Here is a 136629-nt window from a genome sequence, read left to right as displayed (position 1 = left end):
ACAAGCCAGACCTTATCTTCAAATTGCTTTTATTTCTGTTTTTATTCCTTCCACTGCGTACTGGTTCTGTGCCTCCCATGCTAGATGTATCCCTACAACAAAACATGTATTTTGTATTACAAATGCCCTGAGCAACTTCAGCTGTGCCTGCTTTGAGCTTGGGAGGTAGCCCTGCCTTTCACTTCCCCCCGTTGCTGGGAGTTGAAACATATGTCCTCCAGAGGTCCTTCCAACCTAAATAATTGTACGGTTCCCTGACCTTGTGTTTTAGATGCTGATCTGACATCCCAGGCATTTTTTCATTATCTTTGCCTCCCAGAGTTGTTCTTGCTCGGATTACACTTTGCTTGTCTGCTTGCCTTTCAGCTGCAGAGTCCTTGATCCTGTGGCTGAATGCAGCGAAAACTTCACATCTTGTGTGCTGCTTTTGAAGCCTTTCTTGCAAACTCACATATTCTGCAGTGCCAACAGCATCTCGGCAGAGGCCAGGCTGCCGCTGCGCTGATGCTGCTCTACATTCTGCTGACCAAAACCGGCTCAGGGTTTCCTTATTGTTTCCCACATTTCCACTGTCTCTGCTCTTACATTCGAACAGATCTTTGGGCATGGATCTTTTTTCTGTTTTAGTTTTTTTGTTGTTGTTGGGTTTTTTGGGTTGTTGGGGGTTTTGGGTTTTTTTGGGGTTTTTTGGTTTTTTGTGGGTTTTGTTGTTGTTGTTGTTGTTGTTGTTGTTGTCGGTTGGTTTGGTTTGGTTTTTTTGTTTGGTTCGCACAGCATCTTGAGCAGCAAGATAGAGATGAGTGAGGACTCCGCACAAAATTAGAAGAAATAGTGTAATATCACTGAAGAACCTGCTATGCTGGTGATTATTTTTTTTTTTTTGAGGTTATCAGGGAGTCTGCAGGTACTAAAGTCAGCATAGCTATGACTGCTTTTACCTGTTTCAGACAGTGACAGTGACAGTGGTAAGGCTTCCATGGCAGCTGTAAAATCTCCCTGTCCTGCATATGCTGTCCCCCTCACGGGCAGTCAACCCTCCTCTTGAGCCCCTGAAATACAAAGGAACAAGGAAGAACTTGTCTCTCAAGGAAAGCAAGGGGTGGAGGGAGAGGATCAAAGTTTTCACCTCGAGGTGATTGATAAAAGAGGTTTTCTAACAACATGAGAAAGAAAAAAAAAAAAAAAAAGGCGGGGGGAGGGGGGCGGGGGAGACGGGGAAGGGAGGCGGTGCTGAGCCGGCCGGAGGAGGCTCCGCTCCCGCCCCGCTCCCCGCCCGCCCCGCGCTCTCCGCGGCCAACAGCGGCACCCGGCGGCGCCTCGGGCCGGACCGGCGGGACCCCGAAAGGACTCTAGGCACACGGACCCCGGCACCTCCGCGCCGGACAGAGGCGTCCGCTCGCTCAGCACCGGTCCCCTCCGAGATGCACCGGGGCAAAGCGGCTCCTCTCAGTTTTTGGAAGAAAAGCATTTGTAATGGAAAAAAATATGTTAATAAAGGCAAGAAGCTGTAAAACTGAAGTTAGTAAATGTGTGAGTGTTTCTTCGCTAGGAGCAAGGGGAGAAAAGAAGTTAATTTTGTTGTTGGACAGTAACATCCCGGTAAGGCGTAAAGAACAGAATGACAAAAGCATCTGGAAGTAATTTAGCCCGTGGCACGGATCAGGGTCTTCCTGAGAATTTTACCTGATCAGAACTCGGCAAACTCAGATTGAACTCAGACATTTAGGGAGAGTTTCCATAAATGAAAGCACATCCCCACAGAAGGTGTCGCACCCCTCCACTTTGAGTCCAGAAATGCTGGACTTTTTTCCTCATTGACTCTTTGTGCATACGTGTCGCGGTTGTACTTCGTTAAGCAATGATAGATTGTTTTCCCCTCGAAGCCCCTTCTTTGTTCACCATGTAGGAAGAACATCGGTCACGGAGAGAGAAAAAAAAAAGTGACGTTTTGCTTTTTTCTGCTTTTTTTTGGGTTTTTTCTGTGCTGTATACAAATCCATCAGCTGTGTACTACACATATGTGAACTCCATTCTGCAAGCAGGGCTCCTGATCTTCTCCCACTTTTCTGTAGTATTTACTATCCCTGTATCCAATGGCTTCATAAATTTGAATTAGCGTCATTCTCAGGAGGCCCATTAGCTGATAAGGTATTCTTACTATTTTGCAGGCAGGAAACTTAATAGCTAAGACGTATGTTCTGAACTACTTCGGATGTACTTTCTGGAGTGCCATATAGCACATATCCATCGTGTCACTCCTGTTGATTTAAGTCAAAAATACAAGACCTAAGCAATTCTGTGACTTAAACACCAAAGCCCCATGATAAGGCTTCCTTCCTCTATAGGAAGAACCAAAGGAGTGGTGGGTTTTGGGCGCAATTTGGTGGATGTGCTCATGCCCACTATCACCTGGGGGTCCTGGGGTGGAGGCAGGAGCTGTGAAGTTGGTGGCAAGGGGTTCACAAACGCTGTGTTATGAGGAGATTAATTTTTGCAAATGCTTCTGTATCAGTGTGTGACATCTAGATAATGAGCAAGGGAATTAGACATTCTCATTGATGAGCATGCATTTGATATAATTAGCATTACAAAAAAAACGGTGGGACAATTTGCATAATTTCAGCGTGCTTGAGTCCCCAGTTACAGCCTATTCAGAGGGGACAGGGAGGTTAAATAAATAAATAAATAAATAAATAAACAAAAGGAGAGAGAAGTGTTGGGGAAACATGCTGCTACAGCTGAGGGACAGCAGTCCCTGCAGTACAGTGGCTGAAAGTGTGTGCCCAGGATACAGAGCCAGGGAGTGGCACACATGCTATGGGAGATCTGCAACTGGGAAACATGTGGGAGATATTTTGCAGTAACGATGTCTCATTAGCACTTGCCAAAATTATTGGTGACTATTTGTAGGCAGGGAAGGGACCTGCACTGCCACAAGCCAGCTTGTTTGGAGTCATGTTGCAAAGGGTGGCAAGGCATTTGTTGTTGACCTGGGAACTGGAGGTTGTCTTCTTCACCAGGTCACCTTATTTGCACACCCGGAATGTAACCTGAACCACCAAGGAGCACACTTGGTGTTCCAAAAGCACCTGCCTCCAGAGGAGGGACGTGATGTAGGGAATTATTCAGAAGAAACACAGTGAGAGAAAAACATCAGTGGATCTGGTGGTTGGTTACATGAAGTTTATTACCTAGTGAAAGAGCCCACAGCTGTAACCAAGAGGAAAGTGCCATCTTAGCCAAAGGTAATGTGAATGAGAAATTTAGAAAGTAAAAGGGTTAGACAGACAAAAAGTGACATAGGCCATTCTGTCATTGTGCACTTTGTACTTTCTAATGGTTAGGGAAAGTTATGGTAATGGGTGAAACACTGTGACTTACTGGACAAGGAAGAATTAAATATAGGAGAAGCAATAGGAAAATTCTCTGGCTACTTAATTTAGAAATGGTATTTATTGACTTTAGTTTCAGAGTAACTGCCAGTAGCAATATATTGTCAGTTCTGGTAAGTGGATCATTGCCACAAGCAGGGTGACATCAGTCAAAGGAAAATGGTCAGGCTCATCACTTGAGCTATTTTTGAAGCTTTGGAGGACCCTGTCATAGATGTAATTCTCTGTTTCACTTTCTTCCAACCTGACCCTGTGCTCTCTGTTCCCTCCATGCTGTCCTTCCTCATGCCACTGTCTGGATATGCAATCTGGAAGTACTAAGAAAAACTACTCTTGCAAAAACCTGAGGGACTCAGTACCAAAAATGTAATTCAGTTGGGAGAGCAATTTCCCAAAGGCATCAAAACATGGGATGAAGCTGACTGTCCCTGCGCTTTTCACCACTTTTATTTCAGTCCTTGGGTTGACTTCCATAGCCCTCTATAGGGGGTAGCCTCTACCAACTTAGGAAAATAAAAACTAATTTAATAAAAAAGTGTTTCCTACCACCTTGTGTTTAGCATGGGGGTGGTATTAGTGATCCTAAGAAATAACCTCCTAGGTGCTGATGGTTTGATCTGTCTGAGCTTTGTACTACTTTTGCTGCCTGGCAGGGTGAGCAGGGTGGTAGGTCTGGATCTTGGAATCTGACAGACAGCTCTTCCCCATGCCAAGCTCCTGGAAGCAGCAGAATGCTACAGAGGGTAGCTGTCCAGCTTTATGTTTCAAATTGCCAAGGCTGCCTGTGAGAAATCAGGCTGCAATAAAGCCTGAAATAAATAGGAAAGGCCCTGAGACATATTGGAGAAGATGCTTGTGCTCTTTGCTAGAGGAGTATGTTGAGAAATCAACAGCACAGTGACCCTACCAAGAACACAGGATCTTCATAGCTCAGGCTCTGCGTTTGGATGCCAGGGAAAATGTCCAGAATGGCCTTTTGTCTCATCTCTTTGGACTCATGCCACAGTGATGGATGCTTTAGGAAGTTGATGGGGTCTCACTTGTGTCTGAATCTGCAGCCATTTGGAGCTTACAGCTTGCTGATCTCATGTAACTCCTGAGTGCAGTTGATACTCCTTGTCCTGCACCAAGCCTGCATCAAATCTCAAGTTCCTTTATCAGATAGATGAGGGAATTATTTCCAGGGTATAATTTTGAAGAGAAAGTTGGTCAAGGCAAGTCAGCATCTCTTACATTTTGTTGCTCTCATAACTTCTCCAGGTGGAGAGGAGGTGGGGGAGAGGGGAGGGGCAGGGAAAGGGGAAGAAATAACCTTGAGCATCCATAAAAGGGGTCAAATTACAAAAAGAGAGATTCCACTTGCCTGTACATGCAACTAGGGCAGGGTAAACTGAAAACTTTGTTGGTAAGGTGCAATGTCCTTGTTTTGGGTGTCTGGTGGAGTATACTTGGCTGTTAAAGAATTGTTTTTAAAAATATGGTAATACAAGACTTGAAGACCAACAGCTAACATTGTCCCTGTGTGCTGCTCTGGGAAGTTTCTTAATGTCATTCTTGTTTCTGCTTCAAGTCTAGGTGACTGCATCTGTCAGCAAACATACCAGGTGTTATTGTAGAGATAGACAAACGTCTAGGAATGGCCCACCTCATAGGGCTCAGTCACTCTCAGCCTGTTCCACTTCACTGTCTGTGGCTTCACAGATTTTTAAAGATGGATAAAGGAGAAGAATCCCACAGCCTTCAACAGATTTTGGATGGACTACATCCAGATCTGGCGTCCCTGTCTCCTGCCCATCAGCAACACTGATGCGATGCGGTGAAACTCCTCTACAGCCTGGGCAGCAAACAAGTGTGAAGGGCAGATATGGAAACTTTGAGGGGAGGTGAGCAGAGCACATAGTAATTAGGAAGAGGTAGAGCACAGATGTTGGGAGCACTTTATCCCTTTTACATGTAAAGAGCTTTCTATCAGGTCTGCTTACTCAACCCTTCAAAAAAGAAACAACAAAAACCAAACCAAACAAACAAACAAAAGAAAACACACACAAAAAAAAACCCCACCAAACAAAAGGTAGGATTCATGGACTTTAAAATAAACACTCCTCATTCATTTGGTCCAGTCTCTGTGACATTACCAAGGAGTCTGGAAAGGGAGCAAATGAGGATGTAGGGACCAGGAGGAATACTCTTTTGTCCCAAAGATTGTCTCAGATTGTCATGTATGAGCTGGTGAAGGAAGATCTTTTTTAGGACTAACTGATTTGTGGTTTTTTTCCATGTGGAGAATTACAGCTTGGAAGCTGTTGTAGAATCCCCTCTGTCTTACTTTACATTCCTTTTCTTCCTCTCCTGTAACATTTCAAGATAGAAGTGCCGCCAGCCCCAGTCCTGAATCACGACTCAACAATGATGAGATGCAAGAATCTAAAGGTTTGCTTGTGCCCCTAGAACAAGATGGACACTGATGCCAACCTGTCCAGCTCCTTGCCCACCCCCCTGCCTCAAGTCTCCTTGCTCGGTTATCTGAATGCTCTTCCTGCTCTTTGGTTCTTTAATGAGTCTAGCACAGCTTGTTCTTTCCTATCTCCACATCATGTTGTCACACCCCTCCTACCACTCTTAGCTTCTCTTTTTCTCCTCGTTTCACTGGCTCCAACACTGCTGCTCTCTCCACAGCTCCCAAGACTAGCTGCTTGCTTTTTCAAATATTCTTCCCTCTCTCTAGGCCTTGCTTCCACTACAGCAATCACTCTTGACTTTTATAATCCCATGTACTCTGATTTTCCATCTAGTCACATTATTCACCCAGGCAAGGTTCTTTTCTCCACTTCCATCCCTTTGTTTTCCAGTAACTCCTTCTGTCTTTATCCTCACAATAGACTTAGTATCATAAAGCTCCTGGCCCTCATCTGCTCTCCATGTTTCCCTTCCCCAAGGGACTTGCTGTTCTCTTTTCACTCAGCTGCTCGTCCTTCCTCCTGCCTGGCCCAGAGCAGCCACCAGCGGTTGTGTCCTTACAGAAGATGACTGGCATTCACACAACCTTATCCCACCTTTGTCAGACAGTGTTGACAGCAGATCTTGGAAGAACTACATGGGAAAACCTCAAACGTCCCTACAGAGCATGTGTGAAATGGATATTTTTTTTAAAGGCTTATTATTTATCAAAATTTGGCATGGATTTTTATGGGGACAGTGAGTAGTGTAGCTGTGACACAAGGACAGCTCTCCACAGGCTTCAGCTTCCTCCTCCAAAGCAGTTGGGCAAAAGACTGTTCTTTTTAACATACACTTTAGCACTCAAAACAAAATGTTTTGCTCTGCTTTTTTTTCCCTGAGTAGATTTAATGTACAGGCTGAAACCATATTCAAAAAGAAAACAAAAATTATTAAAAAATCAGATGCAGGCAGACAGCCAGAATGGAAAATTTCAGCTCCAATCATAAAAATTACATGCAACTGAATGGTTTACAGTGGGAATGCCCAGTCAGTCAAATTCCATCTCTGCCAGTAAATTTCTCCTTGCAAAAATCTGCAGTTTGAACTTGCCACTCCGGGATCAATCACATTGCTACCCCTAGCAGCTTCAGAATAAGGCAAGAATATGAGACTTGCTTTGCCATAGAGCCAGGCTTCTCAGAAGCTTTGTCTGAATTGTGAGGCAGATGAGAAAATGAGGCCTGATAGCTGGAAACAAACTCACACACAAAGCCTACAATATTTCTGTGGAAAGAAAGAAGGTCAAACTCAAAAGCTGGAGCTTTTCATAATGTAGTTGGTCTGTTAGTAATGTCATCAATGTAAATCAACCCACTTAAAAACAGTCTTGTCACACCTCTATAAACAGGTAATGTGGACATGTTCAAAGCCTCACCTAAGACAGAACATTTTGAAGTGGTATAATTAAATCTGGTGTGTTCTTAAAGGATGAGGCACCTGTTCACTGAGTGCAATCAAACTGAGAGCCTGCAGGCTGGCATGGCTCACTGCCCAGGACGCTAATGTCATTCCTGTGCCTGCTTGCAGCTCACAGACACTGGGTGGCAACTCTCGCTCCTGCAGAAATATGGCTCCTGATCCCTGGAGCAGCAGCCTGGCTGCAGCAGTCACCCTGTTTGCCTGTGAGAGGTGCGAGACAAGAAAGGCTGCATGCTACAGCACCTGACATGGTGGGTGAGGAGAACAGGAGAAGAGGAGAAAATGGCTGCTGGCAGGGTAGGCAGGCTCTGACAAATGGGATGCTCCAGCAGGGTCCATACACGGCCATTGCAGTCAGAACAGCTCTCTTAGCTCAGCCCTCCTCCTGCAGCTGTTGTGCCATGAAAAGCTGGACTTCCCACTGGAGCAGGCACTGAGCAGGCACATCTGCTCCGTTGCCAGAGCCAAGAGAGGAGCAACATCTACTGCAGGAGGTCAATAGTGAACAGCGAGGGGACAAGAGCACCCGAACTGTGACAGATTTCCACTAAGCAAGCGTGTGGCCCAACCACAGATTCATCCAATTAAACCAGACTTGGAGCAGTTAAAGTTCGTCCTCTGCATTAGGCATTCTTGATGTTTTACTAAACAGATGTAAAGTCACTTTAAACACATAATATGCAAATATGGTATGGTATGGTATGGTATGGTGTGGTATGGTATGGTATGGTATGGTATGGTATGGTATGGTATGGTATGGTATGGTATGGTATGGTATGGTATGGTATGGTATGGTACGGTTATGGTATGGTATGGTATGGTCCATACATTGCAAACTAGTGTTTAGCTCAAACTGGCATGACCTTGCTTGGCCCTTCAGCTACTCTGAAGGAAAAGACAGGAAAAGAGAGGTATCTTCTCAAGGATGCAGGCTTGGAGACCGACTTAGTATATGCCCAAGTGCACAGAAACCTTAAATAAAGCAAGTGGTAAGAATTGTCAGAAGGACTCAGGGCTTCCATTCTCCGAGTCCAGAGCTCCCTCTCCAAGACAGTAGAGTGCTACGTGTGTTTGTTCGCTTGTTTCTCACTGATGCCAGAGGATCATCTGCAAACAAAATGTATGACAGGCAATATTAAACGGGCAGCAATTTGCCGACTTCATCGTCGACCGCCTCATGCTCCCCTGCAGATGCTTTCCCTGTAAAACAGATCTGCCACAGGGGGACTCCCTGTAAAACAGAGTTTGCAAAGGGGGCTCCTGCATTTGCTGCTGGAAAGCCAACAGACAAAGGGACCACACCTCACCAGTACTGCCGGTACCGGTGGCCACAGCCGCGGGCATGCTCCTGGCAGATCCGTTCTCTGGTTTCACTGGAATGAGGGCTAATGGAGAGCCTTCCCTGCTAGAAACAGCAGCAGCCGTGGGAAAAGAGAATACTTCCTGCCTTTCCTTGCAGCTGCTGCTGGTCTAAAACCTCATCCCTTTAAATGTTCTGCTAGGATCTGACTGAATGGATGCAGGTATCTTTACTGCATTCGATCCAACAAGGAAACACCTCACCCTCTTGTCGCTGTGCATTACTATTTCCCAGCCCACTTTTTAATCCACAAAGTCTATGGTTTTGTAGCTTCCGTTCAGAGTATAGGGAATTACAGGTTTTTGGTTCTTTTCTGCGTATCAGCACGTCATTATTTCAGCTTCTGGGGCTTACACTTCCTATTCTTCTCTTAGCTATCAGGACACATTTGCTGGCTTTAACAAGAAGTAAATGTTGCAAGTGCTAAGCTGTACTTTTAACGGAAGGTAGTGAAAGAACCCAGGAAAACAACGGAGCAGCTCAGAAACACTCCCTGTAGCCTGTAACACTAAATCCAGTTGGGGCACAAAAGCGGGGATGGGGATGAAAGTAAAACCCAAAGACAGTGGTAAAAACTGCCTTCAGAAATAAAATAAATATGCTCAATATGAGTGGATGGCAAAATGAGGAGTTATCTTCCATACCAGACACATGATAATGCGGATGTGAGTGGATAGCGAGCCGACCCCAACACAGTGGCCGTGGGTGGGCAAGCAGCAGGAGGCCTTTCCAACGGCACCACAGCACGTGGCATATCAGGTCAGGGCTCAGTGGTCACAAAGGCCATGCCAGCGCAGCCTGGGCCCCCCCGCAGTAGGGGCTCCATCCAAACCAGACAGGCACCCACAATGTCATGGGTGTCATGACACAGCACTTGTTCCAGCTTTGTGCTTTTCTGCTGACTCAATGGTGGCTGGGCAGTGCCTGGGCTGGGGGTGGACACTGAGGGCTGAGTGGGCAAGGCACCACAGTGAGGGGCCCAGCACGGGCTAGGGGCACCCAGAACAAGGCTCAAGGAAGGTGCGTAGCCAAGGCAGCAGCTGGAACAGCAGTGGCAGCTGGGCTGCCAGGTGAGGGTGAAGCCAAAGCGGAGCACAACGGCGAGGCTGGGGTGAGGCAACCCAGCGGGGGCAGACAGGAGAGGGGAGGTTCAGGGGTGGGGGGGGGCCGGGCCGGGCCGGGCCGGGCCGAGCTGAGCGGGGCAGGCAAGGTCTGGCCCTCGAGGTCAGGCCTCAGCCGCGGCGTTATGAGATGGCAAGCGGCGAGTATTATGGGATGCCGAGCCCTTCTGCGGGGGGGAAGGGCGAGCCGCAACTATTATGGGATGGCGAGGCCTCCCGCGACCGGAGGGGGGCAGGTGGGTGGCAGGGCATATTATGGGATGGCGGGCGCTCGTGCCGCCGGGGGGAGTATTATGGGATGAGGAGGATGCCCCACAAAGAGCAGAGGGGGGAAGCGAGCGGCTATTATGGGATGGCAGGGCCCGCCGCAGCCGGCGTGGGGCGTGGGATGGCACCATTCCCAGCGCGGTGTGACCGAGCCACTGTTATGGGATGGCTCTACCTTAGAGCGGGGCTGCCTCCCTGGGAAGTATTATGGGATGCATCAGGAAGGAGGAGGGGGTTTTGCGGGATGCCGGGGGAAGGCTGCAATCCCAGCCAGGCTTCCTGGCGGTGCCCGCCGGGACCCCCCCGCGGTGCCCCCGTCCGGCCCCAACCCCCCCTACCCTCCTCAGTCGGGACCAATAAAGCCGGCCGTGTATTATGGGATGGCGCAGGGGTGGGGTGGGGGGGTGGTTGCCATGGTGTGTTTCCCGTGGGTGGCTATTATGGGATGGAGTCGCCTTTGTGAACTATTATGGGATGCGGGGTGGGGCCGCGCGTGCCCCGCCGCCCCTCGGGGCAGCGCGGCGGGAGGATGGGAACGCGGGGATGCGCCGGGCACGGGGCAGAGGCCGGGGCGGGCGCGTGGCTGCTAACTGCACGTGGGCTCCATAGGAACCCTCGGGCGGGTCCTAAGCATGGCGAGGCTGCGGACTCCTGCTTGCCCTCGCAAGCGAATTCTGATACCAACGTAGCTGAATGGCCCGCAGCCATCCAAACTGGGATTGTGGAGCATCTCAACATCTCACCTGTACATTAGTCCCAAGCATATCATTTTTAGGAAGAAACTTACCGTCTAAGTCCAAGTGTCACAAAGCTCTGACTTCTAAGTTCAAGAAACATGCACAAGGATGGCACAAAGCGAGACATGTCCCTGCTCAGTCCATCCCAGAGCACAGCCTGATATGTGATCCCTGCTTTCTGCAACGGGGGCACAGCCCCAAAGTACCTGGTCTGGTTCTTGCCCGAGATGAGGGAAAACCTCCTCCAGACATATGTGGCTGTGGCAGCTCTGCAAACCCCTGCCCAGATTGGACCCCGTGGTGACTCAGTAGGTATCACCATCGAGATTTGACTCTCCTCCTCTCCAGCCAACCCGAGTCCATCAGCTCTGCTCAGCATCAGTGGTGCTCTCACCCAGCCAAATGGAGAATGCAACCTCCCGGCTAATTAGCACTGTTCCCTGGAGCACAGTTGTTGCTGGGTGCAGCGCTGGAAACACCTCTCCCAGATCCAGCTGGAGGTAGGAGATGAAGGAGAGTTCTGTCCCAGCCTGTTTTTTCAGTATTTCTGCTAAATGAGCTCAAGAGATGTGTGTCGGTGTTAGTGATTTTTTGCCAGCATGCACTAGCTTTGATACTGGAGGTAAAAATAGGTATGGCAGAACTGCAGTCCAGGCAGATCAAACCAGTGGGTTGTTGTTGCAGCCCCTTTGAGACCACTGGCTCCTTCCCTGGCTCGATCCAAGTATTTGTTTCGTGAAGAGGGGAGGGGATCAGGTCACCTCTAAGGCACTTTAGGGAAATGGGAACCTGAAAATGGTAACTAATGAGCATTCTTAACTTTCATGTATTGCTTGCAGCTTTTGTTATTCATTATATACATAATTCTATGTTAAAAGACTGGTGTCAAAGTCAAATCTTTATAATTGCAAAATAGCATTTGTTTTTTACGACTTACTAAGTGCCTCCATCCTCAGAAAAAAAAAAAAAAAAGTGAAAATAAATATGGAAAATTCGAATCTGACTATCTGATGTCTGGCAAAGTTCTGAGTAACTGAAAACAGACTTGTGATGGAAAATATCGAGTAACCTTAGCTATAGGTGTCAGTACCAAGTATGTGATGTTTTTTAAAGCAAACAAACCATCGAAGCACACAGAGATAGAGATCAGCCGTTCTGATTTCCAGGGGGTTGAGCAACCCCCAATCTTCTCTATCTCTCCCCCGCCTCAGTACTGTGCCGCCAGCACTGCCTTCTGCACCATGCACGTCTGGCTGACACGGTGCGGCTCTGGCTGCACGGCCACGCTGCTCTCCCTGCCCCCTCCTTCTCCTGGCAAAACAGGAGACGAGGCTCATGACGAGTGCTGAGCGAAGTCTGAAATGCTCTTCCCCTAACGGGAAGTAGATGCAGAGTCACGCTGGCATATGGGCAGCCCTCACCTAGGCGGCTGTTAGAGAGAGACTCGATCCTCCATTGACAGTAGAATGTTCTCAAAAAAGAAGCACACGTAGTCTTGTGAGTGATTCTTGACCTTATTCTGGTTGTACACTCCAAAATCCTCTGTGTGCAAGTTTCTTTCTGCTTCTTGTTCCAGTGGCATTTGTTTCTACAGGAGCAGCTCCTTGGACACGACAGGAAGGACTCTTGTCTTTTCTCCACGAGACAAGGAGACTTTCCTGCATCATTTTCTTCTGTGTCTGACACCAAAGTAAAGATACTTCTATTTGGCTAAACAAATAAGCTCATGCTTTTCTTTGAAATAAAAAACACTCAAACTAAATAAGGAAAAAAGGAGAAGGGGGGTGCATGATGAAGAAAACAACAATGAAAATTGGTCATTTAGATTTCCTTAGCTTGCCATGGAGACTTTATAGAAAGCTGGGAGTGGAGTAGCGTGTCCTGGGCAGAGGAAAAAGCTTTGTAGTGTTGGGGGAGACTTGCAGAATCCAGAACAGTTACTTTGGCTAGTGCTAGGGACACAGGATTCTCACAAGATAGTTTAAAATAAGAGCAGGGGGACTTGGATGTTGAAGAAACACAGACTCTTGGACAATAACTAGATATCGAGCGAAAGTTTGAACCATTTTCTTGCTAATTCCAAAGTAAAAATTACCTATCTCAGAGTTTGATCCCCACCCCCCACTAAAAAAATTATCTAAGGCAAAATTCTCTGCTTTACAAAAGAAAGAACAAAAGGGCAGGGCTTCTCAGAAATCCTGGGATTTTCAGAGCTCCTTGGCAGATGTGGTAACACCTTAGTTCAGTCATGGCAAGCATCAGTATGATCTGAAGAGCCTAGAGGGCTGCTGAGTGGCAAACAGGAGGAGTAAGTCCATCCACATTAGTCACAAATGGTCAAAACCAGGTTAAAGGAAGAGGTAAAATGTAGCTGCAGCCTTTGCAGAACAGCATCGGGGGCTGCCAGTTTTACGCAGATACTGAAAGATATTTTTCGTGTTACTGGTTGTATGTAACCTGATAGAACAAATATTACAGACTGGCTGGAGCAACCTTCAGTCCAGGAAACAGCAAAAATGAGGAGAACATGAGAAGTATGGCTGTGTCCTAGCACACAAATGAAGCAATACAGTGGCAGCATTGCGGTGCCCAGCGTCTAAACCCATCAGCCCCTCTGTATCATTACTGAACGCAAGAGAAGCCGACAAAAAATAGCCTGAAAGACCATAAACTGATCTTTCAGATCACACTGTCTGCTGCACCAGCATGTCAAGCCTGTAGTCTGTTATCTGTGCCCCACATATGAACGGTTCATATGAAGAATCTCCCCTCTTTCCAAACTGCTCTGGAGTTCCTTCCTCCCACGCTGGGCAGCACTGAAACACACAGGACGGAAGTTTCCAGCCGACGACCCTGAGTTCCAGGTTGAAACAATGTTTAAAACTTTGTTCTTCTTGTTACTTTGAGGAAATACATTTAAAAGTGAACGTAAATTCAAAGTGAAAGTGAGAAGGGACTGTGGGCCTGATAAAAGTCTGGACAGGGGCAACTGCCCTCGAGGTGGCAAAAGACAGGGCAGGACTCTCCTGGGTCCCACGCAGGGACCTGAACCCTTGACTAACTTAGACCATGTGCAGAACTACAGAAATTATTTAGAGGTCACCCCAGTTTGCAGAGCCCTTTTCACCCAGCTGTTCTTGGAAGCAGAGCTGGGCAGGGGTGTGTGGAAGGTCCTCTGGCCAGTTTGGATTTCCCAATACACGTGCAGCACCAAAGCAGGATGTTGCAGGCATTTGCTCCATGAGAAGTGTGCCATGGGGTTGTTCACAATGTTGACACCCATCGGCACAGGTAGGGAAGACTGTATTACACAGATCTTGCTGTAATTGTTTCCAAGCCAAGTGCTGTAAATTCAAAAGACTCAATTAAACTGGTTCAATTGAACCACAGTAAGATACAGCAACTTCCAAGTTTAAAGCATCCAAATAAGTGGAAATCTGTCTGACGGAAATCTAGCCTCATCAAAGGAAAATATTTAGATTTTTAAAAAATCCATTTAATTTACTTGGCCATCACAAACAGTAAAAACTTAATCATGATCACATATGGAATTTTTGTTTGAAGGAAAATTAAGATTTCTGCTGATTAAGAAACTTCAAGTTACAAAGGAAAAAAGGAGGTGGAGCTGAGGTGGGGAAACTTGGGCACATTCACGATAAAAAATGTATTCATATGTCATGCAGAGAAAAATTTCAGGGAGGTGATGGCTCATTGGGAAGCTTTAGCATCGGAGGCACTGTGGCACACATTTTCTAACCAGCAGCAAACAGGATTCTTCAGAACACAACCATTCTGGCGGAAGTGTTGGGAATCACCTGCAGAGAGAGCCCCAGCACCTAGCTCCCTTTCAGGATCGTCATCTGCATCTGCATCTGCATCACACCTCTCTCCTTGCAGCCAGGCCACTGGGGGAAAGAGGCAAACATGGAGTTGGTGGTCACTGGCTGGGGCTGGACTGCTCAGCTCAGGAATTTGGTGTGGCTGTCCGCCTGGCTCCTGTTAAGAGGGGATTACAGCTGTCAGCACACAAAGGAAGGAATGAGAAATCCTTCAGAGGTCCTTGTGAGTTTGGTGGTGGTGTCACTCACCACATATTTCTGTAGTGCTTTCCTGCCACTTTTCCTGCATGGAGCTGAGATACATGAGAGCATCATCATCATCCCGTGGGCAAAGTTATGTACAAGGATAGTACGGAGTGTGTGCTGCTGATGGCTGGAGAGGTAGGTGGGATTTTTATATGTGCAGATGGGATTTTTATATGTGCGGGGACAATGGCCTGTTGGGATGTATTGGTCTAGTCTTTGCTGGCAAGGCAGGAACGAGGGCACGGGAGGCGCAACTCATGCTGTGGAGTGGCTACACACGTATTGTGTGTTGTGGAACTCTGTGGGAGCATGCGATGAAGATGGGCACATAGATGTGGTGGTGCCTGGTGGTATCTCAGCAGAGGTGCCGGTGCAACGAGGCAGTCAAAGCCAGCATGCACAGGTAATGAGGGAGAGCTTGCCAATAGCCAGAGCCATTTCAGCACATGGCTGAGGTGATGGGATGGCATTATGGAGCACCTGCATGCCCGCTGTATGCGTGGATGTATTTTCAGTGAGGTTTAGCAGACAGAGCCCAGCATGTGTTACAGGATCTGTAAACAACTTGTTGCAGTGTGTAAACAGCCAATCCTCCACTTGTGTTGCGGCATGTTTTACTGTGGCAGGATGAAATGTGCACATGCACCAGCAGGTGTGGGACAGGGGAGGCAAGGAGCGCAGTTGGTGACACCCATACATTTACTGGGAGAGACGGACAGGATTGCGCCTCTTTGTTGAGATTAATAGTGTTATGAAAATGCTCAATGGAGGATAAGGCAGCATTATGGGATGTGATTTTGTTTAATGGGAAATTAATGACACAGTTGCATGTGCATAATTGGAGTATACTTATACCTACAGACTGTTCCCGTCTGTGTAAATCGATGTTGAGTTTCCTGGTGGAGGCTGCAGCAAGGGAGCAAGGTTCTGGGTGACAGGGAGGAATGGACTATGTGGACATGCCATGGATCACAGAATCACAGAATCAGTCAGGTTGGAAAAGACCTCTGAGATCATCAAATCCAACCTTTGACTGAACACCACCATGGCAACTAGACCATGGCACTGAGTGCCACATCCAGCTTCCTTAAACAACTCCAGAGATGGTGACTCCACCATTTACCTGTCTAATTCCAATGTCTGATCACTCTTTCCGTGAAGAAATTCTTCCTGAGGTCCAACCTAAGCCTCTCTTGGCACCGCTTGAGACTGTCCTGTCGCTAGTTGCCTGGGAGAATGAATGCGTATCCTGGGGTAGTAAGTTCTGCAGGTACCAGCAGCCAGGAAGCCCCGAGGTGCAGGGGAGGCACCAAAGTCACTGCGGGCTCCCCACACACAGGCTGGCAGTGGCAGCGACCGCGCCGGGCATGGATAGCCTTGGAGGGGTCCTACTGTCCCGAGTGGGGAGCGTGCGGGATGGGGCACGGCAGGACGGGTCAAGGAAGCGAGCCGGGCGCTCAACCCCGAGGTCGCGGACGGTCGGCGGTGGGAGGGCGGTGCCCGGAGCCTGTGCCCGGGGCCGGTGCCAGCGCGCAGGAGGGCGGGAGGTGCGCGGAGGCCACGCAGTGCTAGGGGTCGGGCCCGTGCCCCGGGCCGGAGCCGATGCGGGCCCCGCGCCCCCGAGCAGGGCGGAGGGGGGCGGCGGCGAAACCCTGCGGGTGCGGGGCGGGCGGCCGCGAGTATTATGGGATGCCGGGCTGGACGGTGGCTCCCGGCGACTATTATGGGATGCCAGCCTGGGCGCGAAGTGGGGGGGGGGGAAGGTGTGACTATTATGGGATGTGCACGCTCGGGGTGTGACTATTATGGGATGTTCCAGGGGGGGTCCTCACAGTGCGCCCTCCTCTCCCCACTGCGCTCTCCCCGCGGGAGGGGGACGTGCCTATTATGGGATGGCAGCCCAGGAAGGCGCGGGGGGGCGCCCTGCCCGGGCGCGCGGGGTCCCCCGCGGGGCAGGAGGGGGGGGTTTCGGGGTCAGTATTATGGGATGTTTCTTGGTGGGGGTCAGTATTATGGGATGCCGGAGCGAAGGGGTGCGCGCGTGAGGGAGTATTATGGGATGTTTCTCGGGGTGAAGGTGCGGGGGGGGACAGTATTATGGGATGTTACCGGCGGGAGGGGTGGTTATTATTATGGGATGCCGGGCCGGGCAGTGAGTGGGAAGTTCTGAAGGGAGGGTGAGTATTATGGGATGTTGCGGAGGGGGGGGGAAGGGGGTGTGTGTTTGCCCGGGAGATGGGGGCGGGGCCTGTTGTCGGGGTCCCGGGGCATATTATGGGATGTAGGCGGGAGAGGGCGGGGCTTAGCCGGGGGTTTTTTTTTCCCCTTTAAGAGGCGGTGCCGCGGCCGGAGCCATTTTCCCTTCAGCGGCGGCAGCGGCGAGAGAGGAGCCGGGGTCAGGAGCCGGGTGAGGAGCTGGGAGGGAACGAGGGTGGGCAAGGCCATCTGCCGCCTAGCCGGGGCGTCCGGGCCAGCAGACGTGTCTCTCCGCCGGCTGCCCCGTCGGCTCCGGCCGCAGCTCCTCCGGGGACGCGCCGTCCCCCTGCCCGGGTGGCCGTAGGACAGGTCTGGCCTCTCTTCTCCCGCCCTACAACCGCCTTGCCGGTGCCCGCAGCCCAGGCCTGCGCCGGCCCCCGGGGAACGGCGGCCCCTCGCCGCACGCCCGCCGGACTTCCCCGGCCCCGCCCCGCGCCCCCGCCCGGGAGACGGTGCCCCCCGCCCCCGCCCTGCGCCGCGCAGCCCCGCTCCGGGCGGGGGCGGCTGAGCGGGGCTGCCGAGCCCGCCCGGCCTTTTGTGTGCGGCCGGGCAGGGGCAGTGCTGGCGCTGCAGTGCCAGCCCGGGGCGGGTTGGGACTGCTGGCCAGGGCACCGCGCTGACAGCCACCCCACTCGCTCCAGGGCTCCCTTGGAAGCCCGGCTACCTTGCTTTCCCTGCTACCTTCTCCCGGCCCAAGGCAAAAAAAACCGAGGGCACCCGGCTGCAGAGGACGAGAGAGTTTTCCTATAGGATAGCTGTTTCGGCCTCCTCAGTAGAGATGAGTTGCTGATTCAGTTTAATATCTAGTGTTTTCGGAGCTTATTTTATCACAACTCTAAATTGATACTTGCTGCCACTGTTTCTATTATCCAGCGGCTCCAAAGCCAGTAAAGTTGCTGTCTAAGCTTTCTCACAGATCCTCTTAGTAGCACTATTGCTTGGGAAAACGAAGTTCAGATTCGCTGTAACTTTCTCTGTTTCTTTTCAATGAAGTGCTGGCTAGACTGGCAAGAAGACGACAATCTGTGTAAGCCCAGGCCTCCCCCAGTGTGGAGGACATGGCTTCGGGCGTTGGGTCTCCATCACCATGCTCAGGGGGCAGTGATGATGATGAGATGGAGATCTTGTTGAACAACGCTATTCCCCAGCATCCAGGTATGCCGAGCCTGCAGGGCATGCATGTGGAGTGGGGATAATGTTGCTCTCAAGCTGAATATGTGAAATGCATGATGTGTTGAGGAATGTAATTTTTTTTTCTTTGCTGCAAGTCATGTGCATGTTTTTGATATCTGAGTCCCAGGGTTACTTGAAGTGAGAGGCTCACAGCTTTGTGTCAGCTGGAGCTGACTTTGTTCCTAGCCATTGCAGGTTGTCAGGGCCTCTGCTTGGAGGAGGTGTAGAGGGTGGAGGCAGTGTCCAATTCTGACAGGGTATTAAAATGCTTGCGAGTTTCAATTTTCATGAATGGGGAGGGGGAAGAGGTGATAGTATTTGAAAGGGCAGGTTACTTGCTTTCATCTGGGAACTCAGACCAGCTGACATCCAGAGAAAACTGCCCTGGGCTGTTGCATGACCCACTTTCCTTCATCACCACACCCAATTATTGAGGTTTCTTGTGGTTCTTGCTCTGTGCTGCTTGCTCACCTTTGTTTTTTTTTCAGTCCTTGTATCTTGCTTTTTGCCTTGTATTTGCATCCTCATCATCAACATGAGGCTTGAGTTAGAGCCCTAGGAATTTGTCTGGTTTGCTTTTTTTTTGTTGCTGCTGCTGTTGATGACCTGCTCTGTGGACATGCATTTGGATTCTTCACTTCCTTGTGAAAAAGGAGTGATGTATGTAGTCAATTGTAGGACAAGTGCAGGATTTCCTACTAACTCATACTGGAGTGTTGTAGTGTCATATAGGAGAAATGTAACTGGAGAAGGGAAGATGGTGTTGTGGAGTTTTGTTCCAGATTTTCGTTTGTTTGACATTTTTTCCTTAAACCTTGTCTCTGGAGTTTTCTGGCACCTCTGAGATCTTGGGCAGAATGGGACTATCAATAATGAAAATCTTTATGAAAAAAACCTGGTAAAATCACATAATTGAGAGGTTTAGGTGATACTTTGAAAAGGGTGGGTTATTAGAGGCTCTGAATCAGAACTTGGGGGAGAAGATGCGTGATCCTTGAAGGACCTGGTGTTGCAGAACCGTGGGAGCAGAGACATCCATTGGTTGGGAATGTGGCAGGGGCCAGACACGGGACTCCAGGTTCTGAGACTCTGTCTCTGCTATTTCAACCTCGGCTGCGGCAGCTCCTCTGACCTGTGGCTTCCTCCATCCTGCCCAGCTCGGGTGGTCAGGAGGCCATTTTCCCTTGAAGGGAGAAGGAGTGACTCTGGCTGTGTGCAGTGGGCGGGGCGGCAGGGGAGGGCGGGTGGCCGCGCTGCTCCTGCAGCTTGCCACAAGGAGAAGGAAGGGCTGTCTGGCTGCCCCTGCCCCTCGGGCCAAGGGCAACCAGGGAACGGGGGCACACAGATGGAGGTGTGTATTGGTGCTGGGGAACTGGCGTGTGTTCTGGCCACACAGTCAGCTTGCTAGCTGCTGGGGCTGGGGGAAGGTTCTGTCTAATCTGGATCAGAATAGAGTTGCTGAGTAACAACTTTCCTATGGAGGAAGAAAAGTAGCGGCTTACTGGCTTGTATTTTGCATGCAGCTGTAGGATATTCTATACTGCTAAAGAAGCTAGATGGTTTCTTTCCTGGAGATCTATGGACTAAAACAGTATCCTACTCAGATTGTCAAATGTATTTGCTGTTTTGCCCCCTTTAGATGGCATCTGTTTTATGCTCTTCTTGTTGGGTTATGGCAAACTTCTTGTCCCCAAATTCTGAGTGCATTTCTGCTTGGAGAAGCAAGTGTGGAAATTGGTGTTGGGAGGGGGTAAACCATGTTCGGTGGTATCTGTTGTGAACAATAATAGTTGTAACCACCTCTGTTTGTAAGAGTGTAGCAAGAAGCAGACAAGTTAATCTCTATGAAGGGAGGCTGGCTGTACTATTATGTGCAGATGGGGGTTGAATGAGATATGTTACCTCTTCACATCTAGAACCTGAAGAAGAGCCAGAAGAAGAGCTTCTGTCAGAGGCTGACACTCCCAAAATCAAGAAGAAGAAGAAGCCCAAGAAACTGAAGGAACCCAAAATGCCCAAGCTCAGCAAGCGTCAGAAGAAGGAGGTAAGAAAAAGAATGCCTAAGGTCACACTCCAAAATATGAATATGTAGGATGAGGGTGCTTACTGCTGTTGTTGGCCAATAGCAGCAATCTTTTGAATGAATCCTATAGAGCTTGGGGAGAGAGTGGAGTTTAGTGTTTATCCAGGGTATTTTCTCATGCCCTGATCTCTCCCTCCATTCCCAGCTGGGGGACAGCTCTGGTGAGGGGAATGAGTTTGTGGAGGAAGAAGAAGAGGTTCTGCGCTCTGACAGTGAGGGCAGTGATTACACCCCTGGAAAGAAAAAAAAGAAGAAATTAGGACCCAAGAAGGAAAAGAAAAACAAAACCAAGCGCAAAGAGGAGGAGGAAGAGGAGGAAGAAGATGATGACTCAAAGGTAACAAGCTACCCTGCTGACTGCCTGCTTCTCATTCCCATATATCTGATTTGGGGGATCATTGTGTGCTCCCTTTGTGATTGCACAGGGAGTTGGGACTGTCTAGTCTTGCCCCTCTTGACTTGCCCTCTCTACTGCTTTAAGCACACATGGTATTTATATTGAATCCAAATACTTTTCCCATTTCCACTGTTCTGCTATTGCCGCTGTGTCCTATGTTAGTGATAAGTGGATGCAGAGGAAAAAAATTCCCTGGGTCATCTGTGGAATATGTGTGGAAGCTCTGCTCAGAGTTGCCATGATTCTCTTTTCACAGGAACCAAAGTCATCTGCTCAACTCCTGGAAGATTGGGGCATGGAGGATATTGATCACATTTTCACAGAGGAGGATTACCGCACACTCACCAACTACAAAGCTTTCAGCCAGTTTGTCAGGTGAGCTGCAAGCCTACACTTGAAATTACTTGGGAACAAAAAAAGAGATTGGACAAGATTTTGGATTCCTTGATTTTGGAACCTCAGTGCACAGTAGTGTAGTACCCAGAATGAAAACTGAAGCACCAGTAAAATAATTGATCCCCAGCTTTTTTGTTTTTGCTCATTGAGATGATGCAAGTCCTCCCAGTCCCCTTTTTCCTTATTATGCTTATTATGCTAAATTCCATTTATTTTTTCCAAGCCCCCATTTCCATCTTTCACGTAGAGTGAAGTATTAGAATGGGGAGATTAATTGGTTTTTGAGATCAGAGATTAGAAAGGAATGTAGTTTGATAGAGGTGCTGGTGGGGGAGGAATAATCTAGATTTTAGCATGGTTTGGTAACCTTTCCTTCCTTCCTTAACTATAAACAGGCCACTTATCGCAGCCAAGAACCCTAAAATAGCAGTGTCGAAGATGATGATGGTACTGGGAGCCAAATGGAGGGAGTTCAGCACAAACAACCCCTTCAAGGGAAGTTCAGGTGCATCTGTGGCAGCTGCTGCAGCTGCAGCTGTTGCAGTAGTTGAGAGTATGGTGACAAATGTGGATGCTGTCTTGCCGCAGCCCCCTGTAGATGTGCCACTCAGGAAAGCCAAGACAAAGGAGGGCAAAGGTGAGATGAAGAGTCTGGCAGGAGGATAGAACATGAGTGGTGTCAAGGCAGTAGCCCTTTTGACTCTGCCTCCTGTGTTCCCAGGACCCAATGCCAGGCGGAAGCCAAAGGCCAGTCCTCGTATCCCTGATATCAAGAAACCTAAAACAAAGAAGGTGGCACCACTGAAAATCAAACTGGGAGGATTTGGCTCCAAGCGTAAAAGATCATCAGTAAGTGATGCTCCTTTCTTGACCTTGTGAGGAGGAGGAGGTCATGATGTGATAGTAGTGCTGGGGTTTGTATGATTGCTGCTCAGCATGTGTGTCTGAGTAACAAAGCTTTTCTCTTACCTACCTCAGAGTGAAGATGATGATCTGGATGTGGAGTCTGACTTTGATGATGCGAGCATCAACAGCTACTCTGTTTCAGATGGGTCTACAAGCCGTAGTAGCCGCAGTCGCAAAAAACTCAAGGCTGGGAAGAAGAAAAAGAAAGGTATAGATAGTTGCCAACAGTTGAAGATGAGCACACAGCTAAGTGTGTAGAAAGATTAGAGGGATGTCTGTGTGGAGTTTTGATGTCTAACCGCATACTTGAAGGAGAATTGATTGTGAAAGAAGAACCTGATATTATTTTGAATAAGGAAAAGGTTTTCAGAAGTTCTTTCAGGAGTTCTGTTAGGAAAACAGGTGCAGTGCTGAGTTTTCCTGGCCTTAACTGTACCTTCTATTTCATGGATGGAAGGGGGCACAAAGTTTCTGCTCCTGTTTCGAGTTCTTTTCACCCTGTTTACTTATATAGAGTAAGAGTTTTGTGTTCTGGATCTCTAGATGGCTATGGAAGCTGTTGGGAGAATACTCTCCCTGGCTGTAGGAAACCTGTGTCTGTGGCTTGTACTACAGTAACTCATCACCCCCTGCAGGTGAGGAGGACTCCACAGTGGCTGTGGATGGCTATGAGACTGATCATCAGGACTACTGTGAGGTGTGCCAGCAGGGAGGAGAAATTATATTGTGTGATACCTGCCCTCGTGCCTACCACATGGTTTGCTTGGACCCAGATATGGAGAAAGCTCCAGAGGGCAAATGGAGCTGCCCACACTGTGTGAGTATTGGATTCACCAAATGGTGCAAAAGATCATGTATGAGGGGTCATGTCAAGAGACTTAGGGCTATTTCTGTAGTAGTGAAATAATCACTTTGTTTTTCTGATTTCCCTTTCCCATAGGAAAAAGAGGGAATTCAGTGGGAAGCGAAGGAGGATAACTCTGAAGGTGAGGAAATACTGGAGGATGTAGTGGGGGATGCTGAGGAAGAGGATGACCACCATATGGAGTTCTGTAGAGTCTGCAAGGATGGAGGAGAGTTGCTGTGCTGTGATGCCTGTCCTTCCTCCTATCACATCCACTGTCTGAATCCCCCACTGCCTGAGATTCCCAATGGAGAATGGCTGTGTCCTCGCTGCACTGTGAGTTTCTGCTAGTACCATTCTACTATTGCTGCAAGAAGTGATTGATTTAATTCCTTTGGATCACCATGTGGAAATACATGGTTCTTTAAGGACCGTCTCCTCATAACTTTTGTCATAAAGCTCAAAGGCCTGACTTTTTGTAGCTGTATTGTGCCTTGATTGATAGCTTTCTCCAGACAGTGGGAAGAACCAGGCTACAGCCTTTGGGTCTCATGAGATTTGTCTATATGCGGGGTAGTTGGGCAGTTTTTGGTCCAGCATGCCAAGGATCGCTTTTTTGGGCTCCTGTATGTTTGTAAAAGCAGGAGAATAAATGCAAGCGAATTCAGTGCTTAGAGTAATTTAAACTGATGCTGAGACAAACTGGTTTTGCACTGTTGTAAGATTTGTAATGCTAAGACCTTTCTTAGTAGATGGTTAGGAGAAATACCATGCTTTTCCAGAAAGTTCTTGAAACAGGTAGTATAAATGGTGTTAATTGCTTTCATTAGGTGATAAAAACCTAAAGGTGATGGACAAAAAAAAGCTGCTTATGTTGGGCCCTTAGTTCTACAGCAAAATAATTTTTGCACAAACTTTCAATGAAGTTGTACTTGGGCAGACTACTGGGCTTGTCAAACCTAGCAAATTCTATCTGCGTAGTGAAACCATATAAGTGACTGTTTCTGCTCTTCAGTACTTCCTTGTTAGAGTGCATACACAGTGATACATAAAGCTCTTTCTAAATTCCCAGTGCCCAGCTTTGAAAGGAAAGGTGCAGAAGATCTTGATCTGGAAATGGGGTCAGCCCCCAGTTGGGCCTGCACCACCACGTCCTCCTGATGCAGACCCTAATGCTCCACCCCCGAAGCCTCTGGAGGGTCGACCTGAAAGGCAGTTCTTTGTCAAATGGCAGGGCATGTCCTACTGGCACTGCTCCTGGGTGTCAGAGTTGCAGGTGAGTGGGGGAACCTAACCATGGCATAAGGGTGGGCAGTTGAGGCTGAAACACCTACTGACTGCTTGTGTCCTGACTGCAGCTGGAGTTGCACTGCCAGGTGATGTTTCGTAACTACCAACGCAAAAATGATATGGATGAGCCACCCTCGGGAGACTTTGGAGGGGAAGAAGAGAAAAGTCGAAAGAGAAAAAACAAGGACCCCAAATACGCTGAGATGGAGGAGCGTTTCTATCGATACGGGATCAAGCCAGAGTGGATGATGATCCATAGGATCCTTAATCATAGGTAGGGGATGTAACAAAGAGGATTTTCAACAAAGACCTTAAGCAGGGCTAAGGGAGAGGGGATGAGCTAAACTACAGTATGGCTGGGAGAAATAGTGGGGGTTCTTTGTTGGTATGACAGGCATTATTGTTCTGTTTCTGCTGCTTCACTGAGAGTTCTTCCCTTCCATGTGAATGAGTTGGAGGAATACTGCCATTTCACTGTGCTTGAGGCTTACTGGTTTCTTCTGCAGTGTTGATAAGAAGGGGAATGTCCACTATTTGATTAAATGGAGAGACCTACCCTATGACCAGGCATCCTGGGAAAGCGAAGATGTGGATATTCAAGATTATGACCTCTACAAGCAAGCCTACTGGAATCACAGGTAGGAGAAGTATCTAGAGGTTGTTTGCCTTTACCTTCCCTCAAGAGAAAGTACTGCAGTGTGTCAGCCTCTAGCACTGGCTGGATTAATAAATGGAAATGGGCAAGAAGCATCTTCTTGTTGCTGAGTCCTTATGCCTTTGGGCAGGGACCTTGTGCCTCTCTACCACTTCATGAAGCTTCCAGCCCTGTTTTCTTGAGCCTGTTTGAGTTGGGTGATTGCCCTCCTATCCTCTGCAATAGTTTCCTTTCAATCTGTTAATAAAAAGCCATTAAACTTGTGTACTTGGGACCATGTCTGCCTAGGGAGCTGATGCGAGGTGAAGAGGGCAGGCCTGGTAAGAAGTTAAAGAAAGTGAAGATGCGGAAACTGGAAAGGCCCCCTGAGACTCCCACAGTAGATGTAAGTTACTGGGTTTTTTGCTTTGGAGCCATCTGATAGAGCTGCTTATTTCGGGGTGCCTGTAGGTAAATAGCAAACTGAAGAGTGGCCAGCATATGGTTTAGAGCTCTCTCATAGCCCGAAGAATAAATGGCATTAGACAGCCTTCAGACAAGGGTCCACCATGTGCATTGGGTCAGGCTCCCTAGCTCTTGGTGGAAGGGTTTTACAAAAAAATGCCTTCTTCTTGGATGCCTGTGGCTATTTGGAAATTGGATTTGGTGCTAGTCTGGTTGTCATCTGTGAAACCTTATCTCTACTAGTGAATATAAAGGTGGCTAAGAAAGGACTCTTGTCAGTTGTCTAAGTGAGTAAAAGGATTCCAATTCTACCTCCTTTCCACTATAGCCAACAGTAAAGTATGACCGGCAACCGGAGTACCTCGATGTAACAGGGGGGACCTTGCATCCCTACCAACTGGAAGGACTCAACTGGCTGCGCTTCTCTTGGGCTCAGGGCACAGATACAATCTTGGCTGATGAAATGGGTCTGGGAAAGACTGTGCAGACAGCAGTGTTCCTGTATTCCTTATACAAAGAGGTGAGAGCTGGGAGGTAGCTGCCGGGGGAAATTCTGCCTGTATTAGTGATTGCAGTCATCTAATGCTCTTACTGACTTTATTTGTAGGGCCACTCAAAGGGTCCCTTCTTGGTGAGTGCACCACTGTCCACAATCATCAACTGGGAACGAGAATTTGAGATGTGGGCCCCGGATATGTATGTAGTGACCTACGTTGGAGACAAAGACAGCCGGGCCATCATCCGTGAGAATGAGTTCACTTTTGAGGATAATGCCATACGTGGAGGCAAAAAAGCATCCAGAATGAAGGTACAGAACTCTGCTGTAACACAAACCTGAATTGAGATGCACTTGACTGACTTTCAGTGGCTGAGATTCAGATATTCTGCTGACCCTGGGACCTGATTATGCTTGTAGTTCAAGGGGAAATAAGTGCAAATTGATCACAAGTGGGTGTTTAGACTTTTGGTGTAGACTGTTTAAACACTTCCGCTAATCTGAAGCGTTTCAGTACTGGAGAAAGATAGTTGACTAAAGTATCACTTAACCCTAGGCAAGTCCCTCTGTCTTCCCTACTTAACCTGTGAAGTTGTGCATCTTTACGGATCTGAGTTGATGTCAGAATTGTCACTGTGTGTAAAAGACAAATATACAAAAGAAAAGTATGAACTTCTTCATCCTGAGGAATTGGCTGACAGGCCGTAACCCAAACGTATGAGAAACTGCATTTTGTGCCCAGACAGGAAGGAAGAGCCTGACCTAGGTGGCAGCTTTTTGTGGAACTTGAGTCTTCCTAGTAAAACCAAGATGGGAGCTAAAGCATTTTCAATGGCAGAGGCAGATAGATTAATTTCCTTCCTTTGAAATGGGACAGCCTTAAGTACTAATAGTAATTTAAAATTCCATGGTAAACTATTTATCTTTTGCAGTCTTAGCTTTGTGATGAGACACTCTTCTCCAGATCTCAAAATCTCAATTCTCTAAACATGCCTCTACTCACTACTTACTTGTTAAATATCTCTGTTAGAGTATTTGGTATCTGTCCAAAAGTAGCAGGTACTGAGGGGGGTTGAGGATACTTATATATGTGTTGAGAACAATAGGGAATTAAAAGGCTGGTTTGGGCGACATTTTCAAATCTTGATGTGCTGGTGACCAGGGCTTATCAGGATAACTTGATGGAGGAACAATGCTTCCTCTATCCCATTACATGTTCATTCTTTTCCTTTGCAGAAGGAGGCTGCTGTCAAGTTCCATGTGCTTCTCACTTCCTATGAATTGATCACAATTGATATGGCCATACTAGGCTCTATTGACTGGGCCTGTCTCATTGTGGATGAAGCTCACAGACTGAAGAACAATCAGTCTAAGGTACAGAGAAGCATAGGTGGTTTGTGGGCGTGGCATATGTTGCAGGGGACAGCTCTTAGTCATTTGTTCAGTAGTAAATTTGATGTGTTATTAGAAGGAAAAATCAACAGCCTGCATTTGGAGATCAGTCATCATTGGCAACAACTTATACAGATCACTGATATTAAAACAGCTTTCTTTCCAGGTTGTCTGGGTTTGAAAGACAGGTGTCTGCTAAGAAAGGCAGGAGCCTCTCTTGAAATGGAAAATGTGAACTAACCCCCTCCAAATTATTATAACTTTGAAATTAAGGGGCTCTCAGGCATAAATATGGGAATAGGATTAACAGTTTTTTACTAGGAAAAATTAAAGTACAGTAATACAAAAGAAAACAAGCCCAAAACACTGACAGAGTCAGAATACAGCCTGACACCCCGTCAGGCAGAGTGTTGGTAGACGTCTGGTAAAATGCTGGCTGCAATCCTCTTGCAGTGACAGATGTGGTTCAGTAATGATCCTGTAGAAGGGTGCAGTTTTCCTCAGAAGGTCCAGTGGAAAGGTTTGGTTTTCCTCTGGAATCCAGTGGAAAAAGGCTGCCCTGACATTCCCAATCTCAGTTTTTATCTAGGTAGGAAATGTTTGGCTCCTCCCCCTGGGTGGAGCATCTCAAAATGGGATGATGTAATTTTATCAGTAATACAGTGGGAGTCAATGGCCCATTAACAGATGATATCTCCCTGGAGGAAGGATGGGTCATGGAAAAGATAAAGATCACTGCCCCACATGGTTTCAACAGATGGCGGTGCCAAGATGCAGGTGAATAGGCAATTGGTATAGACTGAAAAACAGAAAAACCTGGATGTGGTTGTTGCTGTCTAATACAAAGTGACTTTTCTGAAAGCAGATCACATTCCTGCACCACCTCTATTCTGAAAAGGTTTACCACACTGGGAATAAAACATGCTCCATGAGCAGAATTGTCCTGCTTCCAGATTAGGCTTACTGTCTGCCGTTCATTTGGCTTTGTAGCAGAACTAAATAGGTATTAGAGAAGTTGAAAGTGGGCAGAGGTGTTCAAAAATGCCTAGGTAGGTGCTAAAAGCCATATAGCTGCTTTAGTATGAGGCTGCACCTTATCTAAGCTTGTTTGAATTGAGTAGACTTGACTGTACTTTCTTAATCCAGCCCTTCCCTAGACCTTGTGCCTTAATTCTGGTATTGATTTGTCTGTCTTCAGCTGGACTCTAATGCTCAGTATGCAAAACCCAATTATTTGAAAGCTGGTTTTAGAGGTTCTTGGAGACTGTAAGACAAAATTGCTGCTTGATTTCTTTTTTTGTTTATTTAAATGGCTTTAGTGTTTTGGATCTTGGCATGAGGCATCTTCCTGAGACACCAGAACTGTGCTTGCAGTTCAGTTTCTAGATCTTGTTTTATTGTAGGCACTAAGACTGGATGCCATTCTATGCTTAGCACTAAAACTGTTGGAAGTAGGAATGAATGCTTACTATTAATATTCATTAATTGAAAGAGGATGTAAAGGCTCAAGGTTACACTTTGACACTATGCAGAACCATTAAATCTTTTTCTACAGCAGTTTTCTGTCCTGTAAGAACAGCTTATAGGTGTTTGGCTACAAGATAGATAGGTCAGATGCTTCTTGACAGATTTGGGTTAACTCCTAAAGTTTTGCAAATATAATTAGTAACTTCCACATTTGATTCCAAAATAAGAATATTTTTAACTATAACTACATAGATAAATCCCTGTGGAGGCCACTAGAAGTACAGTAATTTCATGACTATAAAGCGCACCCTTTTGACTAAAATTTTCCCTCGAACCCAGAAGTGTGCCTTATAGTCCAGTGCGCCTTATCTGATGTACAAAGTTGCGAAATTTGCCAAACTGGAAGTGTGAGCTGTGAGCCATGGGGGGAGCCGGCAGTGCCACGGCTGCCGGGTGAAGGCGGACCAGGGGGCCCATGGCTGCTGGGTGAAGGTGGACCAGGGGGCCTGCGGCACCGCCCCTGCCGGGTGGAGGCAGGCCCAGGGGCCCATGGCTGCCGGGTGAAGGTGGGCCCGGTGGCTCACGGCACTGCCCCTGCCGGGTGGAGGCAGGCCTGGGGGCCAATGGCTGCCGGGTTGAGGCGGGGCCTCGGCCAGCAACCGTGCGGGGGGAGCTGGGGGCGGAGCCTCGCTGCAAAAAAAAGTGCACCTTATCTGATCTACAAAGTTGCAAATTTTGCCGACTCCTGGGGGGTGCGCTTTATAGTCCGGTGCGCCTTATGGTCGTGAAATTACTGTACTCTTCTGGTGCAATAACTAAAACATAAGTGATTTGGTTTTTGTTTGCCATCTAGTAAAGCTGCTTTCATTAAGTGTGACCTTGTATCATGCTAAGTGTAAGATAAGCAAAGAAATGGCCAAGCTCATAAATAAATTACTGTTTTACTGTCAATTTGTGCAGGTGAACATGTTATACTTGTGCTCTTCAGTGCAGTACTTTAACTGCTCACTACATCTGTCTGGAATTAATTCATTGTTGTGAAAACCAGTGCAAATTACCTTTAAGACACATTGGCAAACCCTTAGCTCTTTTTCTCCTCTGCTTGTTCAGAGCTCTGGAACACTGCCAGGAGTGATATGAATAGGAAGGGTGACTTAGTTATTTCTAGAATTCTCAAGGCAGAGTAGTTGAAGGAATGTGGAACACTAATATAGCAAGAAAAAATACATAGTATACAGCAGTCTAGAAATTATTTGTGGTCTGAAAGAGATTGTAACTTATAGGAGCAAAGGAAACCTACTATTACCTAATGGCTCAAAGGAATTGCTGCAGTCATGGTGTAGCTATGCAAAACAATGATCCAAATAAGATCAGTCTAGTAATCCTGACTGGAATGTGAGCTACTTGGAACTCTTGTCCAAACAGCTGATGTGATCTAAATTGAACCCTGGATTGCTGTCAACTTTCTATCTAGATTCTTTTTTGTAAGCCTATGACTTAATAAGCCTTTGTTGTATTTGTGTGTGTGTTTTGGTTTATTTTCCCAATTTCTTCTCTGTTCTCTCCAGTTTTTCCGTGTACTGAATGGTTACTCCCTCCAGCACAAGCTGCTGCTTACAGGAACTCCCCTGCAGAACAACCTAGAAGAACTGTTCCACTTGCTGAACTTCCTGACACCCGAGAGATTCCAGTATGTCTTGCGGTGCAAGTCAGCCTTGTCTGTCTTGTCATTCCTTTCCCTTTACTTGCTCTTTTGCTCTTTTTCGTTTGTGCTGTTTGCTGAGTGTCTGTTTCCCTGCAGTAACTTGGAGGGCTTCCTAGAAGAATTTGCAGATATTGCCAAGGAAGATCAGATCAAGAAACTGCATGACATGCTGGGCCCACATATGTTGAGGCGTCTCAAAGCTGATGTTTTCAAGAATATGCCATCTAAGACTGAACTCATTGTCAGAGTGGAACTCAGTCCCATGCAGAAGTGAGTGTGGGGATGAAGAGAGCACCTGCTGCTGAGCTACTGTTTCTCTGCTCTGCAGTTCCAAAGAGGATGTGCTGCAACAGCCTTATCCTTACTCTGCATGGTTTTGTGTACAATGGGCTGCACTAGAGCAGAGGAAGGACTAATCTTGTAGTCTGGTTTAAGGAATAAAGAGATAGTGAGTGCCACTGGCAGAGCTTAAGTAGCTGGCAGGTAATGCCAGAAACTATGCAGAGTTTAGCAAGAAAAGACTAGGTTAGCCATGCTCAAGACAATTGTCTGAGTTTTATTTCTTTTTTTGTTTCCAGGAAATATTACAAATACATTTTGACAAGAAACTTCGAGGCACTGAATGCACGGGGTGGTGGTAACCAAGTCTCATTGCTCAATGTTGTTATGGATCTGAAGAAGTGCTGTAACCACCCCTACCTCTTTCCTGTGGCTGCTATGGTATGTCCAGTCACTTACTCTGTATAAGCAAATTCTCTGCTGGCTGTTATCAGGAAGCCAGTTAGCTTCTTAGGTGGGACATGGAGGAATTCCTGTGTCTCTGTTTTGGCTTCTGTGTGGTTTTTTTTATCCTGTCTTTATTTAGACCCAACATGCTGGAAGGCCATTTCTTATCCAGCACTAATGTTTCATACAGGCAGTGTATGTGGTTGTGATTGTGATATGTGGTTGTGCCGAGCTAAGTGACCAGGTGTGAGCCAGCATTAGCTAGGGACTAGGATGAAGTTACATTCCTTCAAGCTTTTTTTTATCCCTTGCCCCTTATTCTCCCTCTCTCATTTTCTTTTTAGGAAGCTCCAAAAATGCCAAATGGCATGTATGATGGTAGTGCACTTATTCGAGCCTCTGGAAAACTGTTGCTGCTCCAGAAGATGTTAAAGAACCTGAAGGAAGGAGGTCATAGAGTGCTCATATTCTCTCAGGTATATGGAGAAAAACCTTTAGGCCTGGAATACTTTTTCTGAGAAAGAAGTCTGTTGATCTGGTATCCACTTGTCCTTCACTCCTCTGTGGTGGTATTTTTCTGATATGCAGATGACCAAAATGTTGGACCTTCTAGAAGACTTTTTGGAACATGAAGGGTACAAATACGAGCGGATTGACGGAGGAATCACAGGGAACATGCGTCAGGAGGCTATTGATCGCTTCAATGGTATATAGTCTCCTACTCTTTCTCTGAAATGAAAGCTTGCCTTGTGTGTACTTAGTGCTCATCATGGAATTGTTTTGTACCATGTCTTCTGTTGCTTTCTTGGAATCTTAAATTAGTAGCAATTCCCTGTCACGTGATGTGGGTCAGTTACAAATACTTCTTTGAGTACAGCACACTCCCTTGATTACTTTTTTTTTTTTTTTTAATCTAAGCTCCTGGAGCTCAGCAGTTCTGCTTTCTGCTTTCAACTCGAGCTGGGGGTCTTGGTATTAACTTGGCCACAGCAGATACTGTGATTATCTACGATTCAGACTGGAACCCCCACAATGATATCCAGGTGAGCCTGAATGAGATCACTCATTATGGAGTAATCCTGAGAAAGAGGAGAAATTATCAGAAAGAGTGAAGGAGTGTAAGGCTTCCCCTCTAGAAATATGCAAAATTAGAGAAGTGCGGATGGGAAGTGAAATAGTGGAGGGATCTTCTAGGGCACAGCCTTCACTAATGCTAAGAGCCAATGTGAAGGTAGGTGGGAAGCTTCTGGAGGTAGGTGGGGTATACCACACTACTGCTTGTACAGCTCTAGATTGTTCTGAGCACATCTCTTTTCTAGGCCTTCAGCCGTGCACACAGAATTGGACAGAACAAGAAAGTGATGATATACCGCTTTGTGACAAGGGCCTCAGTGGAGGAGCGTATCACTCAGGTGGCCAAGAAGAAGATGATGCTAACTCATCTGGTAGTGAGACCAGGGTTGGGCTCCAAAACAGGCTCCATGTCCAAACAGGAGCTTGATGACATTCTCAAATTTGGCACTGAAGAGCTCTTCAAGGATGAGGCTACTGAGGGGGGTGAGTGCTTGAGAGTAGAACTGAAGGGGGTGGGTAGATCTGGCTCCTTATTTAGTTGAGAGACTGCAGACACAGTGCAAATTATAGCTCTGCAAAGAGGGTCTAGGGTGGCATTCCCTTTTGTAGTCCATTGAGATCCATACAGCAACGGTGCCTGTACTCTTTCTTCAGGGGATAACAAAGAAGGTGAGGACAGTAGTGTCATCCACTATGATGACAAAGCAATTGAGCGTCTGTTGGATCGGAACCAGGATGAAACAGAAGATACAGAACTTCAGGGCATGAATGAATATCTCAGTTCCTTCAAGGTGGCCCAGTATGTTGTTCGTGAGGAGGAGATGGGGGTGAGTATGAGGTGGATGTGAGCTAATATGTTCTCCTGAGTGATGGAGGATCAATTACAGTAATTTCACGAATACAAGCTGCACTGAGTATAAGCCGCATTGCCAGGTGTTGGCAAACATTTCGTTTTTTGTCCATAAATAAGCTGCACCTGAGTATAAGCCGCTCTGTCGTTGGCAGGGAGGACCCGGGTGCAACAAAGTTGCCAAATAGTAACAGAATTGTGGCAGGACGGGGTTTACTGGCTCGGCTCGGGGCTGCCGACAGGGCTGGGTGGCCCAGCTCGGTGGGGCCGCTCGGGGCCGGCCGCCGCTGCCTCTGGGCTCGCTCGCCCCGGCCCAGCGGTGCCCTGTGGTGGCAGGAGGGGCACAGAGCCCGCCAGCACCCGCAGCGGTGGTGGGAGGTGGGGATGGAGCCACCCGGCTCCTGCGGCAGCACGCAGGGATGGGAGCCCCCTACTCCCCCCGAGCCGTGGGGCCAGCAGGAGAGAGCCCCTGCCTCCCCCCGAGCCACGCAGCCAGCAGGAGGGAGCTGCCCCGCCTTCCCCACCCCCTGTGCTGCCTGCATGGAGCAGCTCCACCCACCGCGCAACAGAATAACCAATTTGTAACAACTGCGTAAATGCAGAGTTTTACTGGCAGGTGCTCGACTTGGCAGTTTGCACTCCCGAGGTTGAAAATGTCAGAAAATTATTCACGTATTGGCCACTCCTGAGTATAAGCTGCATTTCCGGTGTGGGAGCAAAATTTTGGTCAAAACGGTGCGGCTTGTAGTCGTGAAATTACTGTAAGTTAATTGAGCTCTGAAGCTTTTAAGGCCAAGCAAGCATATATCTGTTATGACAGGCTGGGACTTGGAGCATAGAGCTCTAAATTTGTTACCTCTCTGGCAGGAGGAAGAGGAGGTTGAACGGGAAATTATTAAGCAGGAGGAATCAGTGGATCCTGATTACTGGGAGAAACTGCTTCGTCACCATTATGAGCAACAACAGGAGGATCTGGCCAGGAATCTGGGCAAGGGCAAACGTATTCGCAAGCAAGTTAACTACAATGATGGCTCACAGGAGGATAGAGGTACAAATCCACAGGAACCTGAGGGAAAAACAGATGCAAGTATATGTTGTTGGGAAGTAACAGAGTAGTGTCTCAGGCTCACGTGCTGTTTTTCTTTCAGACTGGCAGGATGACCAGTCAGATAATCAGTCAGACTACTCAGTTGCTTCTGAAGAAGGAGATGAGGACTTTGATGAGAGGTCTGAAGGTAAGTTCTACTGGAGCCAGAGTTCCTGGATTACTTTGAGTGCGGAAGATTTATATTACTTTGATTTGGGAGATTTATACGTTTTGTGGTGCTCTCCTGCTGGGGCAATATTTGCTCAACAATATCCTGTGCATTGTCTCTTTACTTAGCTGCATTTCTTTCTTCAGCAGCTCGTCGGCCTAGCCGCAAGGGCCTGAGAAACGATAAGGATAAGCCTCTGCCTCCCTTACTGGCCCGTGTGGGAGGGAACATCGAGGTAAGTTGTACCAGGGAAGGCATTTGCATCCCAACTGCTTCTGTATTCTTCTCGCTGTATCTGTCTCCTCCTTCATTCTAGGTGTTGGGTTTCAATGCTCGCCAGCGGAAAGCCTTCCTCAATGCTATCATGCGCTATGGAATGCCACCTCAGGATGCCTTCACCACTCAGTGGCTTGTTCGAGACCTCCGTGGCAAGTCAGAGAAAGAATTCAAGTGAGTCTGCATTAGGCAGGAATGGAATACTGACAGCAGCTAGTCCTTTGGGGGAAGAATGAGACTTGGGCCTTTTCTTGGAGACTACGTTTCCTTAATGTATTGGTTGATTCTTTGTGGGAGAAGGAAGTATAAGCTGGAGTTGTTGCTAACTTTATTACTTGGACCTGACTCTTCAGTCACCAAAAGCAAATGCTTTTATAAGAATAGCATGGCCCTACAGGCATGTAATGAATACTCTTCCAGAGTCTTTCTTGGGTTTATGATTGTTTCTCCTCAAGACTGTTGAGCTAGCTGTGTGTCCTCTACGTATGTAATGATTCTGTTAGGAAATTCTCCCTTGAAGGACCCTGGAACCCCAGAACTTCTTACTATGAGTTAAGAGTCTTGGGGTAATTTCCCTGATGTGCTGAAAGGGGTCTAACAGTGCATGTCTCCAGATAGTGCAATTTACAGGCTAATTGCTTGTCTCTCAATTGCTGCAGGGCCTATGTCTCGCTGTTCATGCGCCATTTATGTGAACCTGGAGCTGATGGTGCAGAGACCTTTGCAGATGGGGTCCCACGGGAAGGTCTTTCTCGACAGCACGTCCTTACTCGCATTGGGGTCATGTCACTTATACGCAAAAAGGTAGGTGCTTAGCAGAGCAATGTGGCCTTTGCTGGCCGTACAGCTGTAGTCACTGGGGTCTCAAGTTCAAGAGTTGCCTCTCCTTTCACACCTACTTTTGTGGTGTGCTCAGTGGTCTGCCTCTGTAGGTGTAGGATGAGTTTTGTGTGACTCCTCCAGTGATACGTCTTTGTCTTCCTCTTGTGCAGGTGCAGGAATTTGAGCATGTGAACGGCCGTTGGAGTATGCCAGAACTGGCAGAGATAGAGGAGAACAAGAAACTTTCACAGCCCAGCTCACCCTCTCCCAAAACTCCAACTCCTTCAACACCAGGGGATACACAACCAAATACACCTGCCCCTGTTCCTCCACCTGGTGAGGGCTCCCCTCTCGTACAACCCTGCGTCCTGACCTTATCCTGGCTGTTCCCCTCACCAGAACTGTGGTGGTGGGGTCTAGGGGTGGACGCAGATCAGCTTACTCTCGTGTTAGGAGGGCTGTCAAAGACATGTGCAAGCCCTTAAAGGCAAGAGAGGACACTGGTTTTCCTGGGATGAACTGACATCAGCGAGAAACCCAGCATTTGTAGTGGGCAGGAAAAGGAGGGTCAAGTTTGTTTCATTTTGATGGCCTGGTCTCTGGGAGCAAAGGGAAAGTGGGCTTGGTAACAGGGAAGACCTTACTGATTTGCTTCTCTTTTTGTCTGCTGTGCTGCTCTGGTGTGGGGAATACATAGAAGACGGAGTAAAAGTAGAAGAAGGAGCTAGTGCTAAGGAGCAAGGAGAGCCATCTGAACCAGAGAAGGAGCTCAGTGCCTCTGCTACTGAAACAGAGGCCCCTATGGAGGTGAGTTTTGGCTTTTTCGCCTTGTAATTTCTCTTGTGAATTTCTCTACTTCTGCCTCCTCTTCATTTTAGCTGAAGCAGAGATGAGTTTTGAGATTGATACTTGAAGATAACTCTCTGGTCTTCAGAATTGGCCTCACAAAAAAAGTTTCATGTGTCTCTGCTTTTCAAATGACTGTGATTGTGTTCTGCTGTCATGCGCTATTGTACTTTGTGTCTCACTGGTTGCTGTCCTCAGCAGTGTGCTCAGCCTGTGGAGACACTGCCCCAGGAAGCAAAATCCCCAGTGAACTCCACAGAAGCGGATGAAAAAAAAGTAGAGGAAACTGAAGTGAAGGAAAGGCCAGATGAACCAATGGAAGTAGAAAGCAAAGGTACAAAGCCCTTCATCCTAAAGAAATAGGCTTGGCTGTAGAAAATCGGTGGGAAGTTACAGAGCAGTATTGGGTTTCACTGGTTGAAGAGCAAAACTGTGGACTTGCTATGTTCCTGTGCATCTCACATTCCCCTTCTTTCCTGCAGCTGATGTGGAGAAAGTGGAAGACAGAGCAGCTCCTGAAAATCCTTCTGACCCTCCTATAATTACTCTGGATGAGAAAGGTGAGGCATGATGACTCCCTTCTTTTCCTTAACCCTTCTTCTGCAAGGATTCCTTGTGAGTCCAACTCGTTGTGGTATCTGCCACATTTGTTTTAATGACTTCCTGTGTGTACAGATGAGAAAAAGGACGATGATAAGAGAGATGTAGTGATGCTGCAGAATGGAGAGATGCTGAAGGAGTCAGTAGATGAAAGGCACAAGAAGGCAGTAAAGCAGCGCTTCATGTTCAACATAGCAGATGGTGGATTCACTGGTATAAAATCTTTATCTGCTTGAACTTGTTTATAAGCCCCTGCTTACGTTTGTGAAATAACTTCCAACCATTCTGGTGTCTCTTGCCTTTCCAGAACTACACTCCCTCTGGCAGAATGAAGAGCGGGCTGCAACTGTCACCAAGAAGACCTATGAAATCTGGCATCGGCGTCACGACTACTGGCTCCTAGCTGGGATTATCAAGTATCCTTGCCATGACAGATGCATTCTCCCACCTTGTACATAATTACGGTGAAAGTGACCATTATGGATATTACTGGAGTAGGTTAAGTGAGCAAGTGCTTTATCTTCACAAGAGTGAAAGTGATGGTGGGAGGGGGAGCTTCCTGCAGCATAGTTAAGACTTAGCAGGATATAGTTGTCATTCCTCTTCCTTGGCTCCTGTTTGTCCCCTCTCTGTACCTCCTTTCCCCACTCCCTCTGGAGAACAGTTCTGCCTGGGCTGTGTATTCCCTCGTTTTCACTGCCTTTGTTTGCCTGAGCTCATCCCATCTCAGTCATGGCTATGCCCGTTGGCAGGATATTCAGAATGATCCACGTTACGCCATCCTCAATGAACCCTTCAAGGGTGAGATGAACAGGGGTAACTTCCTGGAAATAAAAAATAAGTTCTTAGCAAGGAGATTTAAGGTAAGGATTTCTCTTTACTGTGATAACTGCCTGTATCTCTTAAGAAAAAGTTACTGCATTTCTGAGTTTCCACCAAAAAAGTGAAAGATTTATACAGTGCCTTTTGTTTTAGGGGCAATATAAAAAAGCAGTATATCTCAGGATCATGCAGTTGCTCCACAATAGCAGCTCCCTTTTTTCTGGAATCGGTATTGGGGAGCTTGGTTCAGTGCTGTCTATTCAAATGTTTATTGAACAACTGGAAAGCAAGATGTTTAAGGTTCAAGTGGCTGTTTCCATCACAGCTTCTGCTACAATCCACTCTGTGTGCCTGAACAGAACTCTGGGTTGCTGAAAGGGCTGCCTTCAGTCTCTATTTCATCCTCTTTAGGAGTGGGAGTATCTTAGTAGCTTAGTTGTGGGAGTAGTTTAAGATCAAGTAAAAGCCATGTAGGTCTCAGTCTTGGGGCAAAACATGGATTGACTAAAGACTGAATGGTAAGTTCTGCACTGACAGGATTCTCCAAATGCTTACAAGATTTTATGCTCTATCTGTAATCTCTGTCCTGTTTGCTTCATAAAGCATGTGTTTAAAGAATTGAGAGGAATGAAAATACTAGAGGAGTTGTTGTAGTCTATCAAACAGTGTGCCCTGGTTTTCTTGTGTATCTGACTGCTTCATGAAGCCCTTATTGTTTTGGGCTACTCAGTAAAACTGGCTGGTGAAAGGAGATTTAGCTACACAATCTCACTTTATGAGATGGTGGGGAATTGGATTAGGAGGGAGACTGGGTGTGCAAACAAGGCTTCCTCTCAGGCAGCTGCTGAAAGACTCATTCCTGCACCACCTTGTAGCTCCTGGAGCAAGCGCTGGTGATCGAGGAACAGTTGCGGCGAGCTGCCTATCTGAACATGTCAGAAGACCCATCTCACCCATCCATGGCTCTGAACACACGTTTTGCAGAGGTAGAATGCCTGGCTGAGAGCCACCAGCACCTATCCAAGGAGTCAATGGCTGGGAATAAACCAGCCAATGCTGTGCTGCACAAAGGTAATGCAGTGTGTTAAACAAGGGTGGTGGGATAGGTGTTCAGCAGTGCTGTCCCCTCTGGGGTGTCCCTCTCCCGTCCGAACAGATGTCCCTTTCTCTTGTAGTTCTGAAGCAGCTGGAGGAGCTTCTGAGTGACATGAAGGCAGATGTGACTCGTCTGCCTGCCACGATTGCCCGCATCCCACCTGTGGCAGTGCGCCTTCAGATGTCGGAGCGCAACATCCTCAGCCGCCTGGCCAACCGCAGTAGTGAGCCGCCACCGCCACCCCCTCCCCAGCAAGTATGTACCCTCTCTGGTTAGTAAGGGAGTTATGGGGGGAGGGGGGCCTCTGTGGGCCAGGCTGGACTCTGGTGACCAACCCATGAGTCTCAAGTCCTCCTCTCTCGCCCTACAGGTGGCCCAGCAGCAGTGAGTTCCTGGCCCAGTGCTGTTGACCTTTCGGCCAAGCTGAAGTGACCCTGCCCCCCTCTAGCTCACCCCTTCACACTTCAACCCCTCTGCCTGACATTCCTGACTGGGTGCTGTTTCCCTCCATGGAAGCTGCTGCTCAGGTCTCTGGAAGGGGAAGAAACTCCTTCCTCTGCAGCCAGCCCGTTGGAGCAAGGAGTGTGTTTAGGAGAGAGGGGGATGGATGTATGATGGACTCTGTATATAGTGACTGGAGGCCCCAGCGCCATGTCTGTTACATGGAGAACCTGGCTGCATTGCTCATTGCCTCCGCCTGGAATTCCAGTTTTCGTTCTTAATTTTATTTTGAGAGTTTGTTTACTGAGACAAATGTGCAGGCAAGACCAAGCAAAAGCCAGGACAGAGACAAAGCTACCTCCATCAAAATCCTTTTTAATACAAAAACTGACCGGACTTGTCAACTAATAAGCAGCTTGAAGACAAAAGCAAACAACAATGAAAAAAAACAACAAAAAACAGAGCAAAACGTTGATAAAATTGAAAAATAAAGTTTCCTTGTATTTTATTTTGTTGTCTCTATTATCCTGAGTCTATTGGGGTAAGTATGTGATCTCAACACTAAAAGAGGTATTTGTGTCTTTTTGCTGTATTAGAGCAGCTTTTGGGGTATCCTAGACCTCTGAGGAGGGTAGGGTAGTAGATGCTATACCCTGATAGTGTTTAAGGCCTTGAATGTGGTCTCAGGCATGGATGTTGGAATAGATGATCTTTGCCCCTACCTCGACAGTCTCTTGATTCTGTAACTTCTTTCCCCCTTGCCTTGGCCCCACGCCTTTCTTTGCTGCCTGCCTTGGGCTGTTTACCCCCTGCCCCGGCTGTAGAAGCCGCCTGTGCGTGGCTGCGGCAGGAGCCCCGCGCCCAGGGGCTGTCGGGGCCGGCAGGACCCCAGCCCTCGCCGCCAGCACTGAGGAGCCGTTGCCGCCGTTCGCGCGGCGGGGCGGGCGCGGCCCCACGCGGCCCGGGAAACGGGCGACACGCGCCGCAGACGTTGCCCACCGTCACTCGGCAGGACCAATCAGCGGTCACGTTTAGCGGCGCTGGCCAATGGGCGGTGCGGGGGGCGGGCCCGCGACGGGCGCCTGCGCGCGGCGAGGAGCGCGGCACGCGTGGCGGAGGCGCGCGGGGGTCCAGCGGCGTCGCCATGGGGAGGAAGCTCGACCCCACCAGGAAGGAAAAGCGCGGCCCCGGGCGCAAGGCCCGTAAGCAGCGCGGGGCCGAGGTGGAGCTGGCCCGCTTCCTGCCGCCAGGTAAGTGCGGCCTGGACCAGCCCGCGGCCGCCCCGCGGCGCCCGCGGCCGTCTGACCGTCGCATATCTTCCCGCAGAGCCCGAGACCGGCAGGAAAAAGCTCTCCAGTCACGGCAGAAAGAGGTGAGAGGGGCGGTTCGGCGGGCCGGGGTATGCGGGCCGGGCCGGGGCTGATCGCCGCTTCCCCTCGCCGATGTAGGGCTGCGAAGAGGCGGCTGGGAGCGGGCAGCGGTCCGGCGGGGAGGAGGCCGCTCGGAGGAAGAAGAGGAGGAGAGCGGGAGCCGACAGGTGAGTGGGAGCGGGTCCGAACCGGTCTGGCGGGCCGGCGGTCCCCAGTCTGCTTCCCCCCGGTCCCTGCCGCCACCATCCTTCTCTGGCGTTGCTTTTAAGGCAAGGGACGTGTGGAATTTCGTTATTTTAAATCACAGAATCCTAGAGTTTTCTGAGTTGGAAGGGACCCACGACGATAATTTAATCCAGTTCCTGATCCCATACAGGACACCCCAAGAATCACATCGTGTGCCTAAAAGTGTTGTCCAGATGCTTCTTGAGCTCAGATAGACTTGGTGCTGTGACCGCTTCCTTAGGAACTTGTTCCAGTGCCCACGCACCCTCTGGGTGAAGAATCTTTTCCTGATATCCAACCTAAACCTCCTCTAACAGAATTTCGATTGCTGTTTCTTCAGCTCCTGACGCTGGTCACCACTGAGAAGAGAGCAGTGCCTGCCCCTCCTCTTCGCCCTCAGGGGGAAGTTGCAGCCTGCAGTGAGCTCTCCCCTCAGCTTCTTCTCTAGGCTGAGGAGACCAAGTGTCCTCAGCTGCTCCTCACAAGACTTCCCCTCCAGACCCTTCATCATTTTGGCCCTGTTTTGGGTTCTCTCTGATAGATAATAACAATAAATTCTATCTGATTTCTGGTGGCTGCCATGCCAGGAGGCGGTGTTGTCTGAAGAACTAGTCAAAGCTCTCTGTTCTATAAATCCATTTTTTACCTGTCCTCTATTCATAGCAAGGTTGTTGCTTTTACAGCTGAAGCTTTTAAATCTTTGTGTTACATCTTGTGTTGCCCAGGAAGCTCTTGAAGTAGAAAGAAGGAAGGATAGACAAAGATTCAGGACAGAGGGTATCCTAATATGTCAGAGCAAATACCATAAGAATTTTGTAAAAATTTGGTAATTCCAGTTAGACCTCCTGAAAGGTCCATTGGGGGAGAGGTGAGGATATGCCCAGAACTTTATGGGATGTAGAGAGCAAGCATTCCCTCCCTCTAGACAGGCAGCTCATGACTCTAAGGCCTTTTTGTGTAACAACTGAAAAAGCAGAGCAACTGGTTTTGGAAATAATGCCTGACTTTTAACTACTTCTTCTGCCTCTAGTTGAAGAGCAGCCATCCCCACAGAAGGAGAAACATGTTGTAAAGGCAACAGGACAAACTGCCTGTGGCCGGTCTGGCTTCAGTGATGGCAATTCTAAGTGGCTGGCTCCAGCCAAAACCAAGAAAACCCAACCTAAAGGAAACCACGTGGAATTTTCCAGTGATGGTGAGGTGGAAGAGGGCAGCTGGGAGATGGAGGAGGAGGAGGATGGGAGCATTGAGGAGATGGTGGATGATTATGGTGCCTTATCATCAGAGGAAGAAGAGGTAGGAACTTCTTGCTCTTAATTACACAAGTAATACTTGGTGCTGTTGGCTGAAAGGACCCCTTGGGCCTGGGGGGAAAGGATGGCTATAGAGGCAGGGGGTGGTGAGGTGGTGGAGAGCTTTCCTTTTCCTTCACAAGAATAATTTCAGGTTTAGCTGCTGATTCCAGCATAATTCAGTGGTTTTGTTTGTTGTCCCTTTTAAGTAGAGCAAGTAAATTTCACAGATAGTGGGAAATAAGGGGACAACTATGAATGTTTTTTGATTAATCTTGTTTCTATTTAGCTACTGCCTATTGAAAAAGCTGCCCTGAAGCAGAAGCCTGACAGGTGAGTGTGTAGAGCCTTTCTTGAGTAAATGAGGAACCTGTGTTGTTATTATGGTCTTTTACGCCATTTAAGAAATGGTAGTTGAGAAGTAGCTGTGTGATCCTGTTCTTTGTCCTTAGGGAAGGCCTCAGTGAAGATGACAGCGAAGAGGAAGATGAGGAGGAAGAGGAAGCAGAGGAGGCAAGCAAGCAGAAAATGGGACAGAAGGAAGGAGATGGCACAGATCTGCAGCTTAACCTGGATATAGATGAAGAATTTAAACTGCCAACTAGTGAAGAGATTGAGAAGGAGGATATCCTTTTTATTTATGACATCCATAAGCCATGTGCATGGTGCAGCACGGGGCCTGGATACAACCAAAGAGCTTCACTTGGACTCAATCGTGCATATTGCTTAGCAAAAGTGTCTGTGCATGACAAGGTATTTTTAGCTGAGCTGTCCTAATAGATAGTGTATAATGCTGTGCTTTTGTATAGCACAGCAGTTAGGAAATCTGTGATGCCCTGTATGGGGCTTGGAACCTGCCCTAATTTCCTTTCTAGTCCTAAATACATATGGATGGTTGTCTTATTATGCGATTTATTCCTCTCTACCCTCGTTTTACCCACCTGGTGGGGGTGTAAGCCATTCCCAAAGTTTCTGATGACAGCAGTTCTAGCATCCAAAGTGCTTGCTGCTGGACTTTGGTGATTTTAATTTCCTGCCTCCCTTCTTACTCTCCTCTGTACCCCTTGGTTGCCCTTGGGGAACTTCTAGTCTCTTTTCAGCTGCAGGTAATGCTTTCAGTATTAAAGCACTTTTGCTGGGTTTTTTTTTTTTTCCATTTTTCTCTGTTTATCTAAAGTTATTCTTTTAAACACCCTCTAGTTCTGCCTTGTGAACTTTTTTGTCCAGTTTCATTCTTTGAATCCTGCATCTGCTGAGCTCTGATGGAAGCAATATTCCAGCAGAGCCTTTCTGGCATAGGCACTGTTGTGGCGCGCGAGTCCAGCACGGCTGATTGTATTTGTAAAGAACCCTCTGTGTGAGTTCCTTGGCTGTTGGTGATTCCTTGACAGTGTCTCCACCTGCTGAGCCACCTGACCTGCACGTCATTCACCAGCGCATCCAGGGCAACATGGAGGTGCTGCAGGACTTTGGGATGAAGCGGGAGGAGGGGCGTTCCCGGCAGGAATACCTCACGCTGCTGCGCCGGGACATGGCCGCCTACTACTCCTACAGTGACTTCCTGCTCACCAAGCTCATGGACATCTTCCCTCTCCCTGAGGTGGGATCCTGCCCTGCCCATATCTGTGCTGACTGATGGGGATTTGGCTGCCTCCCTGAGAATTCATTTTTATCTCTCTTCTCTGTCCCTTCTTCCATCCAGCTGATAAACTTCCTGGAGGCTAACGAGGTTCCCCGCCCTGTCACCATTCGCACCAACACACTGAAGACACGGCGGCGGGACCTGGCACAGGTGAGCAGGAGCCACTGGCTGTAACCTGAACTGCCTGTCTCACAGAGCAATGTCTCAGTTCCTTTTCCTTGCCTTGCAGGCTCTAATCAACCGTGGCGTGAATCTTGACCCCTTGGGGAAGTGGTCAAAAACAGGACTTGTTATTTATGACTCCACTGTGCCCATCGGTGAGATCACCTCTATCCTGCAGGGCTGAGCTCACCCGCTCCTGCTTCCCTTTTCTTTCACATGTCATCTTCCTCTGTTCTGCTCCCTGCCCAGGTGCCACCCCAGAGTATCTGGCTGGACACTACATGCTGCAAGGAGCCTCCAGTCTTCTCCCTGTCATGGCATTGGCTCCACAGGAGAATGAGCACATCCTGGATATGTGCTGTGCCCCAGGAGGCAAGACCAGCTACATAGGTACCATCCTGGAGCCTTGGGAGGGATGCTCTGTGAAGTGAGGGGTTTCCACTGGTCTGCACAGAAAGGGGGAATAGAGAGGAAACTTGAGGAAAGGAGGGGATGGCTGTCACTGGAGACAAAGGCAGAAGAGATTTTCAGCCCCTTGCCCTCTGTTTTGCCCTCTGGCAGCTCAGCTTATGAAGAACACAGGGATGATCCTGGCTAATGACAGCAGTGCTGAACGGCTACGTAGCGTGGTAGGGAATTTGCACCGCCTGGGAGTCACCAATGCTGTCGTGAGCAACTGCGATGGACGCCAGTTCCCCAAGGTATGTTCCTGTTTACAGTGCTTACCCAGAGCTGCTGTGCTGTCCCTTTAGTGAAACGGTGCTCTCCAGAGTTGCCTGTCACAGGAGGATGAGCAGAGCTGCCGAGGAGTGTGTTTGTTATCTGTACAGAGGCAGGAGGGTGGACAGGAAGGAGGGAGAAGGAGTATTTCCTGCCTTCCCAGTCTTCTGGCTCCCCTTCTAGTCTTGGCCTTGTTTTGACTCCCCACCCATGAGCGTAATTCTAAATCCACATCTGCCTGTAGGTTCTTGGAGGGTTCGACCGTGTCTTGCTTGATGCTCCTTGTAGCGGAACAGGCGTAATTTCCAAGGATCCTGCTGTCAAAACCAACAAGGTGGGTGACCAGTGCAGTCTCAAGTGTGAGTCATGAGACGAAAGCCTTTGGGGCAGCTTTATTCTTGAGAGATACCTACTATACGTTTTTCCTTTTCTTTCTTACTCCGTGTGTTGTACTAGGACTAGTTTTCTGAGATTAATTCTGCAGAAGACTCCAGACTCTTGTATGTGCTTTGCTTTCCTGTCATTCCCTCATCCACAGCAGAGGCCTGGGGTGCTTCCCTGTGCCTGTGGCATCCTAAACTACCTTTCTCTCTCAGGATGAAAAGGATATTCTGCGTTGTGCCCACCTGCAGAAGGAGCTGATTCTTAGCGCCATAGATTCAGTCAATGCTGCCTCAGAGACAGGGGGCTACATTGTCTACTGCACTTGCTCCATCATGGTATGTACCTTCTATCATCATCTGCTGTGGTCACCTCCTCAGGAGATGATGAGTTTTGGATCCTAATGCTTAGCATCTGGCAGGTGGAGGAGAATGAGTGGGTTGTGGATTACGCTCTGAAGAAACGCAATGTCCGTCTGGTGGCCACAGGCCTGGACTTTGGCAAGGAAGGTTTCACCAGGTGCGTACCAGGTCACAAAGCTGCACATGTGACTGCTCCTTGGTGGCCAGGTTTGAGCAGAGGTGTTCTATCACTCCTCACACCACTTCCTCCTCCAGGTTCAAGGACCGTCGCTTCCACCCATCCCTCAAGTCTACACGGCGTTTCTACCCCCACACGCACAATATGGATGGGTTCTTCATTGCCAAATTCAAGAAGTTCTCCAATGCCATCCCACAGACACAGAAAGGTAATGTAGTGCTGGAGCTCAGCTGAGCTGGCTGGGCCTGCCTTTGCAGGCTGCTTGCCCTGCAGAAGCCAGGGGAGTTCTCCTCACAGCACCTTTCTTTCATTTAGATGAAGAACCTGCTGTGGAAGCAGCAGCTCCATCCGCTGTCCCCAATACCATCATCACGGAGCCTCTGCCAAAAAAGAAGAAACTTGAGGGATCAAAAGCTGACGAAGAGCAGAAGCTGCCCCAACCTGCTTTGAAGAAGAAACGTTCATTGCAAACACAGAGGAGACTCTTGAAGGTTGTCCGGCCTTCTTCCAAAGTGATGCGGCCTAAAGTCCTTACCAGGAAGAAGCATAGAATGAAAGCGAATGGACAGTGAGAGGAACTGCTTTTCCACATCTTGGTCCCTTCCTTGGAGAGCAAAGGCTGCTGCAGGTCTCTGTGTGCCCCCACTTTTCTGCTCTGTGCAGATCATCTCTGCAGCTCTGAGCACCTGGGACAATGACAGCCCCCTTTGCTGCTTTCCCTTTGCATCAAGGACTGATACGCTGACCCATTAAAAGTTTTATACTCTTGCTCAAGTCTTTATCCTTGAACGTGAAGTACAGAATTCTGTTGTGTCCCCTTATTACTTTGCAGCAGAAACCCCTCTTACTTCCAGCTGATGCTCTGGCATTTCTGGTGTCTGCCCTTATTCCCTACAACAGGGATGTTTATGAAGAAGCAGTGGGAGCTGAAATCCTTGCTGCCTGCATGAAGTCTGTATTGTGTGGAGCTGTCAGCTGAGTGCTTTGTCTGGGCAAGGCTCTAGCCCAGTGGTTCCCTAGTTCCCTGTTGTCACTTAGTTCACACTTGTGACTTGTCCTCATTTCACCATTATTCTGTTCCCCAACAGTCTCTTGTTATGTGAGGTTGTTGGTTGGAGATGAAGGACAGAACTCTCAGAGATCCTTGTGACAAACAGCAGTGGTTTATTATGGCAGCCTTCTAATATAGGTGGTTTAAAACTCCTGGGCTGGACAGCTGATTGGTCTGGTCTTAACACTGCCCCAGCTCCTTAGTGGTATGTCTGCTTTCTAGAATGAACATGATTGAGGTCTCTGTTTAAGTTCAAATCTAAACTATGATTGCTCACCCAGGGGCTTGTTTTACTCTTCTAGAATAAATCAGGCTAGCCAAATAGGGTTTATGTAATGGCCAGTTTTATCTTGTCCAGCTGCAGATCACTGTGCTGTGAGAGTCTCTCACTTCTTGGCCTCCCAGACTTGAGCAGGGATTGCTTTTGGTTTGTGGAGCCGTACAATGAAGTTCTTTTTGCTTTTATTTCACCCAAATGCAGCTGTTTCTCCTTAAGACATAGCAAGCAGTGGTCTGGGCTGTTTCTGTTTAATGTCCTGGTCTGCTACATGTGAGCAGCTTTCCCACTCACCATCGATGCCACCAGGTACAGAGTAATCAGCAGAAACTGAGGGAACCTGCTGTGATGGGTGCCCAGGGAAACACGCTACAGCACTTACAAAGCATGAACAAAAAAGGCCTAATCCTGTTCCCTGGCCCATTAGCCCTGGACTGTGCTAGTGGATTGTCTGCACACACTTTGGTGGGTCACTGGCAGCTCAGGCTTGTGGTCTGTCTGTGCCTCCTGCTTGCAGGCTATCCCAGCTTGCAGTTAGCTAACAGCAGTGTGCAAGTGTGCAGGGAAAACGGCTGGGATTAGCTTAATGTGAGGCCAGGACAGATGGTAGTAATTGGGAGCAGGGCTCAGCCACGCAGGCACACTGACCAGCAGCCAGTCTCCATGTGACTGGTTCCTATTTATTCCTCTCTCCATTTCCCATGCTCAATTATCCTTGATTTACCTTGATGCCTCCCTTTTGCCTCCTTCAGTCCTTCCCCTCAACATCCCATGGTAAATTTTGCTCCCGTAATCTTCCTTAAAACAGTGAATGATAAACTCTACACAGTCCTGCAGTTATACTCAAACATCACAGGTCTGCTCTTTCCCACAAAGCCCATGATAATGCTGTTTTTTTTATCAGTTGTGAAGTTTCTGGCTGAAGCTCTTCAAGGTTGTGCTTGAGTGGTTTCTGTACTGGTTCAGTGTCTCAGGAGTCCTGGTCTTTGTTACTGACCTTGTTATCTTCTGCTTTTTAGAGTTTATCTATCTGTGTGTTTTATTTAGTATAACACCGTTTGCAGGGGTGGGGGGGGGGCTGACTTTATCATTTTGTATTGGATAGCCATTAAACAAATGTCTTCATTGTAGAACATTAACTTTTTTCCCATGCTTTCCCACTGAATTAGGTCAGGGAGGAGCCTCTGAGTGCAACTGTCTCGCTTTGGGCTTGTGTGGTGAGATACAGAGGACGCAAGGGAAGATTTTCTGTGTCTGAAAATAATTAAATAAATGCTAGGTGCAATAGCACCCAAGGGAAGGAATTACTGCTTCAATACTGCATTTCTAGTACTCCTCATCTGCATAAAGACTGTAAAACTGGGAAATGTTCAGAGAGGACAAATGCATCCTAGGTTTTAGTGAGAGAAGCAGCAAGAGCCTCTTAAAGGCCTGAGCCTGTCCTTTTGGGAGCAATGCTGATCTGTCTGTCCTGTGTTGTTGCTGCTGCCTGCTGAGGTGACCATGTGAGTGTGCTGCCTCAGCTTGTTAACCAGTTTATCCTGATAACCCCAGCAGCAGGGATAGAATTTTCCTGGTTGAGATCCTAAGGTAACTGTCTGGTTTCCAGCAATTTCCAAATTATGATGGAATTTCAGCCCTGAAATGCAGGAATTAGCTGCTGCTTTAACTGTGTCAATAAAACCTCTCTTGCTGAGCATTGTTGCAACCACTTGGCATGCCTGCAAGCCTTTTGTAATAGCAGGGAAGAGATGGGAGAAATTTTCATCTCTCTTTGGTGGTTTGATCTCCTGCTCTTGATTTCAGGCATTGCAGTTATCACTGCTCAAAGAGATAATGTTGAGTGTGACATTCAAATGCCACCATCAAGTTTCAGAGGCAGTACTGGGGATGCAGCAGCTCGGAACAAAGCTTGATAGTTTCCTCTGCATTCTGGTACAAGGCTGTGGTCACATTAGGCTTGTGCTTGCAGCTGCCTTCTTACTCTGGGAATCTTTTGTTACCTGAAAGCTGAGATTTCTGGAAAATGTGACTGCTGGATCATCTTTCAGTACCTTCCTTTATGTGTTTTAATATATGAAAGCTGCTGATAACATGGCTTGCAAGAGCTGAGACAGAGCAAAGCAAGAACTGAGGCAGAACAAGGATTGAAAGCAGATCTGAGGGGTAAAAATGCTGTCACAGATTAAAAGCTTGTTGAGAGAAGTCGTGATATCTGTTCCACTGTGCTGCATGCAGTCCTTCTCCCCAAGCTGGGAGTCTGTTTGAGCAGCCTTATCAGGGCACAATGAAGACAGCCAGCTGGCAACTCCCCTCTGCATGCCGGCAGGGAGAGGCAGGCCCTGCACTGCTGCACCCTTGGGGTGACGCAGGAAGGAAAATGAAGACTTCTGGGGACAAGAGAGCGTAATGGAAAGGGCAGAGACTCCAGCAGTGACGGGGGTTGGTCACTGATTCCAGTGATGTCATGTGCTGTAATGTCTGTTCTGGGCCCGGGTGTGCTGTCTCTGGTTGCATTGCCTCATGTCTGGCTGTATCCTGAGGAAGGGGCTGAAATCCTGCACTGCACATTTCAGGGACTTGGGTATGAAATTTGGGTCTTCATGAACACATTGCATTGCACATAACACCCAGAGATACGGACACTTTTGTAGGGGCTGAATCCACGAATGGCCAAAGTCCCATCAGTGAGTCTTGCTTCCCCCAGGCTGTCCATCCCTGCTAGGGAGGATGTGGAGAGCTCCTGAGGAGGATGTCTGCAATTCCCACCTGCCTGATGGAGGCAGTGGGGAACTGCTAAGAAGGTAAAGTCAGTTAGGTCCCAGAACTGCCTTCTCATGAAGACCTGGCTCCAAAACTCCCTCCTGGACTAGTGTTTGTGTACTTTTAGAAGAAAATCCATTCCCTCCTTTGCTGTTAGATAGGAACATTTCTGGGTGTTGTTAAGTATGGCAATCGTCCAGCCGCTGGTGGCAGCTGCTCCTCTGCACCAATTTCTCCACATTTGCACCCAAATCCAGGCAACTAACTGGGCTGATGACTTTGCTAGGTCCAAAAGTTGTGCATTCATTGCAACATCTCCCTCTGGTTGAGGATAGAAGCAATTTTATGGGTCAGTTTGACTGAAGAATCTTGGAAGCTGGAAGACTTGGAGAGTTTACACAGAAATATTTCAGCAGTGTTGTGCAAGGGAGAAGGTACTCAAAGGGAAAGGGGAGCAGGGAGACGGGGTACAGGCACACTGAGGACACCTATGCCTTACAAAAAGAGCCTCTGTGAAAGCTGTGAGCTGATTTGGACAGGTTTCACCTATGAAGTACCTTTGCAAGGAGGACGTGTTAGCTACTGAGATCTTCTGAGATCTGGGAAAAGAGGAGCATCTCAGCCTGGTAACGGATGTTACAGCTGAGCAAATGCAAAGGAGACAAGTAATTTTAATAGGGGGTTGCCATCTGGGAACCTACCTTGATTTGCCCGTGGAGGATAGTGGTAGAGGCTTAATCTCTTTTCCCTGTGAATTTGCACTGTTTGTTTCGCACAGAGTCAGAAAATGCAGTGTTTCTTTCCTAGCCTTAAAATCTGTGGAAGTAAGATAAATACCACCATGTTTGTAAAGCAGTATCTTTTTTCACATTAGCTACAGGTATGATTTTAAGAGCTGTAATGAGCAGCTCTGCATGTCAGCAGCTGGAGTCCAGCAGTTGACTGTTGACTCTGAGCTGCTAAACTGGGGGCAGGAGCAGGTGGAGAATTGCCAGGTGTTAGGTGAACCAAGAGGGGAAGAAGAGGAGAAGGAGCTGTTGTGCTGCAGTGAGATTGAGGCCCAGAGGAGGAGTGCTGTGGTTCCCTGGGTAGCAGGATTGTTTCTAGTTTCTGCAGAAATAACGAGAATAAGTTGGCCCTTTGCCCCAGTCGTCTTCTGCATCAGTAGGAATCCCTTCCCCCAGCAAGCAAGGGAAGTCAGAGAAAAAAGGAGGCTCCACACTGCCTCCAGTCCAGGAGACAGCTGGAGTGTTGGTGGGAAGAAGTGCTGTAGGTCTGTAGCTCAGTTCCTGCGGTAAGGAGGGCTGTCCCAGCACTAGGTCACACACTGGATTTGCATAGCTGAGCCCCAAGAACCACCACGGACAGAGATCCCACCACCTTCCTCCACTGGCATTTCATTAATCAGCTCCACTCGCTGGGCTTCCCCAGCCAGACAGGAGCAGGCCAAGCAGAGCTTGCCCTTGCTGCAGTTTGTGCCATTGCTCTTGCCTGTGATCTTCACTGGCTGCAAGCAGCAGCAGATCTCCCCAGTCTGACCTTGCTCGCCCAGGTGCAAAGGTGTGGAGGGGTAAAACCAGGAGTACATGAGGGGGGAGGATGCTGGCAGAAAGCACGGGCTGCTGGGCACACAGGCAGGCTGTGGCAGCAGGAAGAAAGGAGTCAGTGGTGGCTAAAGGTCACATGCTGAGAGGTTTCTGAGCTGGAGCTGTCACTGCTGCTTCAAAACAATCTTCTTGACTGGGATCCCTCTTGTCCATCTGTCCTTCTCTTTTCCTTGGCTGTTTATTTGGTAGCATTGCTGCCAGGTACATGGCTTCCTGCCAGCTGCTGTTGCTGCACTAGCTTTTGGAAGATGGGGATCTCTTCTGCCTGTCCATGAGGAAACCCTTCCTGCCCTCCTCTCCCTGGTCAAGAGCACTCCTTGCCACCGCTCAGCCTCTCTAGTCAGAGGCAGAGCAAAGGAACATCTGCTTGAGAAGAGGAAAATCGTTAAAAAGGAGGTGACAGAAGAGGAAAATTAATTTCTTTCCCAACCTAAGCCCATCTCAAAGGGACTGTAGTCCAGCTGAGTTCCAGTGGTCATGGATGTGCCAGGGGGGATGCAGACGGTTGCTGGTGGAAGAGGAAGTGTGATAAATGCAGTTGGGGGGTTGAGTTGAGTTGTGGGCAGGACAGGGATGATAACTGGATATAACTGATGCTGGACAAAGCAAGGCAGAAGAGGGGAACAAATTTGATTTGCCCTGCTCCCAGGCCAGAATGGTAGAAGGGTAATGGAGGGATGGAGGAGACTTGTAGCCTTGGAGGAGAAGCAGTAGGGAACATGCAATAGGCAGACTCTCAGTCAAGACTCACAAAGCTGGCTATCCTCAGTGGAGCCAGAAGTTCCTGGCAATATGAATCCAGCCATACCTTTGATCCCAAGGAAAGGGCTGTAGCACACTGCCCCACTGGAGCATGCCCAGGTCCTTCCACAGAGCACAGGGTAGTGTGGTGCTGGGCATCTCTTTAAACTCAAACCCACTGCTCACTCATCCCTTACTGATGGCTCAGCTGAGCCATCAGAGGCTGCTTTGCGCAAGTACCACACTCAGCTCAGCTCCTCGATGGAAGTCCTGGGGGAACAGGCCAGGAGCACACGGACAGCAAGGGAATACAGGTGTCCACATCCATAAAATATTTATGTAATGATCCATTTGTGCGCAGTCTCCTCCCACCGGATAATGGGGTGAGGGGCGACACCAGCGCTTTTTGTAAAATTCACCTGGGGTCGGGGTCAGGGGATAAGAGGGAATTACCTAAAGTAGGCTAAAATAAGGGACATGAAACAAGACCCGAGGCTGCTTTGCGAGCAAGGAAGGAGGAAGCCAGTTGCAAGTCAAGCATGGTATCTGAGAGGCTGCCTCCACACAGCCTCCCCTGCCCGCTGGCTCGCCATTGTCCAGCGGCAGAGCCCCGTGGGCGGGCTGCTGGCACAGCAGGGACAGGGCTGCCTTGGGGCGCACGAGGGAGGATAACAAGAGGCTTTGGGGTGCAGAGGCAAATTTATGCCCTCTTTAAGGGGGGCAGCTCTAGGAAAGCACTAAATTCTATGCAAAAAAGTAATAAAATATTCAAAACGAGGCAGAGGCACACTGTGCTGCGGTTGGGCTAGTTACGGAAATCGGTACCAGGCGGGGTTTCAGCTAACGGTGCCGGAGAGGGACTTCCCTCCGGAGAATCCTGCCGGACCGGGCCGCGTCCCTTCGCCCCGGAGCGCCCAGAAACCCTCCGGGGAGGCCGAGCCGCCCCTCGGCGGGGGGAGAGACGGGGGCTGGCAGAGGAAAGGGAGGTTCTACCGTGTCTCCTCTTGTGCTCGCTCCGCCCGGGGCCGGCGGGAGAGAGCGGGGGGCGGCTCTCGGAGCCCGCCGCCGCCGCCGCATCCCCGCCGCAGCGGAAGCCGCGCCCCCGCCGCCGGGGCCGGCCGGGCGCATCCCCCTCCGCCCGGCGCTCCCCGCTCCGTCCCGCCGCCGCCATGAACCCGCTCTTCGGCCCCAACCTCTTCCTCCTGTCGCAGGAGCAGCAGGGGCTGGCGGGCCCCGAACTGCCGCCGCCGCCCGCCGCCGAGCCCCTGGCCGGGGAGCCGCCCGCCGGCCCCTTCCCCGCGCCGCCCGCCGCCATGGCCCTCCGCAACGACCTGGGCTCTAACATCAGCGTCCTCAAGACTCTGAACCTGCGGTTCCGCTGCTTCCTGGCCAAGGTCCACGAGCTCGAGCGGCGCAACCGGCAGCTGGAGAAGCAGCTGCAGCAGGCGCTGGAGGAGGGGGCGGGCGGCCGCGGCCGCGGACCCCCGCGCCGGGACCAGGCGGTGCAGACCGGCTTCGTGGGTCCCATCCGCACCCTGGGGCTGGGGCTGGGGTCGGCCCGGGCGCTGGGGTCCCCCGGCTCCCGCCCCGGTGGTCCTGGCCAGCCCTCCGCCTTCTCCGCCGGCTCCCGCTTCATGCCCGGCACCATCTGGTCCTTCTCGCAAGCCCGGCGGCTCGGCCCGGGGCCCGAGACCACCCTGGTGCAGGGACCGGGCGTCTCCTGGGTCCACCCCGACGGGGTGGGCGTGCAAATCGACACCATCACTCCTGAGATCCGAGCCCTCTACAACGTGCTGGCCAAGGTGAAGAGGGAGCGCGACGAGTACAAGCGCAGGTGAGAAGGGGTGGCGGGAGCCAGGGGCACCAGCGGCATTCCCAGGGGACTGGAACTATCGCCGGGGAGACTGCAGGGCTCTGCCCGGTGGGCGCTGTGCGGGACAAGCAGGGAGGGAAGGCGACAGTCCTGGCCAGACTTCTCGGGAGTACGGGCTGGAGACAGCATGAGGAAAAACGTGGACCCCTGAAAGCATTTGTTTGTGCCTGGGTCTCCTCCCCTTGCCATCCCATCTCGGGACGTTCGTTGAGCCTTTTTCCATCTTACCAGCCTGGCATGAGCAACTAGAAATGCTTTTCCAAGCAGGGAAGGAATAACCAGGAATGGCTCCAGGAACTGTGTTTTAAAGCCGAGGGTATCTGGAAATGCTCAGGAAGGGGGAGCAGCCTGAAAATAGGTGAGGAAAGGTGAACATGCAGCACGATTGGCGAAGGTTGGTAGGAAGAGTTCTCTGGATGTGTCGAGAAGCCCCTCAGCAGGGTGGCTGGCCTCTCCTAGGCCCTTTCCCTCGCCAGTGCTCTCCAGCTAGCCCCTCAGCAGCAGAGAGCCGAGGCAGGACACCCTCGGGGGCTTTCCTCCCGACCCAAAATAGCTGTGGCTTGGCCTGTGACTTGGAGATGGGAGAAGTAGAATGCAAAGCTAATCTCTTGGCCAGTTCTTCCCCGTGCAGGGTGACTGCTACCCTCGCCTTTTGCCGGCAGTGCTTTTGTGCCAGGCCAGTTCCCGAGGCTGCTCCCGGATCCCCACGAAGGATGAGATCAGGCTGGGCTGGCGTCGCAGGGTCGGAGTGCGGGGCCGGGCGAGAGCGTCACTGGGGACTGACACCACCCGAGCGACTGGTTTGGGGTTTTTTCAGAAGTCACATTACGATGCTTTAGAAGCAGTTAGAAAGTTTGTGATTCCACACACAACTCCCCACGGGAGCTGTGCCACTGGCCGTTTCTGCATGGGCTCCAGTGACAAGATCAAGGCTGGGGTCCAAGATAACACCTTATGCTTTTGGCTTTATAAGGCTTAGGCTGAGCGAACTTGCCTGTCAGATGCTCCGAAGGCACTGAGCAGGGCACATGGAAAGGAGGAGTTGGCATCTTCTCTTTCCCACCAACTGCTGCATGTACCTAAGGCCTTTTATTATTAAGCCAGTGGTCAGGTTCCTTCTCCAGAGGGGAGCAGCACTACTTGCATTGCATTTTCAGATCAGAGAGTAGGGAAGCTGGAACCAGATTTTTTGGCCAGGAGAACTTGAGCCTCAAAGTGGGTCAGCCATAGAGGACAAAGTTGAGTTTGTTGGTGCTGCTGAAACTTTGGGAGAATGGAGAGCTTTTCAGGGTTGTCCTGCTCTGGCAAGTGAGCTTCAGGGAAGGCTGCAGAGGGGGTGACAGAGGGACTGCTGAGGATGAGATGGGGAGCACCACAAGCTGCTATGAACCAATGTTATTGGTGGGATCTATTTTTGGAATGTGTTACCAGGAGCTGGGGGAAAGCAGACCCCACCCCCAGACCCTATTCAGCACTGAGAACTTTCTGATGGTACAGCCAGGTTCCAAACAGGGGAATGGGACAGAGGGATCCCATTTCCACACCCTTCTCCATGCTGGGGGCTGACACCAACATCCCTTGGGAGCTGAGAGTTCCCTGGGGGCTGTGATCTGCTACAGGGACAGTGCAGCTGGTGTCGTGCCTTTGCCACCTGCCTGCAGACAGATGGAAAAGGCCATATTGACACAGGACTTCCCAGTTCTCCTACCCATGGCTTGGGTGCTGGAGCTTGTGCTTTTTTCAGGACAGCGTTGCTGCTATGTGCCCTACAGTATTTGGAACTTCTTTCTGGATACACAGGGCCTGAATTTCAAGTCAGGGATCCAGGAGAGCCTGTGGGGGCTGTAGGAAGGGATGAGAATAATTGCAGCAGCAGGAGAGAGGCTCACAGGAGCTGCACTTGGGAGGAGCAGACTGAAATTAGGTGGCCTGGGTAGGGGCAGAGGGTGCCTCTGAGTATCATACAGACCTGCTAAGTGCTGGGGATCTGGGAGTCTCATCAGGTTGTTGTGCTGCCTGCTACACCTACTACTTGTATTCACAAGTGATTCTTACCTTGGAGGTTGCAAGGGCATGCTGGAGGTGTGGAGTGAGTAGCGCTACCACACGGTGTGTTAGTCACAGATTGGTTTGGGTTGGAGAAGACCTTTAGGGTTATCTAGTCCAATCTCCCTACTGTGAGGTTTCACTACATCAGGTTGCTCAAAGTGCTGACCTTGAGCATTTTCAGTGAGAGGCTATCCACAGTTTCTCTGGGCAGCCTGCTCCAGTGTCTGACCACCATCATAAAAAATTGTTCCTTATGTCCCATCGAAACCTTCTTTCAGTTTAAAACCTTTGCCTCTTGTCCCTGCAGGCAAATGGTCTGGTACAAAGTCTCTCCATCATTCTTACTAGCCCCCTTGTTTATTAAAATGCTTCAAGAAGGTCTTTTGTTGTAATTGCCCTCTGAGGAGCTGTGCCAGGCTGCAGGGCCATCCCCATTAAGGTGAGCTCAAACATAGTTCAGATGTGGCAAGAGAGGGAATAAGTGGAGCTTCAGGTCCCAAGCAGCCCAAAGCCCTGGTGTGCACTGACCCTGCAGGATGGGGTAAAGCACTCCAGTGCCTGTTGCAGTGAGCAGGATTTTTAAAGATGGGGGAATTGTTGATTTTTTTAAGTGAACTTGTTGAAGGGACACACCTGGCAGGGACAGCACTGCATCTTTTCACATCCCGGGCTTTGGGAGAGCTTTCCTGTAGCTGGCAAGGAGATGGTCAGGTCTGCGTGCACCTGGGACCCTCCTTCCCTCACTGTCTGCCTTTGGGCAGGTTGTTGCTTTGCAGCAGTGCAGGAAGGACCTCCCCTCTCCCCTTGGCACGCCCTTTGGTGGCCGTGGGGCTGTGTGGGGCAGCCTTGCTTCCAGCTGGCAGCGACCTGGGAGGGCGCAGTGCTGCAGGCAGGTTATTATTAGGAGTGGTGCATTGCAGGAGGGAGCAGGGGAAAAGGAGCCAGGCAGGAGATGAGCAGAGGAGAGGTTCACAATGGATGGGTGCATGAATTTGTCCCTAGAGGGACAAATTTCCTGCCTTTTAAGCCGGTATGCGTGTGACCTGCACTCGTCTTCCATAGCATTGGTGTGAAATGAACTCTTACCAGGATTTGCAGCTATGCTTTACGTCCCCAGTGAGTCTGGGCTATATAGAGACCCAGAGGGAGGCGGGGACCAAAAAGGAGGCAGTGCCACACCGAGAAAGATGCTGAAATTTTTTTCTTGTGGTGGAAGGCATTTTTGTCCCTGGGGAGGGAGGCTTTGTTTGAGCAGTTCCCGTATAAGGGCAATTCTACATTTTAACTTTCTCCTTTCTTTTCCCTTCATCTCTCTCTTCCCCCAAAGGGATGGGAACACTCTTTGATTCCCCTTCTGGAGCTGTGGTATGGATCAAACCCCAACATGAGGAGTGCACACTTTTGTCCTTTTTTGAGTAAGGAGCAGTGTTGCTAGCTTTAAGAGCTTAGAAATTCACAAGCCAGGGCTCTCCCATGTCATCAGATTGTCCAGATACCCCGAGAGAACAAATGTAAGGGCTTTTCATATGCTTTCTAGCCTCCTCGGCCTTAGGATTTATTGTTCAAACTTGATGTGGATAAGTGAGAGGAGAGATTTTTCACATCCTTGTGCAGAGTCGCAGTGTCTGTGTTGGTTCTTGCAGGCGTTAAATAGAAACCAGACCTCACAGCACCAGGAAGGGCCCAGCTCTGGTTGCTATCCCAGAGTGATCTCACTTTCTCGAAAAAATCTGGCTCTCCCAGAAGAGCCAGGATCTGGGTAGGAATGCAGCAGCCCTACCCCATGCTGCACCGCAGCACATGCCAACCCCCCTGCTCTATGGGATCGTCATTTAACCAAGAGCAGTATGGCTTGATGGCTTCCCAACAGACCGTGCGCTGGGCCAACACTGCAGCATGACCCAAGAGGTTGATCTCATACAGTGAAATATAATATAATAATTGCTAGGGGATGTGTCTTTGCTCAGCAAGTCTGGGCATCTTGCAGCTCTGCTTTTTTGCAAAGCTGCAGAGCCCAATACCCACCGGACAGTCTGGCATAAAGTAACACAATCTATCCTGCTTCCTTGTGGGACGGAACAGTATTCTTTAATCCAACCTGTAATGCGGCAGTGGCTCCAAGGAGTCTCGTGCCCCTGCCCAGGGCAGCCTTCTGCATTGGGACAGGCAGAAGAGCAGCCCTTCATGCTCATCGTTGTCACTCACACTGTGAGGTGGTTTGGTGTCAAGGTCAGGGTCTGTGCTTCTGGACAGCCTGAACTGCAGCACTGCAGACTCACAAACCTGGTCTCAGAAATGATGAAGATGGGGGCAGCTCTGCAATACATCTGTAAACCTGTTGCTGAGTGTTGGAGCTGCTGTGACTCAGGGCTGTGGGGCTCAGGGGCAGATGGAGAGGCCAGTGGGCTGTGACGGGCCATGGGCCAGCCCTGGTGTGGCAGGGCGTGCAGCCCAGCTGCCATGCAGAGCCTGCACTCAGTGTCCCCAGCTCCCCCCATCGCAGGGCAGGCAGCCATGGTGGGGCAGGGTTTGTGGCCGGGGGGGGGCTGATGGGCTTAGCAGCTGCCATTGCCTGAAAACAAGAGGCCATGCATTCCTGGGCACGTTCTCCTTCCCGCCCCGGTGCTGTCACCCCCCCCGCTCTCAGATAGCTTTGGGGTGAGCAGCTGCTGCTCTATCCTCTCCCTTTGGCGGCCAGCGAGGCGAGGCCGATGGGATCTGACCAGCGTTTGTCTCCCTAGATGGGAAGAGGAGTACACGGTGCGTGTCCAGCTTCAGGACCGGGTGACTGAGCTGCAGGAGGTGATCATTGTTGTTCCCCCTTCCCCTGCATCCCAGCTACTTCACACTGGCACTGATTTGCATGTCTCTCCCTTCCTGGTGCAGGAAGCCCAGGAGGCTGAAGCTTGCCAGGAGGAGCTGGCCTTGAAGGTGGAGCAGCTCAAGGCTGAGCTTGTTGTCTTCAAGGGACTGATGAGCAATGTGAGTCCCTAATTGCTCTCTAACCCCACAGCAGTGTCCTACCCAAGTGTTGTGGCTATGTAGAAAAGCAGTTCCTTGGTGGGACCCATTCAGCACTGGCAGGGTTAATCCTGGGCACAGCGGGCAGTGCAGGGAAGTGGGAACAGTGCTTGGTGGGGGGCAAGTGGGGGCACCAATTGCCATCTGTCTTGCCTAATGTTCCTCCTTTATCCCCTTCCTGTGGTGCCGTGGGTTCAGAACATCACGGAGCTGGACACCAAGATTCAGGAGAAGGCCATGAAGGTGGACATGGACATCTGCCGTCGCATTGACATCACTGCCAAGCTGTGTGATGTGGCACAGCAGCGGAACTGCGAGGACATGATCAAGATGTTTCAGGTGAGAAGCGCACACTGCTGCTCCAGACTCAGCCACCAGCTCTGGGGAGGAGAGATCCCAAAGGAGGTAGAAGAGACTATACTAGCCCCCTGCTAGGGAAGACGTTTGGTCACCCTCACCCTTGCTCTTTGTGGTCCCTTGCTTTCTACCACTCTCGGGAGAACTGGGCAAAAGGGTGCAGAGTGGAGGTGAAAAGCTTCAGATGTTGCTTTGGACATCAAGAGTCCCCTCAACCTCTTGCTGACCTGTTGTGTTGGGCCCGGGGATCCCACAGTGCTAGGGGAACAGCTGCAGGAGGGAGACAAGTTGCTTGAGCGTCTGTCTCTAACTCCATCTCTCTCCTTTCCCTTCCCCTCTCCGTCATCTTCTCTCTGTCTCTCTTCTCTGTCTCTGTCTCTTTTCTCTTTCTGGATGTTGCTGCCTTTCTGTCTCGCTTTTTGTCCCTACAGAAGCAACTGGTTAGTTCCATTTAGTTGAGAAATTTTGCAAATTTTTAACTTTCTTTAAAAAAGGTTGGACTATAAATATTGACATATTTCACCTTTTTCAGACTCTCTTTTTTCCTGTTTCTGTCACTGTGTTTCCCTGTCTTTGGACTGGGGTGGTGGGTGATTTGAGTTTTTCAGCAGTAAAATCACATTGTTTTTTCTCATCAGATTCATAGATTCCATCTTTAGTTGCTTAGTTTTAATTTTAGAAAATGCTAAAACCACATTTTATCCATTGGACCCATCTTTAACCTGATCATAATGAGCCCATCTCTCTCTCTCTCTCTTCCTTCCTTTCTGTCTTTCTCTCTTTCCCTGCCTTTCTGTGCCTCCACCATTCCTTTCCTCTCCATCTCCTTCCGCCTACCTGCTCCTGACCTCGGACCCGGCCTCGTTTCTGTAGTCTCTGCACTTGTCTCCTGTTAAGGTCCCAGCCTCGGTGGGGCGGAAGCGGGAGCGCAAGCAGGTCAGCGATGAGGACACCTCGCTATCAGAGAGCGATGCCTCCCGGAAGCCTGATGAGGAGGAGGAGGACGAGACCACAGCCATGAGTATCAATGAGGAAATGCAGAGGATGCTGAACCAGCTGTGAGTGCAGCTGCTGTGCACCTCTGCCATTGGTGTTGAGCCAGGGTCCCTGCTGGTCCTGGGCTGGGGAGGGCAGGGTGGTCTGTGGCTTCCCTTCCCAGGTAAGGGCAAGATGAGAGACGCTGCTGTGGAGAATGTTCACCCTGTGCTCTGTTGCACAGTGGGACTGACCCCCTGGGAGACCTGAGCCTACCTTTGCCAAGAGTGTGAGCTGGTCCAACTCCCCTTCTTTTGCCCCACTTCCTGCCTTTTGGAAATCTGTGCCTGAACTGGCTGGGGCTCCTGACAATAAAGCCAGCCCCTTCCCCATCAACTCTTGGGTTTTGGCACACCTGAGTTTACCCTGGCCAGATCCCCAAGGGCTGCAGCTTTGGGTGCAAGGGTGCAAGGCTTTGGCACCAGCACAGCCCCCTGCCTGCTGTGGCTCTCCTGCTGGTTGCTGATGTGCTGTTCCCTTTGCCCAGGAGGGAATATGACTTTGAGGATGACTGTGACAGCCTCACATGGGAGGAGACTGAAGAAACCCTGCTCCTCTGGGAGGACTTCTCTGGATATGCCATTGCAGCTGCAGAGGTGCAAGGGGAGGTAACGGTGGTGTCACGGCCCTGAGGTCTTGTTGGGTTGGGACACTTGAGCCTGGGGAGATTCTCTCTCAAAGAACCAGATTTCAGCCCTTTTCCCTTTCAGGCCAGTACAAGATGCTTTCCTGCCTTTTCTGCATGAATACATTACAGCATCCCTGTTGAGGTCTCCTTCAGAGGCAGGCCAGAGACCTGTAGCCTGAGGGGTGTGCACACATGGGGACAGCCACAGCCCATCCAGAAGAGAAGAATTCCTCTGTCTGGACTGGTTTCTGGTGGTCCTTGCTCATGTTCTCCAGCCCACCTACCCACTGTGCAGCAAAACTGCTCAAAGAAAGGCCTTGGTGTCTGGCCAAAGCCCTTGTCATCCCAAATCTTTTGCCCTTGTCAGTCCCCTGGGAATGTATCATGCTTGGGAAGGGTCTGTGCTCTCCAAATCTTCAGTGCACTGCTGAGCTTGTTCAGGTTGATATGGTCACTGCCCAGTGTGGTGAATCCTGAGTCTCTCAAGTCCTTGTTGGCAGGACTGACTCCTTCCTGCCTTATTTGTACTACACTGTATGTATTTCTTCCTCCTTTCCCAGTGCTGCCAGTTCTTTCTCTGATTTCTCTCTCTCTTGCCTTTGGTTCCTCATGTTGGACGCTTCCCTGCCTCTAAACCTGCTGTCTGCTCTCCTCAGCAGCAGGATGACAGCCTGGAAAAGGTGATCAAGGACACAGAGTCGCTGTTCAAGAGCCGTGAGAAGGAGTACCAGGAAACCATCGACCAAATAGAGGTGGGATAAGGAGAAATGGGGAGGCCATGGCACAGAAGGGTGTGAAATGGGGGAGTGGGTCCCTGGGGGAGGGAGACACAGTGCTGATGCAGGTCACTGGTAATGTGGGGGACAGCCCTCAGTCTGGCCTTGCCCACTGCAAGGCCCTGCACCGCATGCCATGGGATCATCTCTGGACTGTTTCCCTTGAGCAGCTGGAACTGGCCACAGCCAAGAATGACATGAACCGGCACCTCCACGAGTATATGGAAATGTGCAGCATGAAGCGAGGGTTGGATGTGCAGATGGAGACTTGCCGGCGGCTCATCACCCAGTCTGGGGACAGGTGAGCTTCAGCAGGAGAGCCGGGGCACCTGTGCTCTGGGTCTGAAGCCAAGGTGGTAAGAGAGAGCTGAAGGACTGGGTAATACTCCTGCCCTGCCCTCATGTGGGGTGGAGAGAGGGCAGGTCACAGAGGCTGTCAGACTCCTGGCTGGCCTCCACACAGGTCATGGTACCACCCACCTCTGTAGAAGGTCACTTTTGACACTTGAAGCTAGACCCACCCCCCCCTCCCCCCGCCCCGATGGAGAGGGGAGCTGCCATTGTGCAAGGATATTGTGTAGTCCCCAAAGGCCTGTGGAGCCAGGGTTGTCTCCAGGCTGGGGACCCCTGTGGTGGAATTTCACAGACCTCTAGCCTTACATGCCTTGTCAGGGTCCTGCTCTGGGCAGCCCCCTCTAGCATCTCCCCCCGCTCTGCTTCATGATCTTGTTTGGTGTCCTCTGGAACACCTTTCCATCACCCAGACCCACACATGCCCAAAGGGGCATTTCAGCTTCTCTTGTGCTTGCTGTGGTGACCCCTGCTCACACCAAACAGGTCCTTTCCTTCCCCCTGGGCAATGCTAAGACTGCTGCCCTTTGCTGTTCTCTGCAGAAAGTCTCCTGCCTTCACCCCGACCTCCAACAGTGAGTCAGCTCCAAATGAGGAGAGTGAGGAATCTGACCGTGATCCCCCCAGCGATGCTTCCATCAGATAATGAGGGGACGCCTGGCTCCCTTGGACTCCCTTCCTGGCACGGTGTTGCCTGAGTCACACCAGGAAGAGACTGTCAGGGACGTGGAACTGCTGGTAAACGTCTGTCACCCAGGCTCACTCCTGTTTTGGGGTGCTTGACAGATCCCACACACCCCCTCACTGGATACCTTGCAAATGGGAATAGCCAGATAGACCTGAGGGCCCTTGCCTGGGCTGCTCTGCCTTCAGCCCCTTCTTTATTCCCTTTACCTGCTTTGGTTAAACTGTGGTTCAGGCAGGGAGGCTCCAAACCTGCCATGGTGGTGTTCTGCAGGACCTGTTCCCAGGCGCCCCCAGACCCACCTCTTCTGGCCTCTGTCCTGGTACACTTGACCTACCCCTGCCATTCCTGCGCTACATGGAGCCGAATGAGAGCTGTACCTCCCTGCAAACTGGACCTGACACTGGTGCCAACTGGACCGAGCCCGGGGCTCTCCCTGTCCTTGCTGCTGGTTGGGCACCTGGCTGGTCCTCATGCCGTGCCAGGAACCCCGAGCTCTCCCACGCCTTCTCCAGGGTGGGGGCCGAGTCCCACTCACTGTGCACTTTGCTTTGCCGACCGTCGGCGATGCGCTCACGTCTGTTACGGGGGCAAGGTCATTAAATGGGACAATTTCCTTTTCTACAGCTTCACTGGGTGTGGGCTGTCCCTGTGCTGCTGCGGGCGATGCCTGGCTTGAGGCAGTGCTGTCATCCATCAGACCCGAGCCCACATCAGTGGGTCTCCCCATGGGACAATCCCATCCCTTGGGCATGCCAGGTGGGACTGGCAGATAGGACAATGGTGAGATCCCTGTTCTGAGAGCCATTGGCCCTCAACAGGCACTGGTGCTGCATGGGCTGCCTTGTTTTTAATCTGGAGCATCATCAATGCAGAGGCTGAGGGATTGAAAATGAAACTGGTCCTGGCTTGTGACTTGTGAACCTTTCTCTTCCTGTTTCCTGGCCTCCTCTGCCACACCAGGGCATCCCAGTACACCTTCCTGCCTGCCCTCAGTCCCATATCCCACCTCAGTGTAACTGCAGTGGGGGATCCCCTGTCCCACCATCTCTTGTAGCATTTTCCTAGCTGGCCACAGCACCTGCTCCTCTGGTGATGGTGGTGGGAGGTTGGGGCCTGGCTGGGTGTCAGGAGGGAGCAAGCAGCCTTCTGAGAGGCAGTGTGATCACTGAGAAGTGGACACAGCCTGCACAGCCAACGCAGGTGAAGCTCTGGAGATAAAACGCTTCCCACTTAAGGCACTGAAGGGAAGAGAAGGTACGTGGAAGTAGAGTTTTTGGATCATTGCTAAGATTAGGTATAGAAGATAAAACAGAAGCTGAGGGATGTAAGAGTTTCACTCTGTAGATGTGACCTGGGTGGCTGATGCTGCTGGGTGCTTCCGCTGGGAGCACTGTGGCATCCATGCACCTCAGCACAGTGTCTGTGTTTGGGCAGGGTGAGGTGCTTTGCCTGTGCCTGCACAATGTGTTAAGGCATGTGTTGGTATTTCAGCAGGGGCTGAGCTGGCTGGTTAGAGCTGGCAGGGAGGCGAGTCCCTATAAAAGAACTGAGCAGGAAACAGGAAATCAGGGCACAGTGGAGCACTGCTGGTGCTGGGGAATGGCAGTTCCTCAGTCTGTGAACTGAGGTTGGGCTGCTGTGGCCAGGCTGTGACTCCTGACTGCCCTCTTCACTTCTTGCAGGAAGTTGGCAAGGTGTTCCACGGGAACAGCAGGGTGCTGGGAAGCAGCGGAAGCCCTGGCTGTGTAGGTGTGCAGATGGATGGGAGGTGTGTACTGCAGTGCCTGCTGTTGCCCTCACCTCCATGCCACTTTGTTAAACTGTTTCTATTTCTTTCCCTCTTCCCTCTTTATTTTTCTAAAAGAGCTAAAGCCAGAGGAAATATTTTACTATTTCTGTTTTCTACTTTCAAGTGATCATGCCTCACACACAGTAGATTAGGAATCATATCTTATCCTGCCTGGTTCATGCAAATCCCCTTTCCTGTAGGTGTCTTTGCAGTGTTTCTGCTCTTTCTGTCCTGTGGAGAGTTCTGTGAGTGGCTGACAACTTCTGACTTTCCCCTGGATGTGCGTACCTTTGCCTTGATACTGCTTAAGGAGCTCACAAGACTGCAGAGTACATACCCAGAGAGATTTCAAGCATGAAGCACAGGCGGTCTGACATCTCTGCCTTGAGCAGTCATTGCCCAGAGGAGCAGCAAGTGATGCTAGACACCTGTGTCCCAGGACATGTGGTGACCCCGGTCCCACACTGCCTGCCAGGGCTCCATTTGCAGTGAAACCGAAATCTCTGCCACCCGTGTGTGCAAGATGCTGTTCCCTAGTGAATTGTATCACCAGCAAGAGGCTCTGTTCCCCCACCAGTCTGACAGCCTCCAAGATCTCTGACAGGATATGTGACATAGATCCTTTGCCACAGCAATTTCTCTGTGGGAAGCACAGGCCAAGGCCTCTGGTGCTATATGTCCAGCAGTGGTGACCCTACATGTTTGATCCTGAAATGATCCTGAAATGATCCTCCATCTGTTGGGTTCTTCTCTCTGGGCTCCTTTTCATTCTTTGGGGCTTTTCTCCACCATACATCCTACTGGGAACTGTGATATCTAGGAACTCTATCAAGCTGTGTTGCTTCTTGAGTCCCTAATGTCGCCTCTTTTCCAGGATGCCTCTTGGCAGTGCCTGCTCAGGAAGCAATGTCAAGTCCTGTCTAGCTCAGTGTTGATGCATTAATGTGAATGTTTAATGCCCAAGAACAGTCCAAGCACAGACTGAACGGGGTTCCATGGCAGGATGCATTTGGGCAGTCCCTCTGTCAGCATTCAGCTCAGGACTGTGGCTGCTGAGTGCTGACCTGTTGAACATTTGTCCAAGACCATCCTTTTAGGATCGTATCTCTGGACTGGCAATAAGGTCTTCCCATTGAATATTTAGGCAGACTGGTTCATCAGCTTCTTACCCCTCAGAAGTCCATGTTGGCAGAGAATGACTTGGGCAGTTTGGAAAGGTGCTGGTGATTGCTCTGCCTTCTCTCTCCCCAGATTTTGGGCTGTTGTGCCCAGATGAGGACAGGCACAACTTTTATTGTCAGCCACAGGAGTGGCACCCACCCTTCCTTTGAGGCAAGAGCTGTCTCTGGGTTGGGACAGACCCACTTGAGAGCATGAGGTGCTCCACGAGGCACTGGGGGACATGATCACCCTTTGAGCTGGGGCGAGGCACACAGGTCTCTGCTATGGCTGATGCACTCCATGCTCCCCGTGCTGAGATCAGCCTCTTGGGAAAGGACTTCAGCAGGCAGTGCCAGGCATGTTCCAGAGGTGAGTCCTGGCTCCCCACTAAATGCATTTCTGATCCTGTGGCATGCAGTCACCTCTTCTACCACTTCCCTGGTGATATTCCCTAGGATTCATCTGGAAGAGTGAGCTCTCATCCTCAGAGACTCTGTCATCAACATGGGTTTGAGCTAATTTTAGCCTCTTCAGGGACCTCCTTGGAAGAATCTTATAGGAAGAGGCCCTGCTGGTAAGAGGATTCCAAGAGTCAGTATTCAAGCACCACTTTCTCCAGGCTCAAGAATGGTGCATCTCCGTTAGCAAGAAATCAAACAAAGTGGGCAGGAGAACTCTGTGGATCAACAAGGAACTGTCAAGCACAAGCAGGAGATATACAGGAGATAGAATCCAGGCTACTTGGAAAAAATACAGGGATTTTGTCAGAGTTAGGCCCATCTGAAATTCAGTCTGGCCAAGGAGATGTCAAGGACAGCAAGAAGGGGTCTTTCAAATATGTAACAACAAAAGAAAAACTAAAGAACATGTGGGCCTGCTACTAAATAGAGCAGGGACCCTGATGAGAGAGGACACAAAAAAGGCAGACATACTGAATGCCTTCTTTGTATTTGTCTTCATTGACAAGACCAGCCCTCAAGTATCTCTGGCCCAGGAGATTAGGGAAAAGAAATGTTGGAAGGAAGATTCTCCCTTGGGCAGGGAGAATTTGTTTAGAGATCACCAAGCTGGGAGGAGAGGCCAGTATCCCAGAGTGCTGTGCAACCCTTCAGAGGGATGGATGGGAGAGATGGGCAGAGGAACCTTCTGAAATTCAGCAAAGGCAAATGCAGGGTTGTGCACCTGGGGAGGAATAACCCCATGTAGCAGCACGGACTGGGGACTGACCCGCTGAGAAGCAGCTCTTCAGAGAACTACTTGGTCCTGGTGGACAAGAAGCTCCCCATGAGCCAGCAGTGTGTCCTGGGCTACATTAGGAAGAGCATTGCCAGCAGGGTGAGGGACGCAAGGCTCCCCTCAGGCCTGGTGAGGCAAATCTGCAGTGCTGTGTTCAGTTCTGCACTCCTCAGTCCAAGAGAGACATGGAGCTCCTGGAGCAGGTCTAGCAAGGGGGGATGAAGATCATCGGGTGAGGAAATGCCTCATAAGGAAAGGCTGAGGGAGTTCAGCCTGTTCAGCTGTGAGGAGATGTCTGAGAGGGAGCTCATCAATGTGTCTATAAGTATCTGCAGGCTGAATGTCAGAGGAAGGAGCCAGGCTCTTCTTGGTGGTGCCAAGAAGATGACACAATGGGCAGAACTCGAACACAGGACTTTTCACCTCAACAAAGGAAGAATTTCTTTACTGTGCAGGTGTCTGAGCACTGGAGCAGATTGTCCGAGAGGTTGTGGAGTCTCCCTCACTGCAGATATTCCAGAACCATCTGGAGGCAGTTTTGTGCCATGTGCTCTGGGATGACCATGCTCGAGGAGAGGGGTTGAGACCAAGTTACTCCAGTGGTAGTGCCTTCCAACCTTACCCATCCTGTAATTCTGACCAGGCCCACTGAATTTCTTGTTGACTACTAGCAGATATTCCCACAGGGAGGGTGGGAAGCATCACTTTCCTTGCACCTGACCACATGAGTGTGGGATGGTGCTTACTTTCTTCAGAGGGTTCAGGAAACCAAAGTAACCTAAGTAGCCCGCATCTTTATGTTAAGTGAACCTGCACCCTCCCTTCACTCATTCCTGTATCCCATCGCTTTTAGATCATATCACTGAAAGAATCTGACTTGTCTGTCAAGTCAGTCAAGGTCCTGTATTTTCCACCCAGCACCCTTTTGCTGGAGATGCTTTGTCACTCATCCCGCATGACTTGTGATTGTGTGAGTTAGCTTTCCCCATATCAGGATTCCTTGGATGGACCTAAATGTAATGCTGACAGCCTTCACTAGAACACCTTTGGATTCCTGCTAACCTGTTTTATTATTTTATTTATCATGTTTCTTAGACAAGAGTTAGGAGAGGACAAAGCTGCATAGAAAGTTGTTCTTGTTTCTCGGTTTGATCTGGGAGCTTGGCTTCCCTAAACCTTTTACCTTTGGCCATACTCTATACAGTTATGGTTGTTTTCTCTCAGGTACCTGTGACACAGGGTGTCCCAGAATTCACACATGATGATCAAGTAGGTTAAGTACCCTGGCTACAGGAAAGAAACCTCCTTTCAAGAGGAGAGGTCAGAATTAATGCAGAACATGGTGGAGTGCTGTCTCATTGGAAATGCACCTGGATGATGCATGGACAGGCTCCTGAAAACATCTGGCAAGCTGCTGCACATGATTAATGCTAGGAGTGATGGTAAAGCCATCGTGATCAAGCTAGACAAATGTCACAACAGATGGGAAGAGGCAGCATTTTCAGCTTCGAGAGCAGACTGCATCTGGGCAAAGTGCAAGAGGAAATAGACATCATCAGGGTAGGAAGAAATTTAGTTAACTGGTATATTTAAGGGTCACAGCCATATGGTAAAACTGCTAGATCAGTCTAACTTGTTGGATAAAGGAATAGGTAAGAGCCATTGTGAATTTGGTTTCAAACTATGTTAAAAGTCATGTTCATTCTGGAGCTGATAGCCAAACATGCTCTGACACACAATTTCATCAAGGCATTGTCAGGTCTTTTATATATTCCTGAATTCCCCCAAAAAACATGTTGATTTATTTTGTAAGTATCTCTCTCCTCTGCTTGACAATGAAAACTGTGTTGTCAGTGGGAGACTTTGGCTTGGGATACCATAGAATATGCTGTGCCAGGGGAGTTTCTCATCAATTTACAAGTGATGGCATGCCCAAGTAAGGCAATGATTTTAGATGTCCTTATGACAGATGAAGATTGGGTTAAGACTGATGGTTGCCTAAGGACAAGGGATCAACCGAGAAACAAATTGAGACATCAGCCAGGACAAGATGTCACAGCTGAGAACTGTGTGGTGTTCTGTAGCTTTTCCTTAGAATGAAATAAGTGAACTTGCAGATCATGGAAAGGAAATTTTTTCTAGTTTTTAAAAAAGCTGTGATTTAGTAACGTTCCTTGAGTAAGTGGCCATGTGACAAAAGTACTTAGAAATAAGAATAGCTAATAGAAATAATAATAAAGCTTTACATTTATTAACAAAAATAATCCTTGTAACAACTACAGCAACTGTGATTAGGAGAAAAGGAATAAAGGGACAACAGAACAAGTCAGCTGTATGAAAAAAGGTCTTCAGCTGCTCATATCACCTCCGAGAAAAATAACAGTACTCGAATGTCTAAGGAACTAACATGCTGTTCTAGTTATATTTAAGGAAAAATCAATCCCAACAGTAATATTTTCTTTTTATTGGCTGAAATTGGGAAAATAATCAAAACAAGGCAAAAAAAGAGAAGTACTCACGAGATAAGTCTGTTCTGTATATGGAAAATGCAGAATATTGTCAGAAGGGAATGATGAAGCACTTTTCAGGCACTTAGTAATAAGGAGGATCCTTGGCAGGATCTCCAGCTGAGCACTGTTGCAGATCCAGGCAGAGATGACCTGGAGTGCATAATGTATGGGGTGCATGAGGTGCTGTAGGGATGAACAAGCCCCCACACAAAGCCTGAGGCTGCCTGGGGAATTGGAGTGAGCAATGCTGAAAGTAAAGCACAACACTGTCACTGCATTCCTGCAAACAGTGTTTTGCAAAGCACAGTAACCTCCACACTGAGAAAAAGACACTGGCTGCTGAAATCCATGGTTTGCCAAGGTCAGTTTTTAAAAACAGCAGGGAATACATTTAAAGAGAAGCCTGGGTGGATGGGCAAGCAAATTACATCAGTGCTTAGTCTGACATGGCATGGACAAAAGCCAATGAGAAACCAGTGGAGAGGGGAGGAGGGGAGAAGTCATGAAGGAATGGAAAAGATCTGTAGTTTAAATAATATTTATAGCATGAGGAATTGACAGACAAAACTGATACAATTTTTAATATGTAAAAATTATAGAGACTCTCAAAAAGGCTAAATGTTAAAAGTGCCGAGAGGCATTACAGAATATTTCTGTATAGGGTCAAAAGAAAGGTTCTGTTGCTATACATATATAACCATGCATAGATGCATCCACGAGCAAGAAATAGTGACCAACCTTGCCTGGGAGAACAGAAGTGTTGGAGAAACCTAGAGAACAGGGTACACGTGCAATCATGTGCAAGTTCTCAGCCAGACACTGAAGATGTCTTTGAACATCTTTTATCCTCATGTGACATTGGTGTCCTTTGTCCTGCTTTGCATCGGAAATTGGAATAGATGGACCAAAGACTTCTACCCATGATTCCAGGCTGGAAATTTTTTTTTGAAAGTGAGAAGTTTAGTTACTTTGCTCCTAAAAAGCAAGACAAGTGAGCATTTTTGCAAAGTGCCTACAGTCACTTCATGATGTTGGTCTAGATAGCAGTTTAATTAGGCTGATAAAGGCATATGAGGATTCTCTGAGGAGATGGGGAAGTTGGAGACCATGAGAGATTTGGTACTTGGTGTCCAGCACCTAAATCAGTATCCAACCTGGCAGCTAAAACACTGGAGATTGCAGAGGTTAAAAAACACCTTTTTTTTCCCCTTTCTGTCGCAGGACTCAGACCAAGGTCAACAAAAGTTTCTTACTTGTTTGTTAGAAGTTTGGGCAATGTCAAAAGAGGGCTTTGAGGCCTGCAATGTCAGAGCTGTGTCCCCTACTACATGTAATATTTCTCACTTAGCAACCTTGAACTTCATCCAGCATTTCAATAACCTGGCTACTTGATCACAAGATCCTTCTGCACCTTTCCATAGGCTTATTCAGGGCTGAATGTTTTGGGTCATTTTGCATAATCAACACACCTTGGCACACCATGCTCCATATTGTTCTGAAGGTGTTGATTGGTGGGCCAGATGGCCTCAGATGCTGGCCACTCATATTTCTCAGTTGCCACCAGCCTTACCACAGTTTTCAGCCTGGAGAGGGTGGTCTTCCCTATCCTCAGGCAATTCTTTGAAAGGTTTTGCCAGTCTGTTTTTTCCTGAATTCCATTGCTTTTCATCACAGGGATGTCAAGGTGAGCAGTGAATAACTTGCAGCACAGCTATCTGTTCATCCATTTCATGCTGGAGACCACCTGAGTGTTGCATGTGGTTTGCTGCCCTTCATGTCACAGACATGTTCTCAAGTCCTGCTGCTTCAGTTTTCAGTGGTGGCTTCATCTCACTGCTGCTGAGGAAAATCTGTCTGGCAACACCCCAAAGCTCTTCTGATGGCAAAACATCAATTTTACTTTTCATTCATGGACTTAAGCTTCCCTAATCACTCCCACGCCATCTTAGGGCTTTTTGTCAGCTTTCTTATCTCCAAGACGTATTTGAAAGAGGTTTTCAGCCCTCCTTTTCTATTTGTCATGGAATCTTTTTTCTTTTTTTTTTCCCTTTCTTTCCCTTTAGGTTACTAAGTTTTGTTTACTAGCATTTATGAGTATTTCTTTTATTTTAATTTGACTACAGCTTCTGCTTTTTGACAGCTGCCTTTTCAAATCTTACGCTGTGAAGTATAACCCAGCACTCCTGTTCCTTCTAGGGAACACTTAAGTAACTCCCTCAAGAAGATGATACTTCTGTAGTAAGGTAATATATGGAGGTAAGTCAGCTGTCCCAGAGTAAGAGATCACATTCAGTTCATAAGAGTAAGTAACAAATTACTTGTTTTTTCAGCATGTACACATTGTGATTGCCCAAAAGTAGGCAGCGTGGTTTTGATGAAATGTGAGTGCTGTTGAGGCCTGCACAGGGGTATTTGCATACCCTAAGTCATAAACTTGCATTTTGTGAATGGCATCAGTTATGAAGGAGGTTGAAGCATTATCCTTTAAGATGTTTGTGTTTTGTAAATGTGTTTTAAGTCTTTCAGAGACCTGTATCTACTCTTCCTTGCCCTAGTCTTGTCAATTGCTTCACTCAAAGACTGAGTTACTTCAGAAGTGGATACAGGATGTTTTAAATGTCCAAGACCTTTTTTCACTGTGCTTACACAGTCAGCATTTTGTTACATTTTGGTGCGATTTTTCAAGTGAACTTCATTATTTTCCACATCTGCTCAAACTGGTTTTCACTACGTGGCATCTTCCTTAATGCAGAAGTTTCATGCTGACCTCTCAACATAAAGGTGGTCTGAAGACCTTTCTTGGGGAAGCAATGCTTGTGTAGTAGTCTGTGCAAATGCCAAGGAAGTAAAAAATAATTTCTCTAACTGTTCAAAGCTACCCTAAAACTAAGTTTTTCTGTAACACCACTGCTAATTACCCTTAGCTGTCTTTAAAAAAGGAGAATAAAACATAGAGCTTACCACTCCTAGAGATGGTTGGCTGCCCATCAAAGAAGCTGTCTCTTGGGTCAGCCAGAGAGTTTTGCAGATACATCCCTCTCATACAATGGCTCTGCACACTGAGTCCTGGTGCCTGGCCAGCCAAAGAAGGTGGAGTCCACCCTTTAGCCAGGATCAGTGTTTTTTTGAACCTTTCCCTTGCAAGGTGCTCGCAGGTGCTCCAGGATGGATTCTGGCTTGTAGTGGCTGCTCTTGGAGCTGGTTTGTCCCAGCGAAAGTAGCACAATCGCTTTTCACTTCCTTGCTGAATAAGAGCCTCTTTATGTCTGCCTGAGCACCTTCCTTGCCTGACCAAGCATTTCTACTTTCCTTAGAAATGCTGTCAGAACAAACCTAGAGAGCTCCCCTACTTAGGGGAAAACTTCTCTCCAGAGACAGAAGCAACTGCCACAGCAGATCTCCCATCTTTATCTCAATGCCATCCACAGTCATCTGTATCAATTTTGCAAACTAATAAAAAAAATTGCATGGGTTTTTTTTAGGTCAGGGTTGCAGTTCTCAGACAGGCTGGCCCCTGAGATAGATTTCCATCTGTCTAGAGAGGCCTTGCTGTGGTGCCATCTGCAGGCACAGTGTCTGGATGCAAAATAAGGATTTGGAAGAGCTGTGCATTTTAGGGAGGTTATATTAGAGAGGAAACCAAGCCTTCCAGGCAGTCCAAAAGCTGCATGACTAGTTTGCCACACTCACTCTCCCTGTTTCCATACAGGACCAACCATATTTTAAAAGCCTGGCTTTCCTTGCCTCGGTACTGTATAATTTTTCTAGGAGATATGAGATTGTAAACCAGTTGAAATAGCATTTTAAAACAGCGAACCCTTTAAGATGTTCCCAGAAGCTCTTGGTCTGAGAGCACGTACTCTTCCTCCACCCTGAGGTTGTATGACTTTGCTCATTCCCAGAACAATTTGATCTCAGGTTGGATAGGGCTCATGCTTGTTAAGTAACAAGATTTCTTTGCTCTACCAATTTTCAGGTAGCCTTATCTCACTTAGGAAACATAAGGCTTTTTAGGACAAAAAGCCGACTCAGAAATGTTCCACTTTTAACCCAGTTCAAAGCATGTTTTACAATGGGAAAACAGGACGTCCATCCTTTCCCTCCTTGAGGTGTTCCCATAGCCTCTCTGCATTTCCAGATTATCAAGTGAGGCGCTGAGTGGCATGCACACAATATGCAGGCAGCAGCACACAGCACAGCCATTCAAAGCACCCAGGCACAGCAATTAAGGACAGGATGGGACCAACCCAAGACTCATTTGTAATCTTGACAGGTCTCCAGGCTACAGAGCCCTCCCCCCAGCAGAAACCCAGCTCCATGAGAGGGCTGCCTCCAGCGAGCTCCAGCACCAGGCAGCTCCCACTTGATGCCAGACTTACCTAAAGCTCCAATGATGCGGCCATTTGTGGTGTAATCCAAGTATTTCTGCTTGTCCCAGGGCTAACAAGCTGCTCAGAATACCAGTTCCTATCCAGAGGCAGGTTATTCAACCTCCTTCTCTTTACAATATAATTTTGAGTCATCGCCCTCTAGTCCAGCAAACATTTAATTCTTACATTGCTGAACTGCTGGAGATAAGCGACTCTGGGAAACCATGTCCAGCATACCTTGATCCTGAGAGTTTAAATCCTTCAGTTTATGTCCTTGCAGCATCCACATCAGGATCTAAAGCAGCTGGGGTCCAGACAACAGTTTCAACCATGCCTGCCAGAGAGAGAACACATCAGCCATGAGATGCTAAATTAAGCTGCTAAAAATGGAGAGCCACGTGATTTTGTGCAGTGCATCGCTTATCTGTCTGTCCTAGCACTCACAGGTCATGGAAGGCTCAGTCTCTGCCCAGTCCTGTTCATGCTTCCAGGACTAATGCAGGGAGGCAGAGGGCTGACACTCACCTTGCAGAGATTTGCTGCTCAGCAGCTTAACTGCAACTGCCCCTCCTTACGCACAGAATTAAGCCAGAATTAAGACTGGTCACCACCATGCTGACAATGGCCTCTGACACGTCCCTCGGCAGCCATTTCCTCTGGGGCAAAGCCAATTCAATTTAAAAGATAAAAGCAAGTGAAATACCCTCCTTGTAACACCAGAACTATCTTCCTTGTCCCTCACTGAGGCAGGGGAATGAGAATTTGTTTCTTGTGTCCCTTTATCAAACCAAATGCAATCATCATCTGGCTCAGCACTTTTATTCTGCTTACACCCATCAGACAAGCAAATCCAGAGCTAGGTGGATGGAGCCAAAAAGCTGCTTTCCATCCTACCACACAGGAGTCCTGCTGTGGACTGCACCACACTTTGTTTTGGCTCACAGGCTGAAGTCTGAGCTCTCCCATGGAGAGCAGCTCAGCAGGCTGGACTCCCCAGCTCATCACTGCAGCTGGCAGAGACTGTGCCATAGGCACTTGCAGCTGCTCATTACATACATGTGCCCCGCTTCCCATCTCCTCCTGATGGACAGACAGACAGACAAGGCTTTTCAGATGGTGATCACTTTTTATTGATGTAAGGTGGTACACAAACAGATCAGTTTCTATCAGCCTCTCCACCTCCCCCAGGTTCGGGGAGAAGTTGGAGGAGTGGGGGAGACAAGGGAACAGAACTGGCCTCTCACTGCAGGATGCAGAGCTAAGCGGTGGTGAACAAGGGCAGGGGCTCCAACAAAGGAGAGTCCTGCTTCCCTAGGCAGCAGGGGGGGCTGTGTGCTCAGCTTACTCCTTGGATGCCATGTGGACCATCAAGTCCACAACACGGTTGCTGTATCCATATTCATTATCATACCTGGGGACAGAAAACAAGTGCTGTCAGGGCTGACATGTTTCTTGCACCCCCCTTCTTCCATGCTTCCTGCTCGCTCTTCTGTGCCATCCAACACAACCAAACTCCCATCTACCCTCCAGGAGAAAAGAGCCATGTAATTTTCAGGCAAGAAGCAATCTCACTCCACAGTGAGACTGGAGGTCTGTGCAGCCACCTGGATCACCAGTAGTAGCCACCAAGAGGACACCCAAGTCTGTAACCTGTCTGCCAACCCCTGCAGCCCCCACAGCTGTACCTACCAGGAAACCAGCTTGACAAAATGGTCATTCAGTGCAATGCCAGCACCCGCATCAAAGGTGGAGGAATGGCTGTCACCATTGAAGTCACAGGAGACAACCTGAAACACAAGAAATTGTAAAATTGCAATGCATATGGTTGCCCACAGTCTGTACTCCAAGTGCCCAAACCAGGACCCTGTCAAAGCTGCTGCAAAGTTCTTTAGAAAAATGAGGCAAGTGCCAATAACCACAGGCCAAGAGTGCAAGCATTCCTTACCTGATCCTCTGTGTATGCCAGGATGCCTTTCAGGGGGCCATCAGCAGCAGCCTTCACTACCCTCTTGATGTCATCGTACTTGGCCTGAGGACAGACAGATCCAAGATGCTCAGATCCCAACTCACACAAAATGTCCACCGGGGACAACAGGAGCAGGAGAAGACACACATGGGAACACTGCAACAGGTGCTTTTTTCACAAAGATCACATCTTCAGGACAAGATAGATGCAGAGAGGGAAATTCCAGGTGCAACACAGAGCTTAGAGGAAGCAGGGGCACATCTGGAAGCTGTTAAGACCTCTTCCACAACACTTACTGGTTTTTCCAGACGGCAGGTCAGGTCCACAACAGAGACATTAGGGGTTGGCACACGGAAAGCCATTCCAGTAAGTTTCCTGTGAGAGATGCGAGTCAGCAAAGAACAGCATCTGGCACTCCTCTGCTAGCCTAGGAATGTTTTGCCTCCCAACACCTGAGAAGGGGCAACACTCACCCATTGAGCTCAGGAATGACTTTCCCCACAGCCTTAGCAGCTCCAGTAGATGCTGGGATAATGTTCTGAGCAGCACCTCTGCCATCCCTCCAGAGCTTCCCAGAGGGCCCATCCACTGTCTTCTGTGTGGCTGTGATGGCATGGACAGTGGTCTGAAGAAAGAGCACAGGAATAAGAACACAGCCAATACTCTCCAGAAAGAGCATCCCAGGTGACATAGGGAGTACAGATGCTTTCCCTCTCACACAAGGGGATCAGTGGTAGGTCACCCTCTTCAGCACCCAACTGCAGACCTACCATGAGACCCTCCACAATGCCAAAGTTGTCATGGATGACCTTGGCCAAGGGCGCCAGGCAGTTAGTAGTGCAGGAAGCATTGCTGGGGTGGAGAGATAAAGGCACATCAGCCAGAGGCAACACGTCCACTGAGGTGAAGTGAGAACCCTGGCAGCTGGTAGGAGCTCCAGGATAGAAAGCATGTTCCTCTCTCCTTACCTGACAATTTTCAGAGATTTGTCATACTTCTCATGGTTGACGCCCATCACAAACATGGGAGCATCAGCAGAGGGGGCAGAGATGATCACACGCTTAGCGCCACCCTTCAGGTGAGCCTGAAGAGACAGAGATAAGAGATTACATAACTCAGGATCCTTCCAAGCTTCATCAGTTCTCTTGTCCTTTGCAGCCCCATCTTGAGCAGCTCTGTACGTGGTGACGCACCCCACAGGCAAAAGCAGCACTATCCCTTCTCTCCTATGCCTCTGTAGCATACTCACCCCAGCCTTCTCCATAGTGGTGAAGACACCAGTAGACTCCACAACATATTCAGCACCAGCATCTGCCCACTTGATGTTGCTGGGGTCACGCCTAAGGAGGGACAAAATTTTAAGAGCCGCTCCATGAGACACCTGCTTTCAATCTCCAGAGGAGCAATACAGAAAAAGATACTTACTCCTGGAAGATGGTGATAGCATTCCCATTAATCACAAGTTTCCCATTCTCAGCCTTGACAGTGCCCCGGAAGTGGCCATGAGTAGAGTCATATTTGAACATGTAAACCTAATTAAAAAAATGGAAGGTCAGGCATCCAGGCTACCATCATCCTCAAACACCCTGGGAAGTTACTAGAACAGATCCAGAGGAGCCCTACTCAGAAAGGCCCAGAGGGGGCACTGCAAAGCAACTCACCATGTAGTTCAGATCAATGAAGGGATCGTTGATAGCCACCACTTGGACTTTGCCAGACAGGACAGCAGCCCGGGTGACCAGGCGGCCGATGCGGCCAAATCTGGAGAGAGAAAGGCATGGGTGAGGAGGCACAAGAGGGAACCAGCCCAGCTGGGCATGGGAGGCAGTCCTTGGCAGCCTTCCCTCAGGATCATCTGCTGCTCCCTGCCCGGTGGGCGGGAGGGAGCCCTGCAGCTCGTCCAAAGGCCAAGGCACCCCGGTTAAAGATTAAGAGCGACCCCCGCCCCGGAAAGGTCAATCGCTAAATTTACTGAGAGCCCCGGGGATCCGGTTACTCCTCGGCCCGGCACGAGAAGGTCACATCCCCAGGGCCGCCATCGACACACGATACACCTGGAGACCTTTTGGTGGGGGGCTACAGGGATCCCCAGGAATGGGGAGGGAAACTAGGGCAACCGGGCAACGGCAGCCCCTTCCGGAGTGAGTCACCCCGAATCCGAAGAGAAATGAGTCAGCAGCACCGCTCAGCCCCGGGGGCGCCGACGGAGCGGGACCGGCGGGATTCAACCTCTCCCTCCCCCCCGCATCTTCCTCCGCGCCCTTGAGGCGACCTTGTCCTCCCTCCCCATCCAATCACCGCCGGCCACAGCACTCACCCATTGACTCCGACTTTCACCATCTTTGCCGCTTCGGGATGTTCCTGCGGGCAGAAACCACCGGTAGGAGCATTAGGGAAACCGGCAATAACCGCCCCCGCCGCCGTTAACGTCTCGCTCGCGATGAGGGGCGGCGGGGGGGGGACGCCGCAGAGAGCGGGCGGGGGGGGAGGGTGGGCCGCGCGGTCCGAGCTAGCCCCACCCTTCCCGGGCGATCACTCCCCCGCCTCGGGCGATTAACCCGCCTCCCCCCCGCCCCGCGACAACTATCCGCCTCCTCCTCCGGCGACCATCCCTCCTCAGACCCCCATCCCCCCTCAGACCCCTATTCCTCCTCGCCTCACCGCCCCCCTCACGCCGCCCCCGCCATTTTGCGCCGTGCCGCCTTTGTGCCCCCTTTGTGCCCGTGGGTCCCGCCGCCACGCGGCCCCGCTCCGCTCGGGGGCTGCCGCACCCCCTGCCGGTGGGCGGTGTGCGTGTTTGGGGAGAGGGCTCTAGCTCGCCCCCCGCCTCTCTCGCCCCCCGCGCATCTCCCCCACCCCGCCCGTTACCTGCTGCCTCCGAACCGCCCGGCGCGCAGTGAGGAGGTGGCGCAGTGCCTCTCCGCCGCCCTTTATAGCCGCGTGAGGGTAGGGCGGGGGCCCGCCCCGCCGCGTCGCCGTCGAATGGCAGCGCGGGGGCCGGACCGGGCTACGTGCGCCCGTGTTGCGGGTGCGGCAGACGAAGACCCCCCCTGTTTCCCCCGCCCCGCCGCCCCCCGTTAACAAAGGCCCCGCGCCGGGAACGGCGGGTGCGTAGCGATCACCCTCCCGTCGAGCTACCCCAAGGGGGTTGGTGGTGCTGGTGGCGGTGGTGAAAGATGCACCGGTTCTTGCGGGGAGGTGTCCCCAGGGCGAGGATGGGCGACTGCGCCCCTGCCCGAGGAGGCGGGGAGGGGCCCCCGGGTGATAGCTGGTCAAGGGCTGTTCCCGCCGGGCTCGCTGCTTCTCCGGAGGATGGTATGCGCTGCTTTCATCTGGTAACAAAGGGCAGGTGGCCGCCCGCCCCGGTCGCAGCCTGTGCCCCTTTGAATGGAGTAGTATCCAGTATCCGAAGGGACCTACAGGGAAGCCGGAGAGGGACTCTTCGTCAGGAGCTGTAGTGATGGGACAAGGAGTAATGGGTACAAATTGAAGTGGGGGGAAATTAGGATAGGTATTAGGAAGAAGCTCTTTACTGTGAGGGTGATGAGGCACAGTACACGTTGTCTAGGGAGGCTGTGGATGCCCCAACCATGGCAGCGTTCCAAACCAGGCTGAATAAGGCATTGAGCAACCTGCTCTAGTGAGAGGCGTCCGTGAACGTGGCAGGGGGGTTGGAACTGGATAATCTTTAAGGTCTATTCCAACCCCTTAACATTCCATTATTCTATGGCTGCAAGGGTAAAGGGGACTGCAAGGATGCTGGGGTCATCCCAAGGGAGCAGCGGGCCTCCAGGCGTCCCCCCATTCCCCCCGGCATGGGAAGCACTAGCGGGGAGTACTCCCTCCTCCAGGCTGGGACCCACCTCTGGGTGGGTTTATCCAGGCGTGCTCTGGACGGGGCCCCTCGCCGGGCCCTGCCCCGGCAGGCCGCAGGCGGCAGCGTGAGCACCATCTTAATGAGGCACTGCGGCACTGCTGCCGCTGCCCGCGGGACGTGACGGCGGAAATCCTGCCCGTCTGCCGCCTCGGCCCGCCTTCCCTGGCTGCCTGCGAGGAGGAAGCGCTCCTGGCATGGCCGCTGCCCTGCTCCCCGCCCCCCATGCTCACCGAGCCCTGCCACCTCCATTCCCCAGCTCCGTGCGGGGCAGGTGCGGCGGGACAAACCCGCCTTAGGTACAACGCCCAGAGCACGCACAAATCCCAAATCTCCCATCTCGGAGGAAGGTGCGGGAGCAGTGGGGATGCAAATCTGACAGAGCGGGTGGGGGGTGGTGGGAGCTGGAATGTCCCTCTGGCTACTCGGCTGAGCTGGGCTTTGAGGATAAGGGAGGGGTTGGGCAAGCTTGGGGAACCACGCAGGTACTGGGATGGGGGACCAGAGAGGGGTCATGCAGCTCAAACGTAACCCTACTCTCCTTATACCACTGCTATTCCCGGTGCTGCTGAGGGGCTGGTGGCTAAGTTTAGACCCAGCTGAGGTTACAACCTTTTCTTAAAGGCCAGGACATGGTGATGGCTCGCGGGGCACAGCAGCAGGGCTACGAACTCGTGCCAGGGTCGGTGGTGCCCCAGCCTCAGCCCACCGAGGCAGGCTCTCGGGGGAAGCTTCAGCGCAAACAGCAGGCCCCACTGTTTGCTCTTGCGGGGGCAGAGTGCGGCCGGGGTGAGCCAACGCGGCGCTTGTGCCCCGTGCCCGGTCGATACCTCACCCGTGTCGGCCCCCCCGGCCGCACCCCGCCGCAGCCGCGCGTGCCTCACGCCCCACGCGAAATGGCGGCGCGGCGGCAGGGCCCGGCAGGGCCCCGCGCGTGGGGCCGGGGGCGCTGGGCGGGCTCTGCCACCGCCTCCGCCCGCCCCGCGGCCGGGGGCAGCCACTGCCGAGGGCGGACGCGGCAGATTAGTACAGCTTGTTTAATGAACGAGTCCTCAGGCACGGGGAGCAGGGAAGGGGCTTCCGGCGGAGCGGGGGTTCAGCAGTCGCGAGGGCAGCTGCGGAGCCGGGCAGTTCCTTCTCGTACCGCCGCGCCACTTCCTCGCTGCCGCAGCCTCCCTTTTTCGGGGCGGGAGCTTCAGAGCTTCACGCAGCAGTGCGCCGTACTGGTTCCCGAGCCGGTGCCGGTTCCCGAGGCTGGGTGCCTCCGGCTGCGGAGAAGCGGGCCTGGTGAGCCGCTCAGCGGCGTCCCGCCCGCCTGTTTTCGCCCCGGCCGGGCCCCAGCACCGCGCCGGCAGTACGGGGCGTCCCCACTCCCGGCCTTTGCCCCGGTGGCTGGCAGGCGGTGGCCCCATAGCCTGCCCCATCCCTTCGCTGTCTGTGCGCTCAGCTCTACCCTGAACTTCTTCCCTGCCCGCTTGCTCGAGCCCACAGTCTTGGCCCTCTCACTTTGGAGACCCTCCAAAGCTAACACCCCAAACCACTGAAGGTCCCGATTCGGTCCAATTTCAGCCCGAAGCAACCCCTGGGCATGGCCTTCCAGGCCCAATCTCCAGGCAGTGCCCACTTGCGACTGGCGAGGTTCTTGCGCCAGAGGGATGGACGGACAGCTCTAGCCCCAGATGGGATGAAGGGGAGAGTGGAGGAGAGCAGCTGAGGACCGAAGCTGGACCCCTCCTTCGTGTCCTCTTCAGTCAGCGTGGACTCCGGCTCCAGGGGCAGCAATCGTGAAAGGAGCATCTGGGATAAATGGAGGAGAGTGGGGTGATGCCTGTGCTTCTGGCGATAAGCCTTTTACCCCCTGGTACCCCACTGCCCATTCCTTCCTGAAGGCTGAGGCAGGACATTAGAGTGATGCCTGCTCACAGCCCTGTGCCTGTGACATCGCATCCAGACACAGAGAAAGGCTTGGCCAGCAGTTCCCACTGTCTGAAATTACTTTCCTGTCCAAAATAGCAGACAGACAGCTGCTGTGACCTCTGCCTCCAGGCAGATTGTCTTACTCTTGTAAAACCATACACACATCCTGCCCTGCCCCAGATTTGGAATAGAACTCTTCAGTCCTTGCCCCTTTTGTGGATGCAGAGCACCTCTGTGTGCTCGGGCTGCTGTGTACCTTTCATTTTTCCAGAGGGCTGCTGGGAAGGATGGTCCTGCCTCAAATACCTGCCGAAAAAAATGAGGGAGAGGCAGGAGCAAAGCAAGTGTGAGGAAGGGGGACTCCCCGTCTGCTGGAAATCTAGGCTAACTGTAGTGACTGTAAACTCAGCACTGCTGGGAGAAAAGGGTTGGAGGCTGTGTTGGGTGCAATGGAGGCATGGCATTGCTGCCCAGAGAAGCACCCTGTGGGAGCTGTTTCACATCTGTCTCCTCGCATGGATGCTGAGCTCAGGATGCCTTTGTGCAACTCTTTGTGGAAGCAAGTTAACTGAAGCGGACACAAGCATCCTCAGCGAGGAGTGAAAGTAGTGAGTCATAGCAGGATCAGTCTTGTGATTTTAGATTATGTCCTGACTATTTCCCTGTGGCTTTCCCAGGGTCATGTAATGACAAGGTGCTGGGGCTCAGATTAGGGTTTGGGTAAGAGGGAGCTGGCTAGATTTGAAAGCAAAAAATATTATTGCTGTAATTGCTGAGGATAAAAGATTTACTCAGGTGAAGAAGCCCTTAGCTGGCATCCTGACAGGGCTCTTGGCCTTAAAGAGGGTCTTTAAGGGAGGCAGTACTGAGCTTAGGAGCAAAACTCTTGGCCTAACAGGATGCATCTTCCCTCTGAAACATCAGAACCAGGCACTGAACATTATGAGAGCTATGACTGTAATATCTGGTGACTGCTGACACAGAGTGGCCTTAGGAAGGGCCAGGCTCTTCACTGTTAAAAGCTTTTGCAGAGCACTAAAAAGCTTTTGTCTGTTTCCTGGCTTGAAATGCTGGTGCTCCTTAGGGGCTGGGTCATAAAGTCACCCTAGAGCTGAAACTGTTGAAGGGAGAGTGTGACAAGGACAGACAGCAGCCTCCTTGTAGTTAGAATTTGGAACCACCTCTCATTTGAGGTTCAAACACAACCTCCCCTCCTCCTCCCATCCTCCTCCCCTCCTCCTCCCATCCTCCTCCCCTCCTGAAATCAACCTCAGCTCTCTCTCACTCCCTCCTACCTGTAGCCTCTGTCCTGGTAAGGACACAGTCTGAACACTGGCAGACAGCAGAACCAAGAAGAGGAAAAATGAGCAAGGCCATGACCGAAGCCCCAGCATCTTCTTAGCCCAGGGCTGGTAGGAGGCAAGGCAGGACTTGCAGCATCTGTGTTGGATGTGGTCGCTAACCCCTTTCTGCCTTTATAGCTTTGGTTCTGGCAGGCAACTGGCCCCAGCTCCCTGCTGAACCACCCCCTAGAGCTCCTTAACCTTTCAGCCCTTTTGTCCAGGGTGATATATTTCAGGGTGAGCTCAGCAAGACCCCTTCCTCTAAAGAAAAAGGACACAAAGGTGTTTACTGAGTGTCTGGGAAGACAAATGTGAGTTGAGCTGCTGCTGGCCAGGACCTGGAGGTGTCTGTCAGGGTCAGGGATGGGATGACACTTTGAAACACATTCTAAAGGGACGATATTGAAGGCTGTATTGTGTGGGAGTATTGAACATAGTCATTATAGGCAGAGTGCTGTTAATGCTATTTCTCTAATCAGTGTGAGCATGAACTGCAGCTGTTAGAGGTAGGCACACTGCTGGCTGCGCAGAGCAGACACAAATTCAGCTCTGTGACAGCACTGGCTTTTGTTTTTAATATTTATATATTGGTGAGACATTTGGGCTGGGAATGAAGAGCTCCTGCTGCAGAAGGTGGGTGAATTCCAGTACTAGACAGAATTTGTAGCAGTGACAGGAGCGTGGGTCTAGTACTATTGGGCATATAATTTGCAGGCTATCCCAAGTCACCATCTGGAGGACTGGGCTGAGTTTCCAGAGGAACCGCCGCAGAAAAGAGCTTGTCGAGACTCAGCTTGCACTTTCTCAAGCTCAGGCACACAATGGGAGCAGGATAGCAAGGAGCAGATTCCTACCTCCTAAATCTTCTGGCCATTAGTTCCCCCCACTTTGTTTACCCCTTCCATTTTACTGTAGTTTCTCACCAGCTGAAAAAGGCAATGAGGTCACTGTCTGGAGATCGGTGCAGAAGTCAGCCTGGGTGTGAAGACAGAAACTAATCAGCAATTTGTCAGGGGAGAGGAATGGGAGGACTGTACCCCAGTACAGGATTAGCAGTGGGTGTGCTGGAAGAGTTTAACAACACCCTGAACTTCCCCTTGTTCACTTCTGTTGCACAAAACAGTCGAGTCAGAACTTGACAGGGTGTGTTCTGCTGCCTGCTTTTATTTTTTTTCAAAGAAATAAGAAAATTAGAAAAAAGTCTTCTCCAGAGATAACAAAAATCACAGTTCAGATATTTGCTCTGTCTCTCTTTCCTTCCCTCCCTTTATTTCTTCCAGGCATTCTGCCCTTGGAGATGCAGGTTTGTGGGTCCATTTCTTCTCTGCCCAAGGAGACAGAAAGTTTTATGAACATTCTGCATCCAGTCCTTGAGAAGTGAGTATGTGCCTTCAGTCTGGAGCACTGATGCTGGAAGCAGTGCTTTGCACAGTTGTGAACATCCAATTTTGTTGGCTCCAGGTGATGGCTGCAATCCATGGCTGGTGGTGTGTCCAGGGCAATGTGATGCTGATCCTGTCTGGCATTCCTGTCACCCTGTTGCCCAGGCCAGCATATGAAGGTGCTCCCGAAGCTCCTCCAAGACATTTTGTGGGAAACATGATTACATTCATACCAGCCTTTGAATCTACAAAGCACAGGGGACTGCTGGACAGTCACAGGACACACACCCCACTGGGTGGGCTGGCATTCAGATGGGGTGGACACAAACGGGGTATGGGATGTGTGTACACAGCCAGCCCCTCCTTGTGCTGGATGCAGTAATGTAAAGAGCTGTGTGGTGTGAAAGTTTCAGAGGGATGGAAAAGAAAGGAAGGACAGGAAGTAAGCACATGTTCATGCTGCATGCAAGGTGTCCCAGAGGATGCTGTTCTGTACTCCCCAGTCACATGTGGCCATCCAGAAAGAACTGAGTCAGTGTGCTCAAGCACTCCTGCTGCCGGCAGGAGCAGCTCCGCTGGGATGCACCGGTTACATGAGTCAGAACCAGTCCTTTCCTGAGTGAAAAGCAAGTGCAAAAGCAATAACTCTTTGCTTTTGTTATGAAATATAGCAGCAATTTGATCTGGCATCCCTTGAATGGGGTGGCCCCCGTACTAGAAGAAGAATGCCAGAAATGCAACTGCTCCAGAATTGCAGTCCTCTTGCACAAAGACTCAGCCCTGCAGGGGTGTACAGGCTCTGAGAACTCAAATGACAAATGCTCTCCTTGGGTTCAGCAAGAGCTGGGGCTGGCAAGAGTGAAAGAGCCATCACTCTCCCATATCAAGCAAGAAGCTTCAGAGACTACAGAAAATTTGCAAATTTTCTTGCAGATTCTTATAAGTTCTTGCAAATCCAACAAAACCAGGATAAAATGCAGGTGCTCAGTGGCTCGGGTGCCGTGATGTTGTTGCTTCTCTGCGTCCCAGATCCTTGCTGTCACTGCAGTAGAACTGCATAGTTACTCTGACATGTCCTGGCAACGACTGTGAAGTGAAAAGGCTTTGGCAGACAAGTCCTCGATTGCCCCAGTTTTCTTAGACTCAAATAGGTTAATGTCCTTCTTTCCTCTCTGATGCTAACAAGTTTGCTTTATTAAACCCTTCCCCCTTGGATGCTGGGGCACTGACTCTAGAGCTTTCAAGACCAGAAAAGTGGTCTCCTGCTAAATCGCAATCAGCCTTCTACAAACAGTTGCTTATATAGGAAAGGAGCAGGACAACTGGAGACTGTGAGATCTGGGAACTGAGCAAAGTATCCTGAGGGAACACCATGTGGCTCAAGTCATAGAAAGGGATTATGGTTGTTTCAGGCTCTAGAAGTGTACAGTATTCACATTATTGCACTGGTACCATTTGTAGGAATTCAGAGCAACCATGGTCAGGAATCCCTAGATAATGGAAACACCATTGATCTTGTACTGAGTAATCCCACTGCCTCAGGAGCAAGGGAGTGGGATTATTCCTTCAGCAGCGATTTATGGTCATTGTAGCAGCCACCAAATTACATTTGTGAGGAACAGAAGGGCAGCAAATGTCTACTTAAGGCTGTAGCCACTGTGTAGCTGCCCAAACCCCTCTTGGGTTTTGCCTCATCTTTCTTCAGGACTTCCTTTGTATCAGGAGAGGACAGTGAGGATGGTCCACCTGAACAACCTGCAGAAAGGGACCAATCAGAGCTCTCACTCACTGACTTTTCAATCACTTGCCCAGGCAGCACAGTGTCTGAGACTGAGCAAAGAACAGACTACAAAGCAGTGAAGGAGCCAGCGTGTCAGTCCAGTCACTGATTGCCAAACCCTCCTTCCAGAAAGGTGACTGTGTGGACCTCCTGAAGGAAAAAGTTCAACCACTTTTAGTGGAAAACTATGGCCTGAAGGTGAGCCAATGCTTGAGTTTTACGGCCATCTCTCTTCCTCTATCCACCCATTCATTTCTCCCCTACTGCAGCAATGGCAACATATTATCTCACATCTACAAGATTTATTGCTTGTAAAACCTTGAGTCTGGGCAGACATCCATATATGCTGTCCTTTTCTTTTTTTTATTCCCATATGTGAGTGTCGTACCCTGTGGGTGGTGACGGAATCACGTATGGTGTGCATGACCTTGTTGTATTTACCATCAATGCTGTAGCTGCTACCTTTGCCTCCTTCTGAATATTTTATCAGGAAGGTGGGGAGAGGGACAATATTGCTGTATCTTTCTTATCTTTGTATTTCACCCGATTGTTCTGTGGTTACTGGTGTGCTCAGGAGTTGGAGCATTATCTGTATCGGTATTTGGCTATTAGGCTGGTGGCAGGTGGGCAGGTATTTTTACTGAGTCATGGGACTCAAGTGTGGTGTTTATAAATACACCTGTCACCCCATCATTCCCCCCTGCACTTGTTTCTGGAAGCATTTAACATGATTATGTCCATTCAGGTATCTGCATGAAAAACCATATGCTCAGGTTAGTGCAAAGCTATGCACTTCTTAATGACTGTATTTTTTTAGTAGGGGTCAAAATAAGCTACAGCAGTTACTTCTGCAGCCAGAGCAGAAGGGAACTGAGCAGCATGGTCTACTTGCTGGGTGAACCCAGGTGACCACAACTGCGGGAAGGTCACAGAGCCTCCGAAACAGAGACTGCAGATCTGCGGGAACCAGTGGAGAGGACCACCCTTCCCATTTCCTGCCCAGCTAGTGACTAGTTGCTTTCTAGGCAGCTGATAAGGTAAGAGGAAATAATTCTGTAATAAGAGCTCTGAGACAAATGCCAACTTGCCTCTAGACAGAAGGTTAAAGGTTATTTATGTGATTAACACAAAATCTAATATAGGGCACTTCATGTTCACAGGGCAACTTAAGGAGTGCCAGGACTGACTTGAAAACTGATGTGGCATTTGTGAAGGGAAAAAACATAAGTGCCAATTTTACTTTAAACATAATTGGATTTGCAGCAAATACATTCCAGAAAGCAGTAAGACAATCAAGGGTATCGGTATACTTAGTAACTTATCAAATTAGCATTATTACAAGTTACTTCTAAAGTTTTAGTGGTGCATTGGTTTTGTTTTTTAGCGTTTAAAATACATCTTTTTTCCTATGGACTACTGTTTATTAAAGTCCTCCAGTCTAAGTTAACCTTTCTATCTCTCTTTCTCCACTTCGCTCCCTGAACATGTCTTTCATGAGATATGCACAAGAAAAAGATGCAGATACCTTCCCCTCAAAACCCTGCTTGGCTGTACAGGACAAGAGCTTCAAAAAGGATGAAATATAAAAGGACCTAAACCTAGCACAACTGCATTGGTCCTGTGTTAAAAGCTGAATAGTGTAGTATAAAGCACATACAAAATGAGAAAGGAATGAGCATTTTGCACCCTGTGGAGAGTTGGACTCTTAGAAAGACTTTCTTCCAAAGATGATTTTTTTTTTTTACTTTTAATAAGAGCAGATTATTCTCATCTGCAAAGCTAGGGCAAAATCAGTCCAAGTGGCAACTATGTTCATCATCACTGCCTTTCTTTGTGGAGATATCAGAAGAAAGAGTTGGATTTTCTTTAGCCTGGTGTTAACTTCCATTTTGTCCTCATTTAAAGCACTGTTGTATTATGGGGTAATTCAGACAAGAAAAGGCGACTGTTGCATAAAAGCAGTTTTATTTTTAGTTAAAGACAGTGGCAGATGGTTCCCTCAGCGCAGCCGTCGGGCTGAAGATCTGGTGATGGGAGTTGTTTTGGTGGGAGTTTCTTCCTCTCTTAATTCTGCTGATAGCTCTAAAGAAAGTAAAACGTGTCAATAATGAGCACTCCATAGCCTTGAGCAGAGAAATCTACAGGCAACCTCTACAGTGGTCTGAAGCCCATGACCAAAGGGACATCCCTGTTGGGCCAAATCTGTAGTCCTTGCCCTCTCTGAGCACATATGTGCAGTGCCTTACCATCCTCAGAGTTGTTTTCCTCGTCGCTGGAGAAGGTAATGATGGCTTTTTTGCGTGGAGGGTGCTTTTGGGCACGTTTATGATTTCGGAGGGTACGGGATGAAGGTGTGATAAAATCGTCATCTGTGTTGGCTGGGCTCAGGGGCTGGTGGCGTGAACCTGTCAAGAAAAAGGGAAAAAAATTCCCTTCTGTCTGTAAGGGTGAGGAAAAGTCCTTACGTGTTTCTGCTGGACTGCAGGATCAGGGGAAGGCTGGAATCTCATAAAAAGGAACATACTTCTTACTGCCTTCCGCTTGGCTGGCATTGGCATTGGAGTCTGAGTACTATTGTGGCATGTCTCTGTCGAATCCAGTCCTCGGTTACGGGAGGCAGACAGTTTCTGCTCCAGCTCTTCAGCTAGAACCTGATGGAGACATAAAACAGCAGTGGAGGGGAAAAAAAAAAACAAGGTGAGGGGAAAGAAGTATTACATCCATAGCAGAACTGCCATCAGGCTAAATAAATAAATTGATACATTGTTAGGGGTAAGGAATAGTCTGCTTGAAATAAAAAACTGCAGGGCTTTCCAGTCACTGTATGTAAAAAGCAAAAAAAGCAATTGTTTTTCTGGCCTGGACCCTTGTCCCACACCCTTACTTTAGTCTCAGGTTTGATGCCTGCTCTGCGGAATCGAGTCAGCACAGTTTGGAAACAACTGTAGACAGCTGGATCTTGGAGCTTGTCTGCAAAACAGTCATAGTTGTCCTGCAGCTTATGAAGGCCCCGATCTGAGACTGGAAGCAGAGCAAGGCAGTGGGACAGATCCCGATATTGACGCTCAGTCCTGGGAAAGACAGAGAGGACCATTAGTTCCTACAAAAAGGGGTGTGTGCGGATGAGCACAGCTCACCCAGAACTAGCAGCATTTTCTGCAGGTGCTTCTGCTTGGCAGAACATAAGACTCAGGTTGTTCTGTTACCGGTCAGTGACAGGGTGTTGTACCATACCACACATAACCACCACTGTATTCCATGACACTGACTTAGTGCCTGTCGGAAAAACATGAAGGTTCCACTGCTGAAGAACACAGTCACTTGTGAAGAACACAGTCACTTGTTTGGAAAGTGTCAAAAGTTATTGCTGACTGGAGGAAAAGACTCAGTGAGGTCAGGACTCCTCTTGAAGGGCCTTTTTTCAACCACATTACAACACCCCCCATTGCTGTTCATTTTTGCATGTTTGAGATGATGTCAAGCAGAAGGTGTATTTGATGTTCTCTCTCCCTTTCCTGGTTTGTTAAATAAAGAAGGTCATATTCATTAAATTATGAAGTCAACAAATAACAAATGCTGTGTCAGAGAAGGACTGCATTCAAATTCCAGCAAAAGTTACTGGAATAAAACCAAAGGGAAAGAAAAACAAAATCACAAACTAACATCCCTAATGTAGTTCACTGTGATAGAATGGGAGGGGAAAAAGCAAGGCCAAAGCCCCTATTTTTAATATACACAAATTGAGGGCCTCAAGTCTGTCCAGCACATGCTGTCTCGAGATGCTCTGCTCAAACCCAGATAGATGGAGAACAAAGCTGCAGCATCCAGGTGTTTTCACCTTTACAGTCTGAATGACACCTGGCAAGTTGGTATGTTTAGAACCCCAGAAAGGCTGAGGAGGGTGATGGTGGCTGCAAAATCTTTTCTGATAAGCTCTTGTTTTAGCCTGGAGTGAGAGTCTTGCTCTAGCATACCACTAGTGTGCACCAAGTTGATCACCTTTGTGGTACAGAAATATCAGGACATTCTACTAAAGGCCAGACACAACTTACACACAGATGGTTATTTACAAATGTGGTGTGAAGAGTTCACCAGTGCTCCTGGGAGGCAACTTTGGAGAGAGGGACCACTGTCCATTCTTGCTCAAGAAACAACATCCAAATATTTTGGGAAATATGCAACTCCCTGAGGCAGCTGAGCAGGTCATATGCCCATGCACAAATGGCAAAGATAAGCAGACAGCTTAAATCTCAAGGGCAAAGCCACAACAATGGAGAAGGAAAACCACAGGAATGGAGGAAAGCAGGGTACACCAAGTCCAGTGGAAGTTAAAATGAAGATATGACAAGGAAGAAGATAAATTTATATTATTATTATTATTATTGGAAGGAAATAAAAAGTGTATGCCTGGATCAGTAAAGGTACAGCTTGGGGAGCAGGAGAAAAGCAGCAAAAAAAATTCCAAACCCAGAAAGCAAAATTATATACCAGATTCACAGCATGGGTCCTGCATTCTAGACTCTGTAATCAGCAATGCACAAGCAAGGCATGCAGATCTTGGAGATGGAGCAGAGCAAAAGCCAAAGTTTTTGGTGGCACAAGCCCTTAGGTAAAATAATAATAAAAAACCAAAACAGAGTCCCAGGCATAGACCTGGGACTGAGCAGCCCATGCACACAGAACAAAAACAGGCCTATATCAGCTTGATAGCTGAGATCACCGCAGACAGAACTGCTAGAGAGATCCCAACTTTTCAGCTGAACACACTAATTTCCCTGCAGGGAACTAGTCCATGGAGAAGGATCACAAAGGTATGTAAAATCCACATGTTGGGATGTCTCCTTGCTCAGCTATAATGCAGATTTACACTGTCAAAACTTTTTCCTTAAAAAATGAAGGAAGAAGGGGTTAGTCACTGCATAATAAAACCAGAAACTTTCATTTATGAGTATTCATGTATTTTTAGGAGAAGGTAGTTATAAAAAAAGGGGGATCTAAACCAAGTTGTGATGCATTTGTCACTTTGCTACATGAAGAATATAATGGGAAGCTTTTACAAGCACCACATACAAGCTCATTTCTTCTGAAAAATCCTGAGAAGCAGAAGCACTTGGCAGGAAAATTAAGACTACAACCCACCTGGCAGTCCGGAATCTCTGACAAAGTTTCTCCACCAAGCTCTCTGTTTGTTTGTCTTTTGTAATATATGCGAACAGATGTCTGCAAGGTGAAAAAAAAGTGCAAAAGATTAGAGCCCACAGAGGAATCCTCATTTTAGGTAGGAGGGGTGCTGAAAAGGCAGCAGTGCTGACTTTTCTGCTTCTTCCATCCAGTTTTAAGAGCATGCAGCACCTCCAGATAATCTCCTCACTTCACAAGTTGCACTGACTGACTAGTTTGTCTGGCAAGCAAACCTTGAGTGGAGCACTGTGACATGCAGTATTTTCCCCCCTCAAAACCACGCTTGCGACTTTTTCACTACAAATTTGCTGAAATTATGTTGTTGCATTTGGATCAATGCAAAAGTGAGCACTACTTCACACTAAAATGGGAACAGAGCCTAACAGAACTTAAATACTAACCTATTCCACTTTTCCTTAGCTTCTTGAGGAATAGAGACACCTGGACTTTAGCACAGTTAAGTCCTTGTGCATTTCGCACTATGTCCTCTTAGAAATCACTGAATAACTTCTATTTATTAAGAAGGTTCTGCTGCTCTCTCTTTTCTTGTACCAACATTTCTTAACTTTAGTTCATTCAGGTTGCCACCAGCCTTGATATAATTGTTCTAAAGCACTTCCTTTTTCAGTCTTTTTTATGTCTACAACCACCTTATCAAGCTGCTTTTCTAAGATACATAGCAGAGACAGCATTTTCAAGTCCTCACTTTGCATCAATTCATCTTTAACTACTTTAACTTCTTTTCCTGTTCAAAGGATATGTGGTGCGTTAACTGATGATCAGGTCTTAAAAATTAATTTTTCTTATGTTAATTTGATACCTGTCTACATTGTTAAATCAATACTACCTCTTCTCTTATTTGCCAGACACCTCCAGTTCCCTCCCTGTACGTTGCTGGAAGTCAAAAGTCCATCTTACATCTGTCTTAACCCCACCAATCACACTTCAATGCAATTGCTACACTTACTGTATGTCTGTGGTAATACCTCCAGTTTGATATTTATTAAAAACAGTACTGAAAATGCCAAAATTATTTGGAATTTTTCTACATGCTACTCTTGTCTCCCTGTGATGGTTTGCTTCACTTCAGACATTAACTTCCACTTCTACATGTGCTGTCAGGAACCACAAACTATAATTCCCAGTATTTCACATCACCCTCCATGATTAAAGCTGAAGCAAAATATCCATACACTTTTGTCACCATAAATTAATTTTAGTCTCAATTACACCCTCACTAATGGACCTTTCTGTGTCTTGCAATTCCTTTCTATCCAAAAATCCCATTCCTCTTCCTAAATGCATTGGATTCTCATAGACAAAAAAAGCAGTTGAAAAATCACAGGAGGTCTTATTGTTTTTTTCTTCAGCAACAGCAATACTTTTGTCTAACACCTCCCTTTATAATCCATAGGGATTCAAATTACTCAGAGAAACCCTCATGTGGTTAAGTTTCAGAAATGAGAGGAAAATGCCTGTACTTTACCAATAAATACATTATTAATGCTGTCTATGAGCAACCAATAACCTCAGATTGAAATATTCCAATATCTCTGTACCCCAGTCAGGCTTTCTTGAAAAAAACTGAAAACAAACAAAACAACAACAACCACCTCAAAAAACCCAAAAAAACCAAACCAAACCAAACAAAAAAACCCAAACAAACAACAAAAACCCCACACGAAAGAAACCACCAGAAAGCTACCCCAGACCCAAACCTGTTACTGTAACTGCAGCTTTATTAAACTGCTTACAAAACTCCAGTAGCTACCAAAAAGACAAAGGCAGAAGTCTTTAAAAACTGTTGTTTTCCTAATATCCACGTTCCCATGTGTAAAACCAACTACTTTTCTTTTCTAGAGGGAAAGTACAGTAATTTCACATATATAAGGTGCACCCTTTTGACTAAAATATTGGTCCAAACCCGGAAGTGCGCCTTCTACCCTGGAGCACCTTATATATGGACAAAGTTCGGAAATTTGCCAACCCGGAAGTGCAAGCCCGCCCAGCCCTGAGCAAGAGCGCTGGGCGGGGGCCGCCCGGCCCCGAGTGGGAGCGTCAAGACGAGCCTGCCTGGCCCCGAGTGGGAGCACCAAGCCGAGCCCGCCCGTCCCCGAGTGGGAGCGCCAACGCTAAGCTGAGCCAGCCCGGCCCTGAGCAGGAGCGGGGCTGGGGCCGCCTGGCCCCGAGCAGCAGTACCGAGCTGAGCCCATCCGGCCCCGGCAGCAGCGCTGAGCCAAGCCCGCCCGGCCACGATCGGGAGTGCCGAGCGGGGGCCGCCCCGCCCTGAGTGGGAGCACCGAGCGGGGCTGCCCAGCCCCGGCGGCAGCCCTGAGCAGGGCCGAGCCTGCCCAGCCCCAAGTTGAGCCAAGTAAACCCCGTGGTTGCGCAATTCCGTTACTAATTTGTTACTTTGTTGTGCGCGGATCCTCACTGCAAAAGAAAAGTGTGCCTTATACTCCAGTGCGCCTTATACTTGTGAAATTACTGTAATTTTGAGTTAGTGGTTACTCTTTGCAGAGTCTCTCCTCACCCCTAACAGTGGCTTTAAAATCAATTGCCCTCAGCATGACTCCATTTCCAGTACAGACTGGAAAAGTCAGATCAAAGAGAACAACTGAAAAAGCATTTTGTACTTGTCAGTGTAGTTTTTCTTCCCTTGATATGGCATCCCCTTTGCATAAACACAGTCCTGGCAATAACAGATTTATTTAACCTCAGAATACCTCATAACAGTGTGGAAGGATTCCTCCTCTATGCCACTGTTAGCATCCGAGAGATGACTGATGATGTCTGGAAGCAGGTTATAGACAGCGTTACCCTGTGCAAAACGCAAGTTTCTACATGAGATATAGAATTATAAAGGATAATTTGAGTCAAGCCAAATAAGCTGCCCACTTAAAACGACCTCTTTTCTCTCATCCCAAACCTACTGACTGAAAGTGTCAGCTTTTTGAAACAAGCTGTACACAGCCAGCCAAACCTATCCAGGACTATTTGGCTGGGGGGAAAAAACTCAGCCAACCAACAAGCTAAACACTGTACCCCATCTCTGTTCTTTGGCAGACTTGGATGCAGTTTCTTTGCCTTCCGACCTTGTCACAACCCAACAAAAAAAGCTTCCTGATAAAGCAAATAGCCCTTCAGTTCATGGAACTGTCTCCTATCTTGCCTGAAAAGGTCCAATCCATATTATCCTTCCCACTGCTTTTACACAGCTTTGTCATACACGGTGCAGAGACAGGAAGTCAGTGCAGTCAGGTGGCCATCTCTGTTTTAACAAAGCAAACCAAGACAGAAAAGCCCCAGTGTCACTCCAGCCTGTCAGGCAGTAAATCTCAAGCTCTAAAGGGCCCGTGTGAGGCTGCACATGGAATGAACAGTGTACTGGGGGTAATGCTGCTACTGTTCTTACTTGCCGGGGCAGAAACTGCTACAATTTAAATATCTTAGTGTCCCACAGCCAAGAACAACTTGGAAAGGTTTCAGAGAAGGTGCATTGCCTGAGCCATAAGGTCAGGGAACTCTGGTGTAAGGCCTACAGAAAACTGTTCCTAACCCTGGGCTGGGCATACATAAGAAAGCAAAAGGCAGTGGTTTGGAGCCTGCCTTCCAGTGTGAATGGATGAGGTCAAGTTCAGCAACATTAGGCAGGGATGAAGCAAAACTTGTATTGCAAAATTTCTTTTAACTACCCTTGTTTAGTCCACAGAGAGACAGACCAATGGCTCTATACCATTAAAACATCTTCTCCAGGACTCATGTAAATGATCCAGCTTCCTTTCCTGCTCTTGTGAAATAAGGTCCCTGAGCATCCACTTGCCTTGTTGGCGAGTTCACCGAAGAAGTTCTGAGCCACTTCCACAATTGCCTTCTCTGGGTCTGTGAGCAGAGTTGCCATTTCACTCACTTGCCCCTTCACTTTTACCATGTCTTTGAGGATAAGGTGAGTCATCACCAGCCCAGCTGTCTGCCTCACACTTGGGCAGGGGTCTCGCAACCTGACAGGAACAAACAGTTACTGCAGAAAGCAGCAAGGGACTGTCTCTGAGTTACTGGTATTCATGACAGCCCAAAGCTCTGGTCTCCCCACACCAGCATCTTCAACTTTGCTTTCTTGAGTCATTCTCACCTTCTGGAGGCCCTTCTACAGGTGACACTTCCAACTGTCACTCTTCCACAGGGTTTTCATCACATGTCCTCTCCCAACAATGAGTGTAACATTACCTGGCATAGAGATGTGATGTCCAAGGCTCCACCAGGTTGGGGAAGCGGATGGCTAGATCTCCTGCTGCAATAATGAGATTGGATCTCACATCAGGCAGGGTGGACTTCTCCATCACCGTGAACAGCAGACGCAAGTGGGAGTCACAGAACTCAGAGCTAACAAGACAGGGTACAGGAAAGAAGAGATAGATAGCAAAATTCTGTCTCTCAGAGAGCAGGGAAAATAAACAATTAAACAAAACAATTAAAAAACAAATTTAAAAAAAGGGATCTGTGAACACTCTTCTGTGTTTGTTCTTTCCTTGGAAATGGAATTGCAACATTTGCTTTAGTACTAGGAAGGCTGGGAAAAGAACTCTGGCATGGCTCAGCAGTACCTGATCATGCAGAGTTTGCCAAGAGTGAGGGCTGCTGCAGCTGACAGCGCCGAGTCGCTGTAGAGTCCAGGGTTGTTGCAGATCTTCAGCACCAGTGGAACAAAGGCAGACAACAGGTGCTTCCCTAGAGAGTGGGGATAAAGACAGTGAGCATGACAGCACTGTTTGTGCATTCTGCTTTAAGAACAATTGCTCCATTTATTCCAGACCTGCTGCAAACTACAGTTACTGGTTGATTCACTTTCCCCACTGAACAACCAACTCCAGAAAGGCAGAGCCAAGAAACAAACAGCCTACATAGAAACTGACACCATGGAAAATGACAGTGCTTTCTTCCAAAGAAAACAGCCTTCCTCCTTCAGGACCTGTTACCCACTGTACCTGCTCTTTCACACAGGCAGACAGCCAGTATTCCTCGGTGGCAGGCACACTTACCATCTAGGAGTTCTGTCTCACAAATACTGCGGATAAGCTCGGCCTCGGTGTCATCAGCCGTGGCCCCCACAAGGCCCAGCTCCTCTTCCATAGTGGTCTCGTTCCCTGTGCTCTGTGCAGAGAGGAGACTGTAAGAAAGATGTCAGGCAACAATAACCTCTTTCTTAACAAGGTTCTCTTCTCTGAGGTGTGAGGTATGTGCATGCTACCAGTTGCACAACTAGAGTGGAGAACAGACTGACACAGAGTGTAACCCACTTTCCCCCAAGAACTGAATGAAGCTGTGAAGTGTAGTCCAGGATTTGCCAGTCTACATACTACGGAACACCAATCACAGGATCACAGTTATGTTGGAAGGGACCACAGTGGGTCATCAGGTCCAGCCTTCCCGCTCCAGCAGGGTCTTCCTGTCTTCCTGGAAACCTTCCACATTGCACAGGATTGTGTCCAGATGGTTCTTGAGTATCTCAAGTGAGGGAGACTCTACAACCTCTCTGGGCAACCTGTTCTAGTGCTTGGTCACCCTCAGAGTAAAGAAGTTCATAGTCATATTCAGGTGGATCTTCCTGTGCATTATTTTCTGCCCACTGCCTCATGTCCTAGTGCTTGGCACTAACAAGAGCAATCTGGTTCCATTCTCTTGGCACCACTTCTTCAAATATTTACAGACAATGATGAGGTCCCCTTTCAGTCTGGAGGTTTATAAGAGGCCCAGCTCCCTCAGCCTTTACTTTTAAGAGAGATACTCCAGTTCCTTAATCATCTTTGTTGCCCTCCACTGGACCTTCTCCAGGAGCTCCATATCTCTCTTCTAATGAGGAGCCCAGAATATAAAGAAAGCCTAAACTACTAACACTACTAAAGATAAAACAGACCTAGGAGACATCCAGCATCAGTGTGTGAGTCCTGGATAAATTAAGGGACATTCAAATACTAAAAGCAAGAAACTCAAAGCAGCCTTTGAATTGCTGGTTTTGTGAGCAAGATTTTGGGAAACCTTATAGCAAATAAAAAGCAACACAAGAGAAGAAGGGAGACATGGGCTTTGCAATGGGGACCAAATCTCTGTACAACTGCTACCTTTTTGAAAATCTCATAATAACCTCCTGCTGTATAGAAAATGGTAGTGACACTGATAAGCAGGTGGATGAGGAAATGAACTACAAAGTTCTCTGTAGACTTAGCATTATAAGCATCTAATAGAGTCTGGACACATTTTTCTTTATTCTCACCCAGAGAAGTCAGCCTCATTACACTCCAGAAAACATTCCAAGGTAGACCTAACCAAACAGGACATTTGTAGGATCCAAATCACATTAGAAAGACTACTGTTAAAACTTCATAATTACTACCTAAAAGAGGATAGCACTCTCAAATCTTCTGGACTGGGGTTCTAGGAAGCCTTTTTCCAGAACTCAGGGCACAAATGGATGTTCTTCACCACTACTGCATCAGTTGCAAAAGATTGTACTGGTAAGAAAGAAGGTGATGAGTGAAAGTGGAATGTTTACCTGAAGCAGGAGGATAAACACGGCCAGGACATCATCCTTCACTCCCTCCCCTCTGCCCCTTCAAAACTCAAGACCAGTGTGGGAGTTCCAGTAAATAGGGTCATTCAAGGACCTCATCTCTCCCTGTCAATCCTGGCCAATATGTGTCTGTTTCTATTCCTGAAGCACACATTGCCCTGTGCTTCATGCAACCTCAGAACTGCATTCTCCAGAAGTCTGATGTAGCTGGGACCCTAGAAGAACTGCCCATAGGAAAAAACCCTTGGTTCTCACCTGGGGTCTCTGCTTCTTTGTGCTGGTGTCAGATTGCTTCTTGGTCTTCTCCTCTTTGAGGATGCGGCGTCTGCGTAGCTCTGCACTCACAGACACTTCCAAATATGCTACCTGCTGTAATGCCACCTGTCCCACAAGGGATACCAGGTGCAGCAGCAGGAATGTGGGGAGACTGCCAGCACCATCAGAGACTCTGTGTGGAGAATCCCCTGCATCTAAAGGAGAAAAATTACCAACATTCAGTGTTGATCTAGACAGCTTCCACATTAGTTAGTGCCAAGTTTCACTGTATAACCCATCACCAGTCCACAGATTCCTTCACAGCACTCACACCTTCCCATGCCACCACTTCCACCAGCCCCTCAGCTCTGTTCTCCTGCAGTTACTCAAGGCCATCCAAAGCAGCACTGGAAACCATAGATACAAGTTTCCTTCATCAGCTTTATTCCTCACCAGCTTTCTGCTCATCAGCCTCCTGCACCTTCTCCAGAGCTTGCTGACTGCACACATGCAGGATGTCAGCACAGATCTCCTCTGCCCCTTCTGCCAGCTGGTAGATGAGTGTTACAGCTGCCTCCATGAAGGGAATCCAGTGACTGCTTGGCTGGGCAAAGCCTGATGCGAAGAGGGAGCAATGTACCCACACATACCAATAACACAGACCATCTTGCAGCCCAACCCCATCTCCTCCAAGCCCCCTGCCGACCTGGGCTCACCTTTACTCACAGTCTCACTCAGGCAACCAAAGAGCATGTGGTTCTGTGGCAGTCGAAAAGGGGCACTGTTCTTGTCCAGTGCTGGCTGCAGAGACAACAGGTGAGTTACTCCCAGGGGTGCAGCATATGAGATCCCTCCATGCCCTTCCCAGTACTTAACCTTTCTGTGTGCACAATGTTAATCAAACCCATGCCAGGGACATCTAGTACTGCTCTGCAGCTAAACATGCAGCAGGGGCATTACTGTCACTTGTGACAGCATGGTGACTACACTGGGTAGATTTAAAGCTTGGCCAAATGATGATCCCAGGCCAACCCAGACAGTTCCACCATCATACCTTAAATTAAAATAACTCTTTTGAAATGTCAAAAGGATTAATTTCCAATCTAATATTATTTACTCACTCTCTGCAATGAATGAAGAGCAAAACCTTTGGAGCATCTTAAGAGTCAACAACAGTAAGTCAACTTTCCTTGGGGTACTCCAGAACCATTTGAGTTTGTTTAAAAGCAAAACACCATCAGTGCAAACAACACAGGATAGGTCTGGATCCAAGACCACCTCACACTTAAGTTGTTGCATACATTCTGTATCAGTCACACCACCTTTTAGGTTGGGAGTAAGATAACCTAGAGAACTACTAAACTAAGTATGACAATACCTGAGGTGTCCCAGCACACCTGTGTGTGCTTGATAAATACACACTTGAACAAAACAGAATCTACTTGAGGATTTACCAGCTTTCAGTAGCTTGAAACAAGAACTCCTAATTCACTACAATCCTGTCCCCTGTACTGAATTTCTGGTTGGGAGGATGGGCTGAGGGAGAAGAGCTGCTGCCAGTCAGTCAGTCAAATTTTTTAAGTTCAGTCCCTTTTCACATACAAGCTGAACTGCAGACTTAAATCAACCAAAAATTGAGTTATGGCCATCTTTAAAACATTTAAGAATGTTGTGATACATGTTAACTCATTAAGTTTGCATAGCAACATCCCCAGTGGAAGGGGCTGTCACAGAATGATGTTGTTCTGTGAAGGAGGACTGCTTTTGTGATAGAACTCCTGAACCAAAATGCCCCAAATGACTGAGTCAAAAAAGCAGATTTTGTTTCAAGTGCATGAAAAAAAATAGTATAAATTGTTTCCCAGGGAAAGAAGCCATCAACCATCATGTTGTTCTAAGTACAACATGGACAGGTTTGAAAACCTTTCATGTTTTATATTCTGCTGTACAGCTGACAACTCCTGAATATCAATTAATAGGGAAGGCAAAAGAATCACACCACCAGAAAATATCAGTAAAGGAAAGGGCTTCATGGTTGAGAAAACACAAATCAGTTTAGAACTGGGAATTTGAAGAAGAGAATTGAAAGGAAAACATATTTGCTTGTGCACTGAACTCTTTACTAATTGAATTCAGCCTGTTGCCTAATGAAAATTCTTTTATTACATATTCACTGATGTGTGCTAAGCTTTCCAGACAGTGCTGCTGAATGGTCTCAACCTACTTAATTTCAAAATCTGTAAAAATTTAATTACCTCTCTCTTCCATATAAATTTTTTTCCCCTTTCTTTGTTTCCTGATGACCTAAAGAAGAAACCCAGACCCTTACCTTGGGGTTACTGGCAAGCTTGGAAATAGCATTGCATACTTCTTGAGGTAGCCTATAATCTTCACATGCCTTCTCAGACAGCCCCATTGTCACCAAGATGTCCAGGTTGCTACCTATGATCTCTGGCTTTCCTCTGTGGAATGGAAGGGATGGGGATATCACATGAGGTGCTGCTGAAAGTTTACAGAAGTATGAATAACCAAGAGAAATACTCTTGGTGCTTTGTGGAAGGGAGTGGTTTGAATAAGAGGGGAAAAAATAAAACCCATCCAAATGACTCAAGATACAGCTAAAGGAGCAGCAAGCAATATTCCACAGAAGCCAGTGTAATCCATTCTCCACTAGGACATGAGTTTCTCCAAAGTGATCAACAGCAGGCACAGTCTCTTTGTAAAGAAAGATGATTCTTAACTCCTCTTTCCTATCAGAAAGGACCAAAACTTACAGGAGTAAGAAAAACAAAAATGTTGGGAAGTAGGAGAGTCCAGGAGCTCAGAGCTTGTGCCACGGGGAACAAACCAAACCAAACCAACGTTACCAAAAAAAAAGCCAATCCCAAATCCATACTCACTCACTCTCCCTTCTGCCTGTGAAAGAACTTTAGGATCATCAGTATGCAGGCCTGTTTCTGACTAATGAAGGACTGAATTAAGAACAGCAAGAAGAGCAGGTAAGTTGAATGCCAAAGGGTTACTGGGCTGTGAAACTGAAGAAATGAAAACCTTTTAGTGCAGATACATTTTTTCTGCTCCCAGAAACTGAAACAGATTAATTTTTCTTCATGCTGAAGGCTCCAGACATCTCTACTCAGCAGCTTCTCACTGTTCCTATCCAAACACAGACAAAGCTGCAGAGTTGTGACACTGTAAACTCTGAGAAAGGATGGGCATTTACACAAGGAATATAATCTCATCATAATCATTCAGGGATCCAGCACAACTATGTTCAGTTCCAGGCTTCATTACCCCATGATAGGGTTACTATTTTTGAAGCTAGAGCCAAAGAGTCAGCTGATGCAAACCCACAGTTCTTCAATAAAAATTGACTCCCTGTACATCCTTCCACTCACAGGCTTTGACCTGGCCCTAGGCTCACCGTGCCATCATCCCCAGCAGCATCACAGCAGCGCGGCGTTCGAGCCATGAGCATGGGGATTTTTCCGTGAATCGCTCCCAAAGCAGCTGGGTCACAGCAGGCTTTATTTCATCTTTCTGCACAAACTCTGAGATCTGCAAAAGGAATGCAATGAAAAAATTAGAGAAAGGCAAAGGAGAATGAACTTCAAAGTAAAGATTTAATCTGCAGTAACTACCATTTTAATAAAACACATAAACAATCCTAACCCAGGCAAAGCAAATACTCACTATTTCCTCTAAGCACTGTATCGTTCCCAGTGACGCATCCACCATGATGAGAGAGAGAGAATGCACCAGGGCCTGTGCCTTGGCCCTTTCAAAGGAGAAAAATAACAATAAAATATTAAAAGGTAAAGAAAAAGCAACTGTCACAGTTACTGCCCTACTGAAAGTGCTGAAAACATCTGTTGGATAACAGAGATGATCCACAGGATCAGGAAAACTCCCACAACAAGCTTGAGTTCTCAAAGTCACTCAACTCAAGTGCCAATTACTATGATGTGGGCTTAAAAGTCCATTGCCTTGTGCACTGGTGCTCCTTCTGCTGCTCAAAGATCCAATCAGAGGCACTAAGCAGCCACTTCCCAGTTTATTCTCAACCATAAGTCAAAGTACCATTCCCTAGAAACTGAAAATCTCTCTATGAACAAATGAGAACAGAGCACAGACTGTAGAAGTGCTGTCTCCAGGCAATATTATCAGAAAGGAATAAGAATCAACAGGCGCTCTTTATTGCCCTGATGGTACAAATGAGGGTGAGTTATGACGCGTCTCACCAGGGATCACACTTACCTTATTGCACAAGTATCCAACCCGACTTACAAGTGGGTAAGCACCAAAAAAAAAGGGCAGTGCCATGCAGAGAGGAGATACAGCTCCTCTCTAGTATGGAAGAAACAAACTTGCAAGTGGTAGCCAGCTCCCACCACCAATTCCTCAAGAAGGATAAGCAACAAAAACCCTTTAACATCCTCCCATCTAAGACATGTAGAAATTGTTAGAAAAAGATTTAAGATTGGTCTGACTGAAATACAAGCAGAAACACACGTGAAAGCACCCAAATAAGAACTAAGCTTGTATAGTGTGAAGGTTAAAGAAATGGGGAATGTGTTGTGTACATCAGAAGCAGAATGCCTACATGTGATCAAGGCCACAGCATGTATGATTTGTCAGGAAAAAACCTGAACTTTGGTAACAGAAATACAGTTTCAACTTCAGACCACACTGTTCCTCTTAGTATCCCAGTAGGATGAAGAACTACAGTTATAAAAAACTCAATATGGGACAACTGACATTGGCTAACAACTTTGGTCACAGAGAATGAAGTATATAAGACTCCTGGACATGGGATGACTCTATATCAACAGTTGACTCCTAACGCACTGAAATTCATTGTTGCCAGTCAAGAACCCTGCTGGCAAGAGAAACATTCATAATTAACACTTCTGTTACCTATCAGATAGGCACTCTACCCAGACTATTTAGGCAATGCTTTGTATGAAACGTGAAATTTATGAGAACAATAAATATTAGTGCCTGACAACAGTTTAACCAAGTAATTCTCAACATCTGCTTCGCAAGGTCTCACAGAGTTTTGCTGACTAATTTCCTACACATGAGCTCTATGACAAACCAAGAACAGAAGCTCAGCAGTAGGTGCTTCAGGAAGACTGGGTTAGCCAGGTAATAACCTTACGTTTCAGCTCAGCATGAAGTATGGCAACTCTCGGTTCTCTTCCTGTCCATACCCCATCCCCAACAGCAGAAAGGGAATGGGGGGAGGGAAAGGAAAAAAAATTATCTGATTAGGAAGATCCATACCTCTCTGAATCCTCGCTGAGGCTCAGATAGAGCTGCCTGTAGGCATTCAGCACAGCCTCCTTAATTCCAGGCTCCTTTGACCATATGAGGGGCAGCATCCTGCGGACTCCAAGCAGTGCCTCGGGCACACCAAACTGTGAGACTGTCACGAAGAACTCAATGGCTTCCTGCACCACTGCAGAGAGAACAGTTATGATGGTGCAGTTCTTTCCCAGCTCCCATTAGACAGGCCTTTAAAACAAATTCATAGGAGTACTGGTCTCACAGCAATCTCTACAAGCATCTAGAGATCTACAGCAATCTCTACAATCTCTACAAGCATCTAGAGATCAATACTACAGTCTGCAGAGGGCTTGAGTCAGAATGGGATCACTAGAACAAAGATGCAGATATCCCAGAAAAAAACACAAATTAACAATATTACAGCTAAATCAAATGTGGTACAGTTAGGGAAAGAGCACAGACACTATCTTTGAGAAAGAAGAAAATTCTCTTCTGGGAAACAGTAACTTTGGGAAAAAAACATTTCTCATCACAGCAGACAGCTGAATATAAGCCCCAGTGCAATGATATAACTAGAGGAACTAAGTTATTTGATATACAAATAGGGTAAGGAATACCATGTTTGGTTTCAGCTTGACTACTCCTGAAATAGACTGCCCAGTCTTCTCATAAGACAAAAAAAGCCCCATTAAGTTAGACAGCATCACAAGACATCAACAATCAGAGAAGCCGTACAACTAACAATTCATAGAATCTGATCTCTGGTTAAGTAAGAGCTTTTACCAGTATCAATCCTTACACACCGAGTGAGCTGGTGTGCTTTCCCTGCCCCCAGTCACACCACAATGCATAAATTTGCAACAGAACAAAAATTTAAATCTTCAAGTATTAAATCTTTAATTAAAAAAGGCTAAATCTGAGCACACACATCCCTTAGCACCAGTCCCTTACACAGCAGCATACGCTCTCCAAATGGAGACAATATCTCAAAACACCTTCGTTGTTCAGATACTGAATTTGCCTTCCTTATACTACAGCACAGGACAACAGGGAGATGAAAAGTTATTAAAATTTGTGCATCCATTAAAAAACACCCCCACAATCAAACCCCAGGTGCTTAAGTACAAGTACAGTAATTTCACAACTATAAGGTGCACCGGATTATAAGGTGCACTTTTTTTTTGCAGCGAGGATCCACACGCAACAAAGTAACGAATTAGTAACAGAATCACACGATCGCGGGTTTACTGGCAGGTGCTCAATTTGCAAACATTTTTCACGAATCACCGTGGCCTTTCAACACAGCCCCAGGCGCCCTCCCCATGCCGCAGGCCCCAGTACTCCTGCCTGCCCCCAGCACCGGCTGGTACGGCTCTCGCAGCTGGGCTCGGCGCATGGCTCGGCTCCTGTGGCTGCCGCGGCTCGCGCTTCCAGGTTGGCAAATTTCTGAACTTTGTTGATATATAAGGTACACCAGATTATAAGGTGAATTCTGGGTTTCGATCAAAATTTTAGTCAAAATGCCGCCTTATAGTTGTGAAATTACTGTAATTTCTTGGCCCTGAGTTTCAAAGGTTTAGTGTAAAGACACTGAACCCAGGAGTTCATTTTCATGTGTGCAAATAGCTAATGACACTAAACCTTGTGGGGAAGCCCACATGCTTATTGCAGTTAACATGAGCCCTCAACACAGATGAAGCCTCAAACGTGTTTGCATGAAATCTGGGGCACTGCAGCACCCACACCCATCCATACCCCAGATCTGTGCAAGTGGATATGCTGGAGAGGATGGAAGAGAGAGTTGTGCCCCTCATCCCTTGAAAATGCCAATTTCTGATAAACACTACAAAAAAGTCTAAGTGATTGCATTAGTTTTAATATTAAATATGAACAGCTGAATTAACTCAAAGCCTTCTGATCACCACCTTTCTCTACAGCACTGAAGAAGACCAGGCCACAGAACCTGTTGATCAGGTTCATGATTAACTAAAGAATAAAGTTTGAGGAAAGGTGAGTTAGATGAGACCAGCTGCTTAGTTCCCCTCTCGTGGCCAGCATAACAGCTGGAGCTGTGTCAGAGCACTGAGTACGTAACCAAACCCAGCTTTACTGGCCAGGCTTACTCTGGGAGAACCTCAGCTGAGATGAAAATTCATCCCTCCCCACAGGAGGCAGGGTAGTTTCCACAAGTGAACTCACTTTGGTCACCTGACTGTTTTGTTTAATTTCAAAAAGTTCAAATACATTTTATTTTGTATGTTTTTAAAAACAAGTTTTATATATATTAAAATAAACTTTTTCAACCTTGATATTTAAAAAAATGGATTCCTAAAAAGCCTGTTCATACCCTATTCAATCCCTTCATTACACTCATTTAGATTGCTTTTCCAATATCTTGGAAGTGTCTATGACATCTGCTCCTTCAATCTTTTCTCCTTCTCCTGGAGCTCTACCACTCCAGCATCTTCTCTTACGCTGAATGGGAAAAGAAGGGCCCCATAGTTATTTGACATACCAGAGACAGAGTTTTCATACATCATCTTGCTGATCAGGTTCAGAGCTTCTGTGATTTTCACCGAGAAGTTGTAAGCATCTTGCAGGTACTGCACCAACATCTCCTGTTTGACCAGCTCTGTTTGAGGCTGCTCTTCCTGCACAACTTCTTCAATCTCATCACTGCTGTTGTCATGTGGAGGATCCTCACTGTTCTCACCTGGGCATGAACCTACATAGCACACTTGTTTGTGAGCAGTACTGAAGATACAAGAGAAACAGGTATGGTTCAGTGCATTTTAACCCTCCTCTTCCCATCCCACAGGGACACCTTCCGAGAGCCAGGATACAAAAATCCAAATTCTGCCATCAGACCTACCTACAAAATCTCAGCATGCTATGGAGCAAGTTCCCATACTACAGTGTGATGCTTCAGAGACATGCTAACCTGGTGTAAAGGCATGGTCCATTTGGGATAAACTCCATTAAAATGCTGATGGAGTTATTCTGAATTTGATAATTCCCCAAAGATAGATGAGGGCCCAAAAAGGGAACAAGTAAAAAGGCAAACACTACTACTCCCTAGCAAAGTTTGTGGAAGTGCAGAGAGTTCACAAAGTTAAGATTTTTAGACAATAGACTTCCAACAGAAATATGCTCAATGTGATTGGCTAAGCAACCTTATGCTGAAACAAACACCAAACATAAAGTATGTAAAGTCTTGAAAATACACCCAGAGGTTCAGGCCTCAGATAACCAAGACTTTGCTTGAACCATATACTTGGTCAAGGCTGCTAAGGGTAAGCATTATGTGCCGTCACCTGTTCAGGAGGCAGAACTCCTGACAAATTCATACAGGGCAGAAGGGTGGGAGTGGCAACACTTGCTTCACTCCCCTCAGATATTACGTGAATTAAAGCACCAGAAATACACTTTTACTGGGACCAGGAACTGTTGCAACCAGAAATTGAGATCAATATGATCCAGCTAGGTACTAGATGAACAAACAATGAGAGATGCTGCAGCTCTGGGAGCTGTCAAATACACACAGACTGAGCCCCACAGGTCAGAAGGAGGGACAGAGCATTCCAGAGGGTTTTAGTCTGGCTCTGGCATTATCTGGACTTAGGGGACAGACAGAGGGATATAGTTACCTGTGTAAAGTCTCTTCAGAACACCCAGGATTGTTGCCTCCTCATTTTCCTCCCCAGGGCTAATGAAAGGTTCCTCTCCCTGGAAGCGACACAGGGCTGCCTGTGTAAGGCGGGCTGCGCTCCTGGACAATGACATTGCCCAAGAGAGTATCAGCAACACATCAGAGCAGAACATAAGGGAAAACATCCAACTTTGCCCTGAACACCTGAGAAAGCAGCTCCTACCAGCATCTTGTGCTGAGTGCCCATGTCAATCCCTTCCTACAGAGTAATATTACTGGAAATCACCCCTTGGGATAAACACTGTCAAACTGCGAAGCCTTCTTACTTGTAATTCAGCTTCTTCAACAGCCCAGTGATTTGCTCCACTGTCCTCTCCACTGTTTCTTCGACTTCCAGCACGTTCTCTTCCCCTTCCTGCAGTGGCTTAAAGAGCTGCTGTGTGGCAGCCCTAACTTCTGGAAGCATCGCTTCCCACTCTTCCTGTGGGGCAACTACTGGAGCTATTTAAAAATCAGAGGGAATGAACAACACAGACTCAGGTGACATCTTTAATGGGAAGGAAAAACTCATCTGGAACTTCTACTTCCCCTACACCCTCCCCAGGCAGGCGCTATTCCCACTGCTCATCCCACCCAGACTGCAGTGAGAATAAGACGAAAACTCTGATTAAAAAAAAATAAACCACTGAAGGTAGAAAAAAAAAGACAGGTAAGAGAACCATAATTTCTTTAGCCTTGGACTTTGGTGCTGCCGACAAATCAAGTTTAAATACTATCTGACCAAAATCCTGACTCAAACAGTCCTTGAGTGGTAGAGAAGAGAAACCCGGAAGGGTGTTCATAGACATTTTCAGTTCTTGCCCTGAAAATAGAATATATAGCTACAAGGGCTGTTGATTTAGTCATGGATATTTATATGATCCTGTTATAACAAGACCATAAGGAAAACTGTTGTGAGTTTAATCCCAGCTGTCTGGTCTCACCATCTGAGACAAAAGCTCTCACAACCTGGGAGCACATCTCAGCAAAGAAGAGAAGGAGAGGAGAAGGAGAGGAGAAGGAGAGGAGAAGGAGAGGAGAAGGAGAGGAGAAGGAGAGGAGAAGGAGAGGAGAAGGAGAGGAGAAGGAGAGGAGAAGGAGAGGAGAAGGAGGGGAGAAGGAGGGGAGAAGGAGGGGAGAAGGAGGGGAGAAGGAGGGGAGAAGGAGGGGAGAAGGAGGGGAGAAGGAGGGGAGAAGGAGGGGAGAAGGAGGGGAGAAGGAGGGGAGAAGGAGGGGAGAAGGAGGGGAGAAGGAGAGGAGAAGGAGAGGAGAAGGAGAGGAGAAGGAGAGGAGAAGGAGAGGAGAAGGAGAGGAGAAGGAGAGGAGAAGGAGAGGAGAAGGAGAGGAGAAGGAGAGGAGAAGGAGAGGAGAAGGAGGAGGGAAATTACCTGCTGTGGGTCTGCTACGATCCCTCATTTCTTTCAGTTTCTGCACTTCTTTCTTCAGTGGCTCATCCAAGTCAGCACAGCTTAGCTGAAGATGTCAGGAAAAGAAGAAATATGTTAGTTATCCTCCTTTTCCTGAATTGCCAGAATTCTCTCTCTTCCACTCCCTACTTTAGTTGTCAATCCCCATAGATAGGATAACTGGCCCTGATCCAGAATGAGAAGTGCTCTAAATTGTCAGTCTAAGGCTCAGAAACTCAGGATAAAGTGCAGCTAAACACAAAGAGCTGCAGATCCACGAAGAGTATTCTAAAAAACTAATTTTGATCCCAAAGAGAGAAACTTCACAGTGGGCTCAAAACTGTTGCAGGTTTTTATCTCAGTCATATCCCTCCTGGCCTTCAGCATAGCTATGAATTTCACAGAGGGATGAGCCCAAGAACTCAAAATCTGTACCTGGGAAGACCAGAAAGGGGCCACCTGCAGAGTCAAGGGCTACATTGTTTCTCCCACAAGACACAGAAATGCTACTGCCCTGGCTATAGCACACTGCAGATATTTAGCCTGCAAACAGACATATAACATATCCACCATATTAATTGCAATTACCTTGCTGGAGAAAGGATTGTTGGACAAAAATGCAGCCAGGAGCTGGATGGCATTTTTAACCACTATGACAGATTTGTCTTTGAGCCGTCCAACAGCCAGTGATACCACAGACTGAAACTGAGTCAAAGGCAAGGCCTAGAACACAAGAGCACAGATAAAGTTATCAAGAAGGCTCAGAGACTTGGGAATAGTTTACTGCAGACATATTCATGTACTAAAAAGCACAGATTACAGATTTGTGGAAAAAGCCTAGGGCTCAAAAGACCTCTGGATATATTCTGGTCCAGCCTCTACTGAAAACAAGGATTTAGGTTACCCAGGATCCTGCTGAGTTGAGTTTTAGTGTATCTGGTAATTGTGATGTTCTCCCATACCACTGTGTGAAAAGAGGCTGTATGGTATGTTTTTTCTTCTAGTTTGTTCTGGTAACAGATAGCAGGACTTAATTTCCACCCCACAGTTCCCCACCCCTGGAATCTTTGGTCTCTTGGAAGAAACTGCAGACACTACAGGACACAGAGACAGCACCTTCCTCTGTTAAAACTTCAATTTCTGCAAACAAAAAGCAGGGTGGCAGAAACTCCCTCAGAACACACAAGATGGGAAGAGATGACTGAGGCAAAACCATTTGCCCAGCGCAAACTTGCCTTGCACCGAACAATGTGAGTGAAGAGCTGCATCACACGGCTGCGAACAAAGCTATGGACGTCACACACATGGGCCTGCAGTATATCCAGGAACTTGTCCCGAGTACCACGGGCAGCTTCCTCCAGCTGGTCACCATTCAGCACCTGCACCAGCACTTCTGCCATAGCTGCCAGAATGGCATTTCGCATCATGTAACTCTGCCAAGACAGGAGTTATTAAACTAGGTTCAGACCTAAAGACATTATTTGATATGCCCGGAGTTTGGGCCATCAAATCCAGGCTCCTAAGTGAATTTTTTCAGTATGGATATTGTATTAAGCTTGGGTGAACATAGCTATGCCTGCAAGACAGGTTGAGAGCTGGTCTTGTTTCAGCCTGTAGAAGAGAAGGCTCTGGGGAGGCACCTTCCAGTACCTAAATGGGGCTATGAGAGAGCTGGAGAGAGACTTTTAACCAGGGCATTCAGTGATAGAGCAAGAGAGAAGTGAAGTGAAGGTAGGTTTAGATTAGATATTAGAAAGAAATTCTTTACTGAGAGTGTGGTGAGACACTTGAACAGGTTGCCCAGAGAAGCTGTGGATGCCCCATCCTTAGAACTGTTCAAAGCCAGGTTGGATGGGGCTTTGAGCAACCTAGTCTAGTGGAGGGTGTCCCTAGCCATGGCAAAGGTGTTAAGGTCCCTTCCAATTTAAACCCTGCTATCCAAGTAAGATCATAGAAGCCAAGAACTGACATAAGAAACACAGCAGGTAAAGAAAAGGTAACATAGTGACAAACTCAGTAAGTGCTGAAGAACAAGGGACAACAGCAGGGACCTCAGATGAGTAGGCAGTCTCCTGTTCTCTGCCATCTGATACTGACAACCAGGCAGTGACAACCAGACAGGAAATACCATGTTTTCTGTTTCCTTCGCATCCTTCAGGTAAGGGCAGAACCGATCCCAATAGAGAAGGTTTTGGATACTTGAGCTTTGTGAAAGAGGTTCTGTTTCCAGACAGAAAAACTGGATAGCAGCATCTTTACCATCTGCCTTTTCTGGGCAGGTCACTTTGCAGAAACGTACCTCTCCATCCAAGTGAGGCAGGAGAACACTCATGTTGGAGAGCACCAGAGCTGGAATCTGTTCAGCCAGTTCACTTATAAAAGTAGCATAACCCTTGACTCCAGAAGCCTCACGAGCCAAATCCTGGGTACATTTCTGTCCAATTTCCCTGTACAGAAACATGAAACAAGGAATGGGGTGCCTCAAGTTGCTAGGGATAGAAGGACAAGCCTCCAGGTATTTCTCTCACCTTAGCAGCTCACCCACCAGACTTTTCAGACCATACTCTTTAGCCCAGAGGCTCACGGCCTGTGCAAACACTGGGGCTACATGTTCAAAGTGCTGCAGCATCTGTGTGATCTTCAGAGTGGCACCTTTCACATGTGAGAAGGAAGAAAGATGTCAGGGAAAGTAACTGGGAATGGATACATGAAGAAGGCAGAAGAGCAGGAACTCACTGAACATGTGGTCACAGTGAACCAGAGCTACAGCAAGCAGATGTGTCACAGCCTCCCGTGTGAGCCGGTACCTCTGAAGGCCAATACTTGGATTCTCCAGGATACGATAGCAGCTTCCTGTCATTAAGCTAGACCCAGAGAAGACAGACAGCAAACCTGACTATCACAACTTGCATGAAATTCTGTTTGATTCTAAAAATCAGCAAACATTTGAATTTTTTGTGGCCTACTTGAGGAAAGTGGTTTCTATACACACGGCTTTTGCCTTGAGCTGTTTCCTCAGTTTCTCAACGATCTGCACCCCACAGAGAACTGTAATACCATCTCATTGGTGGATCTATCATTTAACCTTTTATCCCTCAGAACCTGTCATTCATTCCACAAATATACCTGCTCCAACTCATACCTGACAAACTCTTCTTCCACTGCTAAACCAGCCCAAAGCTGACAGAGATCCAACTGCAGCAGCTGTGTAAGCAGACGTAAAAGTGGCTCCCTCTCCTCTTCCCACAAGGATCCAGAAGTTTTGGCGTGGTTCTTTCTGTTCTAGAAAGGAGATAAAATAGTGAGATATATCAGCAGCTTTACAAGAGACAAAACCCCATCACTACCTTCAAAATATAAGAAGTCTGTCAAATTCGACAGCATTAAGAGATCACAGGGGGCTTTTTTTCCCCAATTCTTCTCTCTCAGCTCAGGTCAGCACCAGTACCTCCTGTGGTTTAAGGATTATACCTTCATTCACTGCCACATCTCTACCAACAGAAAGGAAATCTTGATAAAATACTGGCACACTAAGTTCTAGCTAGAAAGTGAAGAATTAAATAGAAAGGCCTGGGCATCCAAGTCCCTGCTGATGTTAGACATATGATTGTTCCTTTGGCTGTTTTCCAGGCAGTTTCACAAAAGCACCAGTACTCCACACTATGCACTGCTCTTGCAGGCATCATGTTTATATAAACTCTGATAGAAAATCTGATAGATACTACAGAGTTCAACAAGCTCAAAATTTTATTCTGACTTTTATCATCTTTGTCCCAGTTCCCTCACCTACCTTCCTACCAGGATCTGCCTCCAAACAACTGTTCTTGCAGGTTTCCATTTCAAAGGCATCCATCAGACCAGTCAGCAAATAGCAGTTCATCTTAAGAGCATTGAGGTGAGCAGTTCGGTCTTCATGGCTCAGCCCAGAGTCGCTCAAGATAGCAGGAAGTTCATTAGAGTGATGGGACACCACTGAGGAGAAGCAGAAAGTCATGAGCACTCGTTGCCAGGTCTCTCAGCCATCCTCTTTGGGAGGCTTACAGCAGTCATCAGATTACCAAAGATGTGTGCTCACATCTCACCAGCTGTAACATGGGCTGCCCCCTGCAATCCAGACCTTGGGCATGCTGTCTTGTCCTATCCCCACAGCCCTCTGTCAGCTCAGAGAAACACTCACTCTGAGCTGATACATCCCACAGATGTATTTTCCAGGGCCGTAGGCAAGAGGATTTTCTGTCGGTCTGCCCTTACAGCGAACATGCACAGCTCAGCATCGTCCACCAAGATTACAGACCTGTATGACAGGAGTGGGCTGAGGGTGCAGCCCAGCTGGCCGAGTCACATTAGCCTTTATATCATCATTGAGCTGCCAAGGGAAAACCTCTCCGTTAGTCCAGCGTCGGCCAGAAATAGCGGGTACCCACCGTGCACCATCAGCTCCAGAGCGTCCTCCTTGACAGCCACACCCACGGTTCCGAAGTGGCTGCGGGACAAACCCAGGGTGTAAGGGCGGCGAGCAAAGAGCGCCCGCGCCTCCGCCCCGTCCCTGCCCTGTACTCACTGCAGCACGCTGTACACGCAGTCGAAGTGCTGCAGCACGGCCAGCGCGCCCCGCGCACGGAAGGCGGCCCGGAAAGCTGCGGCAAAACACGGAGAGAGGCGGGGGGATGGCTGTGAGCCGGCGGCAGAACCGGATCCAAGCGGGAAGGGGGTGTGGGGACACCTTACCTGTAAGAGCGGGCGGCAGCTCGCGGGGGGGCAGCACCTCCTGCACCACATAGCGCCCGGGGCCGCCATCCCGCAGCAGATCGGCGGGAGCAAGGGGCAGATGGAATTCCGGGGCCGCCGCCATAGCCGCCACAGCCCTGCACGACCCCGGGCGCTCGAAACAGCGCGCGCGGACCACGCTCGCCCCGCCCCTTCCCGCCACGGGCCTATCAGCGCCCGGCGGCTGCGCCGCGCGCCTGCCCCTCGTCCAATCGCCGGCTCCCCTGCCCTCCCGACCGTTGGCGCTACGTCACCCGCTCGCCCCAGCGCTCCCCGGCGGAAGAGGCGGCCCGGCTCCAGCGCCGCTCTTCCCGTCCAGGCCCTTCTCCGGGGCACCGGGGGCCATCCCCATGGCGGCGGCAGCGGCAACACTGCTGCTGCGAGCGACGGGCCGGGCCCTGCTGGGCCGTGCTGCTCCCCTGCCCCGCGCCGAGCGGGGCATTAGCGACTGCAGAGGGGCACGCTGGGCTCCCGCGCGGCCCGGCCTCCCCGTGCCGCTGTCCTCGCCCCTGGCAGGGCTCTCCCGGCCTATCCGCATCAAGGAGCCGCCCAAGCGCAAGCCGGTAGATCGGTGGACGAAGAAGCGGGCCTTGTTCGGAGTATATGATAACGTGGGGGTCCTGGGTAAGACACACACCCTTTCCGCACCTCCCCAGCGCCGTGGCCCCGGGGCAGGAGGGGAGGGAAGCTGGACTCACCTGCAGGCTGGCGGTTCTGCTAGCAGCGACAGGGCAGGGAGGGTATGGGCCGGCCGCCCTGGGAATAGCCTTCTCCAGTGTCTGGTTTCATCTGTCTCTGCTCTCCTGTTCTCAGGTGGCTTCCAGATCCACCCGAAGAATCTCATCATGGGGCCTACTTGGCTGCGAGGCTGGCGGGGGAACGAGTTGCAGAGGTGCATCCGCAAGAAACAGATGGTGGGTGATCGGATGTTTGTAGAGGACTATCACAAACTCAACAAGAGGATCCGGTTCTTGTACAAGCGCTTCAATCGCACTGGAAAACACCGCTAAGGAACAGTAGTGGCTTCAGCTTTGTGAATGCCACACTTTTGTGGCATTGCTGTCAGAATAAAGCCAGCTTTCACACTGAGTTACCAGTGCTTTCTACAACCCTTGCTGCATATTTCTACCCTGGTCCCAAGATCCTCCTGCTGCTCCAGGCCTGAGCTCTGTGCCTCCTCAGTCATTTCTGACATACTTCTTGCAGGCATCTGTTCCAACCTGCATCCCTGAACTTGACCCTCTGGTCCTCTGTTTTTTTTGGCCAGGCCTCTAGCATCCTTTCAGTCTCTTGAGCCTCAGTTTCATACATCTAACATGACAATTCCAGTGTTCTCAAGTTTAGATTTTTCCTCATAGCCAAATTTTTCAAGTTAGTGCCACAAGGTCCTGCTAATATGTCTTCCTGCTTATGGCTTTCCCCCTTAGCCTCCACTCATCTGTGCTTAAGTGTGAATGATCCAAATGTTAGTTGAAATGCATAGAAACTTGTCTTAAGAATGAGATTTGTCTCATTGCACACTCATGATGACTTGATCCCCTGCTAATGATACTGAATGACCAAATGGCCTTTTGTTTATAATTTAAGCAGCATTTGCAAAAGTAATCCAGGTATTAAAATGTTTTTTAAAATTCTAGCTTCTAGTTTTCCATAACTATTGCCAGTTCCTTTAGAAGTTACAGTGAGTCACAGCTGGCATCCCTGTAGTCCAACATCATAACACTGTACACTTGGGAAAAATCCATTAGATGAGCAGGCATTTGCGTACCAATTCTGCCTTAGTTGTTAATTCAGCTGCTAAGTAACTGGGGAGTTATCTGCTGACTTGATGTATCTTGCTACAGGGCAATGCTGCTCTATCTCCAAAAGCATTTGGTTGGAAGCAGCAGGGAATGAATGTTTAAACAGCTGGAGTCCACATTCTCAGGAGCAGGGTGACAGACGTGTGGAACTTTCCAAAATGGATTCAGGAAGCTTGCACAGGTCCAAGGGGAGACTGAGCAGGTATAGCAAATCCTTGACTGAAAATATGTCAGAATCTGGAAAAGTATCAGAGAAAGTATCTTGTAACCTTTGTCTTCTCTTAATCCCTAAGTACCACCTGGCAAGGGCTCTGTGACCACTAATTCCATAAGCTCAAATTTATTTGCAGTGGTTGTTGGAATGATCCTCACACTGCAGTGGAAAGGCTGCCAGGTTACAGATGCTTCTTCCTCAACTTGTTCCTTCTGTCTGAAAGCAGAGTGTAAAAACCTGGAATTCTGAGTGCTAGTCTGCTCCTATCTGCAAATCACCTGTCTCTAGTCACAATGCTACATTATTCTTTACCTTGTAACCATGATCTTCTAGTTACTAGGCTGTAATCTGTAACATACCTGTTTTGTGTACCTAATAATCTGTGAGATCTGACGCTAAAAACTGACGTGGACATCCTGCATCACCTTATGGAAGGAAAAGGTAGTGTAGGTGTGAGCCCAGGCTTGTCACTCTACTCACCACACAAAATTCTGTATGAAGAGTCTTCTTGTTCTAGTACACTCCTGCCCCTTTTTTTGTCCTGAATTGGAGAATGTCACCTTCTGATCCAGCAGCCTTCTCCAGATATTTAGACAGAAAAACACCAAACACATTGCTGTTCTGGGGGATGCCTCATTGCTTCCAGCAGGCTGCCCAAGCTCTACTGGGACTTGTTCAGCTTCGCTTTCATGACGTGCTGTATGGTGGAAGTGGGCCAGTGACACCATCTCTTAATTGCAAGGACAGCGGCTTAACCGGAGCCAACAGACACAGTGCAGAGGTGGGATTTCGGGAGCGCTCCGCAGCCCCCATCACAACGGCGCCAGTCGGGCAGGGCTCCAAGAGGAAAACTGAACGGGGCAGATAACCAGGATCAGGTGCTGCGTGACCTACGCGGAGTGCGGCGGACCCGCTCAGGACTGTCGGGGCCGGAGGCTCCGGTGGCAGGGCCGTGGATCGGGAACGGGGCCGTGCCAGGCCCGTCCCGGTGCGGCGGAGGGAGCGTCCGGCGCCCCGGGACCACCGCAGGGGCGGTGCGGGGGCGTGGCACAGAGCGCTGCTCCCATTGGACAGACGCAAGGCGGGGCGGGGCTAGGCCCATGTCGTTCTGGAGGCGGGGCTAACATAAGGGCCGTCTACTAAGGGTGCGGAGCGCTGATTGGCTGAGGAGGAACTCAGGGGCGGTGCCGAGCTGCCTCTCCCGGCGAAGCAACTTTTGATTTGCTGCTGGTCCTGTGGGCGGGGCCCGCTGGTTATAAGTGCAGGGTCCCGGGACTCACGGGGCTGTTGGTGCCAAACTCTGTGTCGGGTGTCGTTTGCTTCGGTCCGGCACGGCCATGTGAGTATCTGCCGGACCGGCTGTGGGCGAGCTGCGGCGGGCGCGATGCGGGGGTGGTGGCTGGAGCGTGAGGGAGGGGGGTCAATGCAGAGCCCGCGTCCTGGCCGGCGGCGGTGGGGTCGGGTGGCGCATTGCAGCAGCCGCAGGCAGGGCTGCCCGCACCGCCCCCGGGCGGTCCCGCTTCCTCGCCGACTGCATGGCTGAGTGGGTGCGTGGGCCGTGCCCCAGTGGCGATGTGCGGGTCCCTAGCTGGAGACAACCTGGCTGGCGGCCCCCACTGCGCCCAGCCCTGTGGCTGCCTAGTCGCCTCGGGATGCTCCTGCGCTGCCTCCCTGTCCTTTTTTCCCCGTCTCCTGGTCACGTCCGTACGGCCAGGTCGCTGTCTCCACCCCGCCGCAATCCTTCCCCCTGGAGGCCGCAGTGCTTTGCGCGACCCCACCCGCAAACTCCTTCGGCGAGGGGCTGGTTCCATTCCCGCTGCGTCTCTGGGCTTGCCCCTGCTGTAGGCTCTCCCACGAGCCTGCCTATTCCCGCTCCGGTGGGATCCAGCGAGGCTGCAGGCTGCCGAGGCTTGCTGCCAGTACTGCTGCAGCCTGGGGACACTAGGGTTCGTGTGGATTTGGGGAGGTGTTCTCTCTTAAGCTCACGCGTGTGTTGCACCCCTTAGGTCTGACCCCGCTCAGCAGCCTGCTCCCGGCGCTCCCGAAGGAGGAGCTCCTGAAGGGGCAGCCCCCGGTGGGGGTCCCCCCGGGGCTCCCCCCAACCTGACCAGCAACCGCCGCCTGCAGCAGACGCAGGCCCAAGTGCAAGAGGTCGGTAGCTTTGATGGGGGCCTGAGTCTTCTGCCGCTGCTCTGCAGCAGCGATGTTCTTTACCGGTGTCTGTCGCTGAGGGGGTGGCTCCTTTTGTCGTGCCAAAGCCAGAATTAATTAATGCTCAATACTCAAAAACAAGATGGCAAACCTATTAAAGAGCCTGTAGGACAGATTGCTTTATGTTTAAAAGCCACTTAATTCCAGGTATTACTTCCAAGGAGCAGGCTTGCTAGATTTTTTTGGTACCTCGTTATCGTGCATCTCTTATGGAAATAAAGCTGTACAGCGTCCAGGAGAGCTCTTGATCCCTGCGGGCTGCTTCAAGGGAGCCCTGTGTGCAGTGATGTGAGGGAACCCTTGCCTGGCTTCCCGGGATCGATGTCAGTGGCTTGGCTGCTGACACGCAGTAGCGCTTTTGTGCCTCGCCGGGGCAGCAACGTTAAGCTCGTAAGGTAATTTTGCACCTTTCGGAGAGAGAGCTGAGCATATGATTCCTGTCATAAGGAGCGTGGCTTTGCCTTGCTGCTGGAATGGGGAGCTCTTAAAAAGCAAATGACAATGTGAGGCTGAGGACCTGGTTGAAGTGTACTCGAATGTTTTAACAGTGTATGGATGTTTTAACAGTGAGTCTCGGGGGTTTGTTTGTTTGTTTGTTTTTGTTTGGGGTTTTTTGTTGGTTTTTTAGGGGTTTTTTGTTTAATTTTGTTTTTTTTTTTTCATTTCAATGTAGGCAGTGATTTGAAATGGCTTCTTTCTTACCCTGGTCTCCCCCCCCCCCCCCGTATGTTTTTTGTTTTTTAGTATTACAACAACTGCTATTGGCTAAGTTACTCCTCTTAACTTTTTCAATTGTCTTTACCAATATAACTGCTCCTACTATTCTTCCTTCTGTAGGTGGTTGATATAATGTGTGTAAATGTAGACAAAGTGCTGCAACGAGATGAGAAGCTGTCAGAGCTGGATGACCGGGCAGATGCACTTCAGGCCGGCGCCTCAGTATTTGAAAGTAGTGCAGCAAAACTCAAAAGGAAGTACTGGTGGAAGAACTGCAAGGTGAGTTTCCTAGTGCCGTCCTTGGTCAGGAACCAGGGACTGGGCTACTCCTCTCCAGCAGGGCTTTGCAACTATAGCTGGGGCTTCCTAACAATTTCAAATGCTTAAGATTCTTTTGCTGTGGGAAGGCTTTGAGGCCTTTGGCTGTCATGCTTTCAGGACCTGGCTTAGGTTCTGTAGCTTTCAGGAAGAAAGGGAGCTTGTCAGTCTGTTCTGAATATTGCTCTTGGACAATCTTTTTCTTCAGATGATGATCATAATGGGAGTGATTGGTGCCCTTGTGGTGGTGGTGATTGCACGTAAGTATTAAAAACCTCAGGCTCAAAGGTGAGGAAACACCAGCTCTAGAGTATTTAAAGCTTTTCCTTTTTGTTGTGAGATCTTGAGGGTCTTAGTTGTGTAAGTGTAAACTCCAGTCTTTGGGAAATGGACGTAATAGTGCTGGAACTCCCTCACTTAGTGTGGAAATAGTATGCTTTATCTATTAATATGAGGAATGGGGGATGCCACCATTGTAGAAATGGGAAATTCTGCCTGCCTGGGCAGAGAAAGCTGTAAGTATGAGGGGCATTTAGCCTGGAGTGGGTGGGTTGGCAAGTTCCTTCCCTGGTGGGTGGTTTGGAGTTCTGAGGGACCTTTGGTGTAACTTGCCCTTTTGTTCTTTCCTTTTTTTTCTTTTTTCTATTGCTTTGTCTCCAGTCTACTTTTTTACTTAAATGTAGCTTCTTCAGTCTGCAGGCTCCTGTCCCCTGTTATCTTGCCTGTATCTTCTTGCCTCTGAATTTTTCCTTTCCTTCCCTTTCGCCTAGCTTCTTCATTGATTTCTTTATTGGTTTGAGTTTATCTCCTGTATAGGACTCTGAGCTGCTTACTAAACATAAGTAGACTTCATAGCTGCTGCAGCTTTAGGGAGTGTCCTCTAAGTTTAGAGGAATGGGAAGATGAGGAAGAGTGCTCCTGCTCTTATGCAGGGAACTTTTTGTGTTTATTTTTGGATGTAAGCTTGTCAAATAGTGCCTGTGTGAACTCTAGCAAAATAAGAATGCCTTAACACAGTGCCTTTTGGGATGAGGGATTTCAGCATGTGAGGGTCTTTAGTGTTCTGCCTAAAAAGAGTGGCAGCATGACTTGAGCTTTTCATTTAGCTGCTGAAATAAAAGCTAGCTTGTGTTGGCCAGTGGCTGTGAGCCATCTAAGCTGCACGTAGTGATGTAGATTTCTCTAGCCATGAAGAACCGATTTATTCTGCCTGTCCTTATTTCCAGATGACTTGCTGCCTGAACATGGCCATTTCAGTTTTTGTAAAGAAAGGCCTACATGATTACCTCAGTCAAGTGCAACAGGCTAAACACAGTTAAGTGAAAGGAGCATTGCTACTATCTAAAAGGCATGTGTGGGAGTAAAGTTTCTCTCCACAAGGAGCAAATGAACAACAATTAGTTTGGTGGGGAGTGTGAAATATGCCTTTCATCTATGCACACACAAGCCAGGACCCTGTAGCTTCTTATTGTCTTGTAGCTTTCCAGAAGGAAGACTTTGGAGTAGTGACAGAATGGTAACTGGTGTTTTGCTTTTGTGTGACTGGGTTGAACGTCAAGGAAACTCACTGCCATAGCAGATAGAGGTGATGAGGACTGGAGATATTCCAGATGAGACTGAATGAGCTGCACAGTTTTCTGATTAAGACTATCTGCTTTGTTTCAGCTGCCACAAAGCCCTGGCTTTCAGCAGCAGTTAGGAAGCATTTGAAATGTTTAGCTGGGGATTCAAAGGGGAAATGGTGCTCTGAGCATGGATATTGCAAAGTGACGTGAGATGTCACAGTTTGGCAACTTATGTCTTGAGAGATATTGCTGATCAAACTGAATCCTACTACTAGCTATGGGTTCTCCTGAATTTCGGTCCAGGGTGGTCTCTGATGGAAGTAAACTTGTGGCGATTAGTGATTCCCCTGTTCTTGTCTATTGACAGTAACAAGAACTATGAGTTGTTTGAATGTGTTGTCAGACATGGGTTAAATGACCTCCCTTTCTGTAGAGTCTTCTGAGGAATGGTATCTTGTCTTTTAGCTTTCTTTAACAAGCTGAGCTGTAGCCGATAATCTAGACTGGAAAGAGGGTACTCCTTTAGTTTAGAAAATTCTGCCTCTGTTCTAGAATATGCTGGGATCTGTTTAGGCTTAAGAGGAGGCAAGGGAGGATATCACTGGAGTTCCCAGATAGGAGAAAAGATGGAAGGAACAGATGTATTTTGTTTCATTTGGATGTGCTGGGGAAGTCCTTTTCTGCCTCCCAGGACACCTGGCAAGGGGCTAGGTTTTGCATGCTCACTTCCATGCCCCAGCATTTCATCTGAGTTCATCTCCCTGCAATCCATTCCTCTCCACCTCGGGGGAGAGCAGAGATGAAGAAGATCTGGAGAGAAGTGGCCCTCGTCCCTGAGCACTTCCCTAATTCCCTGTGGAACTGAGATGGGATGGACGGTCAGAAGTGCATCTACTGAAGAGGAGCCAGGGCCTGCTTGTGCTACTTGCTGCTCTCATTTTAGGGGGTAGGATTACAAGCTTGAGGCCCTCAGACCCAGCAATTATCTTGAACTCTTCTAAACAAGCCTTTGGTGCACCATTCCTCCTGTCTCTCTGGGAGCTGAGGTCCCCCTAAGGCTGTGTTTTTAATTTTTCTCTTTGATGTATGTTGCCTCCTCCTCTGCTCCTTTCCCTCCTTTGTGTCTCTCTGCATGGGCAAAACAAATCACCAAGGCCCTCTTAGTAGAAGCAAGGGACTGCTGCACACGGCATCACAGCCACTCATGCACGTGCAGTTTTACTTCCTCTATAAACACAATTGTAATCTCCTCTGGCATGTTCTGGAAATCAGCTCATGTACTTTTAATGGTCTCTAAGAAACACAATTCACCACCTTGCTGAGTCTGTCTGGTCTGTCAGTGAGTGGGAAGGGGTTGGGTTGCCAAACCTTTGGAAGGTTGGTTTTTTTTTTTGGTGACTTCCATAGCATACACATGTTTTGTCTCTCAAAGCAGTGGCTGATTTTCCACTGTAAAAATGACGGCATTTCTAGCTGTGCTGGACTGACTCTGGTAAGTCTGTAACAAGATGTGAGAACCTGCAGCTCTGGGGAAGGAGGCTGCCCAAGCCAAAGGCTACTTTCAGCCACCAAATTTCCAGCCACTGTCCTGCTCAGGGGCCTTCTGTGCATTAGATTTAGATTTCAATAACCTCAGATCCTTAAACACAGAAAACAGTTCTTCATTGGTGCTGAAATAGAGGCTCAGGACTCAAATGAAGACCTCCAAGAGTAGGATACTGGTCACAACATATCTAGGCGCATGACTAGAATAAAGGTAAGTGCCTCTCTTGTTTTGCTTCACTGTACATTTGAAACTCATTAAAAGGAAATGACAGAGCTTTGTCCAGTGCAGACTTCTTTTAAAATTAGGTATTTGTGTCCTTATCTGCCTTTAGTGCTACAAAAACTAGGTTATAAGTCTTCCCTGTGGCTTCTGGTTCCCTTATGATCAATCACTGTCTAGTCTTAAAGTTTGTCACCAAAATCACACCAGAACAACTCTCAATGGTGAATTTGGAGCAAGGGAGCTAGACTAATTCTTCAAAGATGGATGCCTTCCTGGGAAAGGACGGTGTCTGGACTGGCTGGTGGATTAAAGCACCATGTACAGTCTAAAATTCCACACAGTTCAGGCCTGCACGACGTGAATGAACGAGTCGTGCTACAATTCCCGCCAAGTTTTGTGTTGCCTTCCTGTCAGTTCTCAGCCTCATTCATGTAGGGGAATAGGGAAGTTGTTTCCGTAGGACAGATGTATCTCTTTAGACTGATGATAGAGTGTCCTAGTCCCTAGCCAAAGCTGGGGACTGAATGCTCATTTTCCAAAGCTGGCAGCTGCTGTGGAGCTCAGAGCTGGGGGTAAACATACTGCTGAAAGTTGCCCCAGGGTTGAGCCCAGTTCCTGAGTCATGTGGATGTTTGCAAAGACTTGCATGTCTAGCCATAAATCCTCTGGTAGGCACTGAAAATACCATGTTCTACTGAAAGCACTTCTGGGTGCCATCCTTTACTACATCAGTGTTTCTGCTGCTCCTACACTCTGTTATCCCAGACAAAACAGGGTTTAAAACGTGCTCCAAAAGCAAGGCCAAAGCTTTGGGAGAATACTTCTTTATATGTCTAACTAAAAATTCAAGCTCTGCTTTTAAACATGGAACTTTGAAGTGGAACGGATTGCCCACAGAAGCTATGTGGGTGCCCTATCTCTGGAAGTGCTCCAAGCTGGGTTGGATGGGGCTTTGAGCAACCTGGTCCAGTGGAAGATGTCCCTGTCTGTGGTAGGGAGTTGGAGCTAAGATGATCTTTAAGGTCGCTTCTAACCCAAATCAGTCTGTGCAATATGCAGCTCCCATATCAACTGCTTCATCCTGATGTTTTCAGATGTGGTGGAAGAAAAACCTCAGCTGTACTGCTCCGAAATGGATATACCCTAAACCTTCATATTTCTAGATGCCTGAGGCATTGCTCTGGCCTTTCCTGAGAGGTCTCTGTGCTGGTCAAAGCCAGGTGCAGGCTCTCAGCAGTGGTGGGGGTTGTTGTCTCAGCTGGGGAGTAACCAAATCATGGTGGGGAAGACAATTTTTTTCTTCAGAGCTGGAATGCAGCATCAACATTTTTTTATGAAGCTGGCTTCCTTGGAAAGTGACAGAGGTCCCTGCTCTGATGTATCCACAGGGGTTGGAAGCCTTAACTTGGTGAAGAGAAGTAATAAAGAGGAGATTTTATCTTTGTTCTTACCTCTAAAGAAATAATTGCTCTGAGAGATGTAACAGATAAAGGTTTTACAAATAGGCAATTCAGCCATGTCAGTTGGATACCTGAGCTTCCAGAGTCCTGATCATCTTTCACCTATTTTTGGCCTGAGATAGTGCAATACTTCTTCAGAACACCCTTACTTACTCCCCAGGTTTCAAATATGAACAGCCTCCTCATGTCCTTCCATTCAGTGCACAGATCCACTAAATGATTTCTGCAGAGGACAAAATGATATCTTTTTTTAAGTGTTCTTTCCTCAGAGGCTTCTTTTCCAAAAGCCTTTGCACTATTTTTTTAATTAAATTTGCCATAAATGTGTTAAAAATGTAATAAAAATCATAAGCTCTTTTTAGTTAATTGCTTTTAAGCATTCACTTGGAAGTGGAAGGCACATTCCCATCTTGTGCTTACAAGCCCCCTTTAAATATTGCATATTTTTGAATATGAAGAACTGTGACTGAATGTGGCTGTGCCTCTGGTGTGTTCCTGCTCTCTGTGGTTCCCCTGTGTCTTTTACCAGCAGCACTACCGTCCTTTTCATTTCTTGATGTAGCCTGTATCACCCCTTAGATTTTATTGAACGTGTCCCAAGAGCTTGGTGACCCTTCAAATTCTGTCTGGTTTGACCTCAGTCTGTGCAGACAAACGTTGACTTGTCTGTCCGGCTTCTCTTAAGCCCTCCAGCAAGGAGGGTTTAGTTCTTCTAAATATATTGTTTATTTTCCAAAGTGATAGTTCTCTCTTTTTTTTCTAGCTTTCCTAGACACTTATGTTGTACTTCCATGCCTTTCCTCTGTTACCTTAATTCTTATGGAAGAACAATAGTTTTGACATCTGTTCCCAGTCCAAAAAGACACAACCTTCAGCTGGTCTATGCATGTTTTCCATGTCCTCAAAATAACTCTGCTATGCCTCTAACACACCTATGACTACTGAGCATTTACATCCCCTCAGCCTTCTCCTCTTGTACACATTCACCCCAGCTCACACCTTTAATTTGCCTTTTGCTGACATGCAGATCCACATACATGCATGCTTTCTTCTCTTTTCTCCAATTTTTCATTCTCAGTGAAACACTCCCATTTCTCCACTCTTACTCCAGCACTGTTGGCCTCGCCTCTTGTTTTCAGCCAGACCAAGCTCATTATACATTTGCTGAGCTCATTTGTGGTCTTGCCAGCCTAGAAGAAATGTAAAGATTATTTCTGGAATAAGCACATGATTTCTCCCACGATGGCAGTTTTTGCATTGATTCACAGGGCAGGAAGGGCTAATCTATTTACCAGCTTCTATAACTGCTTCCTCACATTTTTTGCAGGCTTTTAACTCTGGATTTTCAGCTATCCTGAATGGTGCCATTACTTTGAGTTCATCAGTCAAAGCCCATTTTTTTTGCATTTTAACACTTTTGTGGAACAGATAGAATATGGCTCAAGCTTACCCCAGAGAATACTTCACCACCTTTTGCAGCTGTATTTCTTTATGATGAAGAGAACTTACTGTTTCAAGTAGATATGCCTCTGATTAATCTTGTTTTCATCACCCACTTAACTATGCGTGATGCAGCAGGTCTCATCAATTTTATGGTTATTACAAGGTTATTATGGTTCTGTGATGTGAAGAATCATATCTTACTCTCTGGATATTGAGGAAAAATCATGCTTACCATATGAATCACCATATGTTTATGGTATACAAAGACTGTTTTAGGTGTTGCACCTGCTCTTTTCTCCTTTCTTGATTTGAAGGGGGCTTTGTGAAGCACATAGCTTTGTGTCCAGTGTCGGGTTTTTTGCTCATTCAGTGCTCATTCATGTGCTAGAAAAACACCAAGGCATCAGTCTGCAGTAATGAATTTGTGACCAAGAACTGGGTGCAACATCCTAACTCCTCTATCTGCCTGTCTTTTGAATTTTAATTGTGGCAAAAGTTACTTTCCAGCAACTAAACCTAGCTTTTAGCTCTGCCTCTTGGGCAGGGTTTTTACAGAATGTGAAAGGACCTTCACAGAAGCAATTTTGAGATGTCATTCATTGCTCACTTTTTTTTACTTCATTTAAAATCAGACATAGAAAATTGATTTTTTTCATGTTTGCAGAAGCTCTGATTTTTTTTCCAGTGGGCGTTCCCAGGAGGAATACATGTTCCCACCCCTGCTTGTTGCAGGCCTCTCCCTCCTGCTGGGCTGCCACCCTTGCTGAAGGACACCTCCTGAGTTACTTGCTTCTATTCCTAGCAGAGAGACATTACCTTCACTTTCAAACAAGAGTTATAAGCTGAGCACTGGGATAAATTTAGTAAAACCAGGAATATTTGTGCAATCAAGAACATAGCATTTGTGTGTGTATTTGAAGAAGAATAAACTCACTCTCTGCTAGGAATTGAAGAGTGCACTTAGGTAATCAAGGCAAGAGCAGTACAACCAGTATGTGTTTAGCATCTCAAAATGAAAAATTAGGCAGCAGTTCAGATACTGCAGTAAACTCTTCCAGCTTCCCAAGGGGAGTGCATCTACCTTAATTTTTAAAACAGCTTCAGTTTTTCTTTTGTTATGATTAACTAGTTTTTAAATTCAAAAGTGGCTTTTGCAGTGTGATTGGTTACAGGCTTCTACAAGTCTTTGCCTAAACTGCTTGAATTTGGTATCTCTGTTTGTGCTGTGAAGTGGATAATCCTGTTTTTAAGGACATTACCCTTGCTCTCTTGATACCCCATAAAGTGCAGTGCAAACACCATTGCAGCAGAAGTCTTTGTAAGAAAAGAGTATGGCAAGCTCACTGCAAGAAACATGTTCTCTTATACAAAGGTCCCCAAGTTAGTTCTAGGAAGAGGACCAACCATTTTTGCCCACATGGTTCAATTAGGCTAAGGCTTTCCTTGGAAGCACTTTTGATTAAAGCCTACAGTATTTTCTGTGCTTCCCTCAGGAAGAAGAGACTCAGCAGAGTTTTTGTGGGTGGACCAGACAAAAACTGGGAGGAGCAGAACAGGCACTGCATGACCTGCACTGCTCCAATCCTCTCTTGCAGGATCCTATGGCAGCAGAGGTACCATTTGGGATTTTTGGAGGGTGTGCATAATCCTGCCAAACTCTGTTTCTCTCAGGAAGAAAGCAAGGAGGGTCAAGGAAGTGTAGAGATCGATTTGTCCCAGAGCTGCTGGCAAACAATGAAATAGCTGGATGTACACATGTATGGTGTATCCCAAGGAAGGGGGGACACCCAAGATCTACCAATGCCACAAAGGCAGATTGAAAAGGGAGCCTTTACTTTGCCAGGGGTGTTTTGTCCCAGACCTGGAGTGGCAGCAAGCTTCGAGCACCTCTCCAGAGCATTGTGCGTAATACAGGGTGAGTTTGTGCCAGTGGCTCTTGTGTCAAGTAGCCTCTCCTTTGGGGGGAGGAGAGGGTAGGTGACACATTCTCGGGATCACAGCTAGACATGAAGAATGAGGAAAGAGCAACCAGTTTAGGGAAAGCTTAACAAAGCTCAGCCTGTTGAGAGACCTGTACCCCATCTGAGACTCCATTCCTGTTCCTTGTCATACTGCAGAGGCCAGTCACACCTACCAAACCTCTTTAATTAATGACAGACCAGAACTGTGGCAGCATCCTTGTTGGAGGGTAAAGAAAGCATGCATGCACATATAAGTGTGCACATGCACAGAGCATAAGGAAATTGAGAGGACATCTTCCCCATAGATACACTAGATCAACTCTCATCCCTGGTAATCCCACAGCAATAGTATTTTGTAAGACTGAAGAATTTGCCTAGAGAAGTGAAAGCAATGAGACCAGGCCAACCACGGAGCAGTCTTTTGCTATGGTTCATGTGCAGCACCCCAGAAAGAAGGAAATGCAGGCCTTACAGACAAAGAGTGCAGCCCTTGCTCCAGCTGCCCCCCATCTGAAGAGTAGAAGAAGCTACTGCCTCACTCATGTCCCACCTCACCGTCCCTGTTCAGCCCACGTGGTTCCAGGCTGTTGTAGGATGGCAGCGTGGTCACTACAGCCTCAACAGTGAAGCGATGTGGAGCACTGAGAGCTGGTGTCTCATCTTGGAAAGCGGTGTTATCCTGACTGTTCAGAGGGGGTCCCGGTGGAGAGTGCTTCTGCCGAGTGCGGAACCGGCGGAATGCCAGGATAATGGTGATGGCAATGAAATCCAGAACCAGCTCTGCAAGCTCCATCACAGACAGGACAGAGGATCCAAACCAGAGACTCCACTGGTTCCCAAGCTGGGACAGCAGAGTCACTACCTGCAGGAGATGGAGAAAGAGCAGTGATGACAGCCCTCATCTAGGACTTTGCCTCCCTGCCTGTTCCCTCTTCGCTGTGGTGCTGGGTGGGGTTCCCTTCACCCTGCCCAAGGAAAAGAGACTCAGTATCCAGCAGTGCTGCTGGAACAAAACCTTGCCACGGTGGAGGGACATCCTGGGGGAATGGGTGGCCAGAGAAGACACTGTAGTAATGTGTGTACCGTGAAAGCTGGAGACTCCCCATTGGTCTTGTAGTTCCACTCCTCAAAAAAAATGTTCACTTTGGCAACTCCATTCCTGTGAATGAAAGATGACAGTCAGTAACCCAAACTCCTCAATCCCTGCATTTCTTCACCAAGCCTAATTGTCTCTCTCCCCTTCTGCCCACCATCCTTCTCCCACATATACCACCCAGAGGCTTCCTCCCATCTCTGCAGCTCTAATTCTGCACTAAATGCAGTCTTTGGTACTTAGAGTTCACTTCTGACATTGTACTGTAAAACCCAATGTTTGCGGCAAAAGCTCCTGCACAGGTCTCCTTTGCACTCTTCCTTGAGCACTTACTGTGACTCCAGAACACATAGCAAGTGTTGGAGCTTACTATTTTCATATCAGCATCTTACCACTTCGTAAATTTTTCACTTGGGTCCCTAGGCTTTGCTGCAGTTTTGGTATATATCTACTCTGACCCAAATCCACTGCCCTTGTCCCTGTGTCTCATGCCTGATCTCTTCCCATCAATGATTTAATCTTAACTCTGACATTTCCAACACACACATTCCACTGGGATGGTTTCTGGTTTGGACACAGTCTCTATTTAGGGGCGCTCACCTCTTGGATGTGATATTGTATTTGTTCTGTTGTGAAAGCATGTAGAAAACCCAGTCCTGAAATGAAAGTGCAGTAAATTGTGTTACATGATCACAGTCGCCTCATGCATGTTTAGTACCAGTTGAGAAAGGACTAAATGGGGAGGTGGGAGCAGTGCTGGGAAGCCAGGACACCCTCTCCTTACCTCTGAGACAGCAGAAGGCCAGCGGGAGTATCCAGCTGATAGCTGGTATTCTGTCATTCTGCAAGGCAAGAGGAGGCTGTGTTAGCTGTTGAAGCTATAGGAGCCACAGGGCCAATATCCCCATCCCCAGGAGATTCCCTCCTGTTCCACCCACTTCCAAACACGTGGAATGCACAGTCCTTGGGAGCTCACCCCTAAGCCAGCCATGACACTCCTCAGCCATTGTGGCTTCCTGATGAGAGAAATACTTTTTCAGGTTGGGGCTCAGCTATTGACCCAAGCTTTTGCCTGGTCAGTGAATGCTTCCCAACTTCTAGGAATACTTTCCAATCTTCCTTCCCGACTGATGATCAACTTACTTGCAAGGTTTCCGACACTTGTGAAAACAGCCCAGCACGTCAGCTTTGAATTCAGCCAGGAGTTTGTAATAGCAGTAGCCTGAACAGCAAAGAAAGTAAATCCAGATAAGCTCACAGTACCTTTAGACAAGAGGTGGTGTGTGACAGCGAGGGGAAGCCAGAAGAGGTTTCTTTCCACAAGGGGCTACTCATCCAAGGCAAGACTGTCTTTTGGATGTCTCACACCAGGAAGCTCATTGAAGACAATGAGACATGCTGGGATGTGGGCTGGACCAAACAAGTTCTGTCCCTGTTGTCCACTTACCCCAGGCTTTGTGCTTCGTGTAGTCACAGTACTCTGCTCCGTCAGGCAAGGGATAGAAGTAATATGCACAGCCACAGCGTTCTACCATGTTGAGCTGAAAGCAGGAGCGAATGCAGACCTGGGAGGCACATAAGGTGGAAAAGTCTGGTCAAGGGAACAAACCCACTGCTGCCTGTATCGCATCACACTATTAACAGAGCCCAAGGAAAGGCACGGCTCTTAGGGGGCTGAAGCATGTCAGGAAAGTGGAGATACAAGGTGACCCAGGAGGGGTGAGGGTGAGATACCTGCTCGGTGTAGCGGGATGAGTACAAGTTTTGCACTGGCACGTCACTGCCATCCTCTGTGCAGTCGCTGTAACTGCCCCCAAGGCGCACAGTCATCTCCTGCAACAGCAAACTCTCACTGCATAGAACAGCTCCACTTTGCTGTCCTCTTTCCACTCTCCATGCCACACACTGCTCATCCACTAGTATCTGGTCTTTATGCTTTCCTCGGGATGCCAGCTCCCCCTGCTTGCTTCCATTTCATTGTTCACTGATAAACTGTAGCCAAATGCTTCTCATCTAGTCCAGCACGCTGTTTTTCCTCCTCTCCCTTCACTCCATGTGATTAGTCCCTCCCTTAAACACACACTGTAGGTCCAACCAGGTTAAACCTCCCATCCACAGCTCTCACCCCTTCTGCTTGCTCACCTTTCTCATGCTGATGGAGGTCTCGATGCCAGGACGAACATTGAAACCCCCATCATCCATGAAGGCTGGCTCATTCTGATCATGGACCATGACCCTGGCTCCTGTCACTGTTGACAGCAGAGGGATGAAATCATTCTGCTCGGTGCGCACCACCAGAGAGAGACCTGAGGGAATATCAGAGAGCGAGGGAGGTCATGGCCAGCTGTGGTGCAGCAGAGAAGGGAGAGCAGGATGGTTAGAAGGGAATCTGAAAGATATAAAGGAAAAGACAGACATCAACTAAGCTTGGCAGCAATAGTGGGTGGCTGGAAGGAGGCCAGAGAAAAAGCTGGAGGCTCCAGAAGAGTCCAGAGAAAATTGGATTTCATCCCTGTGGCTTAGAAAAAAACAGAACTGGGAATTGAGAGAGATTTCATGGCGAAACTTGGAGCTAGATGGAAGAAAAGCCTGAAGATTTGATCTGGAGAAGTTTCAGGAGCTTTAGGAACACAAACAGGTCAGTTTTTTGAAAGAGGGAAATGGGGAAGAAGGTGAAGGAGGAGCACAAGCACTATGACTCAGCAGAGGACTTCAAGAAGGGCCAGCACAGTCCAGAGGACACAAAGAACATAAGGATCAGGCACTGATGAGGGAGAGAGAGTTGAGTGGGCATGTGGTGAGGAACAGCCATGTCCATGAGACAGCTGTCTCCAGATAGGTGAAAACAGCTTGGGCGAAACAGAACAGGGCTTCAATCTGCCACCACCAGTACTAAGCACAGCAGAATGCCCATAGCTCCTAGGGAAAGCAGAGCTAAGCTATTCACCTCACTCACCAAAGAGTGCCTCTCACCCACATTATTGATCCCAGGCAGCGAGGATGTCCACACACTGCTGCTGTTGTCATTAAAGGTATAGCAGTTCCCATACAAAGGGATGGTGGAAGTGGGTATAGTTCCTGAGAGGGGAACAGAAACATTCAGACAGTGAGAAGAACTGTGAAACCGAGGGGAAGGCTTTCTGAAAGGAACAACTCTGTTTTCCATCAGCAGGGAGAGGGGCTTACAGCAGATGGGCAGTATTTGTTATGTAAACTCACATGAACAGGGAAAAGCAATTAAATGTGCTGTAAAACATGTCCTGGAGCTGGACAGGTTTTTACACAAGGCTTTTCATGCTGCTTTTCAAAGCCCAAAGGGTTTTAGCAGTGATAGCAATTACTGGGTTATCTTCCTAATACTCATGAAACTCTTAGCTTTTCCTACCCTTTTTCCTCCCTTGCAGATAATTTTCATTCCTCTACCTTCCTGGGGCTTTTTGACCATTAATGCCAGGAGAAAAGTAGGATATGTTTTTACTGTCTTTTTGTATCAACTCTCTTCTCTTCCTCCTTTATGTGGGCTCATATGTACCACTTTACCACTGTGGAGAGTAGAATAAAAATACTTCTACACTGTATATCTGTGCCCACTCTGGGTGTTTGTACCATATAATTATTTCATTTGTGTGAAACCCCGAAAAAGGCAAAATCATCCTCTGAGGTTCATAGTTCCAGGCCACAGGAACTGTGGCCCTGATATGCAAAACCCACAGGAAAGAATCAAAAAAGATCATTTAATCTTTCAAATGGGAACTGAACAAGGAACGATCCCACCTCTAATGTGGGTTCCTTGATTCCCCTTGAACCCAGGCACAAAATTAGTGTTTTCAGGGGTATTTCCACTACTTACGCCTTGTCACACGTTGCCTCATTAAAGCGGCAAGCATAGATGAAATTCTCAAGTCAGACTTCGTCCAGGGCTTTTGCATCAGGCACCTGTGCCAGGATATTGATGTAGTGAAAGCTGTACCATTCCCGCACTGCATCCACTCCTGAGGAGTACGCCTGATGGAAACAGTCGTTGTTTTCACTGCACTGTTAAGAAGGAGAAAAACTGTGTTAGAGAAGTCTTCTTGTCCAGGAAACAAGGCTCTGCCCGTGGATAAGCTGTGCTCCCTCAGCACAGGCAGATGACCGAGGAAATTAAGAGTTGCACAGGACTCCTGTGTGTGACCAGCAGGTGATCAGCAGGATATGGAAAAAACCTAGGGCAGCTCCTCGGTGGAAGGGCAATGCCAGGTGAATAAGCAAGGCTGAGTAAAACCTAGGAGGCAGCAAGTTGTGCGGGTAATCTGCACATAAATTCTACCTGGTATAAAACCAGGACCTTTAAATTCTTGCGTGGGGAGCCCTTCTTTCAGGGTGTGTCCAGAAAAACGTTCGAGATCCCGTGGAAACTCCAGTTAACTGCTGAGCTATTAGCTTCAGTCCTACAGTCCCTTTTTAAATGCAAACACAGATACCCTAGGGCGAGGAAGCTGCTACCTAGGAGCATTTGCGACCATTATCACATTTCAGGTGGCCCAGGATCTTCAAATACTTTCTCCTTTGCTGTTATTGGGCAATGCAGCAGCTGATGCTGATAAACTGCTCTCAAAAGCAACTGTAAGGCTGATGTATCCTCAGGAAGGACAAGGTTTTCCTGCTCTTGGAAAGAGAGGTATACTGACATGGACCTGTCCCCTGGGGCTTGCATGAGCATGGACAGAATTGGGGAGCAGGACTGTAGGGAGCAAAGGATTCAGCTCTACCTTTATCTGTCATTAGCAAAAGCCAGTGGAGATTAATCAGACTTCTGCGTAAGGAAAGGCATGGCCAAAGGTCTAACAAGACAAAAGTAGCCAGGCAGAGACTGGAGTGGGTAGGGCACGGGGTATCTAGGGATCTCACCAGAACAAAGCCAATTTTCCAGTCATTCTTGTCCACTGAGGGACTGTTCTCCGGCAAGTTGACCAAGTTATCCCGCTTCTGTCTCCTCAAAGGATGGCGCTGGACATGATGGAGCAGGCTCCTTGAGCTGCGCCTTTGTGAGGATGATGTGGACCAGTCTCTTTGTGGCAGAGACATGTTGTAATCATAGAGGTCTAGCAGCGTTTGTTGAGTGATTTGGTCCAGCTTATCCAGCTGCTTTCGGATGGCGCTGTATCTGTATAGGGGGGAGAGAAGACCAGCAGATTTAGGGCTGGATGCACACAAAGAACTCTGAATAAGACATAAAGACAGCAAAAAGAGAGACATAAAGACAATAAGACAGCAAAGTTTGCTGGGGTGATTCCCGGCATTCCTGTAAATCTAACCCCTTGCTGGAGGCTGTCTTGCAGAAGAGAAATAAATCTTCTCAAGCCCTGGCAGTTTATATCAAAGCCTGCTAAATACCAAGCCGAGCTGCCTAAGCTCACATGTCTTATGAGTGCCCTGCAGCAGCAAAGGCCTCTGAAAAGTCCTTTCCACCAGCACTGCTACAAGAGCGGGCAGTCGAGGATCACAAGGAGAACCAGAGTATGTGGCTTTACCCTGCACCCATCAAAGTCAAGGTAGTCAACATCTCTGCAAGTCTCTTTCTTACCTGTAGGGATTGAGGGTGCATAGCGTCACGGCCGGGAAAGTCAGCCTGTCGGAGTTCAGGTTGAGATTGAGGTTGACAGGGTAGCTGAAGTACTCCCTGTAGAGGATCCCGAACTGCCAGTACATTAAGCCGAAGGTGAGAAAGAAGAGAACGGACCAGAAAGCTGTCTTCATCTTATTCTTTTTGGAGCACACCAGGCGGATAGCCCCGTGGATGGTTGTGTTGCTGCAGAAGAACTGGAATAGCTCCTGGTAGGAACTGTAGAATTCGATGAGACCCTCCCGCTCCTCTTCTTTCTGCTGCTGCTGCTCCTCTTCTTGTTTACATTGTCTCATTTTCTTCCCTTCTGGCATCTTCCCGGCCTTCACAGACCCACTCTACAGCACAAACTCAGAATTAGTCACCCAGCAAGACAGTGGCTCCGGGAAGCCATGCCCGCTCCACAAACCGGCTCTGCATCACCCTCTTCTCCAAGCCCCGCTGCTTTCACCCTCTCCTCCCTGACCCCACCCAGGCTACAAGTCCCCCTCCGAGTCCTCCCGTCCCAGATGTGACACGAGGTCGATCCTCCCCCGAAGAGCCCCGGTCCCTCCCGCCGGGGCCGCGGCACTGACGGGAGGCGCGGTGCCCATGGCGGGCGGCAGCTGCTCGGGCCGGGACCGCGGCTGGGACCAGGGCCGGTGTGCTCTGCCCAGCGCTGCCGGCTCTCCCGCAGCCTTCCCGGCTGGGCTGGGACCGGTTCCTTTCCAGTTGGAGCCAGCACCCCGCCCGGCTCCTGCCCTGCCAGCCTCTCCCCGCCCCTCCCGCCTGTCCCTCCCGCCTGTCCCTCCTGCCTGCCCCCTCCTGCCCCTTCCCCTTCCCTTAGGCGCCGCTCCCGGAGAAGAAAAGCCTCTTTAAACTCTCAAATGTCGGCGACGGGAGGGCCGGCGGGGCCGGGGGTCCCGGGACACGTTGGAGCGGTGACCTTGGCGGTGCCGGCGGGGTCAAGGCGCTCCCGGGGCAGCGGGGCCCCGCGGCCCCCGAGGGGAGCCCGGCCCCGGCCAGGTACGGCCGCCGAACACCCTGAACCTCCTCCTCCCACCCCCTCCGGCGGGGACGCGGCGTCCCAGCGAGCCCAGGCGATGCAGAAACAAAGTTGGCAGCGCTGGTCCCCGAGGCAGCGCCGGTCGGCCGGGAACCCCCAAGGCTAGTCCCCCTCGGGACCTTGCCCTGCCACCGACTGGCGGTGAGGGCCTGGCTTTCATCGCTAAACTCTGCTTTCCAAGGGCAAAGCCGCGAGTTTCGGGTGGGACCTGCCAGAGGGATGGAGCTGGGACAGCGAAAGCTGGGGGCGAGTCAGTGATACACCTCAATTACCGCATTGCATTTGCTGGTGCCTTAACTAACGAAATCTTTTGTGTCCATAACTGCCTGGCCCAGCCATGAGTGGGAACTTGTTTTGCTGAGCTGTGCCAGGGAAATCAAGGCCTCCCGGCATTACCCAAAGCCTTCCAAGTGTTTCCTTGGACCACGGAAATGAACACCCTTAGCAAAATGTGACTGAAAGTCCCAAGCACTCTCCTGTCAATATAACTGTGAAACACCCTTACCAGCATTTTCTCCCAATGATTTTCTTTCAAACTAGGTCTCGCTGAAGTTTTCACTTATTTCTTCCCTTTCTGGTTACCTCCTTCAGATAAGTCCTTGTTCAGAGTCTTTGGTTACTGAATTTTGATCCTTGTTGAGTTAGCTGTGGTATGGTTAGTGACTCAAAATACTCAGCTACTTTCACCTCTTCACATTGCAAAATCCCTTGCTTGTAAATGGCAAGCAGTACACTTTTTGAGGCCAGCAGTTAAGTGTTAGCGTGCCAGGAACAGCCTTGTGACAGGTGCTTGTTACAAACCTACAGCTGCAACTTAGAGCTAGCTCCATCCCCTGACAAAAAGCAATGCAAAGCAAAAGCACCGTTTCCCCTGCAGTTCTACACTTAATTGTATCTACTGTAAATTATTATGGAACTTTCATCAAAGATAAAAGTTGCAAAAAGTGGGTGGCATGAGGTGAATGGACTAATATTGTATCAAAGGCTTATTAAAATTCAGCTTCCTCTGAGCATTACTCAGTCAGCTTCTAGGACCCCCAGCTCACGAAGGACATGGTCCTTTTGAATAGAGTCCGGAGGAGGCCATGAAGATGATCAGAGGGCTGGAGCACCTCTCCTGTGAAGGCAGGTTGGGAGGAGAGAGTTGGGGTTGTTCAGCTTGGAGAAGCGAGGCCCTCAGGGAAACCTTATTGCAGCCTTCCAGTATCTAAGAGGGCTACAAGAGACTTGGAAAGGGACTGTTCATCAGGACATGTAGTGATAGGACAAGGCGAAATGGCTTCAAACTGAAAGAGCGTAGGTTTAGATTAGATATTTGGGAGAAGTTTTTCACTGTGAGATTGGTGAGGTACTGGAACAGGTTTCCCAGAGAAACTGTAGATGCCACATGCCTGGAAGTGTTCAAGGCCAAGTTGGACAGGGCTTTGAGCAACCTGATCTAGTGGATATGTCCCTGCCCATGGCAGGGGGCTGGAACAAGATGGCCTTTAAGATCCCTCCCAACCTGAGCCATTCCATGACAGAAGTATCCTAGGTTGGGTTGACAGTCCGTGCAGCTCCATCTTGGGCAGTGCCAGTTGGAAATATTATTTAGTGGAGGAATGTGAGCTCTTCTGACTTGTGACACTTGCAAGTTTCATGCACTCAAATAGACCTGGAGACTGGGAATTACACAGCATTGGTGCTTACAATTACCAGTGGAACCTATGGAGCTCTAATCCAGTTACTTCACAGAGAGAAACTTGTGTGACTTACATTATCACAATTTTCTGAAATTACTGTTACACTAATGGACTAATCCTCCAGGACCACCTCTCTCTTACTGGAATTGTGACTATCTTACTGCAGTAACAAAAGTTATTTTGCCCCTGAAAATGCCCCTTTTATACTCATTTAAGTTAACAGCACCCACTAAGCAACTACAGCCAAGTGTGGTAACCTGTAGGCATTCTCTGATTTCCACAGTATGTAAAAGAATTTTAAATTCTCTTAAACTGATCTTTGCAAATAATTTCACAAACATAGTCCTCTTTGTTGGTGTTGAGACAAAGGTAATTTACATTTTTTGTTTTCTTTTGGCTTGAGGAATAATTAAAACTTCAAACATCTGGACTGATTTGCTGTACCCAAATGACAGTCTAAAGCAATTTTCTCATCATTTTGTCATAGCTGACAGTTTCCATCACCATGTTTGTGAGAACTG

The 136629-nt window shown here is 48.6% G+C and overlaps 9 protein-coding genes, 2 long non-coding RNA genes and 2 other non-coding genes across 33 annotated transcripts; 8 read left to right on the top strand and 5 right to left on the bottom strand.

Annotated features, from left to right (window-relative positions):
* Positions 1-9862: 9862 nt before the first annotated feature.
* Positions 9863-12998, top strand: LOC122149373. Its single transcript, XR_006162935.1, has 3 exons — positions 9863-10027; positions 10668-11295; positions 12390-12998. It is a non-coding gene; the product is annotated as an uncharacterized LOC122149373 (long non-coding RNA).
* Positions 12999-17212: 4214 nt separating this feature from the next.
* Positions 17213-39701, top strand: CHD4 (chromodomain helicase DNA binding protein 4). 7 transcript variants are annotated; one of them, XM_033051768.1, is made up of 40 exons: positions 17213-17287; positions 18130-18291; positions 20226-20353; positions 20538-20729; positions 21046-21164; positions 21581-21822; positions 21907-22034; positions 22164-22299; positions 22727-22908; positions 23032-23271; positions 24008-24211; positions 24294-24499; positions 24732-24863; positions 25169-25265; positions 25653-25844; positions 25932-26132; positions 27057-27194; positions 30248-30369; positions 30481-30654; positions 30963-31104; positions 31455-31586; positions 31699-31816; positions 32029-32153; positions 32430-32667; positions 32839-33011; positions 33902-34082; positions 34159-34269; positions 34437-34525; positions 34607-34740; positions 35226-35370; positions 35559-35724; positions 36086-36195; positions 36433-36568; positions 36717-36794; positions 36910-37047; positions 37142-37250; positions 37565-37697; positions 38532-38727; positions 38832-39007; positions 39123-39701. In XM_033051768.1, exons 2-40 carry the CDS (start codon positions 18195-18197, stop codon positions 39138-39140), a joined length of 5778 nt encoding a protein of 1925 aa, XP_032907659.1. In that variant the 5' UTR covers positions 17213-17287; positions 18130-18194; the 3' UTR covers positions 39141-39701. The 7 variants fall into 7 exon arrangements, with proteins under 7 accessions (XP_032907659.1, XP_032907665.1, XP_032907664.1 ...); XM_033051774.1 differs by having other exon boundaries at positions 17215-17287; positions 34183-34269; positions 34440-34525; XM_033051773.1 differs by having other exon boundaries at positions 17215-17287; positions 34183-34269; positions 36436-36568.
* LOC116993251 lies at positions 35752-35890 on the top strand. Its single transcript, XR_004417241.1, has one exon.
* Positions 39702-40284: 583 nt separating the features above from the next.
* On the top strand, positions 40285-46293 carry NOP2 (NOP2 nucleolar protein). The gene is made up of 16 exons (XM_033052916.2): positions 40285-40443; positions 40520-40565; positions 40642-40730; positions 41819-42084; positions 42370-42413; positions 42533-42705; positions 43481-43680; positions 43783-43872; positions 43952-44039; positions 44134-44274; positions 44446-44585; positions 44849-44938; positions 45201-45323; positions 45407-45504; positions 45603-45733; positions 45841-46293. The coding sequence occupies exons 1-16, from the start codon at positions 40338-40340 to the stop codon at positions 46095-46097; spliced, it is 2082 nt and encodes a 693-aa protein (XP_032908807.1). The 5' UTR covers positions 40285-40337; the 3' UTR covers positions 46098-46293.
* Positions 46294-53078: 6785 nt separating this feature from the next.
* On the top strand, positions 53079-63371 carry IFFO1 (intermediate filament family orphan 1). Of its 7 annotated transcripts, none has more exons than XM_033053113.2 (10): positions 53079-53798; positions 58628-58688; positions 58773-58868; positions 59106-59246; positions 59696-59704; positions 60138-60322; positions 60787-60895; positions 61587-61679; positions 61874-62004; positions 62598-63371. In XM_033053113.2, exons 1-10 carry the CDS (start codon positions 53134-53136, stop codon positions 62698-62700), a joined length of 1593 nt encoding a protein of 530 aa, XP_032909004.1. In that variant the 5' UTR covers positions 53079-53133; the 3' UTR covers positions 62701-63371. The 7 variants fall into 7 exon arrangements, with proteins under 7 accessions (XP_032909004.1, XP_032909003.1, XP_032909001.1 ...); XM_033053112.2 differs by having other exon boundaries at positions 61584-61679; XM_033053110.2 differs by having other exon boundaries at positions 60787-60907.
* Positions 63372-74914: 11543 nt separating this feature from the next.
* GAPDH (glyceraldehyde-3-phosphate dehydrogenase) lies at positions 74915-80297 on the bottom strand. The gene is made up of 13 exons (XM_033053117.1): positions 80261-80297; positions 78643-79190; positions 78092-78135; positions 77436-77535; positions 77200-77306; positions 77024-77114; positions 76743-76858; positions 76545-76626; positions 76248-76399; positions 76071-76149; positions 75754-75837; positions 75498-75595; positions 74915-75219 (listed from the first exon to the last, which is right to left on the bottom strand). Exons 1-13 carry the CDS (start codon positions 80280-80282, stop codon positions 75150-75152), a joined length of 1593 nt encoding a protein of 530 aa, XP_032909008.1. The 5' UTR covers positions 80283-80297; the 3' UTR covers positions 74915-75149.
* LOC116992955 lies at positions 79052-87926 on the top strand. Of its 4 annotated transcripts, none has more exons than XR_004417139.2 (4): positions 79052-79089; positions 84189-84285; positions 84370-87107; positions 87569-87926. It is a non-coding gene; the product is annotated as an uncharacterized LOC116992955 (long non-coding RNA). The 4 variants fall into 4 exon arrangements; XR_004417141.2 differs by having other exon boundaries at positions 84189-86268; positions 86891-87107; XR_004417140.2 differs by having other exon boundaries at positions 84189-86268; positions 86888-87107.
* LOC116992954 (C-type natriuretic peptide-like) lies at positions 81094-83971 on the bottom strand. Its single transcript, XM_033053120.1, has 2 exons — positions 82861-83971; positions 81094-81445 (listed from the first exon to the last, which is right to left on the bottom strand). The coding sequence occupies exons 1-2, from the start codon at positions 82957-82959 to the stop codon at positions 81173-81175; spliced, it is 372 nt and encodes a 123-aa protein (XP_032909011.1). The 5' UTR covers positions 82960-83971; the 3' UTR covers positions 81094-81172.
* Positions 87927-88013: 87 nt separating the features above from the next.
* NCAPD2 (non-SMC condensin I complex subunit D2) lies at positions 88014-114029 on the bottom strand. Of its 6 annotated transcripts, XM_033053101.2 has the most exons (32): positions 113923-114029; positions 113186-113322; positions 113019-113094; positions 112882-112940; positions 112248-112429; positions 111600-111739; positions 111194-111321; positions 110986-111109; positions 110757-110904; positions 109693-109890; positions 109046-109180; positions 108440-108524; positions 107339-107513; positions 107011-107132; positions 105879-106088; positions 103361-103535; positions 101768-101852; positions 101499-101632; positions 100404-100536; positions 98791-98875; positions 98528-98689; positions 98075-98289; positions 96291-96402; positions 95856-95979; positions 95479-95634; positions 95075-95252; positions 93978-94072; positions 91210-91290; positions 88955-89141; positions 88595-88721; positions 88317-88475; positions 88014-88152 (listed from the first exon to the last, which is right to left on the bottom strand). In XM_033053101.2, the coding sequence occupies exons 2-32, from the start codon at positions 113307-113309 to the stop codon at positions 88070-88072; spliced, it is 4197 nt and encodes a 1398-aa protein (XP_032908992.1). In that variant the 5' UTR covers positions 113310-113322; positions 113923-114029; the 3' UTR covers positions 88014-88069. The 6 variants fall into 6 exon arrangements, with proteins under 6 accessions (XP_032908992.1, XP_032908994.1, XP_032908998.1 ...); XM_033053103.2 differs by lacking the exon at positions 113186-113322; XM_033053107.2 differs by lacking the exons at positions 112882-112940; positions 113019-113094; positions 113186-113322.
* On the bottom strand, positions 112502-112824 carry LOC116993255. Its single transcript, XR_004417245.1, has one exon. It is a non-coding gene; the product is annotated as a small nucleolar RNA U85 (small nucleolar RNA).
* Positions 113496-114313, top strand: MRPL51 (mitochondrial ribosomal protein L51). Its single transcript, XM_033053118.2, has 2 exons — positions 113496-113848; positions 114038-114313. The coding sequence occupies exons 1-2, from the start codon at positions 113575-113577 to the stop codon at positions 114232-114234; spliced, it is 471 nt and encodes a 156-aa protein (XP_032909009.1). The 5' UTR covers positions 113496-113574; the 3' UTR covers positions 114235-114313.
* A 2166-nt stretch (positions 114314-116479) lies between these two features.
* VAMP1 (vesicle associated membrane protein 1) lies at positions 116480-121366 on the top strand. Its single transcript, XM_033053119.2, has 5 exons — positions 116480-116579; positions 117247-117391; positions 118289-118447; positions 118695-118746; positions 119147-121366. Coding segments are annotated over exons 1-5 (375 nt in total). The 5' UTR covers positions 116480-116577; the 3' UTR covers positions 119164-121366.
* A 1903-nt stretch (positions 121367-123269) lies between these two features.
* On the bottom strand, positions 123270-134041 carry SCNN1A (sodium channel epithelial 1 subunit alpha). The gene is given in 14 exon segments (XM_033053108.1): positions 123270-127545; positions 127767-127842; positions 128377-128432; positions 128561-128618; positions 128920-128998; positions 129224-129341; positions 129511-129609; positions 129919-130082; positions 130753-130831; positions 130833-130854; positions 131627-131811; positions 132667-132922; positions 133343-133719; positions 133957-134041. Coding segments are annotated over 14 exon segments (1914 nt in total). The 5' UTR covers positions 133975-134041; the 3' UTR covers positions 123270-127218.
* Between the last annotated feature and the right edge of the window lie 2588 nt (positions 134042-136629).

Source organism: Catharus ustulatus, chromosome 2, assembly GCF_009819885.2.
Source record: "Catharus ustulatus isolate bCatUst1 chromosome 2, bCatUst1.pri.v2, whole genome shotgun sequence".
Lineage (NCBI taxonomy): Eukaryota > Metazoa > Chordata > Aves > Passeriformes > Turdidae > Catharus > Catharus ustulatus.
This window is presented reverse-complemented; position numbering and strand designations above follow the sequence as displayed.

Excerpts from the sequence above, each read along its gene's own strand:
- NOP2 (XM_033052916.2), top strand. The coding sequence starts at position 40,338 with ATGGGGAGGAAGCTCGACCCCACCAGGAAGGAAAAGCGCGGCCCCGGG. Across the intron at positions 43,681-43,782 it reads ACATCTTCCCTCTCCCTGAG|CTGATAAACTTCCTGGAGGC; the intron begins GTGGGATCCTGC and ends TCTTCCATCCAG. Across the intron at positions 45,734-45,840 it reads CATCCCACAGACACAGAAAG|ATGAAGAACCTGCTGTGGAA; the intron begins GTAATGTAGTGC and ends TCTTTCATTTAG.
- LOC116992954 (XM_033053120.1), bottom strand. The coding sequence starts at position 82,959 with ATGCTGGGGCTTCGGTCATGGCCTTGCTCATTTTTCCTCTTCTTGGTT. Across the intron at positions 81,446-82,860 it reads TACCAGGACAGAGGCTACAG|ATGCTCCTTTCACGATTGCT; the intron begins GTAGGAGGGAGT and ends CATTTATCCCAG.
- NCAPD2 (XM_033053101.2), bottom strand. The coding sequence starts at position 113,309 with ATGGCGGCGGCCCCGGAATTCCATCTGCCCCTTGCTCCCGCCGATCTG. Across the intron at positions 98,690-98,790 it reads GAGTGAGACTGTGAGTAAAG|GCTTTGCCCAGCCAAGCAGT; the intron begins GTGAGCCCAGGT and ends TCTTCGCATCAG. Across the intron at positions 91,291-93,977 it reads TCCTTCCACACTGTTATGAG|ACATCTGTTCGCATATATTA; the intron begins GTATTCTGAGGT and ends TTCACCTTGCAG.
- VAMP1 (XM_033053119.2), top strand. Across the intron at positions 117,392-118,288 it reads CGCAGGCCCAAGTGCAAGAG|GTGGTTGATATAATGTGTGT; the intron begins GTCGGTAGCTTT and ends TTCCTTCTGTAG. Across the intron at positions 118,448-118,694 it reads ACTGGTGGAAGAACTGCAAG|ATGATGATCATAATGGGAGT; the intron begins GTGAGTTTCCTA and ends CTTTTTCTTCAG.
- MRPL51 (XM_033053118.2), top strand. The coding sequence starts at position 113,575 with ATGGCGGCGGCAGCGGCAACACTGCTGCTGCGAGCGACGGGCCGGGCC. Across the intron at positions 113,849-114,037 it reads TGATAACGTGGGGGTCCTGG|GTGGCTTCCAGATCCACCCG; the intron begins GTAAGACACACA and ends TCCTGTTCTCAG.
- GAPDH (XM_033053117.1), bottom strand. The coding sequence starts at position 80,282 with ATGTCCTGGCCTTTAAGAAAAG. Across the intron at positions 79,191-80,260 it reads GTCCTGGCCTTTAAGAAAAG|GTCCCTTCGGATACTGGATA; the intron begins GTTGTAACCTCA and ends GCTTCCCTGTAG. Across the intron at positions 77,115-77,199 it reads GCTATCACCATCTTCCAGGA|GCGTGACCCCAGCAACATCA; the intron begins GTAAGTATCTTT and ends GTCCCTCCTTAG.
- IFFO1 (XM_033053109.2), top strand. The coding sequence starts at position 53,134 with ATGAACCCGCTCTTCGGCCCCAACCTCTTCCTCCTGTCGCAGGAGCAG. Across the intron at positions 58,869-59,105 it reads TCAAGGGACTGATGAGCAAT|AACATCACGGAGCTGGACAC; the intron begins GTGAGTCCCTAA and ends CCGTGGGTTCAG. Across the intron at positions 62,005-62,597 it reads ATCACCCAGTCTGGGGACAG|AAAGTCTCCTGCCTTCACCC; the intron begins GTGAGCTTCAGC and ends TGTTCTCTGCAG.
- CHD4 (XM_033051768.1), top strand. The coding sequence starts at position 18,195 with ATGGCTTCGGGCGTTGGGTCTCCATCACCATGCTCAGGGGGCAGTGAT. Across the intron at positions 34,526-34,606 it reads GTGTGGGAGGGAACATCGAG|GTGTTGGGTTTCAATGCTCG; the intron begins GTAAGTTGTACC and ends CCTTCATTCTAG. Across the intron at positions 35,725-36,085 it reads TGCCCCTGTTCCTCCACCTG|AAGACGGAGTAAAAGTAGAA; the intron begins GTGAGGGCTCCC and ends GGGAATACATAG.